Source organism: Bubalus bubalis, chromosome 5 (genome assembly GCF_019923935.1).
Source record: "Bubalus bubalis isolate 160015118507 breed Murrah chromosome 5, NDDB_SH_1, whole genome shotgun sequence".
In the NCBI taxonomy this organism is placed as follows: domain Eukaryota; kingdom Metazoa; phylum Chordata; class Mammalia; order Artiodactyla; family Bovidae; genus Bubalus; species Bubalus bubalis.
The window spans coordinates 2501691-2645869 of NC_059161.1; the positions used below are offsets into that span (position 1 = coordinate 2501691).

The window sequence follows — 144179 nt, forward strand, 5'->3', positions numbered from 1 at the left end:
ACATGCATTTAGACAAAGTTTTCATGAAAATAAAATTTTAGAATTTAGAACAAGTGTCTCCTGCATTGCGTGTATGTAACCCCAGACCCAAGCCCAAGTGGAGGAACAATACTTGCCCCTGTAAGAGGCCTTGCAGGAAATGACTTCCACTGTCTGGGAGGTAATTTTAAACCTTCTCTCTGATTTTCCTCATTTCGTTCAGGTGAGTGAGCAGGAAGCAGAGGCTGCACACATGAGTGACTCTGAAGCCCTGAACTCGATCCACGTCACCCGTCTCTAATAACCCAGCAGACCTCCTAACAGGTTAAATTCTTTTTTCAATCACCGTAGTCTTCAAGGAGGCTTTTGTTGGGATATCAGTGGACTGCTCTGAAAAGGCATTAAATCAGTCCCCATGAAACAAAGTGCGGGATACGCAAGTCAGCAGGTCTCTCTGTGTTGGAATACTGATATTGGGGGATGCAGTTTGGTAGGTAGGGCTTCTGGAAACTTCTGAAAAAAATTCTTAAAAGTTTCTAAATTATTTTTTCTTTTATTGCTGCCATGTTATACACTGAGATAGAGGTTATTTTCTTCTCCCAAAATATTTTCTGGAAAGGATGCAGCTCCCTGGCGTTCTGGAAAAGTGTCAGGGTTGTCTGAGACTGTGTGATCAACTTCCTTGTACGGGCTCTGCAGGAAGGGCCGATCCACCAGCAGAGCTTTGAGCTGAGGTGACAGTGGAAGAAGAAAATGCCGCAAAAAGAATTGCTTTGCGAGCTCTCAGGCGGCATCCTTAGAAGTGGCTTTTTTACTTTGGAGCTTGATTTTCTGATAAATCTGTAGACTTAAATTTAAAAATTTAAAAGCATATTTTTAAACACATACAGACAAAGATAAAATTTAAAAGCTTCAATTAACATGATTGATTTGAATAAGCAGTGCTATAAGAATTAAAATTATATGCGCTAGGATCATATCAGAAAGCTTATATACTTCTGAATGATTTAACAACATCCCTGTGTAGATCTTAAATATAGAAGTTTTAGAATAATAATATATTAAAATATGCAGTGAAATAGCATTGGGAGGTTTTATGAGGCTATACTCTGCTTATATTGTATTTCTATAAGAGTCTTGGTCTTACACATTTTTGATGGAGATATTAAGATGTAGCCTTGTTTTACTAAATTCATGTTGAGCTACATGTAAGTTAATTCAAACCCAGCTTTTTGTTGGTCTCTTTGGTGTCCACACTAGCAGCGTATTTTGACTTGTTGTTGACTTGGATTTGGGGTTGGCTGGCATTCTGAGGCCTGTCCTTGTGCTTGGCTGGTAGCCTGCAGAGAACCCCCAGCTCACAGTCACTGGCCTTGCCTCTGCTTCTGACTTCCGGGTACCCAAACCCTTTACTGGGGCTTCCCTGGTGGCTCAGCAGTAAAGAATCTGCCTGTGAGGCAGAAGACGTGGGAGATGCAGGTTCAATCCCTGGGTCAGGAAGATCCCCTGGAGAAGGAAACAGCAACCTTCTCCAGTATTTTTGCCTGGAGAATCCCATAAACAGAGGAGCCTGGTGGGCTACAGTCCATGGGGTCACAGAGTCAGACATGACTGAGCAATCTTTTACTGCCCAGCATCCTGTCATTTTAATGCTGAGGCTCCTTGCCTGAGTAACTGAGTCTTGCATAAAGCCTACATCCATCAACCATTGCCAGATTCTGACCTGAGAAGCCAGCTTTCCCTTTTTCCCTGCATGAAGCTGTACCCCTGGAGCTACCCCTTTGTTCTCTGGACTGTACTCTCCTGATAAGTGTATCTGAAAAACTAACCGGGCCCTGACCTTGCCTTTCTTAGTCCTCTCATAGTTATTTTGTTCAATTTTTGAGCCCCTACTGTGACTCAGGAATTGGGTGGAAGCTTTGGGGAACAAGGAGAAAGGCTCAATTCCTGCACTACGATAACTCTACTGGTAGGGACAGAAGACATGTAAATAGACTATTTTTTGGATGTGTAGTGAGGGCTCAGGGGGCTTTTCTGGACCTGGATTGAGTCTGGAAACATGAGTACAAACTAACGAGGCCTTGGGATTCTCCCGGCTGCTGGAGGACATGGGAAAGCCACGCGGGAGTGAACCAGTGTGGCGCCCATGAGAAGGAAACACGGCATTACTCAAGCGTGTGTCAGCTTTGTTTGCAATCTCGCATTCCACGGTGTGACATGCTGGCTGCAGAGCAGTCCATACGGCAGGGCTCCAGGGAGGTTCCTTCAATATGAGATCAAGGGATTTAGCAAATTGAAAGTACTGAACTCTGTCTTGAGTCATGGCTTAATTAACACAGTTTGCTGTGTTCTGGGTGAGAACTGTGGTGGGAAAAAAAAAAAATCAATGAAAGAGATGATTTTGTTCCTCATCATGGCACCAACTCACTGGGTCTGCTGTGGACCCAGACCTCATCTTGACCAATAGAATCCGTTTGTAGAATAGAAATTGTTGGTCCTTACTGTGATTGAACCTATAAACTTGATGATAGAAGAACTAGCCAACCAACATTTTGGAATAAATAAACTTCTATTCATTGATACAAAATTTTTGAGTTGGATTCAGTGAGGGAGGCAAATAGGACATTGCCATTGCCCTCAAAAAGTTATACAAGATCAAGTCGTTTAGTGTTAAATTGTGTAGTTAAAGTATGTAGTGGAAAATCCCCAGCTGGAGTGAAGGGACGTACATTCTCTTTCTGGGTCACTTGTTATCTTGAGGGGTTCCAGCCACCTCATCTATAAATTGTGAAGGCTGATTGTGATATAAGTTCTTTTCCAACTTTGAAGTGTAGTGATTTTCAGAAAGTCTCTGCAAGAATTCCGGGTGTGGCTCTGGGTATGCCAGTGTGTAGAGGGAGCCCTGTGGGTCTACAGGGAGACCCATCTGGTCTGGTAGCTCTCCTTTCTAGTGTTTGTCGTAAGCATATGGTTTTATTCCATCTAAGACTGTTGATAGGGAGAAGGAGGTAAGAGAGGAGAAGCACTGTGTATGTTAATCAGACTCTACAGATGGGATGTTGTTTGGACTCAGATGCAGATAATTGCATGAAACCTATTTCCTAGTCATGGCAAGTTATCATAACTCTATATAAGAATCCTTCCTCTCTTATTTTCTCCCTTCCCTCTTCTTTTATACCCATCTCTTACTTTTATGTCCTCCCCGTCCCGCCCCCACAGACAATTTTCTGTAGTGTTTAAGGGGAATGTCTTGGTTTGCCATCATTGTTCCCAAATGGATATTGTAGTTTTGTGTGCCTGTATTCTTAGTTTTTTATTGGAATGCAACTGCTTTCTAATGTTAGTTTCTGCTGTGCAACACTGGGACTCAGCCCTAGGTATGCATCTGTCCCCTCCTCCTTGAGGCTCAGCCCCTCTCCCCCGCAGGTCGTCACCGAGCGGCGGGCTGGGCTCCCTGTGCTGCACAGCTGCCCCACTGGCTGGCTGCTGTCACACGCGGTTGTGTGCACATGTCGGTGCTTCCGTCTCCACTCGTACCGCTCTCCTTCCCCCACTGTGTCCACAAGTCCCTTCTTTACATCTGCGTCTCTATACCCGCCCTACAAGTGGGTTAATCAGTACCATTTGTCTAGATTCCATATATATGCATTAATATATATTTGTTTTTCTCTTTCTGACTGACTTACTCTGTATGACACACTCTAGGCTCATCCACTTCATTTCAACTGATTCAATTTCATTTCTTTTTATGGCGGAGCAATATTCCATTGTATATCTGTACCACATCTTCTTTATCCATCCATCTGCCGATGGACATCTAGGTTGCTTCCATGTCCTGTGTGCCTATATTTTTAACTTATGCAAATGGTGTTGCATTATTTATTTCATTCTGCTTATTCCTTCAAACATATGTATAAGATCCCTTTATATTAATATGTGTACTTTGTTGTTTAAATAAAGTATTGCATGTACGTATTCTCCCTACTCACTCTTTCAGTGATAGATACTCAGTGTGTGTGCGCGCATGCTCAATTGTGTCCAGCTCTTTGTGACCCCATGGATTGTGATTCACCAGGCATCTCTGTCCATGGGATTTCCCAGACGAAAATACTGGAGTAGGTTGCCATTTCCATCTCCAGGGGATCTTCCCGATCCAGAGGATTGAACTCACATTTCTTGCATCTCCTGCATTGGCAGGCTAGTTCTTTACTATCTGAACCACCAGGGAAGCCCCAGTAGATACTCAAATCGTCATCAATTTCCTGATTCCCAATTACACAGAGATAGTGATCTCTAAAAGGACCTTTCGGGATATATATGTACTGTGTGTGTGTGTGGCATGTTTATATCATTAAAACTGATGGGTTATGAGAAATGTGTGCAATTTAAGTGCTTCCAGTCCGTTCTCTTGAAAAGTCTTGCCATTCTGCACTCTCCCCATACTATCTTTGCCTTTACGTATAGTCATCAGCTTTCCGTCTTTTGTATTCTAATGGGTATCAAGTGCTTTCTCCTTTTTTTACTGGCTTGGTCCCAAGTGCCCTGACAGAAGAGTGCCTTTCGGTTCTAACTTCCCCAAGGACGGAGGTGTCTCTTCTCATTCTGGGTGGCCATCAGAGAGGGGTGTGGTGTGGGGGGAATCTCCTCTCTGGGCCCTGTCCCCTCAAAGCTTCCTTCCAGTGATGATGGTTTGCAGGGCATGGCGAGGGATTGCCCAGGCGCTTCCACTGAGCCATCCCAGGCCACTCCTGGCCAGACTGGCATCCCTCCTGGAACACAGTTCCAGAAAAGCTTTGTGGCTGGTGACCTCTCCTGTGGGGATGTAGGTTAGTCCACAGAGCTAGAAATTCCAAGGAGGCCTGATGCTGAGCTGGGCCTCTCTGCAGTAGGCCCTCGGGCCCTGCACTCCTCTCATCACCGAGTAACTGCTTCCAGCCTCGCCTCTGCCTCCGGGGTATTTCCTGTGCTGGCAGCATCCTCGGGGGAGAACGGTGAACGGAAGCGGTTCACAAGCGGAACATTCTGGGTATTTTCTCTCTGAAATCAGGGTGAGCACCTGGTTTCCTTCCACTCCATCCTGAAAATAAAAAAGAGGAGCAAATAGAGCTGAGGATGGAACAGTGGTTTGGGAAATGGAAACGGAATCTGGAATATGGGATCTGAGGCTTTGGAACTGTGTTGGGGAAAAGGAAGTCTCATGAGCAAAAGTTTGAATCATCAGAACTTTGTATAAGCAAACTACTGAGATGTTCCTACAAGAATCAGAATTCATCTCTTCTCTGTTTGAGGTTGGATCTTCTCCTGTTGAATTTTTTTAACCTTTTATTCCGGTGGCTCGGACGGTAAAGCATCTGCCTACAATGCGGGAGACCTGGGTTCAATCCCTGGGTTGGGAAGATCCTCTGGAGAAGGAAATGGCAACCCACTTCAGTACTCTTGCCTGGAAAATCCCATGGATGGAAGACCCTGGTAGGCTACAGTCCGTGGGGTCGCAAAGAGTCGGACATGACTGAGCGACTTCACCTTACCTTACCTATAGCTGATTAGGTGTTGAAATAGTTACAGGTGGACAGCAAAGGGACTCAGCCATACATCTACGTGTATCCATCCTCCCCCAAACTCCCTCCCACCCAGTACTGACTGTGCTTTTGTAAACCAGAGGTTTCAAAAGACTTTGTGTGACCTTTATAGACATTGGGAGTGGAGAACTGGTCAGCGACTATTGCTGAAGCCAGTTCCGTGGGCAGCTTGCAGAAATGATGATGCTTTGCCACCGTCCCCCAAGTGCTGCAGATACGGTGGCCATGGAAACAGGATACAGCTCATCATCCACGTGTGGGAGACTCAGAGTCAGCCCACAGTTGGTGCTCTTACGTCACAGTGTGAATGGGCTCAGCGTCCTTCATGTAACACAGCGTGAATGGATGCAGCATGATGTGATGGATTCTTTGGACATGTGGAGCTTCTGGATGAGGTTTTCCTCCTGATACAGAACAGGGTTTCTCTCAGCTGAATCCCGATGTCATCCTGACATGCTGGGGGGCTAACTGCTCCTGCAAGCTCCTCTTTTCCCTATGAGACTCCTTTCTGCTGTGCCATGGCCCTGCTGTGTTCAGTCAGGGAAAGCTTTTCTCCCAAAGGTCCACCCAGAAGGGATGGAGGGATGCTATGATTAAAAGAGCAGAATGCTTTTAGGGCTGAATTAGCTTATGCTGCCAGAATGCAGTTTTATGCATTTGTACAGCGACGCCCCCACCTTACCCTTCATCCTCTAAAGCCCTCTGCCCTTGCTTTCTCCATCATATAAAAGCAAGCACATCTGTTCCACACTTTAGAGTTGATACAAGTCATTTCACGTGCAACATCTCATTTACTCTCCACCCTTCTTGACATGTCCATGAACACATCTAAACAATGAAAATGCTTCAGCATCAAGATGAAGAGGGCAGTCACCCTGAGTCTTACCGACTAGATGACAGACATCTGGCCCTAGGCTGAACCCTCAGAGAAATTATAAAATGAATGAAGTTTGTCTTCTGCATCTCCTGCCTCGTTCCGTGTTTCTTTTCCTGACGCAGGCAGATCTCGGCTCTGGGCAAATGCAGGGCTTTCGCTGGGCCCCTGATTGCCTAGAGTTCTCCCTGCAGAGGAGGGGGGCCTCCCCCAGGCAGCTCGCTTTGCACTGAGTGCCTTTCTCTCCTACTCAGTCAGTGTAGAGGGCAAACTCTTCTCTCCTTAATCCCCTCTTGGCGCATGGCCCGTTGCAGTGAACTCTCTAAGGGGATGTGCATCTTGGGTGAGACATCCAGAGATGATGTCTTAACACAAAGACATACACCAGTCCTGGTAGAACTGCAGATGCAGCGATCAGTAGGACTCAGTCCGCAGATCCTGGCAGGTGGGCGGCTGTAAGCGCAGCCACTAGGCGGAGCCCTTCCTGGAAGGCACGGCACCAAGAAAACAGCGGCATGGTGGGTCAGGGCTCAGTTTCGTATAGACGGATATTATATGCTTGTTATCATTTCTACCTGAATAATAAGCTCCCAAGATACACTCTGTCCACCTCACAGCTCACTGTCATTGGCAAACAAGGGTTTGAAAGATGCTTTGGAAGGTGCTCATGAGATGTGTTGAAATACTGAGTCTTTCTAGTCAGGAAGGTTAAGTTGCCGAATTTAGAGGCAAAAATGCATTTACATTGGGACTTTTAAGGTGGTCAAGTGGTTAAGACTCTACTCTTCCACTGCAGAGTCCGTGGGTTCAATCCCTGGTTGAGGAACTAAGATCCTGCATGCTGTGAGCTGCACCCCCGCCAAATGTTTTTCCATTGATAGTCCCTTCTCAGAATAAAATAAAGAAATATTTTACATTGCTTAAATTAATCAGTACATCCTAAAGGAGATCAGTCCTGGGTGTTCACTGGACAGACTGATGTTGAAGCTGAAACTCCAGTACTTTGGCCACCTGATGCGAAGAGCTGACTCATTGGAAAAGACCCTGATGCTGGGAAAGATTGAAGGCGGGAGGAGAAGGGGACGACAGAGGATGAGATGGTTGGATGGCGTCACCGACTCAATGGTCATGAGTTGGGTAAACTCTGGGAGTTGGTGATGGACAGGGGGGCCTGGCGTGCTGCGATTCATGGGGTCGCAAAAAGTCGGACACGACTGAGCAACTGAACTGAACTGAAATTAAGTGAGGGAACACACAGACCGCCTGGTCCAAATTCTGTCACCTGATCAAGGAGGAGACTAACGCAGGAAGCTGCAGGTCCCTTGCAGGGGAGACCCGGCCATGGGACAGGAGCCAGGCACCCTGCTCCTTATTCAGACCTCCTGCCCATCATCAACCACGACCGTGGCTGTGATGAGGGACAGACCACCTCCCCCAGGCCTGCTCGCCACGCCCTGGCGCTAGATGGTCCCAGCCCACGTAATCCCTGGTCTGCACCACCTCTGCGCTCTCTTCTTGAGCCGCTGCAATTCAGTTTCCTTCCTTCTGCTCTTTGCGTGCAGTTTGGTCTGAAGTCGGTGTCCTGGGTACCCCACCTTCTCATCCTAAAGGTAAAACAGAGCCCTTTGCACATAGAGGAGCTTAATGAACACTTTAATATAAATGTTTAAATCTAGCGTTTAGATATCCCTGGGTCAGAGACCATACTTTATGCTGCTGCTACTGCCCAATATTTTATCCTTGCTGTTATTTAGTCAGTAAATCGTGTCCAGCTCTTTGTGACCCCGTGGACTGTAGCCCAGCAGGCTCCTCTGTCCATGGGACTTTCCAGTCAAGAATATTGGAGTGGGCTGTCATTTCCTTCTTCAGGGTATCTTCCTGATCCAGGGATTGAACCCCGTCTCCTGCTTGGCAGGTTTACCCCTGAGCCACCAGGGAAGCTATGTTATCCTTAGGTCCTAGTGTTTAATAAACTATTTGTGGGATGAATGCATAAATAAGTAGGTGAATAAAACAAGATATACATGTATATACACACACACATTCTTTACTTACACTGTGTATCAAATAGATAACTGATGAGAACCTGTTGTACAGCACAGGGAGCTCTACTCAGCGCTCTGCGGTGACCTAAATGGGAAGGAAATCCAAAAAGAGAATATATGTGTATGTATGGCTGATTCACTTTACTGTACAGCAGAAACTAACACAACATTGTAAAGCAACTACACGCCGATAAAAATTTAAAATTTTTTAAAAGGCAAAAAAAAAAAAAAAAGATATGTAAACTATCCCCACTTTCCTAATAATTTGGAACCCCTCCAAAGTGACATTTACAAAATATTGTTCATTTTTCATCAAGTGGTGTTTGGTAGAAACTAATTTTGTATTGATTAAAAATACCTAATTTTATATTGAAAACAAGTATTTTACATGCACTGAAGGTCATGTCACAGCTGATTTCATTTCAAATTGCCTTTTATGTCTTTCTTTCCCTGTTCACATAATTAGGCAGCAGAAGTCACTCGCATTCACTAAAGAGAGATGCAATTTACTTGGACAGAATTGAAAGTTATTTTTCAAAATAGATTTAAATGTTCTTCTCTCTGGTTTTCATGTCAACACGACATTTCACACTTTTCTCTTGTTATTGCTCTTTTTCTGGTTTTTGTTTCTACCTCGGCAACTTCTGGGAGGCATGTTAACGGGCTTAAAAGAGATGGCAGTATAAATCTCCCATTCTCTGGGGAAAGCTCTATTCTATCGTGCATCATTACTGTTCGGGACTTGGCTGACTGCTGCCGCCAGCTTTAGAGGTCTGTCATCCGACTGACCGCAGGCTGACTTACAGTTTTCACTACTCTAGGTGGGTGCAGGGTCGGGGACAGGCCTCTTGCCACGAGGCTTCGGACAAGCATCTTCACCCGCGAAGTTTGGAGAACATGACCAGTTCTGATGTGCTGTTACAAGGAAGGGTTTGGGAGAGTAACTCAGTGTTTGATCCTAAATTCTCAATATACCGTCGTCCTCATCGTCATTGTTCTAGTTGGAGGGAAGAAGGCTCATGATCTGTTTAGTAGTAACTTCTGGAGTCTGATGAAGTGGTTGGTTTTCCTGGTTCAGGGGCCACTGTGGCATGTGCTTCTGTGGACTGGCCTGTCTCGGGGACAATTCCTTATGGCAGCATTTCATTTTTGCAGTGTTTATAGGAGGGCGGCCAACCAGGAAGCCAGATCAGGGCAGATTCCAGGCCCAGGCTATATAGGAAACATGCATAAAATTATTACCACAAGCTGCCTTCAAAGAACTGTTCTGATTGTCTAAAAATACACAAATAGAATTGACTCTAATGATTTCATTCTTTTGAGGATTTCCTCCCTATTTCTGTCTGTGTTTAAAAAATCACCGACAATGAAGTGAAAACTGTTGCCAAACTCTTTATGTATATTTAGCTGGTCAAATGTGGTGGAAAATTACATCTAGGATTTTGAGAATTGGCCCATCAATCTTGTGGAGAGTGCTAGCATGGCCACAGTTTACATAGAGCAAAATCCACTGCTTTTTGTTTCTTTGATCAACATACATAGATTTTATTTTACTTTTTAAATTAATTTTTATTGGAGTAGGGTTGCTTTACAATGTTGTGTTAGCTTCTGCTGTGCAACAAAGTGAATCAGCCACATATATATGTGTACATATATACACATACTCCCTCCCTTTCTGGATTTCCGTCCCATTCAGGTCACCACAGGGCACTGAGTGGAGTTCCTTGTGGGATACAGTAGGTTCTCATTAGTTATTTTGTACATAGTATCAATAGTGTAAAATTTTAAAATACAGCAGGTTATATGAACATTCTGGAAAACCTCTTTCGGTTTGGGCTCACACGAAAGCTCATTTTCAACAGCAGGCACCGAAGGCTGGTGCTCAAGTGACTTCTGTCCTGCTTTTCTTGGCTGCTACTACTTGGGAGTTATCTGTCACCTCCAGACCAATTACTTCTCACCTGCTATTGCGGTGGGTCATCTCAGGATAGAGGCAGAGCTGACAGAGTGCTCCAGGGAGGTGTTTGGCCTGGTGGCACATATCCTGTGATTTGTCCTTTCAGACAACCGACTTCATTAAATGTCTCCGTGGTAGGTACTGAAATGAGAGCAGTGGGATGTCCGACGGGACTTCTCACTGAGTGGGAGGATGAGTTATGTGCAGGGGCCGCTTTCCCCCTCACCTCGAGGAGTCTCGTCAGAACGTTAGATGAAATGAGTGGCCCCAAGATCCTTCCTTAACATTCATCTCACTGCTTTGAAGAAAATGCTATTAGCAACATTCACAAATTCTACCTCCACAGATCTGCTTTAAGGAAAACAATTACACACTAGTACATACACAACAGATAAATAGCAAGGACCTACTCTATAGCACAGGGAACTATACTCAATATTTTGTAATAACCTAATTGGGAAAAGAATCTGAAAAAGATTCTTTTACTCTCTTCTCTCTATCCAACTGGATCTCTGTGCTGTGCGCCTGAAACTAAGACAATGCTGTGAGCCAGCTGGACTCAAGAGAAAAAGAAACAGCTGGGACTTCCTGGCGCTCCAGTGGCTAGGACTTGAGGCTCTTAATGCAGGGCTCCCAGGTTCAATCCCTGGTCGGAGAACTACTGATAGATCCACTGTGCTGCAATGAAGACTCAAAGCAACCAAATAAATAATAATAATAAAGAAAGGCACTAATAGATGGATGAGGGTTTGGGCGCTTTTTTCATGATGAGTATAGCCTCACATTAAGAAGTCAAGAGGGATGAAAGAAAAGGTAATGGAGGAGCTTGAAAATGAAAACCTAGAGACTAAGTTATGGTTTTCTCAGTTTAGTTCAATCGCTCAGGCATGTCCACTCTTTGTGACCCCATGGACTGCAGCATGCCAGGCCTCCCTGTCCGTTACCAACTCCTGGAGCTTGCTCAAACTCACGCCATGATAAGCTTTGCTGCTGCTGCTAAGTCGCTTCAGTCATGTCCGACTGTGCGACCCCATAGACGACAGCCCACCAGGCTCCCCTGTCCCTGGGATTCTCCAGGCAAGAACACTGGAGTGGGTTGCCATTTCCTTCTCCAATGCATGAAAGTGAAAAGTGAAAGTGAAGCTGCAGTGTTGTGTCCGACTCTTTGCGACCCCATGGACTGCAGCCCAGCAGGCTCCTCTGCCCATGGGATTTTCCAGGCAAGAGTGCTGGAGTGGGCGCCATCGCCTTCTCCCATAAGCTTTGCTGCTGCTGCTGCTGCTAAGTCGCTTCAGTCGTGTCCGACTCTGTGCGACCCCATAGACGGCAGCCCACCAGGCTCCCCCGTCCCTGGGATTCTCCAGGCAAGAGTACTGGAGTGGGGTGCCATTGCCTTCTCCTATAAGCTTTGCTACCACTCATCTAATAGCCTAAAGCAGCATGCAGCTTTGTGATTTTTTTTTCTAGTCCGTTTGCAGAAGTCTGTCCATCTCATGAGGCATGGTATAAAGAAATAATCTCTGAGACACAGGGAGACAAACTCTCGTCTCTATGGAGATAAACTAAACTGCTAGTAGGACCTCAAACACGCACTTCTCCTTCTTTGAATGTCAACTTCCTTCATAAAACTTACATGACACCAATTCTTACACTGTCTTTAGGAAAAATAATCAGCTTTTGTTTAAGACAAGCTGACATGATCAGTAGGCTTAAAAGCACCAGATTATTACTCAGGAAAGTACTTGTGTTTTAGGCTGTTTCCTATTTGGAACATAGGTTAGAACTTCTCTATGGAAGTTTTACTCTCATCCCTACATTGGAAGCAGGTAAAGAACACTCACTTTATTGCCATCATGCTTTTTCGAATTTGAAGTATTATATTTGTTGCTTTCTGGATTTGTAAGAGATTTTAACTTGGAGATTAAAATGAAAGTTCAAATTTAGACAGTATACAGGAAATGTAGGTGATTTTAAATATGTTGTTTATATAATGTTGGCTTCAACTTAGTGTTTCAAAAACAGTTTGCAATGAAATTGTTTGATTCATTTTTTTAATTTGGAGTTGGCTTTAACCTATTAGTTACTTATATGATTTTCTCATTCAACAAATATTAATTGGGAACTACTGTTAAATATTTTCTGTGCCTAGTCACTCAGTCCTTTGTGACTCTTTGTGACCCCACGGACTGAAGCCTGCCAGGCTCCTCTGTCCATGGGATTCTCCAGGTAAGAATACTGCCATTCCTTCTCCAGGGGATCTTCCTGACCCAGGGATCAAACCCGGGTCTCCTGCATTGTAGGCAGATTCTTTACCATCTGAGCCACCAGAGAAGGAGCTTCTATTCTATTTTATATTTTCTCCTGTTTACTTCTCTGTTTTTCCACATAAAAACAAAATCATCTGATGACTTCTGTGTACATTTGATCTCTTTTACTTACAAAACAGCAATTTCACATGGTTCAAAAATACATATTAGGTATACTTATTCACGACTGTCACAGAATAGATGTATAGAAAAAAGCAACAGATAAAAGGGGCCACTGATAGAGTTTCTTTCTCAAACATGATTCATCCTTAGGTATAAAGAAGAGCCTAAAAAATGACAACTACTTGAATTAACATAAACATAAATAGAACAGAATACATCTGTAGTGATGAGAGACATATTGAATCTAAATCCCTTGATCTTATTTTTTCCAAAAGGCACATATAACCTTCCGCTCTCTAAAGGTTTTTATTAGAGCAGCTATCAAGTAGCAAACTAGCCCACCTTTCCCCCACTCTTTTTTTAGGATAACATCTCCTGACATACCAAAACAAGGAGAGGAAGGGGAAAATTAGGCTAGGAATCCACCACTGTCTGACACTTAGGCTGGGAACAACTTAGAACAGACACAGCAGTTTCCCTTCTGTAAGGGAAATATATTCCCATTTATTTTTTCCATATGATTTATCACAATTAAAAAAGTGCCCCAGGAATAGCCGAAGCTGTTTATTTCTTCTCAAAGTGAAAAGCAACGCTATGTCTACTCTAGCCCGTTACTGTCACAAAGGACCATGTATTTCCCACATACACTGCTGGTTATATAAATCACTTAATTTCCCCCTTATTACATGAACGGCATGGAGAGCTAAATATTGAAGTCTTTGACTATTAACAATATGCTTAACAAAAAAATTATTCTTTAAGCAGAAGAGAGAGAGGTTTTTTTAAGAGTTCTGAAAGGCTGCTGCTGCTGCTTTGGGAATGAAAGCTTACTATTGAAAGAGCATGTGGATATTAAATGATTTAACACATTTTGCTTTATGTTTTTCTGATATATGTGCAAAATGTGAGCAAACTGGCTTGACAGCATAGCATACAGTAAGTAGAAACATTCAGAAAAAGTAATGTGTGGGGAGACTTTTAATTTTCTTTTTTTTTTTAATTTATTTTATTTAACTTTTTATTTTGTCTTGGAGTATAGCTGATTAACAATGTTGTGATAGGTTCAGGTGGACAGCAAAGGGACTCAGCCACACACATACATGTATAATCTTAATTCCTTCCTCTCATCCCTCCTATCATTGATGCTCTTTATTCCACTTACATACAAGTTTAGAAATACACACACACATGTATTGTATAATGCTTACATATAAGTAGGGCTTCCCGGTTAGCTCAAATCGTAAAGAATCTGTCTCCAATGTGGGAGATCTGGTTCAGTCCCTGGGTCAGGAAGATTCCCTGGAGAATGGCATGGCAATCCACTCCAGTATTCCTGGCTGCAGAATCCCATGAACAGAAGAGCCTGGTGGGCTACAGTCTATGGGGTCGCAAAGAGTGGGACACGACTGAGCGACTAAGACTTTCACTTTTCATGCAAAAGTACACACAATATGCACATACACGTACATAAGCATATATAACCCAACACACTGTTGCTATTGTTATTTTGTACAGATTGTTTTGTTGGATAAATTAAGAATAAGAAAAATGTTTTTGTTCTACCTTCACTTCTTCCTTGATGTTCTTCTTTTATTTATGAAGATCCAACTTTCTGATCTATATTATTTTTCTCTGTCTCTTCAAAATTTCTTTTAACCTTTCCTAAGGGCAGTTCTACTTGTAATAATTGCTGAGTTTTTGCCTGAGAAAGTATTTACTTCTCCTTTACTTTTGATGGATAGTTTCACAGAGGCTGAGTTCCAGCTCAGCGCTGTTTTCTTTTCTTTTCCTCAACACTAAATGTTTCACTCTGTTTCTTCTAGCTTGCATGGTTTCTGAGAAGTCAGATATAATTCTTATCCTTGTTCCTCTATAGGTAGGGTTTTTCTCTGCTTTCAGAGTTTTTTTTATCTTTGATTCCCTGTAGTTTCAAGATGATATTCTTAGGTGCATTTTTGTCTTTTTTAGTTTTCATGCTTCTTGGTATTTTCTGAGCAGCCTGGATCCATGGCTTGGTGTCTGACATTAACGTAGAGAAATTCTGTCTCTCTCGTTTGGAATATTTATTCTGTTCCTTTCACTCTTTTCCTTTTGGCACCTTATACCTTTTGTAGTTGTTCTGCAGCCCTGGATATTCTTTATTTTTTTTAGGCTTTATTTTCTTTGCTTCTCAGTTTTTAAGGATTCTTTGGCTATATCCTCTGGGCTTCCCCTCTGGTTCAGATGGTAAAGAATCTGCCTGCAATGCAGGAGACCTGGGTTCGGATCCTGGGTTGGGAAGATCCCCTGGTGAAGGGAAAAGCTACCCACTCCAGTGTTCGGTCTGGAGAATCCCATAGATTGTATAGTCCATGCGATCGCAAGGAGTGGGACACGACTGAGCAACTTTCACTTTCACTATATCCTCTAGCTCAAAGATTCTTTGCTCAGCCATGTCTAGTCTACTTAACAAGCCATCAGAGGCAGTCTTCATTTCCTTTTCAGTGTTTCTACGTCCAGCACTTGCTTTTGTTCCTTTTGTTTCTTTCTGTAGCCCTCCAGGCTCCTGTGTCCGTGGGGCTTGGGGTGGGGCTTCAGCTGGTTTTCCCTGCTCCCACCGCAGGGTAGAGCTTGCTCCCACCGCAGGGTAGAGCTTGCTCCCACCGCAGGGTAGAGCTTGCTCCCACCGCAGGGTAGAGCTTGCTCCCACCGCAGGGTAGAGCTTGCTCCCACCGCAGGGTAGAGCTTGCTCCCACCGCAGGGTAGAGCTTGCTCCCACCGCAGGGTAGAGCTTGCTGGGGCTCGTGTCCGCTTCCCCCAGCACTCAGGCTCGGGTTAGTGGGTTTCTCCTGCAGGCGCCTTGTTAACCGCAGAGCATTCTGGGAAGCTCAAAACGGCTCCGTCCCCCTCCCCGGCCAGAGCCAGGGGAGCTTTGTCTTTGGTGCTGTGATTCAGGTTGCCTCCTAGGGGTAAACCTCACAGTCTCCCAGGGACCCCTCCACACACCTACGACTGGGTCCCCCTGGAGTTTCTAACTCGCAGGCTTGTCCTCCTGAGCCCCCCGCATCTCCTCGGTTACATCTCGGCTGTTCCCGCCCAGGCCCTGGACCCCACAGAATTACCCACGCTGGAGCCTCTGCTCAGGTAAGCCGTTTCTCTTGTTTCTGCGTTTCTACTTCTCCTGAGTTCTTCTGTCTTCACCTCACCTCTAGATCCAAGAGTTGTTGATTTTCAGTCTGTTTAGCTTTCTGTTGCGTTAAGGATGGAATGGCGTCTTCTAAGTTCCTTACCTGTTGAACCAGAAAGCCTGTTTCCCCTACGTTTTTGTTTTGTTTTCTTGATTTATGGTATTATATATTTCATGTGTGCAATATCGTTTTGACTTCTGTATGCACTCCAGTGTACCCACCATCAAAGGTTTAGTTTCTATCCGTCCATATCATTAAGCACCTTTACCGCCTGCCTTTTAACAAGTTGTTTTCTCAGTTTTGAGAAGTACTTTATGTATGGAGGATATAAACCCTTTGTGATAAAATTACAGTTTCTCTTCCAGTTTATCATAGGTAATTTAACTTTTGCCTTTATTTAATGGCATTTGTTTTATATGGCCAAATTAACTATCTCTTCAATGGTTGTTGGATTTTAAAGCATGGTTAGAAAATGTTTTTTCAATCAATTTTAAATTGTTTTCTTCTACAATTTGTGTGGGTGATATTATTTTGCATTCATACCTGTGGTCCAGTTGGAGTTTATTCTGTTGTAGTGTTTGAAGATCAGATCCAGTTGTGGGTTGGTTGGTAGTTTGTGACTTCTGATATTTTTAATGGTTTCTACTTTACTAATCTCTTGTTTTGAAAATTTGTCCCTTTGGCCCTTTCTGGTTTATTTTGTTGGTTTTTTTTTTTTTTTTTTACCATTGTTTTGAGCTGTTTTTTCTTAATAATTATTATAAATATAAGTATTTCATTCTTTTTTCTGAGCACTGCTTTAACAGTGTTCCACTGGATTCAGAAAACTGTTTCATTGTCATTATTTTCGAGAAACTGTCTTCATTTTGTGTTTTTCCCTTTGATTCAAGAGTTCTTTAATATCACATAAAAAATTGTAAGTAGATGAGACTTTAAAATTTTGTTATTTGTTTATGGTTTATTGTATATGGTCAAAGTATGTTGTTTGTACATTTATTTTAACATTTTAAAACTATGAATTTATTAATTTTTGTGTGTGGAAGTCTATGTAGTCAATTTTTATGAGTGCTACATGTTCACATGAAAAAACATATTCTCCACTGTCAAAGTACTAGGTTGCAGTATTTGCGTTTAATATACGCCCTGTTGAGTTTGATTTTTAGTCTTCTGTGTTTTTACTGACTTTTCCTCTCGATCTGTCTTGGACTGAGTGAGGTATTAATATTAAAATCTCTTATAACCAGCACTTGACTCCATTTCTCCCTTCCCTGCAATTGCTTCTGTATCTCAGTCGCTGTTATGTTTGCGGTACTTGCATATTGACTCATTTATTCTTCATTGTGAGTTGTAGTCTTCAGTCTTATAATGTGTTATTTAAAACCTTTGCGTGTATTCTTTCCATCTAATAATAGAACCATCCCTGCATTTTTATAAAGTGCATTTCCATGTTACATCTTTGTCCTCCTGAGATGGCAGATCCATTACACTGAAAGGAAACTCAGGCTGCCTTGAGACAAGACGAAGTCAGTTCCAGAGCAGACCATGAGGAGAGAGGTGTGGTGAACCCGTGCCTTGTGCCCGTTTGGGGTGTACATATGAGAGGGCCCCCCCGACGTGGCATTTTGTTCTGGTTCAGCCAGTGTAGGCACGGGTTGCATTATTTTCACCTCTAATGATAATGTTTGATTTCATGTTCTAACCAGACTACACAATTTCAGGACAGAAAGTCTCATTTTCTCACAGAAGAGAAAAATATTGGAAAGGTGAAGGGGAGAGAAAAATACTAGAACTGAAACTAGCAGTCAATTTTTTTAAAATTTAATACATAAGGTCTTTGGAGGACACTATTTGATTATTTTCTCTGGATTTGGAAGGGAGATATAAATGAACTGTTGTAAAGAGTAGTAATGCATTTGCGCACTAGTCAGCAAGAGAGTCTGTTTTTGCCCTGGAGTTTCTCTGCAGTGATGAATCTAGGATTATTTTCGTTAAAAAATATTTCTGCCTGTTCTTGTCCTTCAGCATTTTGAATGAGCATCATAATGAAAGCAAGTGTCCAGTGGTTTGTTGATTACTTGATTTTAATGGACCTTTACTTAGAATATAATATGTTGGCACCTTTAAGGAGCAACTGATAAATGAGAATTTCATGTTTATGTTTCATGAAAAACTCTGACCAAGTTCTTACTCTGTATCTTGTGGGGAGGGGGGGACAAGGGAGGGATTTACTATGTTTGCAAAAATATTTGAAAACATCTGTCAGATTTTATGTTAATCAGTTATAGTAAACTTATTTTTAAAGTAAAAAATCTTTTTATCCACCAGTTTTATGTATTTGCTTGCAACCAGTTAGATTGAGACCAAATATACTATCATGGTGGTTAGCGTAGGCAAATTATTCAAAAATATATATTTTTCTTTTTTTAGTGGAAGTGAAATACAATGACGAAAATCATAGATTGGGCAATATTGATGAAGCACATGGAAGGACTTCTCTCTTTTTCACTGTGAGGGACCTTGGGAACTGGATTGGGTCAAAAGAGCAGAAGGAGTATCCTTCATTGACTTGATTATTTTTCTTTTTTAATTTTAATATATATATTTTGTGTGATGTAATCAACTAGCATTTTCACTAGTTTGCTAGGGCTGCCATCATATCACAGACTGTGTCGTTTAAACAGCAGCTACTTTCTCCAAGTTCTGGGAGCTGAAAATTCAAGGTCAGGGTATTTATTGGCAGGTCTGGTCTCTCTTGAGCTCCTGTCACTGGTCTGCAGACAGTGTAGGCTTGCTGTGTCCTCAAATGCTGTTTCCTTTGTGTGCAGTTGGCCTGGTATCTCCCCCTTTCTTCTTAACAGGACACTCCTTAAACTGGGTTTTGACTTGCTTGTCTCTGGAAGGTGTATTTACTCATTTCTGTAGAAAATACAGTGCAGTAAGAAACTCTAAGCTGCCTCTCAATGCAAAGCTTAGGCACCCCTGGAGCAGCACGTTGATTTATGGAAGCAGAGGAAAGTTGTTAAAAACCTTGAAGGTTCCATGAATAGCTCATTTACCTACTTTGCTTAAACGCTGGTCTAGAATTAGTTCTTGACTAGAGAGCTGCTTATTTTGCAATTAGCAAAGAGGTCAGATTTTTCTGTTAATTTTGCTAATGCATTCATCCATTAACTCAATGTCAGTAGTCTGCTTAAATGTGGTGTGATGTGTAGCACCCACAATAACTAATTTTTCCCCATGACACAACTGACAAGGTGTTAAAGGCACCAGAAGCTTTATGGAAACACGTGCATACCCTCTTGAGAAAACCCTGAATGCGCTACAGTATACACATGATTCCATAATAATGAGGCTCAAGAGACAACTCCCCAGGGATGAAATACATACCCCATTTATTGAGTGATTTCTCTATCTGGCATTATGCTAAGTGCTTCACGTATGTTAACAATAGTGCATTAATTCTCACATAACTCTGCAAGTCAGATATTATTGTAACTGTATTTATATCAGGTCGTGAGGCTCAGACAAGTTGATTAACTGGTTCAAAGTAATATGGTGATGATGAGGCTAGAATTCACACATTGATTCTAGATTATGTGCTATTTTTTAATTGAAGTTTAGTTGATTTGCAATGTTGTATTTAGGTGTACGGCAAAGTGATTCAGGTGTGTGTGTATGTCACACATACACACATGTTCTTTTTATTTTTGTTTTTAATGAAAAATTTAGGTATGAAAGATGACAAAATTAATGCTTATGTAATCACAAAGTAGCTTATGACATAATTGGAGCTCTCTTTGTTCTTGTTCCATTGCTAATCACACTGTTCTTTTTTTGTCTAGAGGTAGCCACTGTCTGAATTTTTTGATAACTTTTCCCATATATTTATTTTCTTAAGTGCATACTGATCTGTTTCTAAACAAAATATCCTGTTGCTTTAAAGTAAATATGTAAAAGCATTATTTCAGTTAGAAATAATAAATATAAACGCTGTATCTGTGCCAGGTTGCTTCGGTCATGTCTTAACTCTCCTCTGTCCATGGCATTCTCCAGGCAAGAATACTGGAGTGGGTTGTCATACCCTCCTCCAGGGGATCTTCCCGACCCAGGGACTGTACTCACATCTCTGAGGTCTCCTGCATGGGCAGGTGGGTTCTTTACCACTAGTCCCACCTGGGAAGCCCAAATACTCTATCTGTCCATCTGGAGCTTGCTCCATTATTTTTTGTGAGGTTTCTCCCTGTTCATACAGGACTTGCTTTTCATTATTTAAAATTATATATTACGGTCTGCTGCCAGACTGTGGTATAAACTGTCTTCTGTTTCGTAGGCATTGTTACTGACCCCATTTGTGAGATCTTATTGGAAGCATCTATGTGCTAGTTTTCTTTGAACATACCTTAAAGTTTCCCAGGAGTAGAATGATAAGTGGTAAGGTGTGCGTCTTCACATTTAAGAGACAGTCACCCCTCGGCGTTGAAGAGGATTAGTTCTGGAACCCCCTGTGCATACTGAAGTCTGTGGATGCTCCAGTCCAGTGTTGAAAACGGCACAGTTCAGTCAGCCCTCTGTATCTGTGGGTTCCCCGTCTGTGGACAGGAAGGGCAGTTAGGTGCAGATGAACTTTCAAAGCATTTTTATTGATGTGTATTCACACTAGTTAGTATTCCTGTTGCTCTGTAATGTACCTTTGTGTGGTCAGACTTCTTTTTCCATTGCTTTTTGTAAATCTGACTGTGTGAAGTGACTCCTCAGCGCAGTGTTTCTTCATGCTTCTCCTGGTCACGGTTGGGCATGTTTTCATGTGTATACGCCCTTTGTCTCCTTGCTCTGTGAACTGCCCAGTCATACGCTCTGTTCATTTTCTGAAGGAGAGCTCATTATAAGTTATTTATCTTTTTTTTCTATTGATTTGTAGAAGTTGTTTACTTGTCCTGACTATTAATTATATGTATTCAAAATGTGGTTTTCAAGATGGGCTTATTTCTTCAATTGGAGTTTGATGTTTTTTGATAATCAGACTTTTAAAATATCAGTGCCTGCCAAATTAATCTTTTTCTCTATGAATCATTTTTGTTTTTTTAAAAATAATTTCCTTTCTTACTTTCGAATCAAAAGGTAATTTTTTTCCTTTACTTTTAAAAAATTAACTTTGCTTTTCACATCTAGTTCTTTTAATATTTTTGAAATTTCTCTGTACATAAGGTAAGACACTGAGGTCTAATTTTTTATGCAACAACCGTTGTCCTGGCACTACTTATTGATTATTTCATCCTTTTCTACATCGATTTGGAGTGTCAGAGTTATTGAGCGTCAACATACATATGTACATGAATATATTTCTGAACTTTTCTTCTGTTTATTTCATCATTCATGAGCCATTAACACTGTAATAGCATCTTATTTGTTCTAGTTTTATAATGAAATGTGTTATCTGCAAGGGCTAAACCCCTAACATTTTCTTTTTCAGGAGTATCTTGACTGTTGACTCTCATTCTTACATGTATATTTTATTTTTAAAAAGCTGTTGGGGTATAACTGAGTTACAGAGTTGTTTGTTTAGGTGTACAGCAAAGTGATTCAGGTGTGCACGTACCTGTGTTCATTCTTTCCAGATTCTCTTTGATAAAGGTTATTGCAGAGACTGAGTAGCGCTCCTTGTGCTGCACAGTTGGTCCTCGTCGATCACTTTGTATATGGTAGCACGTGCGTGTTATTCCCAAGCTCCTAATTTGTCCCTCCCCTACCGTTCCTCTTTGGTAACCGTAAGCTTGTTTTTGAAGTCTGTGAGTCTGTTTCGGTTTTGTAAATATGTTCATTTACATTATTTTTAAAGCTAGATTCCATACATGAGTGATATCCTAATGATGTTTGTCTTTCTCTCTTGGACTGACTTAGTATGAGACTCTCTAGGCCCATCCCTGTTGCTGCAAATGGCATTATTTCATTCTTTTTTTTTATGGCTGAGAAATATTGCAAAATACCCCATTTTCTTTATCCATTCCGCTGCCACTGGACGCTGAGGTTGGCTACTGTAGATAGTGCTGCTGTGAGGTTGGGGTGCGTGTATCTTTTCTGAACCTCTTCGTTTTGTATTGGAGCGTGGCCGGTCAGTTAACAGTGTTGTAATTGTTCCAGGTGGACAGTGAAGGCACTCAGTCATCCATACACATGGACTGTGTGTCTCTTTTAGAAGTATGGTTTTGTCTGGGTATATGCCCAGGAGTGGGATTACTGAATCTCATGGTTGTTCTGGTTTTTTAAGGAAACTCCATACTGTTCTCTGTAGTGGGTGTGTCAATTTACCTTCCCACCAACAGCGTAGGAGGCTTCCCTTTTCTCCACACCGTTTCCAGCATTTATTATTTGCAGACTTTTTGATGAATGCCATTCTGGCTGGTATGGGTGATACCTCATTGTAGTTTTGATTTCATTTCTCAGATGATGTTGGGCAACTTTTCATGTGTTTTTTTTTTTGCCGTCTGTTTGTCTTTGGAGAAATGTCTAGGCCTTTTGCTCATTTTTTGATTTTTTTTTTTTTGGTATTGAGCTGCATGAGCTCTTTGTATATTTTGGGGATTAATTCCTTGTCAGTTGCTTCGTTTGCAAGTATTTTCTCCCTTTCTGAGGGCTGTTTTTTCATTTTGTTTATGATTTCATTTTATTGCCGTGTGGTTGATTTATAATGTCTTAGTTTCAGGCATACAGCAAAGTGATTCAGTTTTACACACACACACACATATATACACATATTCATTCTTTTTCAGATTCTTTTCCAACATATGTTGTTACAGAACACTGAGTAGAGTTTTCTGTGCTATACAGCAGGTCCTTGTTGGTTATCTTATACATGAAAGTGAAAGTCGCTCAGTCATGTCTAAGTCTTCATGTCCAGTTCCTTGTGACCCTGTGGACGGTAGCATGCCAGGTTCCTCTTTCTTTGAATTCTCCAGGCAAAAATACTGGAGTGGGTAGCCATTCCCTTCTTCAACAGATTTTCCTGACCCAGGGATTGAACCTTGGTCTCCTACATTGGAGGCAGATTCTTTACCATCTGAGCCACCAGGGAAGCTTTGTGGGTTTTTTTTGTTTGTTTTTGTTTTTAAGACTTTTTTCTTTTCTGACTTATCTTGTTTTTACTGAGTATTGTATGTGATTCCATTTTATCTCCTTATGCAATATCAATTACACTTCTTTTAAAATTACTTAGGGGTTGTCCAGAAGTTTACAATATACGTTCTTAAGTGGCCTATGTCCACCTTCAAGCAGCTTTCTATCACTTCATGTTTAGTTCAGCTAACTTAAAATATCCCCAGTTGCTCCTTCTATTTCTTGTGCTATTGCTCTTTTATTTCATTACCTAATACTATAATGACCCATTATATTATCACTATATATCTATCAGATCAATCTAGAATAGAAACTTATTAGAATCAGCTTTACCTATATTTATTCCTTCTCTGAAGCTCTTCCTTTCTTTATGTAGATGGAAGTTTCTAACCTATATTATTCTTTTGATTTGCATTTCTGTGATAATTAGTGATGTCGAGCATCTTTTCATGTTCTTTTTGGCCATCTGTTTGTCGTCTTTGGAGAAATGTCTATTTAGATCTTCTGCCCATTTTTTGATTAGATGTTTTGTTTTTTTTGACAGCGTGCTGCATGAGCTGTTTGTATATTTTGGAGATTAATCCCTTGTTGGTGGCTTCATTTGCAAATTATATTTTTTAAAGTCAGCTTGCAGAATATCACAAAATCTCATTGAGATTCTGTTTTATAATTTTAACTAATTTTGAGGTAAATTATATTTAAATATATTGCATTTTCCTATCTATTAATATGAACATACTATATCACTCATTTTACTTGTGTTCTTTAATGAAGTGTTTAAATGAAGATTTATAGTTATTCTTTAAGCTATAACACATCATAGATGTTTCCTACATTCCATATAATTGTATATTGTATTAGTATTGAATTTATTTGAATTATAGATAGCTTGTGAGCAATTTAACAATATTGTGTATTCCAGTCCACGAACATGATACATCTTGCCACTTGTTTAGGGTATATTAAAAAGAAAATTTTGTTGTATAGGAATGTAACTTATTTTTATATAAAATAAATTTTATTGTATAATTTGCATATGAACAAAGCTTCTGTAAACATTTGCATGCAGATTATTGTGTGAACCTAAGGTTTCGAATTAGTTGGGTAAATTGTTTGGTGTGAGAGCTGGATTGTGTAAGACCATGATTAGCTATATTTAATAGTGCATATTTCCCCCTAACCACTGATTCACTGCTTTCAATACAAATTTAATTTAGCTTGTATTTTCATTTAGTTCAAAATGTCATTAAGGTCTTTTGTGTTTTTCTTAGTATTATTTAAAAATGTATTGTATAATCTGTAAATATTTGGGAATTTTAGAGTATCTTCCTGTTCTTGATTATTAGTTTAATTTTATTCTGGTCTGAGAACATATTTTGTATGATTTTTATTCTTTTAAATCTGTTATGCTTTATTGACAAAGATTATGGTCTATCATGGAATGTTCTATGTAAGCTTGAAAAATGTATACTCTGCTGTTCTTGGGCTGAAGATTCTGTAAAGGAAATGTAGATCAACTTGATTAATAGTATTGATCAGGTTTTTGTGTATCCGCACTGATCTCTGACTGCCTGAGCTGCCAGTACTGGTAGGTGTTGAAGTTGCCAACTATGTCAGTGGATTAGTTTATTTTTCTCCTTTCAGGTTTCTCTTATGTATTTGGACACTGTGTTTTTAGGGATATGTTTAGCATTTTGATTTCTTGAAAGATTAACTCCTGTATCACAATGTAATGACCCTCTTTATTATAAATAATGTTCCCTGTTCTAAATCTTGTCTTAGGTAGAGTGGCTTCTGGTTTCTTTGATTAGTATTGGTACAGAGTATCTTTCTCCATCCCTTTAACTTGCTGCAGTTATATTTAAACGGTTTTTTGTAGACAAAATTTAGTTGTCTTTTGAAGTTTATTTTTAATTAAAGGATAATTGCTCTACAATATTACTGGTTTCTGCCATACAGCAATGTGCCACATCATATAAGTATGCATATGTCCCCTCCCTGAGTCATATAGAAAACTGCCACTGGGTCGTCTTCTAAATCCATTCTGAAAGTCCGTCTTTTAGATTATTCACATTTAAGGTAATTATTGACATAGTTGAGTTAATACCCATCATGCTTGTAACTGTTTCTATTCATTGCCCTTATTCTTTGTTTTGGACAGTCATGTCTGACTCCTTGTGACCCCATGGACTGTAGCCTGCCAGGTTCCTCTGTCCTTGGAATTCTCCAGGCAAGAATACTGGAGTGGGTAGCCATTCCTTCTTCAACAGATCTTCCTGACCCAGGACTGAACCTTGGTCTCCCACATTGCAGGCAGATTCTTTACCATCTGAGCCACCAGGGAAGCTTTGTGTTTTATTTTTTTTTAAGACTATTTTCTTTTCTGACTTCTCTTGTTTTATACTGAATATTTTATATGATTCCATTTTATCTCTTTATACAATATCAATTACACTTCTTTTAAAATTATTCAGGGGTTGTCCAAAAGTTTACAGTATTCTTAAGTAGTCTATGTCCACCTTCAAACAGCATTCTATCACTTCATGTATAGTTCAGCTAACAGAATATTCCCAATTTCTCTTTTTATTTCTTGTGCTATTGCTCTTTTATTTCATTGCCTAATACTATAATGACCCATTATATTATCACTATTGGTGTAAACAAATATCTATCAGATCAATTAGAATAGAAACTTATTAGAATCAATTTTACCTTTATTTATTGCTCTTCTGAAGCTCTTCCTTTCTTTATGTATATGGAAGTTTCTAATCTATATTATTCTTGGACCTAATGAGCTTCTTGTAATATTTCTGGAAGAGAATATCTGATGGCAGTGAATTCACCTAGATTTTGTTGGTCTGAGAAAGTCTCTATTTCTCCTTCATACTTGAAGACAGTTTATAGGTTGAGGAAATTTAGAAGTAATTTATAGATATAGAATTCTAGACTTATGTTTGTTCTCTTTCAACTTTTAAAAATTTATTTTGCTTTATTCTAGCTTGAGTGGTTCTAGCAAGAAATCTGCCGTAATTCTTATCCGTGCTCTACTACAGATTAATTTTTTTTCTCTCCTTTGTTTTCTTTAGAACCTTCTTTTTTTTTTTTTTTTTTTTTGACTTTCTGAACATTTAATATATCTAGGTGTAATGTTTTTGGTATTTATCCTGCTCATTGTTCTCTAAACTTCTTAGATCTGTGGCTTTTGTATCTATTATTAATTTTAGAAGGTTCTTGATAACTATTATGTCAAGTATTTCTTCTACTGCTTTCTCTCATTTTCTTCCATTTTCTTTATTTTCAGTTTGTTGTTCAGTTGCCAAGTCATGTCTGATTCTTTGTGACCCCATGGGCTGCAGCCTGCCAGATTCCTCTGTCCTCCACCATCTCCCAGAATTTGCTCAAATTCATGTCTATTGCGGAGAAGGCAATGGCAACCCACTCCAGTACTCTTGCCTGGAAAATCCCATGGACAGAGGAGCCTGGTAGGCTGCAGTCCATGGGGTCGCGAAGAGTCAGACAGGACTCAGCGACTTCCCTTTCACTTTTCACTTTCACACATTGGAGAAGGAAATGGCAACCCACTCCAGTGTTCTTGCCTGGAGAATCCCAGGGGTGGGGGAGCCTGGTGGGCTGCCGTCTCTGGGGTCACACAGAGTTGGACATGACTGAAGCGACTTAGCAGCAGTAGCAGCAGCATGTCTATTGAGTCGGTGAAGCTATCCAAACATCTCATCCTCTGCTGCCCCTTTCTCCTTTTGGTTTCAGTTTTTCCCAGCATCAGGATCTTTTCCAATGAGTGGGCTCTTCACATCAGGTGGCCAAAGTATTGGAGTTTCAGTATTAGGCCTTCCATTGAATATTTAGGGTTAATTTCCTTTAGGATTGACTGGTTTGATCTCCTTGCATGCAGTCCAAGCAACTCTCAAAAGTCATCTCCAGCACCAGAGTTCAAAAGCATCAATTCTTTAGCACTTAGCTTTCTGTATGTTCCAACTCTCACATCTGTACATGACTACTAGAAAAACCATAGCTTTCAATTACATGCGCATTTGTAACTTTTGATATTATTTTACATTAATATATTTTGAAAAATCCCTTCTTTATATTAGTTTGGGATTCTCTCTCTCTCTCTCTTTTTTTTTTTTTATGGTTGCATCAGCTAGCTTTTACTGCATAACAAACTATCCTAAATCTTAGTGAATTAAAACAACACAGATTTATTATTTTTCATGATTCTACAAGTCAGCTGAGTAGTTTGCTGGCTTGAGCTGGTCTCAACTAAGCCTGGCTTGCTCACACTGCTACAGTCAGCTGGTAAGTTGCTTGGATGGGAGGAGAGAGGCTGGCTGATCTGGGATAGTTGTATCTGGCGTGAATTGATTTTTTTCCTTGAAGTTCTTAACTTCTCTCCAGCGGGCTGCTGCTGCTGCTAAGGCACTTTAGTCGTGTCCAACTCTGCATGACCCCATAGATGAAAGCCTACCAGGCTCCCCTGTCCCTGGGATTCTCCAGGCAAGAACACTGGAGTGGATTGCCATTTCCTTCTCCAACTCCAGCGGGCTAGTGTGAGCATATTTTCATGTTAGCTCATGCATGTACTTAAGGCAACTGCAGAGGAGTTGGAGAGGGAGAGGGCGGGAGGGGCCGGGACATGGGGAGGAGGAGCGGGAAGAGGAGGAGAGCAACAACAAGAAGAAACACTTGCGTCCTTTTAAAGGCTCTGCTTTCAGCACATTTATTGTTGTCTCATGACCTAAGAAAGTTACAGGGCAAATCCAAAATAGGTGTGGGAGGGCACTACTAAACTGTGCATTTAGGGAGGTGTGAAAAATTAGAGGCCATCGGTCAATCTACCATCCAATCAATCTACCAAAGTGCTTGTCCTTAAATTTTATTACTTGTGACATATGTATGTATATGTTGACAGTGAAGCTAATAAATTTCTCTGCTATCCTAATGAACAATATTTTTAATCTCTTCCAATTTCTTGTGTGCATTTTTGTTTCACGTTTTAGTATCTTTATTTAGATCCCATATTAGTTGTTATTTTATATAGTCAACATTTTCTTCATCTTAGCTACTTTTATTTGTTCTTTTGTTCCATTCCTCCTTATTTCTTATTTATTTTTTCTTGAATTTTCAATTTTCTGAAGCACTTCTTTACAACTTATTGTAGGGGAGCTCTGTTGGAGGCAGATCTTCAGAAATGTTAGTTGAATAAGTGGTGTTTATTTTGTTTGTTCCTGAAGATGTTTTGATGGTCCTCTAGATTATATTTTATTTTTAAAATTGTGCTGTTGATTTAATTATCATACCTTTCTAGTGATATGTCTTTTCTTTCTGACTGCTTTAAAAATCTTTTGTTGTTGTTTTCTTTGGAATTCTGCAGTGTCACTCTGATTGTCTTGAGGTGGATTTTTTCTTTTTCCTGCTTGTGTTTTATAGTGATTTCTTGAATCTGAATTCTCAGCTGTATGCTTTTTTAATATAGTCTGTCTCCCAGTTTATTCTATTCTATACCTCTGTTATTGCAGTTAGACATAACATTTTTTTCTCTATGTTTTTTAGTTTCTTATTTATATTTTACACATTTTTGTCTCTGCAGTTTCTGGGTTAGATTGACTGGCATTCATTACTTCTCAGCTGTATGCAATCTGCTGTGTAATCTCTCACTAAATTTTTGATTTCAGTGATTATATTCTTTTTCCTTTAGGGTTTTCCCCCATGAACCTGGATGGCATTCTAAATAGTAGCTTAAGGCTTTTGTGTTTTTGAATTGATCTTTGTTTTAAAAAAATGCTTAAAATATATCTATTTTATTTTTTGCAGCTGATTATCCATGATCTAAAATCTTTGGAAGTAAAAATCTGTTGTTTTCTTCTTATGTTGATTTAAAGTTTTATTTTTCATAAGACTTAGATTTATTGCTTTTGCAATTTTATGAACATTAAATATAATTTTATACAATATTTCAAGTTATCTTAATAATATTTTCCCTTAAATATATCTTTTTGTTAATGGATAATTTTATCAATCTTGTTTTACAGATATTTGAGCCAGACATGTGAGCTTTGGCTTTTTCTAGTTAGAAAAATTTCTTTTTCAAATCCAGTTGAGTATTTTCTGACCTTCTCACCATTTTGTGGCAAACAGTGTTGAAAGATAAAGAATCCTTTGGGCCAGACATCATGTGGTTGGGAAGTTCTGTCTGGCATAGATATCATTTAAATCGCACCCTGCTCAGTGTGATGATACTGATTGTATTTTGAGTTTTAATCATTAGAGGCAGAAAAACAGCAACAAAGCACCAAAATGAATTAATTGTAACGCAAATGAATCTGTTTATGGAGCACATACCCATAAGCACAAATACAAGCACTTATAACCTGATACGTATACATCATGTGTGTGCAGACATACCTACACAGACGTCTTGTTTAACCAAGGGCAGGAAACTCATGTAATTTTAATTTTTGAAAGTTGTAGGTTAAAATGCCAGGAAGTAATCTTATCTCCTTGTACACCAAACCAACTTCTTCATATTTCCAAAACAAAATGCATTACCTGTGGACTTTTCATTCAGTTATACTTGCTATACAATATTCAAGAATCCATAGTACTTCGTTACTGGTATATGTATATATCTGTGTATATGAAATATCTCATATGCTGAATTGCTAACAGAGTGTAGAATAAACTCTGTTGGGTAGTTTCAACTAGGGAGAACATGGATTAAATTTTGAGGTAAGTATTGGGTTAGCCAGAAATTTTATTTGTTTTCCTTACGATGTTACGGAGAAACCCTAATGAACTTTTTGGCCAACACAATATAACGTGAGACAGGCTGTGGAATTAAGGAATGAGATATCCTTTAAAAAATTGCTCCAAGGAAATGACAGTAAGGAAGATAAGGAACATAACAAATTCCTGTGCTTTTCATGTGGACCCGTATTTTCAGTATGTGATAAACATTCGTTACAGTTTTCTTTGGGCTATTGCTCAGGCTATATTCTATTTAGATCATTTGTCTAGAGTAAGTTTTCAGGAAATTTGATGTTGATTACTGGTTTTCTTTTTCTTTGCTGCACAAACAATAATAAATCAGGAATAATAGAAATCTAAAAATAAGAAGGTAAACACAATTTTTCTCCTCTTGTTCGTATGCATGTACAATTTTGCATAATTACAGTGCTTTCTGATTTTTCCTTTTGAATTTCTGTGTCTCTGCATTTCTCTTATTGTTCAATGATGTCCTCATTTTTAGTGGCTTCATCATATTTTACCTTTGTGATGTGGACTCGTTTACTTTGTCAGTGGTGAACATTTACGTTGCTAGGCTTCATTTGTAAGAAGCACTTCTGTTTGTCTACAGGGCATCCGTTCCCCTCTTTTTCCTAACAGGACTCAGTTTTGTAACGATTCTCACACATCTCCTGTGGGACTCACAGGAGGTCGTGTCCTTCCCTAACCTCAGGGTGAGACAGGTTTAACGAAACTAGTTGGCACCTGGCATTCCTTTGGTGAAATGCTGCTGCTGCTGCTAAGTCACTTCAGTCGTGTCCGACTCTGTGCAGCCCCATAGATGGCAGCCCACCAGGCTCCACTGTCCCTGGGATTCTCCAGGCAAGAACACTGGAGTGGGGTGCCATTGCCTTCTCCGTTGGTGATTGCTAAGGGAGACCAAATGTCCCTGGTCTCAGGTGGCCCAGGGCAGTGCCACCAGACAGAGGGACTTGCATCCCCCGTGTCTCTTATGGATTGTGTGACTCGAGGAGTGATATTTAATCACTCCGGGTCTCATTTCCCTCATCTGTAAGTTAATAATTATGATAGCACCGACAGCAATGGTTATTTGAAGTATAAATGAGTGAGTATGCCTTAAGTTCTACATTTATTTGTAAATGCTTAGCATAGCATGGGCACATAGCAAGTATTCTATGTCACTTATATTTTTCAGAGTTCTATCACTTGTAAAGTCTATTGCTATCAGAAAGTGGCTCAAGATAGGATTCCTTCTATACCGAGCACACGTGTGTGTGTGTGTGTGTGTGTGCGCGCGCGTGTGTGCGTGCGTGCACGCTTGTGTATGTGTTTAGGTGCAGAAATTGGAGACCTTCATCTGTTACAGTTTTGTAACTAGGGTCCTTATTTAGTCCATATGACAAATAAGATCCAAAGAAGTGAAGAAAATGTACTCAAGTCTAGCTTTGAATGAACGCTTTTTGTCTACTCCCCCAGTCAGATGCTCTCTTAACATTCGCACAGATAACGTCACGTACTTTCTTGTCTGTCCATCTAACCATCAAAACCTCATTTTGCGAACTCCGACTCTGGGCCAGGAATAGTTCTAGCTTCTGGGGAATTCAGGGGAAAAAAGCAGACTGAAATTTGCTCTAAATACGATGAGAAGCCATCAGCTAGCTTTGTTCGGGGGAAGGCAGGATGCAAGTCGTATTTAAGAAGGATCAGTGTCTGCTCTGTAAGCCTGGACTCAGAGAGCGAGTGGAGGGAGACGAAGCTCCCAGGGAGGGCAGGTGGGCGATCCGATGAGCGGTGGTGGTGGCCTGGCACAGAACGGTGGATGCGGAGGAGGTGAGAGGGCAGGGGTCCAGGGTCCAGTCTGTTTGTTAACATTTTGAACGGCATCTCTGGTAAGGAAGGAGCGACAGTGCCCCCGCCACACGTTGCCTCCAGTGCCAGTCTTGTCAGAGGCAGTCACTGTCAGCAGTTCAGTGGGTGGCGTCACCAAACCGTTTTCTACAGATGATCTACAAATTTTAATGTACGTATAAAATTTGTCATTTACACATAATTATTTGTCATTGACAAAGTAATTTACAAATTATTGTCCTTTACCAAAAACTTGTCTTTTATAAATAATTATTTGTCCTTTACAAATGATTTCTGTATACATAAAATAAAGATTTTTTGGGAATTTATTTTCATTTTTTTTCTTATTTTATGCTGCTGACTTCTTTCCTGGAACTGAATTATGAATTAATAATGATTTAAAACTCCTCAGAAAAAGCCTCCCTGGTAATCAGTCTGTGGTATAAATAGTTTATTAAGACGACAAACCAGTGAGCTGATAACCTCGGCACAGGTGAGTCTTCTTTTCTCCCCTTCGTGTCGGGAGAGTGCAGGTTCCCAGGGTTTGATGCCTGTTTCATTCTTCTCATTTCATTCCCTTCCCTTCTTTTTCTCAGTTTTAAACTTGGGGCTGGAAACCAGTAGAGGGCAGTGATAACCCTGTAGATGCAAGAAGTCTCATGCTGCTGCTGCTGCTGCTGCTGCTGCTAAGTCGCTTCAGTCAGTGTTCGACTCTGTGCGACCCCATAGACGGCAGCCCACCAGGCTCCCCCGTCCCTGGGATTCTCCAGGCAAGAACACTGGAGTGGGCTGCCATCGCCTTCTCTGAAGAAGTCCCATGGAAAGATACAGACAAACAAAACGTGGAAGAGGGTTTTAAGACAGTGCAGCTACAGAAACGCAGTTTGGGGTTCTGTTTTTGAAAGTCAGAACTATTTATACTACTAGTGGGAGGGACCCTGGGACCCTCCTCACCTCACTTTTGAGTGTGGGCTTCTAAAAAAGTATCCTAATATACACAACAAGTGATCTTATTAGAGTGAAATATTTAATATTTTCTCATTTAACTATAAATCACTTTATTTAATAAAAAATGTTCCCACACTGAAATCTTTTGAGCTGTATAAATTGGGTAGAAAATTGAAGTAGGCTTGGTTGCTGCTAAGTCACTTCAGTCGTGTCCGACTCTGTGCGACCCCATAGACGGAAGCCCACCAGGCTCCCCCGTCCCTGGGATTCTCCAGGCAAGAACACTGGAGTGGGTTGCCATTTCCTTCTCCAGTGCATGAAAGTGAAAAGTGAAAGGGAAGTCACTCAGTCATGTCCGACTCTTAGTGACCCCATGGACTGCAGTCTACCAGGCTCCTCCATCCATGGGATTTTCCAGGCAAGAGTACTAGAGTGGGGTGCCATTGCCTTCTCCGAGGCTTGGTTGAGAGTTATTATATTTTTACTTGATTTATTCTTTCAGGTTGTGTGTATATGTGTATTCAGTGTTTTAAAAAGTATTCATAAGGCTATATCTGTACTTGTCGTGGGTGTGTAAAATGTCTGTGAATAGCAAATATAATTTGCAGTCATTATTTGTTCCTGTTGTGAAAAACCCAAACTGATGCAAATTTTGAATTTGCGTTTCTAACAAAATGTAAACAAGCAGAAATATTCTAGAATTAGTGCGTACATTTATTCATTTATTGACAGAGGGAATTCAGCCTATCAAACGACTGCAGAAACCAACCCCGAAACAGTCAGACAGGAATGTCGAATGATCAGGTCCTGGGAGAGCAGCGCACAGCTTTCTCTGAGTCAGAGCCTGTGTAGTAAGGAACTCTTAGTGTAATCTCAGCACTTTTCAGCTGTGTGGAGTCTTTGAGGATTTTACTCATTAACTGTGCTAAAATTATTTACCATCTACATGGCAAGTATTTTTGGAAGCGCATATTCAAAGGCTGAGCACTGGTCTGTGTGATGGATATCCGCGTGTGCTGATAGACGTTTCATGGCCAGGACACAGTCTGTTCTGCCCCGGAAGGATGAGGGCTGCCTTCAGAAGCGTCCGTCTCAGGGTCTCCACTGAAGTATCATGTGGCTTCAAGACAAGAAAAATAGAGGTTTTTGAAGAAATGTAAAAGAGTTCATTTTCAGGATATTTTATGCTTTTGCACATCGAGGAGTCTGCCGAAATGGTTGGCCTTATATCACAGAGAGCTGTGTCCCCTTTCCCTGTGAGTAGCTTTGAGGAATCCAGGCTACGTTTTCCCGTTCACAACGACATTGGGACCTCAGGTTTCCCATTCTCTGATGATTTAATGAGCCAGACTGCAACAATGCACTCGTTTTTCTTGGCTTCTTTTATAGTAAAATTGGAATAGGCTATGGCAGCTCGTGGCTTCCCGCCTCTGGATGGCAGTAACTCCTGCCTGAATGTTCCCAACCCTTAACTGCAATATCCTGAAGTCAGGATTTCCCGTCCTTTGTTGGTTTTCTATCCAAAGAAAACACTCATTTTACTTAGTCTGAAATTATATATGTACATGCATACATATATATCTTTTAAATTTATATGTATTTGAAAACTGAGTATAAACTAGAATCTGTTTAGTGTTAATAGTTGATAGCATAAATCCCAGGTTAAAAGGAAAATGAGGACACAACAAGCTAACCTAAAAAAAAAAAAATTGGCATTTGGACATTTCCATATGTTTCTATGTGATTCATTTTCCTTCTTACATAAATTAACAAATGCTGCTGAGCCAACTGTATTTCTTACCTCGAGACCACGGGGCACGGCTAAGGCTCTCGGGATGCAGCCGGGCCCTGGGAGTGGGCACAGCTACCACTAAAATGATGTGCCCTGATTAATATTGTCCATTGGGTTTTCTGTGACTTTTCATAGACACAAAGGATTCGAGGGCTTAAACATTAAATACAGTGAAATGCACACGTGTTAAATGTAAGCTCCCTGAACTCTCCACGCAGCGGCTACTGCAGGGCTGGGCGCTGACATCTGGGCTGTGCTGTGGGCTGTCCTTTTCCGCCTGTATTATTTTTCTGGCCCTCCTCTTGTGCTTCTAGACGCACCGTTCCTTTCCTTTGAGTACCTGGTCTCCTCAGCCCCAGACACGCTGGCAGGAGCGCCCCCTGGGATCTCTGTGCTCAAAAGCCCGCCCAGGCCTGTGAGGTGCGGCCCTCACTGCTGAGGAACCGCGGCTGGGCTTGAGGGGAGCGGCTGCTGTCTGCCCAGCTCTGCAAGTTCTGTGGCCGCCTGCTGCACCTGCATGGGAGGTTCTCCGTGCTGGAAAAGGAGGCTGGAGCATTACGGAAGGATGCTGTTAGGAGATTTCCTACATCAGGCATGCCTCCTCCTCCTTCTTCTTCTTCTTTTTTAAATCCCTCTGAGAATTTAAGGTGTTTTGAAAGGGACACATTAAAACCAAAATTTACTGCATTGGTTACAGTCTTGGGTCTGTCAACCTTTGACATCTAATTCAAGTGACCTCAACTGCTGAGGACTTCACGTAACTACCTTCAAACCATTGTTGATTTAGTAGACCTTCCTGTATACCCGTACACGTAATTCTTTTTAACTCAGAAAAGTGAATGTAATTTTTATGGCTTCTAGATGATAAAATTTTCAAGTAAATATTGTTACTATGATAATTTTCTTTGTCTCAAAGGAAATAGTCTATTTGTGAGGACAAGGGCTGGCTTTCCTTTGGGAAAGAATGGAGAATCTTCTTGCAGAAATAGCGAGAACAGAAAAAGCCCCACACCAAGGAGAGCATGAACCTTGGTAGAAAAGTCAATTTTCAAAGGAAGGAATTCAGAGTCATGGAATCCAATAGTGTTGGAAGCAGGTATGGAATCTGGGATCAAGCTAACAGGGATAAGAGCAGGAGTCCAGCAAATGAGAAGGTGAAACGAGAGAAGACGCTGAGGCTCAGCTGCGGGGGTGCTTGCTTCTTTTCTTTTCCAAGTTTCAAGTGCAAATCCCTGCCGCCATCACGCGCGTGTACACCGTGACTCTCATAGCGCTCAAAAGAGAGCGTGGCCTGGGCACTTGTAGTGCTCGCCATCTGGCTGCGGTCCTTTCCAGCGTGTGAAGACTGCACCAGCCCCTGGCCCAGTGAGAACTGATCGATCACGCTGCCACGGTGTCATGGGTGGGATCCAGCATTCTGAGGATTTGTGTTGAGCTAGGTCAGGGCCCTTGACCAGACCACCTGACCTGCCTCTTGAGAAACCTGTATGCAGCTCAGGAAGCAACAGTTAGAACTGGACATGGAACCACAGACTGGTTCCAAACAGGAAAAGGAGCACGTCAAGGCTGTATATTGTCACTCTGCTTATTTAACTTATATGCAGAGTACATCATGAGAAACGCTGGGCTGGATGAAGCACAAGCTGGGATCAAGATTGCTGGGAGAAATATCAATAACCTCAGATAAGCAGATGACACCACCCTTATGGCAGAAAGTGAAGAGGAACTCAAAAGCCTCCTGATGAAAGTGAAAGAAGAGAGTGAAAAAGTTGGCTTGAAGCTCAGCATTTAGAAAACAACGATCATGGCATCCAGTCCCATCACTTCATGGCAAGTAGATGGGGAAACAGTGGAAACAGTGGCTGATTTTATTTTGGGGGGCTCCAAAATCACTACAGATGGTGATTGCAGCCATGAAATTAAAAGACGCTTACTCCTTGGAAGGAAAGTTGTGACCAACCTACATAGCATATTCAAAAGCAGAGACATTCCTTTGCCAACAAAGGTCTGTCTAGTCAAGGCTATGGTTTTTCCAGTGGTCATGTATGGATGTGAGAGTTGGACTGTGAAGAAGGCTGAGCACTGAAGTATTGATGCTTTGAACTGTGGTGTTGGAGAAGACTCTTGAGAGTCCCTTGGACTGCAAGGAGATCCAACCAGTCCATCCTAAAGGAGATCAGTTCTGGGTGTTCATTGGAAGGACTGATGTTGAAGCTGAAACTCCAATCCTTTGGCCAACTCATGTGGAGAGCTGACTCATTGGAAAAGATCCTGATGCTGGGAGGGATTGGGGGCAGGAGGAGAAGGGGATGACAGAGGATGAGATGGTTGGATGGCATCACCAACTCAATGGACATGGGTTTGGGTGGACTCTGGGGGTTGGTGATGAACAGGGAGGTGCTGCAGTTCATGGGGTTGCAGGGAGTTGGACACGATGGAGTAACTGAACTGAACTGAGGTCAGGGCCCTTAGTTCCTGCCCACTCTGCCCACTTCTGAAATTACAGGATACCTTTCTTTCCTCTTGTCCTGTTTTAGTGAGATATAGTTGTTGTACAGCATTTTAAAAGATGTATAGCATAATGACTTGACTTACGTACATCATGAAGTGATTATCACAGTAAGTTTAGTGAACATCTATCTCATAGAGAAACAAAATGAAAAAAAAAACATTTTCTTATGATGAGGATCCTTAGATTTACTCTCTTAACAACTTTCGTATATAACATACCACAGTATTAACTGTATTGATCATATTGTATATTATATCCCCTGGAGGAGGAAATGGCAACCCACTCAGGTGTTCTTGCCTGGAAAATTCCATGGACAGAGGAGCCTGGCAGGCTGCAGTCCATGGGGTCGCAAAGAGTCGGACATGACTGAGTGAGTGAGCGCACACACACACGTTTATTAATCTTTTAACTGGAGTTTTGTAGCTTTTGGTTGTCTTTATCCAATCCCCCAGTTATGATCTCTTTTCCTGTGAATTTGTTTTTGAAGTAGAACTGACCTATAGCACTAGGTCAGTTCCTGGTACGTGACAGTGATTTGATGTTTCTCAGCGTTAGAATGATCACCGTGATAAGTCCAGTTACCCCAGTCACCAGAACCTTGCATTACAGTACAGAGACCTGACATTAGTGACTGTACTCCCACTCTGCATTTCGTGCCCATTTCTTCCATTTTTGTAACTGGAAGTTTATACCTCTTCATATCCCTCACCTGTTTCTTCCCTTTCCACTCCCCCTGACAACCGCGTATTTGCTCCTGGTATCTATGAGTCTCAGCTTTGTTCATTCATTTGTTTTGTCTTTTAGATTCTGCATGAAAGTGAACTTATACAGCACTTGTTTCTCTGACTTAGTCCACTTAGCATAATACCTTCTAGGTCTGTCCACCTTGTCACATTTGGCAAGATTTCATTCTTTTTTATGGCTGAGTAACATTTCATTGGGTATATGTCCCATGTCTTCTTTACCCATCTGCTCATGGACACTTAGGTTGCTCCCGTGTCTTGGCTGCGCTGCGGTGAGCATAGGGGTGCATGTGTCTGTCTGAATTAGTGTTTCTGTTTTCATCTACTGTATCCACTGGCAGTGGAATTGCTGGTTCATATGGTAGTTCTATTCTTTAGTTTTTGAGGAACCTCTACTGTTTTCCGAAGCAGCTGTACCAGTTTACAGTCCCACCCACAGTGACCTTTTAATCTCTGTGTGTCTTTAGCTCTGAAATGAGTCTCTGTAGGCAGCATATATACAGGTCTTATTTTTGTATCCATTGAGCCATTCTGTGTCTTTTGATTGGAGCATTTAGTCCATTTACATTTGATGTAATTATTAATAGGAACGTACTTACTGCCACTTTGTAAGCTGTTTTCAGTGTGTTTTTGTAATTCTTTTTTTGTCCCTTCTTTTTTTCTCTTCCCTTGTGATTTGGTGCCTATCTTTAGTGTTATGTTTGGATTTCTTTCTCGTGTGTGTGTGTGTGTGTGTGTGCGTGTGTATCTATTATATATTTTTGGCTTGTAGTCATCATGAAGTTTACATATAGCAATATGTGTGGGTGTGTGTATTTTTTACTCTCCCCACATTTAATGTTTTGCCACCATATTTTACATATTTTTTGGTTTTGTATATCACTTAGCTGATTATTGTGGATATAGATGATTTTACTGCTTTTGTTATTTGACCTTCCTACCAGCTTTGTAGATGGTTGACCTATCACTTTTATTGCCTTTACCAGAGATTTTTCTTTTGTAATTTTTATATTTCTAGTTGTGTTTTTTCTTTTCCACCTAAAGAAGTTTCTTTAACGTTTCTTGTAGGGTTGGATTAGTAGTGATGAAGTCCTTTGCTTGTCTGTATAAGTCTTTATCTCTCCATCAAGTCTAAACAATAGTTTTACCAGGTGGAATAGGTTTTTTCCTTTCATCACTTTAAATTTATCATGCCACTTCCTTTCCTGTACAGTTTCCACTCAGTTTACAGTCTCATGGGAGTTCGTTTGTACATGACTGACAGTTTTTCCCTTGCTGCTTTTAATATTCTCTGTTCTCTATCTATTCTTCCCTCCCCAGTTTGCTGAGCATCTTTGTGATCATTACCTCAAACTGTTTATCAGGTAAATTACTTATTTCCACTTCACTTGGCTCTTCTTCTGGGGTTTTTTCTTGTTCCTTCGCTTCAAAACTACCACTCTGTTGTCTCATTTTGCCTGTTTTCTCTGTTTTTGTATCTGTATTAGGTAGGTCAGTTACAGTTCTTGATTTGGGAAAAGTGACCTGGGAGATGTTTCATCCGGCTCTGCAGGAGCGCACTGCGCTCTGGTGACCGGAGCTGACTGCTCGAGGCGCCCGTGCTGTGGGCTGCGTGGGCACATGCTGTGGTGGGCCGACCCATGTGGGCCCACTAGTAGGCATGACTGGCTCCTGGCCTGGTTGCCTACCGGCGTCCATCTAGTGCAGAGACTGTTAACCATTGATATTGCCAGCAAAATTGGGTCCTGGGATGGCTGGCTGTGGGCCAGAGTCCCAGAGCTGGTGTTAGCCTGCTGGTTGGTGGGCCCGGGTCAGGAGGGGTCTTAGGCTTGTGCTGGCCTGCTGCAGGGTAGGGTGGTTGCCTGTGGGCGCAGGACCCCAGGGCTGGTGCTGGCTGGCTGGTAAATACAGCCAGCTCCCAGGGCTGCTGGCTGAGGGGCCCACAGAGTCTTAGAGCTGATGTCCCTGCTCTGGTGTGCAGGGCAGGGGGTCTGCTCCCTGGTGGCTGTGGTCTGTCTTGGGGCTGGTGCTGGCCTGCTGGTGGGCAGGGCCAGGTCCCAGTGACTCGAATGGATCGGGCTGGGTCCCAGGGGGCTGAGGGGGCTCGTGGAGGTGTGTGACTGCTGCCAGCCCCCCGGTGGGAGGAGCTGTGTCCCCAGGTAGCTCGCTGCTTGGCATGGGGGCCCAAGACTGGTGCTGGCTGGCTGGTGAGCCAGGTTGTGTCCTGGTGCTGGTAAGCTGGAGGAGGGACTGCACAGCGTCACTGGCCAGCCCCAGTGTCCTCATGGTACGATGCACTCCCAGAGACTTGCCACCAGCATCCACACCCCCAGCGGGAGTCCCAGGGCCTCCTGCTCTCCAGGAGGCCCTCCGAGACCAGCTGGTAGCTCTGACATGGCTGCTTTCAGACTGCTGCTTCTGCCTGAGTCTCAAAGGGCGTGAGATTTTGTGTGTGCCCTTTAAGAATGGAGTCTGTTTCTCGCAGCCCTCTGGGACTCCTGAACAGAAGCCTGGCTGGCCTTCGAAGCCAAAATGTTCTGGGGGCTCATCTTCCTGGTGCTGGACCCCCTGGCCGGGGGTGTCTGATGTGAGGTGTGATCTCCTTGCTCCCTGGGGAGAGCCTCTGCAGTTGTGATTATCCTTCCATTTCTGGGTCACCCCCTGAAAGTGTGACCAACTGTACTACATCTCTGTCCTTCCTACCCATCTCACTGTCATTCCTGCTTTACGTCTTTAGCTGTGGAAAGTCTTTTCTGCTTGTCTTCATGTCATTCTCATCAATAATGGCTCTAAGTAGTAATAGTTTTGGTCTTCCCATGGGAGGAGGCAAGCTCGGGTCTTTGTATTCTGCCACATTTTACATGGTACCTTTTAAAAATGTCTGAAGTGTGTTTTTAATTCAGTGGAATTCTAGTAAGTTCTGTCCGGGCCCTTCCTCCCTGGATTATCCCTTTGCTGGTTTCTGTGATTTTCATTCTCTTGCTTTGTGTCTAGATATCATGTAACAAATATTTATCGAGTCCCTATAAACGGCAAAGCATTGTGATGGATGCTAGGTGTAAAGTGGTGAAGAACCAGACACAGATCCTTTCATCATGACACAGTACACACACACACACACACACACACACACACACACACACACACACGCAGGAATTTCCAATCGGAGGGATGAAGGCTGGATGGGAGTGTACATAGTGCTGTGGGACCCCTGGCAGTGGTGGAGAGCTCAGGGAAAGTTTACTGAAGGAAGTGATACCTACTCAGATATTTGTTGTCTGTAGTCAGAGTGGTCAGAATCAAAGCCAGCCAGAAAAGGTTACCCCCCAAAAGTAAAAGCCTTCCAGAAAAAATCCACCCCTCCAAAAAAAAAAAAGCCAAAGCCAGCGGTCAGGGGAGGATAGCTATTTGGGCGGGTAAAACAGCACACTGGAAGACCCAGAAGAGAAAAGCAGATAAAAGGGACTGTGCTTGTTGAGCCCTCCGGAAGGCAGATGCCAACATGGGAAGGAGTAGGCGCACAAGGGGTTTATTGAGAGAAACTCTTGTGAAGGAGCAAGAGGAGGGGAAGCAGGAGTCACGAGGAAGAGTCTCGGAGCTGGATGCAAGCCTGATGCTTGTGAGAGCAGGGAAGGACGGAGAGGAGGCGAGAGGCGGAGAAGCTCCCACTGCGGGGCAGCCCGGGGACCTCCTTGGCCAGGTCTGTGGGGCTCCAGGGCATGAGGGCGGTTGGAAGGGTCCCAGGAGGGGCAGACGTGGTCGGGATCCGGCACCCTCTGTGCTTGGTTGTCGGCTGGGAGCGGCCCTGGAGAGCAGGCTTTAGTGGAGGCTGGGTGGACTCCTCGGGGCAGCCCTGCAGCTGTGAGCTCACTGTGGCTCTCCTCGGAGAAAAGCCCCCTTGAGGGGAGGGCTAGCTGCCTGCCCCAGGCTGTCTCGGTCCACCCTGCCCATGGCAGCATGTGCACAGCCGTGTTCAGGAGAAGCACCTCCATGGTGCCCGTGGGCCTCTCCTCTGGAGGGGTCCTGGAGAGGCAGGTTAGCGTGAGGAAACGCAGCCCGCACTGCACGCTTGGTCTCAGGGCTGTGACGGGGGTTCATCGTCTCCCCTGCGTCAGCCGTCCCAAATTCTCCCCGAATCAGCCATCACCTCCACAGGTCCTGGTGCTTTAGTTTATGCTGTAATCCTCATTTTTATTCTCGAGGGGCAGAACCCCCGGTCATCATAACCTCTTATAACCTCCTTCAGTTCAGTTCAGTTCAGTCGCTCAGTTGTGTCTGACCCTTTGCGACCCCATGAATCGCAGCACACCAGGCCTCCCTGTCCATCACCAACTCCCGGCGTTCACCCAAACTCAAGTCCATCGAGTTGGTGATGCCATCCAGCCATCTCATCCTCTGTCGTCCCCTTCTCCTCCTGCCCCCAATCCCTCCCAGCATCAGAGTCTTCTCCAGTGAGTCAACTCTTCGCATCAGGTGGCCAAAGTACTAGAGTTTCAGCTTTAGCATCAGTCCTTCCAGTGAACACCCAGGACTGATTTCCTTTAGAATGGACTGGTTGGATCTCCTTGCAGTCCAAGGGACTCTCAAGAGTCTTCTCCAACAGGTCAGCGCTGTTGATGTTCAAGTTCTGACTTGGCAAAGAGTGGATCATCCAAAGTGAATCAGGTGGGCCACCTGGGCGCCTCTGTGCTCTTCCCTTTGCCCAGTGTGCGAAAGAAGCAGTGTTCTGATGCGGATCAAAAGCAAATGTCGCCCCACAGTGGTGACTCCCCTCCTTGCCTGCTGGTCTCTGCAGGCAAGTCCGGAGCACACAAGGGGCAGCCGTGACTCGTAGGTCAGGGGACCCATGGCAAGGGTGTGTTCCTCTGGGAACCAGGGCTTCTGTCCTGGAGTCTGGTTGTGAGGAGCATGAAGTCCCTCAGTGGGTCATTAGGAGTGGTGATGACTGAGGCCACTCCTGTTCTGCGCCTTGGTCCCCTGACTCATGTGTCCTTCCTGTTAGAGACAGTACCATAGTGAAGTTCTCTAATGTAGTGTGTATTTCTGCAGAGCATTGCTTCTAATGGAGGAGGAAATGGCAACCCACTCCAGTGTTCTTGCCTGGGAAATCCTGTGGACAGAGGAGCCTGGTGGGCTGCAGTCTGTGGGGCTGCAGAATCAGACGTGACTTAGTGACTAGACCGTCATCAGCACTGTGGCTTCTAAGTCATCGCTTCTGTCCCATTTTCAAGGCAGTCCCAGTTCCTCTGTGAGGGTCACAGAGGCCTCTGCTTCTGGATGGTGCAGGAAGTGATTTGGGAAGTCGACTTCCTGCTCTTGAGTCGTCTTGTGCGTTTTCTTCACTGTGCAGTGAACCCCTTGTTAGGTGCTGTGTTGTATGGGACCTCGTGACTGGGGATCAGGGACTCTGTAAACATTCACATAATGGTGCTGGTGGAGGTTCTCTGAGCAGAAAGGGCGAACCCATACCCAGAAGAGGTATCTGTCCCTATGAGGACTCACCAGTAGCCCTTTCAGGATGGAAGGGACCCAATGTGGTCAGCCGGCCACCAACAGAAGAGCTGGTCATCTTAGGTACGCCTGTCGTACTGGGGCTGCATTCTGGTATCATCTGATCAGCAGTTAGGTCATCTTAGGAGCTGGAAGTCCCTGCTGTTGGGCCCAGGCACAGCCCACACCCCTCCCAGCATGGCTGTACCAGTCACATGCCCTTGTTCTGGGGTTGCCAGTGACGATGACGGACTGGTATCAATGGGGTGAACTGTATTCTTGGTTCTTGAGCGCCTCTCCCTGGTGTGTGGTTTCTGGTGGACGTTGGTGTAACGCAGAAACCCTCACACTGCGTTTGCATGTGTCACTGCCACGCTTTCCTTCTGTGTCCCTGATCGGACAGCCAGACCAGTGGCCGCTGCCCAGAATCTGCATATGTACCAACACTGGCCCATTTTCCTTCCACACAGCGTGGATGACCAGAGACAATGCCTTCTATTCCACCCACTGAGAAGATTTCCCCTCTCCACTCTCCTTTAAGACCACTCACGAGTGTGGCTAGAAGGAAATCATCATCTGGTTTTGGTTTTTACTCACACATTGGGTTGGCCAAAAAGTTCATTCAAGTGTTTCCATCAGATGCCATGGGAAAATCCCAGCAAACCTTTAGGCCAAGCGCCATGTGAACAAGGACTGTTTTTTCTCCTCCTCCTTGGCTCATCCTCTGCGGCCCCCACGTGGTCTTTGGTGTGAGCTGGGGGAGGGGCACTGGTGCAACTCCGGGGTGTGACTTGGTGATCGGACTGAGTGCTCGTGCCCTCCGGCCCTAGTTGGCCTCGATTTCAGATGCCTCATTTCCGTCTCACAATGCACTGATTCTGGTTCCCCCAGAGCTTAAGACTATTTGTGCCCAACAGATTTAGGCCAGGATGACTGGGCTTTTATACCCCTGCCCAGCCTGGGCTGCCCAGGTGGTGCTAGTGGTGAAGAACCTGCTTAACCACTGCAGGTAGGCATAAGGCATAAGCGACGTGGGTTCAGTCCCTGGGTGGGAAGATCCTCTGGAGGAGGAAATGGCACTCCACCCCAGTATTCTTGCCTGGAGAATCCCTTGGACAGAGGAGTCTGGTGGGCTGCAGTCCCTGGGGTCGCACGGAGTCGGATGCAACTGAGTGCACATGCACGAGAGGTGGTTGATGTGCTGGGAGTAATGTTCCCAGAGATAAAAAGCAGTGGCGACCCACTCCAGTGCTCTTGCCTGGAAAATCCCATGGGCAGCAGAGCCTGGTGGACTGCAGTCCATGGGGTCGCTAAGAGACGGACAGGACTGAGCGACTTCACTTTCACTTTTCACTTTCATGCACCCCACTCCAGTGCTCTTGCCTGGAAAATTCCAGGGATAGGGGAGCCTGGTAGGCTGCCGACTCTGGGGTTGCACAGAGTCAGACACGACTGATGCGACTTAGCAGCAGCAGCAGTACCATCCTGAGCCTGGGCACGGGAGGTCAGTTACTTAAGGGAAGTTGTGGCCTCAGGTGAGATGACTGTTTGCTGACTGCTCTCCCAGGAAGAAAGGACATCACGAGCTAAGCTGTTAGAACAGGCAAAGCTGTTGTGGGACAGCATGGCATTTTCTAGTGGCACAGATGTTTACACGTTTTTAGAGCACAGACCGCAGGGTCGAGAGAAGCTGCAGGACTTCTGCCTGCAGAGTTAGAGAGCTTGAGATAATGACTGTGACTGAGATTTCTATGGAGTGCGTTTATTGAGTGATTGTTACATGCCTTGTGTTTTATTTATAGTATTCTCACTTATTCCTGAGGTTGCCAAGAGATTGTTATTGACAGTTTACTCATCAGGAGTAAGGCTCAAAGAGAATAACTAATGCCCAAGATCACACATTTAATGCATAGAGAATCTAGGATTTCTTTGTGCCACTAAACCTCATTTATATCAAAAAGACATTTGTTGACTGAAAGCGTGAGAATTACATGGTCAGATTTTCAACTTAGGTAAATTCATGGGGAAAAGTATGGGAATGGGCCCTATGTTAGAGATAGGAAGGTCAGACGAGAGGCTGTTCGAAAAGTCCAGGTGAGAGATGACCCTGGCTTGAAGGGTGGTGAGCGTGCGGATGGAGAGAAGTTGGAACTGAGAACATTCATGAAGTAAAACATGTTGACTTGAGAGTGACTGAAAGCAGAGGCTTCAGAGGGCAAGGAGTCACTCCAGTTTCTACTTTGGGGCCATCGTGAATAGAGGTGATGTCAACAGAAGCCGTGCTCTTGCTGTAACCCTCTGTGGGTGTGTGTCTCCTCCACGAGAATGTGCTCAGAGACTATTAATGGCTTGCGTAGTCCAGTACGTAGCATAGCAGCTGACTCAGTCTGCAGGCACTGTGTGGACAGGCATGGCCTTTGCTGATAGCAGTTTAATCACTACCATCACAGCATGAAATTTTTAATTCAAGGATAGTGAGCTGATTGAGGAACACAAAAAACATTTATAATATGTTGTCACAATTTTTATTTTGTGGAAGTGTAATTTCTCTAGTCTGGATTTCTGTAGTTAACTGTTTCTAGCATATCCAGTTGCTTTTTAATGTTTTATTTTGTCCTGGGGTACAGCCGATCAACAATGTTGTGATAGTTTCAGGTGAGCACTGGGGAAGCTCAGCCATGCATATACATGAATCTATTCGCCCCCAAACTCCCTCCTATCCAGGCTGCCACATAACATTGAACGGAGTTCCATTGCTGTACAGGAGGTCCTTGTTACCCATTTTAAATACAGCAGTGTGTCCATGTCCATCTCCAGTTCCCTAATTCTCCCTTCCCTCCACCCTTCCCCTGTGGCAACCAAATGTTCATTCTCTAAGTCTGTGTGTTTCTTTCTGTTTTGTAAGTAAGTTCCTTTGTAATATTCCTTTTTAGATTCAACATACAAGGGGTGTCATATGATATTTCTCCTTCTCTGACTTACTTCACTCAGTACGACAATCTCTCGGTCTGTCCATGTTTGAGTGTATCTACTTTTAACATCATTTTAAGAGAAAGGTTTATTTCTAGAAAATAATTATTTACAAAATTAGAAGACACGAATCAAACTTGATGAGAATTTTTTATTTAGAACTCGACCAGACAGTGGATAAAGCTCACGTAGCAAGATTATGGCACCTTGTACACCAGGCTCTTGGTATAACAGGCCTTTCTCTGCTTTTACTGTCGGTTGCCTTCCAAATAAAAGCACCTTTAACTAGGTTCTTTCAAAATTTCAGTAACTAAACCATTAAGTTTCATCTGTCATACAATAAATTCTGCTCTTTATAGAGATATGAGTACATTTTTTTTTTTTTTACCACTCAGAGATCTAGGTTTGTAAAGAGATTTAAGTAGCACATGAACCAGGCACTTGTAACAGGAGAATTTAAAAACGATCAGTAAACATTGTCAACTCCTGTTATCCAGACAACCTTGTGAAGGAGCCTAAGTGTGGAGTCAGGTCCAATGTGAACCTCACCTTGGTTGGTTACAGTTGAGGTAACAAAGTCAGTCACATGACCTCTCCAGGCCTCAGTTTCTTGTCTATAAAATGAAGATAGTAACACCTTGCAGGATTGTTACCAGGATGATCGCTGATGAAGGTAACGGAGCTGGTGTGTCACAGGTGCTCCCTAACAGGAGCTGCTGCTGCTCTGATTAGTTACTTGTGGCCCAGATGCGGGTTACAGGCTCTAGGACCTGCAGCCGGGAGCCCTCTGAGCTCCTCCCATTCATTCCTCAGTCTGCTCAAGGGTGTAAATTACATTTTAATTCCAGTATAAGCACAGTTGTGATGTTCAGTCCAGTGGGTCCTAGAAACATGTCCGTATTACTTTCAGACAAGCCAAAAGTCAACCCCTCACTTGATTGGGAATTTTCTCGAAGAACTGTGTGAGAAAAACTTTGAAGGACAATGTCTGTCGTGTTTTTACTTCCTGCAGCCTCATGGAAGACTTGGCATTTGGGGATTGCCTGCATCAGCGCTTGCTTCCATCAGCAAGGAGAGGTGAAAGTTGATGGTAATTAGCTGTAATTAGCTACTGATCTTTTTGGACAACCAGAAAGTCTGGTTTCTCCTCCAGACATGAAAGGGGCGCTCAGGGAGGAGAGGACTTCTGCAGTGGGTAATTCTGAAGCAGAGGATACTGAATCTTTCAAAAGCAGCACTATTTACCATTGTTGGTTCTGTATGTATTTTTAGGGTATTTATTAAGATGTGTCATAGTCTATGGGGGAAAAAAAAAGAATCAAACACGAAAGAATTTTCCAAGTGGACGTAGGGCGCCATATGTAAGACACTGAGGCTAATTGAACTGAATGGTTCTGAGCCCCTGGAAGTCACAAAGTGACAAGGTTTGCTTGACAGCCAGTGAGCGATTTTTTTCCCATCCCACTGATTAATTTGCTCAATTAATGGCGAGTAGGAATGTCACAAGTGGGAAGGGTAATGAGAGTCACTGTCAATGTAGAAGTAAAGTCGAGAGCAACCTTGTCACAAAAGGGATCTGCATTGGCTGGCTCAGGCGCTGATGGGACTCCTTCCCGGGAGACCAACTGTTACTCCAACTAGAGCTTCCAGAAAATCAAATGGACCCACAGAAGCACTGTCTTCTGATGTACGTGGAGAAAACTGTTTTTCAGAGGTGATGTTTGAAAAGTTTGCCTGTTCTTTTAACCTTTCGATGGTGTCCTCACGTTAAAATCCGCAGTTGCAGTTGAGGTTAAGTCAGGTAGAACCGAGTCTGAACAATGCTGAGCAGAAATGTGGCTTCTCAGTTGGGGAGCGCCAGCAGAACAAGCCTGCTGTGTTCATCTTCTGTGGGTACTGTAAAAAAAAAGTGCTCTAAAGGGGGTGACTTAACAGAAACGTGTTCTTTCTCAGTTCTGGAGAAGCCCAAAGTCAAGGTGTCTGCAGGGGTGGTTCGTTGCCGAGGCTCCGAGGAAGAGTGTGTTCCCTGTCTGCCTCTCAGCTTCCGTGCCTTTGCAGAGCTCGGTGTGCCCAGGCTTGCAGATGGGGCCTTCCATCTCTGCGACCATCTTGACAGAGTCTCCCCGTGTCTCCTTTCCTTCTCTTCCACAGTCAGCTGTCCGTGGATTTAGTGCCCACCTTAATCCAGGATGAGCTTATCCTGAGGTCCTTCATTCCATCTGCAGAGACCCTTTCTCCAAGTAAGGCCCATATTTAAAGGGTGCAGGGAGACATATCTTTGAGGGACCACCCTTCACCCTGCCACATGCATCTCTACAGTGACCGCCTTCCAGCCTGATCACACCCAGGAGTGAAAGAGAAAGGCTCTGGAAAGCAGGCAGATGCTATGTGTGTGAAGGGAGGAATTCATACTGCGACTTCAGCTGCTTATGGCTCTGGGGCTGCCCATGCCATCCAGACCCAGGACATCAGCTCTGCTTCCATCGGCTGCTCCTTCATCCAGTTTGCGTGACTTTTCCTGCTCGGACCCGCTAGCCTGATCGTCATTAACCGCCTCTGGTCACGGGGTACACGTCTGATGTTTCTCCTCCTCCTCGTTTGTTGTCTGAGGTCTGCTCTGATCTTGCCTTGACCCCTCTGATCTTGCTGTGACCCCAGGAGACTACGTCCTCGAGCTTAGCCTCGAGGAGCCCTCAGCATGAGAGCCTTGCTGTGCACCCCTGTCCCCAGATTGGTCACTAAGCATTTTGGAAACAGGGCGTGTTATCAGAGCCCCCTGCCTGGTTTTCCCACGTTGCTGTGAGGTGTCTGATGTGCACAGCACATCCCATCACTCCATCAGCTTGACACTCTCACCTAGACTCTCCTCACATTCCATTTCTCTAATGAGCCTCTCTTCCCCAGTCTGCTCCAGCCAGGTGCTATGCTGTCATAGAGTCTTCATTTGGAAGAATGAAGTTACGTTCTTGGGAAAGGAGCTTCTCTCCCGTCTGAGTCCGGCTCTTGTGTTCGGGGCCTGCGCTGAGTGTGTCTCCAGGGCAGCTCTTGTGCTTGTCTCCCTGTTGCATGGCTTCCTGCTGTTACCGTGTGATGCTTCCACTTTGGACTGTCTGCTGCTGCCAGCTGCTTTCCCCCAAACCACAGGGCACACTCTCGCTTAAACTCTTGAGCTTTCTGATGGTCTTGTGATGACCATAAGATAAACCATATTTCGCATGGAATAAGGTCTGACTCTGGCCTGGCCCTGGGCTCTGTTTCCTCTGTGGTTGGAGCAGAGACAGAGAGGTGCCCCCACTGGCCCCCAGAATGTCACCCCCGCAGGTATCGGTGTCCTTCTCAGGCTGGCCGCCTGCGTGTGAAGCGTGTTCCGTGCACCTCCTCCCGTCGGCGCCTTATTATTCCTTCCAGCCCCATCGCATGGCTCACGCCTGCTCGCTGGCTCGGGGCGGGGCTCCTCCCGCCTCAGCACCGTATTTGTGCCTATATTATAGCAGGCATGCAGCCGCAGTAGTGAACTTCGGGTGGGCATTCATTGAAAGACACACTTGAGTGCGTTCACCACAGGAAAGTGTGCCGAGACTTCCTGCACATTCACATGCCCTTCACCAGTCAGTGGGCCCCCTGGTGAAGATGACGGCGGCCGACCCTGGGGTCGCGGGCAGGGGTTGCGGATTCTATCTGAGTAAATGCCTGGTGAAGAGGTGAGCGAATAAACGCCAGACGGAGGGGAGAGTGACTGTTGCTAAAGGCGATGATGCTGATTGATTCAGACACATTCTTAAGCAGTAGGTTTCCAGGTCAACTTTCATATGATTCTTTACATTCAGCCCTTATCATTTGCTTAATATTATAAAATAAACTAAGCTGGTATTCCAAGGGAAACTACCTATTTCAAGTGTAATTGACTACTTGAGGAAAAAAGGGACCCGTGTTGGCTTTTCTTCGGAAGTGGTATCAGTTCTTCTGCCTTCAGACCATCTGGAGAGCCACCTCTTTCTGCACATAAATCCCTTCTAAAAAGCCCTCTGTAGTAGAAGCAGCGTGGCGCGGCCCTGCAGCGTCTCCCGGGGTGTGCGTGTCACACGCGCGCGTTGCATCCGCCCGCACGGGGCAGCCTGGGCTTTGTCTGCTCTGTCCTTGTGCTTCGTCCAGGGAGACGCAGCACCGCCCGTGGGCGTGTTCATGGCGTCTGCTGACGAGGCGAGGGCGTCGCCGACGCGCCTGGCGTGGCTCAGAACACCTGGAGCAGAGTTGCATTAGCATTGGCGCCGGCGCGGAGGCGAGGGGCGGGGAGGGGAAGGTAATTCACAGCCCGGGGGCGCATCGGGCTTTTCGCGGTCTCCGTGTGTGCCTCCAGCGCGCCTCCCTGTGACACTCCTGACGGGACACCACGCCCTGATGGGGGTGTGGCGAGAGCCATCAGCGCGCTGTTCCTCTTCCATCCGTGTGGCTGGAACAAACAGCAAGTTGTCCATTTTCCTGTCTCACACTTTATTAAGTGTGCCTCTGCTGATGTCCATCTGCAGAGCAAATTAGCTGAAACGAATAAGAAAAGAATAGGACTTTCCTCATGCAAAGGCATGAAATGCTTGTGTGTTATTCTCGAGAGTCCTTCAATTATGTATCTGGAGCTAATTACTACCTGCTGCTGCTGCTGCTAAGTCACTTCAGTCGTGTCCGACTCTGTGCGACCCCGTAGACGGCAGCCCACCAGCCTCCCCCGTCCCTGGGATTCTCCAGGCAAGAATTACTACCTAGACTGTGGTATATGTTCAGGTGGACAGAGTTGGTTCTCATGTAGTGTGCAGTTTAAAAAAAAATTTTGTTAAACATTTACCTTGAATGAATGGAAACCATTTTATGTGTTAAAAGACAGGCTATAAAAGGAAAGATGATGCATTTGTGGAAATAGTTGGGTTAGGGGTTGGCAGATGTTTACACACTAGATTTATGATGTCGGGCAAGTAACATAACCTCTTTTTGCCAAGTGTCCTCATCTGTAAAATGAAAGGCTTGGATAAAATCAGAATACACCCCCCAACCCCCGCCCCCGCCTGTATGTAGCCTTTAATCTTATCCTGGCACTGTTCTAAGTGCTTTTCGTGTAGCTTGTTGAATGCTCACAGCACTCCTATGGAGTAGGATCTACGATCAGTTCTCCTTTTTCATAGCTGGAGAGAGGGAGAGGGACAAGCGGTTTGTTCAGAGTCACACAGTTCAGAAGGACAGAATTGAAGCTTTCACGGAGGGATCCTGGCCTTGGGACCCATGTTCTTGACTCCTATCTTATGTTGCTTCGAGCACTTTAGTGACTCTATTTTTACTGTTGTGTAGGAAGGGAAAGGGTTATCTGAAAACTAGTACCTAATTTTGTATAGAATTAACATTCTTGCCCAGAATTAGTAGGAGGTATACATTCATACCAGAGAAGGCAATGGCACCCCACTCCAGTACTCTGGGCAGAGGAGCCTGGTAGGCTGCAGTCCATGAGGTTGCTAAGAGTTGGACACGACTGAGCGACTTCACTTTCACTTTTCACTTTTATGCATTGGAGAAGGAAATGGCAACCCACTCCAGTGTTCTTGCCTGGAGAATCCCAGGGATGGCAGAGCCTGCTGGGCTGCCCTCTATGGGGTCACACAGAGTCGGACATGACTGAAGTGACTTAGCAGCATAACATTCATACACTGAGCCAGAATGAATCTGTGTTTAAGTCTCTCACAGAGCACTTTCTTGAAAGTACGATGAATCATGGCAACACAGAGGATGAAAATAGGATGTTGTGGCCGAACAGCATCATCTCCAGTGACTCTGGGAAAGAATTCCCATTTCTTAATGATGTTGGGCTGGTTCGGTCACAGGAGATCAAAGTCTAGATGCTCATCGCGAAGATGGAAGGGAAAGCGCAGCACAGCGCAGCATTTCTCGCATGCTGGTGTCTCCTGGATGGATTCTGTGGAAGAAATAAAAGCATGTGTCTGGCTATGTTACCAAGAGCTGGACTTGGTCTGGTGTGGAGAGGATTCCAGCCTTACATACTCATGATGATGGTTGCTGCATAAGAACGTGGCCACTGTGAAAACTTTAAAGTGAGAAAAAATTATTTGCTAGAAAAATTTTTCTGAGCAAGCTGTGCTGCATACAGTAAGAAGTTTGTAACATGTGAACTCAAAAGGCCAGATACTTTTAACTATTTTTATTTGGCTACGCCAGCTCTTAGTTGCGGCATGCAGGATCTTTCCTTGTGGGGGTGGCCTTCTCTCTAGCTGGGGTGCTTGGGCTGGACGGCACACGCAGGAGTTGCAGCACGTGGGTTTAGTTGCCTCGCAGAGGTGGGATCTTAGGTCCCCCACCAGGGACTGAACCCATGTCCCCTGCATTGGAAGGCAGATTCTTAACCACTAGACCCCCAGAGATATCCCCAAAGGGCCTATCTTGAATCCAGGACCCATCATTTCATTGTTTCATGGTGCTGGGAGAAGAAACATTGTATCCCTAGATTGGTCATCCGTATAGTGTGGTAAATGCTAACTTGCCTGCAAGTCTTTGTAGTCGGCAGGTGCAGTGCTGTGTGCACAGCAAGGTGCTGTTGTGGTTGTCAGGTGCCACCTGTGAGCCTGTGAGGCCTCTTCTCTAGTGTTGGGCTTCACACCTTTTTCCTACATCTTAAGGCTCGTGTGATATGTTCCAGGTTTTTAATATTCTGATTTTTAGAAACATGGTTTTCACAAACAACATATGCCCGACTAGAAGAGGGAACAAAATGAAATTAGGAAAAGGCTAATAGAGAAGAAAAAGTTCAGAGGAATGGGACAGTGGAGTGGCCATTTGATATGCCCAGCCCATGTGACCCCGTGACGTTCTTTTGCATGTAGGTGATAACCCTTGGTCTGCATCTGGTTCCTGTGAAGCTGTCAATCACAGGTCCTCACCCCCAGGAGGGTGGCCTTGTGACCAGACATGGCCATTGTTTTGTCCACTGACCAAATGAATCAGAGTCCCTGGAATGCTATTGATTCCTAAAGAAAAAGCTCTCCACTTTGGGATCAATAGATGGGAATAGATAAACATGGGGCTCTCTGTGGCTATGTCCCCACTCCAGCCCCTCACCATGCCGCAAAAGAAATTTACCTGTGGTAGGCGGAGACGAGGAGAAGAGACAAAAGACGCTGGATGCCGAAAGCCTCACAGACAGCAGGCTTCTGCTGTGGGACCCCGCTGTCCACCTCTAATCTCCCACTTCATCCCCCGGTAGGTCAAGTGCCAAGACTGTTCTAGGCTTTTGGGATTCAAAACAGTTAAAAGCACTTGCCTTGTGGGATTTATCTTCTAGTTGGGAGAGGCCGTCAATAAACATAATTCGGTAAGTTACTTCATATGTTAGAGGGTGATAAATCCTGTGGGATGGGGAGACGAGAGAATGATAAAGAAGTAAGTAGCAAGACTGGGAGAGGGAAGTTGGAGCTTTCAGTTTAAACGAGAGTCTTTCAGTTTAAACGAGAGTCAAGGTAGGTATCTGAGCAAATGCTTGAATGAGGGGATGGGCTGAGCCACGCAGGCGTCCGGGGAAGGCTGGTCCCGGTCCTGAGACGGTGCAGCGGCCCCCAGTGAGCGCGCCTGGTGGGGACGGCGCCCAGGCAGCCGGTGTGGCTGGAGTTGATGAGGGGAGGACTTAGAGAGAGCTCAGAGAGGAAAGGGGCCCAGCTGACGTGGGACCGGGTGGCCTTTGGAGAGTTTTGCTTTTATCTTTGTGAGATTTGAAGCCACTGCGAGGTTTTGAGTGGCCGAGTGAAATGGTCTGGCTTAGTTAGACACTTAAAGGATTTCCTGAAGAGGACTCTGATGGGGAACCACAGTGGAAGTATCTATTAAAAAAAACAACCTAATGAGGAGACTACTGCAGTAATACTGATGGCCTGGACATGGTTGCAGGAAATGCAGGATTTGAAGACGGGGCCAGGAGGGTTTCCTGAGGGGTTGGATGGACAAGGAAGGAAGGAAAGGGAAGGACCGATGTTGGCCTTGTTTTTCCCTCTGAGCAGCCGGCAAATGGTACTGCTATCTGCTGAGGTGGGGACGGCGGCGGGCGGAGTGGGAGTTTGGTTTGGACATGCGTCTGCTGGACAGTGGAGCGGCTAGGACAGGGGACTGGACATCCGAGTCTGCAGTTAGGAGGATGAGCCTGGTATGAATGTGCAGCTGATGACGTGGAAATGAACGAGACTGCCAGAGCAACGTGTGCAGGCAGAGAGGGCGGGGGAGCAGAGGCCCGAGGTCCGGCAGCTGCAGGTCTCCTCTGAGAAGGAGGGCACTGTGAGGTAGGCGGCCAGCGAGCAGAATGTGTCGGCGAGGTAGGAGCCGTCAACTGTGCAGCGGGGGCCAGCACAGAAGCCATCGATGACCTTGACTGGAGGCGCTTCCTGGAAACAGTCTCGATACCTTACCTGGAGCAAAAGCTTGACTACAGTGTGCCCAGAAGACGATGGGACGAGAAAGGGTGGCAGAGAGTGAGGAAAGACCCTTTCGTTGTAGACTTTTGCTGCAAATAAGTCATCCTTCGGCTGGAATGAGCCATTTTTAAAAATTATTTTTTAAGACAAATCATAGAATATTTTTAGATCCATTGGGGATGATCTCGAAGAAAGAGAAATATCGGTGATGCACAAGAAAGAGGGAAACATGGCTGGATTCGGTTCCTTAAGGAGGCGGGGATGCGGGGATGAAGGCCCAGGCACAGAAGGGCTTTGAGAGAAACCGGTTCATCTCCAGTGCCAGCGGGGAGAGTGGTCCTCGGGGGCAGGCGCTGTTGTGGGGCAGAGGTAGGGGGCTGTGCCCGCTGTGGGCAAGTCTTCTCCCCTGTTTCTTGAGCCAACGAATGCAACCAACGCCAGTTCTGCTTAGTTTCCTATATAACTGAGTCTCTTTAAAAAAAGTTTTATTTTATCGGCATTCAGTTGCTTTACAGTGTTGTTGGTTTCTACTGTACAGCAGAGTGAACCCGCTCAGGGTGAACGTGCGTCCTCTCTGGTTTGGATTTCCTCCCACTTAAGGGCACCACACAGCACGGAGTCGGCTCCCTGCGCTCCACCGTGGGTCTTGTCAGCCACCTCTTGCGTGCATAGCAGTGTGTATACGTCAGGCCCAGCCGCGCAGTCCAGCCCGGCCCCTCCTCCCCCAGGTGTCCATGCTTGACCTTTATGTCTGTGTGTCTTTCTGTCTAATGCCCATCAACCGAGGAATGGATAAAGAGGTGTGGTACATATATCCAATAGACTATCACTCAGCCATAAAAGGGACTGGGTTGGGTCATTAGTAGAGATGGGGATGGCCCTAGAGACTCATACAGAGTGAAGTAAGTCAGAAAAACAGTTACTGTATATTAACACATATATGTGGAGTCAAGAAAAATGGTATAGATGACTTCATTTGTGAAGCAGAAACCAAGCATCTCTTTGAGAGAACAAGCAAGAGACGTTAAATAGTTTCCCCAGGGCCTCGGGGCTCGCAAGACAGTACGCAGTTAATAATCGAGCAACGCTGGATTTAGCGGAGGCTGCTTTGGACCCCGTCTAACCTGACTCGAGCCTGCAAAGAGCTTCCTACTCATCGTCTTTACAGTTGTTCGGTGAGTGTCTAACAGGCACTGCGAGTCAGCATTGGTGAAGGGGAGCTGCGCGGTGTCCTCCAGGTCAGAGGTGTCCGGGGAGAGGCATCTGCAGAGTGGTGCCTAAGCTGAGGGCGGGAGGACGGGAGGGCCAAAGGGAGGGGGAGAGCGTTAGAGGCACCGGGACCAAGGCACAGTGCTGGCCCCGCGTGAGGGGGGAGCGGAGGCCAGAGACTCCAGGAGGAGCACAACTCGTGCTGAGCGTGGAGCTCTGACGGAGCCGGTCACGGGGCTTCTGATGCGGTGTTTAAATACAGGCAGTTCCCAGGACCTGCTGTATGGCACGGGGAGCTATTCTTGATAGTCTGTAGTAACCTAGAAGGGAAAAGAACCTGAAAAATACTTATAAAAATCACTTTGCTGTACACATAGAACTAACACAGCCTTGTGCATCAACTCTACTTCAGTCAGTCAGTCAGTCAATGCAAGTGGTTGGCATCATGAAGCATGAATCCTGGGTGGGATGAGTGCATATTTTAAACACCGATGGCAGTGAAAACACACGTCAGTTAAAATGCTTCCACATAGACAAGCTCATTTAGTTCTCAGACACTAAATGATTATTATTGCTTCAAAGGTGACTGTTTCTCATGGCAATAAATATTTTAATTTTTGTTTCATTTTTATGCTGACAATTTTCAAGTTTATTTCCTTTTTTAAAATACAAAGCTAAACCACAGGCAGGCATAGTCAGGATGTTTTAGCTCACATTTTCACACTCCCATTGGATGCTCCTCCAATTCGCTAACAAATGGCTGGGCAATTGCCCCTCCCCCCCTGCCCCGGCGGGGGTGGGGGGGCTTCCTTACGTAGCATTGTCTTGAATGGCTGGAGGGCATTTAAATTGAGGCCAGGCTCTCATACCTGTCTCCATTCATCCTATCTCATACCTGTCTCCACTCATACCTATCTTTCTGTTAACTGCAGGTTGACAGAAATTGGGAATCATAAAAGGTGACATTTTAATTTATGTTACAGATGAGGAAACAATTCAAAGGCATTTGCATGCCAAGGTGGTACACCCAGTAAGTGGAAGAGCTGCAGTGTAAATCCCAGCGTGTTTGCAAAACCCCTCTTCTTTCCACCAGCGTTTAGGACACATCTTCTCAAGTGTGCAAACATGACAAATGAATCTGGTCTTTATAGTGTGACATAGAAAAGTATAATAATATGAAAATTAATGATAAATGGTAAAGGAAAAGACAGTCATAGTTTAAAATATTAGACACATACTTTGGGCAATTTTTATGACAAATATAATTTTATCCTTTTTTACTGTTTCCAAGATTTTTTCAACATATGGGACCTCGAAGGTAATCATAGTTTGAAATATATGTGTATGTACTTTTGAAAATCAGCGGAAAGACGTACAGTTTAGAAGATAAAGCTGAAAGATAATTTGGATTAGTTAGTAAACGCCTTACCCCAAATTAAAAACTTCCCTGTCTTAAGTTACATATATTTTGAAAGATGGAACTGGCTTGCTTTGTGCAGTACGTTTTACCTATTCAAGTGTGCTTCTGAGAAAGCATTCTAGACCCAGCTGTATCAATCATTTCCTGAAGTTCCTGGTAGGAGACGGAGTCCTGTGGGCCGCCGCGCCTGCTCCCGTGTGCGCGCTCCTTCCCGTGCCTCACGTGGCTGCTGATGTGACAGATGTAGACTGGGAGGATTTCTCAAGTATCCCTTAATTGCCTAGTCTTTATTTTGTGGGTTTAATTGGAGACTTGCTCTTAACCAACTTTTTGCATGGTGCTGTAGGGAATAGGATAATTCCCATCCTCACTGGGATTATAATTGAGTAACATAGATATAAAAATCAAATTATACCAATGGGAGGCAGAATATGGCAGTGAGAAGAGCTATTAATTGAGTAACCATAGTGTTCTATAGATATGTCCAATTTCCATGTGCTGTCTCTAATCTAAAGCTCTAGGCCAGTAGATAACTAGGCTATGTTTATGTGGCAAAAAATGGCAAAGTCAGGGTTAAACTGTCAGTCTGGGAAGTAGATATATATATATACACACACACACACAAAGTATTAATAATTCTTCACTAATGCCCTTGTGTTCTATCTAGCCAGCTAGCTGTTTCCCTGGTTGGAAATAGAGGCACAGATGAGGTCACAGCGCACATTATTATTGTTTTAGCTCTTCATTGTAGTTTGTTATTTTGAATGTTTCCTTTTTATTTATAAAACTATAGAAAATTAGGAAATATATAAAAATGAAAGAGAAGCAGATACAAATTATCCAAGAGCTTGTCAGAGATAGTCATCATTCATATTTTAGAATAATTTATTTCTATGCATATGTTTGTATGCATATAATTATGTTTTATATGCATGTAAGTTTTGTGGTATAAAATTATGTTCAGGTTATCTATACAACTGGCATTATATATATTAATATATGTACACGCAATGGTACCCCACTCCAGTGTTCTTGCCTGGAGAATCCCAGAGATGGGGGAGCCTGGTGGGCTGCTGTCTATGGGGTCGCACAGAATCAGACGCGACTGAAGTGACTTAGCACACAATACACACATGCTTTTTCACTTGCTAGTTTTTCATAAATATTTTTCAGTTATCAAACACACTTTAAAAACATTAAAATGTTGACAGTATCCCACACTAAGTGCATGTGTGCTAAGTCCCTTCAGTCGTGTCCGACTCTTTGCGTCCTCATGGACTGCAGCCTGCTAGGCTCCGCTGTCCATGGGATGTTCCAGGCAAGAATACTGGAGTGGGTTACCATGCCCTCCTCCAGGGAATCTTCCCCACCCAGGGATCGAAGCCATGTCTCTTATGTCTCCTGAGTTGGCAGGTGGGTTCTTTACCACTAGTGACACCTGGCAATCCCGCTACATTAAGGTTTTCCCACAATTTAGGTAGCTCTTTTCCTTTTGTTGCATTTTATGTTTTCAGTTTTATACTGTTTTAAGTAATTCTGCATGAAATAGAAATCTGTACAAATTTGGTTCACAACTGATTCTGAGTGTGTTCTGGGTAGAGACATTGTTCTGTTAAATAACAATATGTAATAGAAGACTAGAGTCTCACTGCAGATCGCCCACTGTATGTGTGTACGTGTGTTTCGCCCCATCTGGGCGATGCAGGGAAGTGCTCCTTTCAGGAGTGTGAACAGGACACTACTGTCTGTTACCGTAGCCCATAGTAGGTACCAAGGGCTCTCTTTGGCTCTGGGAGTTTGTTCCAGTCACGTGTGCTCAGGAGAGGTGCTGATTCTGCTCACTGCAAGGTGACCACTCATGCTCAGGGTCCTTCAGCTCCCAACCCGACCCCCAGTATGATATCTCTTTCCCAAGGAGGTATTGCTCCATTTCGGTTATTCCTTCTGCTTCTGGAGTCCCCAGACATGGGTTGGATCTTAATTCTTTCCTGCGTATTCGTGAATAGGCTCGCATTTAAAGCTTTTGCCTCTGTAACACAAGGATGATAATATCACTGACATCACATGGGTTTTGTTAGGATTAAGCGACATAGTGCATGTAAAGCAGTATCACATCTTATGCATAACAGGCTTGCAATAAATGTCAACTGTCATTACCCTGGTTCTGGGTGATGTGGATTGAAGTGTCAGCCCAATACTTACTCAGGCCTGGAGCAGCTCTGGACCTTAATCCTCCATGACGGCTGAAGATCCAGAGCAACAGCAGTGAGGAAAGGGGCATCAGGCTGGCTGTGTCACGGCTGAGCGGGATGGAGAGGAACAGTGCTCCTGAAGCGCCTCCTGGTTAGTTCTTTGGGGACTGGCCATTGTTTCAGCTGCTTTGCATAGATCAATTTTACCTTGCAAGCCACGTGCTGATATTGTTCCTATTTTGCAGACGAGAAAATCGGACAAAGAGAAAGTAATCAGGTTAATGATTGTCCAAGAGGAGTTGAATAGTGGAATTCTCTGCTTGACAGTTACAAACGAGATCTTTGTTAATTCCTTGAGCACTTCAGAGTAGTTACTGAAGTAAATATCCTCATCCTCACTCCACAGATGGGGAAAGTAGGACTCGGGGTATCAGGAAAGCGCCCTGGCCCCACAGCTAGAAGGGCAGCTGCCACTGGACTTGTGTGGGTCTTACTTTCAGCAGTAAACAGGGAATCGTCTCAAGAGTTACTTGTACGTCAGTTAATAACATAGTTACCATGAGTGTATATATGTATGTTGGGGTATAGCTGATTTACAAAGTTGTTAGTTCCAGGTGTACAGCAGAGGGGTTTAGATGTCTAGTGGTAGTGCCAGTCGCTCAGTTGTGTCCCACTCGTTGCAACCCTGTGGACTGTAGCCAGCCAGGCTCCTCTGCCCGTGCGATTTCCCAAGCGAGAGTACTGGAGTGGGGAGCCATTCCCTTACATATTCATGTATATCCAGGTGGTGCTAGTGGTAAAGAATCTGCCTGCCAGTGCTGGAGATCAAGAGATGTGGGTTCGATCCCTAGGGTGGGGAGATCCCCTGGGGTAGAAAATGGCAACTGACTCCAGGTTTCTTACCTGGAAAACTGCATGGGCAGAGGAGCCGGCAGGCTACAGTCCACGGGCTGCTAAAAGTCAGACAGGAGCACACACACACCTCTGTTCTTTTCAGATTCTTTCCCACACACGTTACTGCAGCGTGTTGAGGAGAGTTCCCTGTGCTACACAGTAGGTCTTTGTTGGTTGGCTGTTTTATATCAAGAGTGAATATCTGTCATTCCCATCCCAATTTATCCCTCCCCCTTCCCTTTTGTGGTTTTTGTTTGTTTTCTACCACTCACCCAGTCAGTAGGTTTCAATCTAAACAAGGACAAGAATTTCATAAAGTAAACAAGGGTTTTTTTCTCAATGACCTTTAAGGAACACGTCACACAATTTGAAGATTTAATCTTATTCCAAGTTTGCATTTTCTTTAGACTAGAAGCATGCAGAGATACAAGCATTTTGATTTTGACAGTTGTGAGAGATACTCCTCGCTTTCCCCTCTCCTCAAAGCCAGCATTGAAGAGAGGACAGCAAGGTCTGGTTTAGAAGTCTTTTCCTTCTCCAGAGAATCCTGATTGCAGCCACCTTCCCTGCCAACTAGAGGAGCTCTCCTACTGGACCCGTGTGTTTCTTCTGCAGTATGGAGCCTGACCCAGAAAGCACGGTCAAGGCCGAGCACCGCTGTGTGACTGGCATGTAGAAGGCCCATGGGCCACAGGAGAAGGGACAGCGGGTGCCCCCATCTGTGGACCCCTCAGTAATGAGCGTGAACAAGTCAAGGTCATCGCTGGTTCACTCCCCCAGCAGTAGGAAAGTTGACCACTGTGATCTGGAGTGCAGGACAGGTGGTGGCTGGAATGGGCCTTTTCTTGCAGGTGTCGATGTTCACTGTGAGGTTTGCGGGACTCAGGTGTACTTTGAGGCTTTAAGTGCTAAACCACCTTCTCTGTCTCTGAAGTTCGCCAAGCAGTTTACCAAACCCCACCATGTAAGGTCGGTCTGTGGGAAGTCATCACTAAGTCTGGAAACCCCAGGCCAGCTCTGTGAAACCCCAGTTCTTAGAAGCAGAATTCCTCTCTGCTGCAGAGTATACTTAACTTCTTCCATCAGAGACAAGGATTGTCAGGAAAATAAGTATTTAATACAGATCCAGAGTCCTTTGCCTGCAGTTTCAAACCCTGAAATCAGAGTTTAAAAAACTCATAGGGTCAGTGTTCAGTTAGCATACACCTTGTGTAACTTCCCACACTTCCAAAACAAGATATAAACCATGGCCCATGACGTTTCCTCACCCTGCAAGCTGTTCCCTCTCCCTCACAATCCTCCCAGCAGCCGTCTTCCGACTTCTATCAGCACAGGTTAGTTCTGCCTGTTCTCGGACTTAACACGATAGAGCATGTCCTCTTCTGCGTGTGAACGCTGTCACTCAGAGTTCTGAGATCCATCCTTATTGTGTCACAAATGCGTCCCTTTATCCCTGGATTGTGCTCCATCCTGTGCATACAGCAGGCTTTGTAGGGTCTTGCTGGTGGGCAGCTGCGCTGTTTCCATTGTTGCCTGTTGTGAATAATGTTGATATGACCATCTTCATACAAGACTCTTTTGTGGAGCTGTGTTTTTATTTTTCTTGGATCAGTGGGTAGAAATGGAATTGCTGGGTCTAAGGTGGTTTTATAACTTAATAAGAAAGTGCAGAATCTTTCTCTAAAGTAGTTTACCGGCTCTGTCTTCCCACCAGCAGAGTGGGAGGGTCCCGGCTGCTTCTCGTCTCTGACCCTTGCCTTGCCTGGTCTTGGGCTTCTGGCCTTTGGGGAGCCTAGCGGATGTGGAATGGTGCCACACTGCGTGTTTAACTTCTGTTTTCTGATGATTAGTATTGAGCGCTTTTATAGGCCCTTACTTGACCTTCGTTTACCTTGTTCATGAAGTGGCTTATGTTATTTTTGCCCATTTTTTATAAAATTTCAAAGTTAAGCATTAAAGATATATAAAGATACATATTTTAGAAATTTTAGTTGTTAAGAATTCTTTATATATTTTAAGCTCTCTGCCAGATACATGTATAGCAAATACTGCATTCCCACAGTTTGTGGCTTGCTTGTTAATTGAAAACTAAACATTTTAAAATAATGTGAATCAAGTTGTGTGTGTGTGAGAAGTTGCTTCAGTTGTGTTTGACTCTTTTGCGACCTCTGGACTGTAGCCCACCAGGCTCCTCTGTCCATGGGGTACTCCAGGCAAGAATACTAGAGTGGGTTGCCATGCCCTCCTCCAGGGGATCTTCCACATCCCTTATGTCTCCTGCATTGCCAGGCAGATTTAAATCCTGATCTGAAATAACATGGCTATTTAGTCATTACAGATGCCACTTAATATCAGTATTCATGTTTCACTGCAAAAATATTGGTTTGCTTAATTACAAGACATTGAACACACTGAACATTTTAAATCATACATGGTATATATGCTGTTTTCCTTTTCTGCAGTCAGGAATATTTTAAACTTCAGAAGCATTTGGTCTTAAGAGTTAGGGGTTCCAAACACACTCGTCTCAGCAGGGACCCGGATAGAGGTGTGGTTCCTGGAATGCCGAGTGGACACTCAGAACAGAGCACTGGTGCTTTATGTTAAGCAACTTCGTTAGATGTTATAATAAAACATTTTTATGGATTGTAGGTATTTTAATCACAAGCTTTTAGAAGTTGTCAACCATGCTCTTTCTATACTTTTGAAGGCTCATCAAGACAAGAGAATTATAATACATTAAATTATAGAAATTATAGTGATAAAGTCTAATAAAATTGGTTTTTCATTTTGGATTATTCAGAGTTGATTATGAAGGCTTCCCAGGTGGTGCTATTGGTAAAGAACCCATCTGCCAATACAGGAGATGTAAGAGTTGCAGGTTTGATCTCTGGGTCAGGAAGATCCCCTGGAGGAGGGCATGGCAACCCACTCCAGTATTCTTGCCTGAAGAATCCCATGGACAGAGGAGCCTGGCGGGCTACAGTCCATGGGGTCACAAAGGGTCAGACATGACTGAAGCGACTTCACGCATGCACCCTTTCATCATGACTTAATAGTTCTTCGTAACTACTTTTTTTCCTTATTTTTCTTGGATCAGTGGGTAGAAATGGAATTGCTGGGTTCTAAGGTGGAAGGTGCAGAATCTTTCTGTAAAGTAGTTTACCTGCTCTGTCCTCCCACCAGCAGAGTGGGAGGGCCCGGCTGCTCCTCGTCTCTGACCCTTGCTCTCCTGGTCTTGGTCTTCTGGCCTTTGGGGAGTCTAGTGGATGTGGAATGGTGTCACACTGTATTTTGCCTTAGAAGTCTGTTCCTCAAAAGAACAGTGTAAACCAAATTTTCAACTGTAAAAACTGCAAGAATATAAGTGACTTCCAATTTTAGATTAGTGTTTGAATGCTGATGAGATGGAGAGCTATGCAAAACCAAGAGCAACAGTTAGAAAAATGTGTCCCTGACTTAACTAGATGAGTGCTCAGGACAGGGGACTGGGCCACGTTGAGAACTCCCAGCTCTGCTCTGCTGATGTGTGCAAATGCTGCTGGTTACGTTGATTATCAGAAGTGGTTTCAGTAAAAAGGTTATGAACGTAATTTAACCTGAAATTGTAAAAGAAAAAATATAGAAACTGTTTTCTCAAAAAGACCTCTGTTGTGACAGCGGTTTCTTGTGGGCCATCTGCTTTAAGTACAGCAGTGTGTGCGTGTGAATCTCGAATTCCCAATCTGCCCTGCCCTCTGGAAGCCGTAAGTTCATGTTCTACGTGAGTCTGTTTCTGTTTGGCAAGTAAGTTCATTTGTATCAGTTTTTTATATATATATTCTACATATAAGCAATGCTATTTCTTTGTCTGACTTAATTCACTTAGTAAGATCATCTCTGGATTTATCCAAATTACCACAAATGGCATTATTTCATTCTTTTATAGCTGAGTAATAATCCATTGTGTGTATATATGTGTATATTCCATATAGAATATTCTGATATATATACCCTACATCATTTTCAATGTTTAATATGGTTAAAAGTCACCTAATATAAAACGTACTGTTTTAACCATATTTAGCTGTACAGTTTGGAGAAGGCAATGGCACCCCACTCCAGTACTCTTGCCTGGAAAATCCCATGGATGGAGGGGCCTGGAAGGCTGCAGTCCATGGGGTCGCTGAGGGTTGGATACCACTGAGCGACTTCACTTTCACTTTTCACTTTCATGCATTGGAGAAGGAAATGGCAACCCACTCCAGTGTTCTTGCCTGGAGAATCCCAGGGACAGGGGAGCCTAGTGGGCTGCCATCTATGGGGTCGCACAGAGTCGGACACGACTGAAGTGACTTAGCAGCAGCAGCAGCTGTACGGTTCCGGGGAAGGCAACGGCACCCCACTCCAGTACTCTTGGCTGGAAAATCCCATGGACGGAGGAGCCTGGTGGGCTGCAGTCCATGGGGTCGCTAAGAGTCGGACACGACTGAGTGACTTCACTTTCACTTTTCTCTTTCATGCATTGGAGAAGGAAGTGGCAACCCACTCCAGTGTTCTTGCCTGGAGAATCCCAGGGACAGAGAAGCATAGTGGGCTGCCGTCTATGGGGTCGTACAGAGTCGGACGCGACTGAAGCGACTTAGCAGCAGCAGCAGCAGCTGTACAGATCAGTGGCACCAAGTACATTTGTATTGTCGTGTGCCCATCACCGCCGTCTGTCTCTAGAATGGGGCGCCCTCCTAAACGGACACTGCCCGCAGCGAGCCCTGACGCACATCCCCACCCCCGCCTCTACCAGTGCACCTGCTGACGGGGATTTTCACTGTTCTGGGAACTTCATATAAGTGGAATCGCACAGTATTTGTCTGTACCTACTCTGTACTGGAGTGCATTTTTAAGGTTAATATATGTTCTACGAAAAGTTGTACCCTTTTCTCTCCCCCTGTGCTATACAGTAGGTTCATACATCATTTATTTCCCCCTTCCTGTCCATACATTTGTTCTCTACATCTGTGTCTCTCTCTGCTTTGCAACTTTGCAGGCAGGATCATCTGTACTATTTTTATATGTTTATTTTTTACCTTATGTGACTTTTACCACAATTAAAAACATTAAAAAAAGATGTAGGGTGTGTATATATCTTAGGATATATACGTGTATACACAGTAGAATACTTTTTGTTGTTGTTCAGTTGCTAAGTCATGTCGGATTCTTTGTGACCTCATAAACTGCAGCACGCTAGGCTTCACCATTTCCCGGAGTTCGCTCAAACTCATGTCCATTGGGCTTCCCAGGTGGCTCAGATGGTAAAGTGTCTGCCTGCAACGTGGGAGGCCCGGGTTTGATCCCTGGGTTGGGAAGATCCCCTGGAGAAGGAAATGGCAACCCACTCCAGTATTCTTGCCTGGGAAATTCCATGGACAGAGGAGCCTGGTGGGCTACAGTCCATAGGGTTGCAAAGAGTTAGACATGACGGAGCAACTTCACTTTCACTTTCTTTCTTTCTTTTCAGCCATAAAAAAGAATGACATCTGTGGCAATATGGATGAGCCTAAGGATTATCATATTAAGTGAACTAAGTCAGGCAGGGATGTACCATATGATATCACTTATTTGCAGAATTTAAAAGAAAAGGATAGAAATGAACTTATTTACAAAGTAGAAACAGACTCACAGGCTTAGAGAAGGAACTTGCAGTTACCAGGGGAGAGGGCAGAGGGGAGGGGAGAGGTAAATTAGTCATCTGGGATGAACAGATACACATCACTATTGTAACATACAACAAGGGCCTCCTGTGCATAATACAGAGAATATATTCAATATCTTACAATAACTTATAATGGAAAAGAATCTGAAAAAGAAATATGTACATACACACACACGTATGTTTGTGTAAATCCTTGTAAATCAAGTATACTTTGATAAAAAAAATTAGATAATTCTCATCTGCCTGTGGGCCGTTATAATTCATAGAGAATGCAGATAGTTCCTCTACTCTGCTAGTAAGGGGCGGTGCTGGATGTCAGTAATCCTGTCGTCTTGCCAGCGCACCATGGACTCCTTTGCTCTCTGCGGCAGTTTTGAGGGCGGTACACAGTGCCTCGCCCGTGAAGTCAAGTTTGGGCCGGCACGATGGGCCGGAGCTCCCCCAGGCTCTCTGTGACAGGGTTCCCAGTTTTGAAGTCTGACTCTCGCGGTGCGAGGCTGCCCGTCGGGCCCTCTCACTGCTCACCGGCAGAGTGATGACGGCCACGTGGATTTTTCTCTCGTGCCCACGTTACCTCATCAGGCAGGGATCTGCCCGCACTCAGATGAGTCAAGCTGGAAAGCATAGACTTGTGTAAAGCCTTGTTTTCCCCTGAAATACACTTCTTTGATAGGGTTAAAACCAAAGTCAGAAGTACCTGCGCTTCATCTGAAATGTTGGGAGTTGCCCTGGAGAAACGAGAAGGGACCGTTTCCTCTCAGTGTCAGTTGAATCCCCCTCCGCCGCGCACTCCTGTTCCGCGCACTCCTGTTGCGCGCACAGCCCGGCACAATCGCAGGAGCCGAGAACAGCTGTACTGATCAGCGTCTAAAAGCGGATGGAACGGCGGTGTTACGTCATCACGTCTCCCAGCCCTAGGAGCAAGTGATAAGACGTGCTCTTTTTCCCCATTTGCAGGTGCATTCATTTACAGCTCAATAGCAGGAATGTCTCTCACACAAGCAGTTAATGCGGACTAGAATTTTCCCAGTAACCAGATGGCGTGCGTTTCATACCACGCTTGTTGAATTAAGAACTAAAATCTGCCAATAAGTTGCATGGAAGTTTTCCACAGTCTCCTTAGGTGACCTCATTTAAGATTTTGAATTTTTTTGAGGTCAGAAAGCTTATAAATATTCAGTCTTTGGTGACTCATTTTCAGGGCTATGGTGGAGTAATTATAGAATAACTCTAGTTAGCCATCATTGAAAGTATTCTTTTGCTTATGTTGGGTTATGCTTTTTTTTTTCTTATTACCTTCTGCTTGTCTATTGATTGCTTCAATACGATCTTTATTCAAAGAGCCGCCTTAAAAAAGATGAGTCTAAAAAGCCATCGACAGTGTTATTCCCTTTGATTAGCGACATCACCATAAGTCTGAAATTTTGCAGAACAGATAAAAGTATTGAGATTATTTATACTTAAATTTTTTTTTCAGTGTAGTAAGACATTATTTTGACTTTACACATCATCTGCTACTTCATTGTCTACTACTGACACTCTTATTTTCCTTAGGACCACATCCCTGCCCTCTGCTCACCCCAAACTGGAGGCGGGGCATGCGATCTGGACCTTCCTAAGGAGGCTGCATCACAGGCTGCATCCAGACGGTCCTGTGTCCCGAGTCAGCCAATCAGAGCCAGCAAAACAGAACTGTGGCACCTTTGTTGACATCGTTAGGAAGAAATGTCTTTTAAGTTTATAGCTGGTGGACATCTTGATACCATGTAAGGGAGCTTGTTTGAGAATGAAGCCCAAAGAGTAGAAAGAAGGCTTCAGAGGTGAAGAAAGAGGCAGAGAGAGAGAGAAGAGGAGGGACCCCTATTTGCAGCGGGAGCTTTGTTCTACCCTCAGGATATGTGTGTGTATATATATATATATATATATATATATATTTTTTTTTTTTTTTAAGACACAAAACATTCTCTATTTGCTAAAGTCAGTGTAAACTGGGTTTTCTGCTACTCGGAACTAGGTCTTGAATAATATATATAGCAAATCATATTTATGCTTTGACTCTGGAAAAACAACAGTATGTTCCCAGGCATAGATTAAACTTTTCAGTGGGAATTATCTGGTCAAATTGAAAACAGAATGAGAATTTGACTCATATTTCTAAGAAGAATTCTGTCTAAGTAAACCAGCATACAGAATGCTTGCTTGTCCAGTCTTACGTGAAGAGATGGCCCAGAGGAGTAGACTGGTACACGTGAGGTGGTCTCCTTTGGAACATTTATACACACGGATAGAATATCATGAGTTGCAGGGTTGTGGCTGTTTCCATATGAAGGAAACCATAGAACTTTAAAATGCCATTCTTCCTAAGGCTTCTTCCTAAGCCTTAAAGGGCTTCTCTGATAGCTCAGCTGGTTAAAGAATCTGCCTGCAATGCAGGAGACCTGGGTTCGATCCCTGGGTTGGGAAGATACCCTGGAGAAGGGAAAGGCTACCCACTCCAGTGTTCTTGCCTGGAGAATCCCATGGACAGAGAAGCCTGGTGGGCTACAGTCCATGGGTTGCAAAAAGTCAGACACGACTGAGCGCCTTTCACTTCCATTTGCTCACCAGCAGCATCGTGGTAAGGATTAGCACGGTAATGAGTATACAGTGCCTAGCTCACAGTCAGAACCACTGACAATTTTTATGCATTCAGATGCCCCTAGTCACGTCAGTCTTCAGAGGGTAGTATTTTTCTTTACACGGTGTGGGGCTGGCATTGTACGTCCCGGAGGGCACCACTCACATTGCACTCTGAACACTCGCTCTTTCTGAAGCACCAGGCTTGTCTGAACTCGGCCTCTAGAGCTGTACTGTCGTGGCCGACCATTTCAGAAGTCTAAAATGGCAGGAGACCCAGGCCTCTCTTACTTTCCTTCCTCACACAACGTGTGAGAATTCTTGCTGCCTCAGTGTTTATAGTGTTACACAACTTTAGGACGGCTCGTGCTTTTATGGCCTAAACAGTTTCAGCCAGAGTCCTGTAGAGCCTTCTGCACCGTCTCAGCTGGTCACTCCGGCTGATGTGGCCTGGCTACACCTGTACTACCCCCAGGGAGAGACGGGACCCGCTGCAGGGTTTAACCCGCTCCTCCAGGAGGGAGAGGGGATGACTGAGTGCAGAGTAGCCGTGGAAGTGGCTACGAAAAGGCCAGTCCTGGGGACACTGCCTGAGCCGGGCACTCGGGCTTTCAGGCAGCTCAGCGTCTGTACTAGGAAAGCCTCAGCTTGACACTTGAGTCCTGGATCTCTTAGGACTCAGAAAAGTCTGTCCGTCCCTACTCTAGGCCACGGCCCCTCTCCTGGGGAAGAACGGTTAATAGAGAATGATGAAACACTGAGCTGCAGCTGAGTTTGAACCCCAGGCCCACAGTGTGTGTGTGTGCTAAGTCACCTCAGTCGGGTTGGACTCTCTGTGACCCCGTGGGCTATAGCCCACCAGGCTCCTCTGTCCATGGGATTCTCCAGACAAGAATACTGGAGTGAGTTGCCCTTTCCTTCTCGAGGGGATCTTCCCTACCCAGGGATCAAACTCATCTCTTAGGTCTCCTGCATTGGCAGGCAGGTTCTTGACCACTAGCGCCACCTATACGATAATTTCTGTTACTACAGAGAGGAAGTTAAGTGCTTTTGGCAAGATCAGAGTTGAGACTGGAAAACAAAGCCCTCTCTCTGTTTGGACCCTTCCTCCTTGTCCCGAGAATGCAATCACAGAATCCAGGAGTCCATCTCAAAGTTCAGTATAGTTGTTCACAACCAGTGTATTTGGGGCACAAGCAAACTCCCCAGGTGAATACTCCGTGCTGGTCCAGCCTCTTGCTATCAGAAGAAGGAGCAATTCCATTCTCCATTCTTTCCAGCTGGACTATAAGCCCAATTTCCTACAGCCTCCTGCTCAGAACACACACATACAAGCCCAATTTCCTATAGCCTCCTGCTCAGAAAACACCCTCCCCCCACCACCTCTTCCTAAACTTCACTTTTCAGACACGGAAATACAAGTTCATATTTAAGAAGAAAAGTGTCTCCAACATACATTACCAAGTGGCGGACTTGAATCGCTAAGTTTGAAGGAAACCTTCCAAACCACTATGTACTTAACTCACAGTCATCTGAGTGAAACGACTCTAGAGGGACCTCTCCCAGAAAAGGAAAAAAACACCAACTTGTGTCCTAAACTGTGGAAACCTCCTGCAACCCCTAAAAAGGCAGTGCTTAAGATATTTTCAGACCCAGTGTCCACTGACCACTGACCTGTTTCTCCCACTTACTTGAAAGTACAGTCTGCACTTTCAGCGTCAAGCATCACCACTGTGTTGCTGACACTAAAGGGGAAAACCCCATCCAAGCCCTTCAGCAGACACTCCACTTCTCCCAGGATGCCTCCATCTGGATGCTCAGCCATCGCCTGAGAACCGCGCGTGTGGGGAAGACAGTGTCAGACACGGACTCGGTGCGGTTCGAGAGCCAGCAAGCCTGTTTTGAATCCCAGGCTTACCCTCTATAGCTCTGTGACCTTGGGCAACTTACAGAGTTGGCCAAAAGGTTCATTCAGGGTTTTCTGTAACATCTAATGGAAAACCCTGAATGAAGGTCTTGGCCAACCCAGTAGATAACCTCCAACACTCCGTTTCTTCAAGGGCAGAATGGGACCAGTCAACCCATCTCAGCGGACCATGAGAAGGCGATAACGTCACAGAGAGTGATGGGTCCATTGCACGTGTCTGATAAAAGTGTTTCTATCTTCTTACATTATTACTCTGCACAAATTAAATTTCTCTCTCTTCATTCACATGTAAACTTCTGTTCAGCACAGTGGTACTTTTTTCCCCCAGAATCAAAACCTTGAAGCTTTAACTTATTTTATGTTATTCTTATGTCACATTGTTTATTGAATGATATGGCATATTAATAAATACATTGGACAGTTAGGAGGAAATGGATGAACTCACCAAGTGCTATTTCTTTTGAAAATTTCTCTTACTCCCTTTGTTCCTGCTCAGGACCCTGGCTTGAACTTCACCTTCTAGTGCTTTATCACCTCCCCGAAGCCCCCAAACCGAACACTCGCCCTCTGCGCCTTCGTCCCTACGATTCATTGTCTAATCAAGTTTTCTCAGATACTTTTTCAGTCTGTCGCTATACAGTGGCTTTTAATTTCCATAGGCGATTTTCCTCTAAACTGCTCACTTTGGCATTGAAAGAGCACCATCGACAGGAACCACCCCCGAGCTGATCCCTGTCTGCTCCGCGCCCCGGTGCTCCGTTCCTGAGCCTGGGTCCTCCCCCCAGCACACAGCAGGGGCACTGGACGAGCCCCTCAGGCTTTGTGACGCTGAATCCAGTGGTGCTGCTCCTCTGTGCTTCATCCTGCCTTCAGAATAAGACAGTGTCTTCATCAGTGTGGTTATAGAGCCAGCCATGGTTCCTGTGCTGTGCTGGGCAGAGGGGCTCCCAGACCTACAGCGAGCGTCCTGTGAGCTTGGCCCTGCCTGCCTCTGGCTCATCTGCCGCTCTGCCTGAAGCCTGGTCTTCAGCCTTGTTTGTGACTGCGGCTCTCCAGCTGCTCCCTTACCTTCGTGGGGAGACTTCCCAACGCCCCAGCCCCTGCCTGGCTTGGGGGTTCCCGTTCCGTGTCCCCTCGGCATCCATCATGGCTTCTTCCCCAGCATCACCAGGCTGAGTGGGGGCCTCCCCATCCACATGGCCGGCAGGAACTGGGCCAGTTACATACCGTGAAATGATGGCATGTCACTCTGTTCTGATTGCTGGATTGATGCAATGACGGTCTGATTCTCTCCTTCAGGAAGAAAGCAGTGCATGTGTTTGAGAGCTGATCTGAGGCTCCCCTCTGTTGGGGGTTCACCTTCCCCAGAGCTGTGACCCCACCCCTGCTGGTCTTCACTGCTCTCCTTCGCTCCTCCTTCCTAGTCATTTATGCATCTCCCCCATTTAGGGTTTTTCAGCCTGGATCAAGCTTTCTGGGCACAATAATTAGCTGAGAATTACAGTAGCTCAGGGGCCAGACAGATGCAGTTTCAAATTCTTACTCTGCCACGGTGCAGCGCGGGAGGCTGTGAGCCCTTCGCAGCCTCGGAGTTTTCACCTATAAACTGGGCAGCAAAAGACGGTGTTACAGAACTGTTGTGAGTATTAAAAACACTCCGTGGAAAACACTGCAGGAGCCAGGACTTGTCAGGGAATCTAAACCCACTTACCTGTCATCTGTCTACCCATCCGTCCAATAATACGTTGTGACTCAACTCCCAGTTTTTATCACAGTCACTATTATAAAGATCGCAGAGCTTTAAAAAAAAAAAAATCCTTACTCTTGGAGACAGACGGCACCGACAGAACCGGCCACCACAAGACTCGTGCTCAGAGACTTTCCAGTCGCTGAGCACATGAATAAGTTACCAGAGCGTTCGGCGTCCTCCTGCGCTCCCAGCGCTGACCTCGCCTCCTGCTTCCCGGAGAAAACATCCCCGTGAGACAGGCGCCCGCTCAGCCTCCCTCCGCAACCCCCAGGCCGGCCGAGAGGTGGCCCCTCCGACTCACCCTCCTCGGCCTCCTCTGACACGTCCGCTCCGTGGGCCTGCAGACCTCGACTTGAACCACTGCTCTCCTCCGTCTGCCGTCCGCAGGCCCCGCCGCTTCCTCTGTGCTGCGTCCTCAGCCCGTGGCTGGTAGAGACCAAAGGCGCCTGGGCAGGTGGTGCGTCATCACATCGTGTCCGACTCTGCGACCCCACGGACTGCAGCCGCCAGGCTCCTCTGTCCATCGGGTTCTCCAGGCAAGAGTACTGGCGTGGGTTGCCATTTCCTTCTCCAGGGGATCCTTCCGACCAAGGGATCGAACCAGGGTCTCCTGCAATGCAGGCAGATTCTTTACCAACTGAGCCACTAGGGAAGCCCTGGGTAGGTGGTAAGAAGAAATAAATCTGAATCCCCCTTCACTGGAGATTGATCTCCACAAAGATGGTCAGCTTCTGCTGACTTCCCGTGTCTGTGAGGTTCTGCCAGATCTGTGTGACCACATCATCCTGAACTGTGGCTAAGTCATTCAGTCGTGTCCAACTCTTTGCAACCCTACAGACCACATCCCACCAGGCTCCTCTGTCCATGGGGTTCTCCAGGCAAGAATACTGGAGTGGGTTGCCATTTCCTTCTCCAGGGCATCTTCCTGACCCAGGGATCGAACTGGCGTCTCTTATGTCTCCTGCATCAGCAAGTGGGTTCTTGACCACTGGCGCCACCTGGGAAGCCCCAACCTCAACCAGCGTTTCCCAGAAGCCCCCTGTTTCTTTCAGAGTAAACACCAACACCCTCACAGTGGCCTAGGAAGCTGTCCAAAGATGCTCCCACCTCAGAGCGCCTGTGCTTGCTTCTCCTCCTTCCTGGGACAATCTATCCCCACACACCTGCTCAGGTGCGCCCTCCCCTCCTGTCTGTTCTTGCTCTGCTGTGACGTCATCATCGCAGTGAGGTCCACCACCACGAGCAGCAGCCTCATCCTTTTCCTGTTTTATTTTCATCATTGTGTTTACTGATCACAAATAGATCTTTTATTGATTTACTGATTTATTGTCTGTCACACAAATGCACAAGCATAAGCTTTATAGATAGTTCTTTTTGCCCATTTTATTCCTCACTGTATCTCCAGCATTTAGGATAGTGCCTGACACACAGTTGGTGCTCAGTATACATTTGTGAAAGGTACAGCCTTGCCACTGACAGTCTTACCTTATTGACTCGTTTCACAAATATTTATTGAGAACTTGTGTGTGCAAAGCCCACTTCTAGGAACCAAGGAAAGTAAGGAATACAAAGGGGGCCAGCTCTGACTTTAAAGCTTACCTAATTTTTAGTTATTATGTATCATTTTTCTCTTTGTACAAATTCTAAGGTTTCTGACAGAAACCATGACTCCACTTTCTTTTGTGTGGCCACAAAGCACCTTCATGAAAGCAAGACGCTCAGGATTGTCACACTAATTGCACATCAGTTTATATGTCTGGAAGAAAGACGTAAATTTCGCGACTATGCAAGATCTTTTGGTCCTAAAATGCTCGACTGTAGAATGTGAGCATATCAGAATGTGAACAGATTTGGGGGCTGGAGGAGAACATGGAGATTGGCTGGGAGGCTACTGCATTGCTCTGCTTGGAAAGACTATTGTTTGAACTAAAAGAGGCCACTGAGAGCAGATATCATGACAGGATTAAACAAGCAAGGACTTCATGGCGGGAAATGCTATGTAAGATATGTAAGAAAAGACGGAGGAGTTTGCACTGCAAGTCTGACCCCAGCTGAAGGAGAGATTGGTGACAGCGCCCTAGATAGCCACGCAGTTCAGCCAAAGCTATCGCAGAGTTCTCAAGCTTAAAGTCAGCCCCCAGAGGAGTTTCACTCCCGGGAATGGACCTCAGTGTATACGCAGCTTTGTCCTTTGCTGGGAGCAGTGTGCGGAAAGCATGGACTCAGAAAACCATGCAGAGACATTGAAGATTTGTGAGTACACTTATGCCTTTCTTTGGAGATAATTGTTCTGCCTTTTTAAAGATCCAGTTTCAGACTTGCTACTGGGTCCTACTGAAGACTGAACACTTAATCCCAGGCCACTGAGCAGTCATGCCATGTGAGCTGCCCATCATAAACGCCACGATGGCGGGCCTGCATCACCGAGCTTCGTACGAAGAAGTGGCACCTATGAAATTACGTATGAGCAGATCCTGAAGGCATAGGCAAGTTACTGAGAAGGTAGCCCGCATTTTCACATCTTGGACTCTTGTTAGATTTTCTCAGCTGACACCTATGACCTCCAGGGGAATTTGCTCTAACCAGCTGACGGAGAATAAAGGTGTCAGATTGTGTTTATAGATAGTTCCGCATGGCTGGCTCTACCCAAAGTGAACAGCTGGGGCACTGCAGCTCCATCCATGAGTAACCCTTGCAGACAATTGTGAAGGGCCGTCCTCTCAGTGGGCAGGACTTCAGACACTGCAGATATTTATTCACTTTCATGTAAGCAAAGGTGGCCAGAGGTTCAGATCTCTGCTGACTTGTGGCCAGTGGCTAAAGTTTTGTCTGCATGGTCAAGAATTTGGAAACAGCATGAATGGAAAATAGGTTGCAGTGATGTCAGACATCTCCATGCAATTGAGTGCTTCCCAGAAACACAGAAAGGACCAGACTGACCCATGCTTCAGCATGAATGATTCCCAGAATCATCATGCTGAGGAATCATGCAGAATCAAGAAGGGATATCCTGTAAGACTCCAGGTGTGGGACATTATGGAAAAGGCAAATTCTAGGGACAGAAACTGGCCAGTTGCCACAGGAGCTGTTGGAAGGAAGAAGTGGCTATAAAGGCCATGGAGACGTTTTGGCAGGTGAGGGAACTGTTCTAGACTCTGATTATGACGGAAATGACCCAGCCATTTGTGCTTGTCAAAAATTATGGAGCTGTACGAGAAAATGTGTGAATTTTACTGTAGAATGAATTTTAATAAATGGGAGAAAAGACAATGGAATGACAAAGTCTATTTTGAAAAGATTAAAGGGGCATATTTTATAAGAGAAGTGTCAATTCATCAAGAAGATATAGCTATCTTTATGTAGATGAAGCTAGTTAACAGAGCTTCAACACACATGAAAACTGATAAAACTAAGAAAGAAAATTTTAAAACCCACAATTTTAGTAGAAAACTTTGGTATTCCTCTATAGTAATAGTTATGAGAAGTTGGCAAAACAGAAAATCTATTAAGTATATGTAAAAGAATTGACAAAGCACTATCAACCAAACTTATCAAGATTTACATGGTCTACCACCCAAACGATACAGATTCTTTTGAAATATATATGGAATAGTCACAAAACAGATCAAATTCTGGACCATCAAATTTTTTCCAGTAAGTTAAAAAATTGAAAGCAGGCAGAGTTTACCCTGAGACCACGATGAAACTAAACTAGAAATTAATGATAGAATGTTACTTAGAAAATCTCTATATAATTGAAAATTAAGGAACCGTTATCTAAGTAAATGACAGATCACAATGAAAATTAGAAAATATTTTGGACTTAGTGAAATAAACAACACAAAGAGGAAACTTGGTAAGCTTGAATGCCTAAAATCAATGACATAAGTTTCTACCTCTTTAGACTAGAAAAGTAGGATCCAATAAACTCAACAGAAGAAGGAAAGAAAAGAGAACAAATTAAAGAAATAGAAAAAAGAAAAAAAATAACAAAATCAATGAGAACAAAAACTGGTTCTTTCAGATCAATAATGATAATGAACCTCTCGTCAGACTGGTCACGTGAAAAAGAGGAGACACAATTAACTGCTATCAGTATTCAAAGAGGTGGCATCATCACGGACCCCCCAAAGTGTAAGCAGATAATAAGGGAGTTGTAAATAATTTTATACCAATAAATTCGACAACTTAAGTAACTGGCACATTTCTTTAACAAAACACAAACTACCAAAGTTCAGTCAGGAAAGACTGTATTATCTGAATAGCTGTGTATCTGTTAGGAAAATCGAAGTCATAGTTAAAACTCTTTCAACAAAGAAAACTCTAGGCTTTATCAGTAAACTTACGATGTTTCTAAAAGATGAAATGATGCCATTTTTACACAGATGCTACCAGAAAATCAAAGAAGGCCAGGACACCATGCGAAATGCCAGGCTGAATGAAGCACAAAGCTGGAATCAAGATTGCTGGGAGAAATATCAATAACCTCAGATATGCAGATTATTACCACCCTAATGGCAGAAAGAGAAGAGGAACTAAAGAGACTCTTGATGAGAGCAAAAGAGAAGAATGAAAAAGCTGGCTTAACATCCAACATTCAAGAAACTGAGATCATGGCATCTGGTCGCATCACTTCCTAGCAAACAGATGGGAAAACAATGGAAACTGTGAGAGACTTTATTTTCTTGGGTTCCAAAATCACTGCAGATGGTGACTGTAGCCATGAAATTAAAAGAGACTTGCTCCTTGGAAGAAAAGTTATGACCAACCTAGACAGCATATTAAAAAGCAGAGACATTACTTTGCTGACAAAGGTCTGTCTGGTCAAAGCTATGGTTTTCCAGTAGTCATGTATGGATGTGAGAGTTGGACCATAAAGAAGGCTGAGCACGGAAAAATGAATGCTTTCGAACTGTGGTGTTGGAGGAGACTCTTGAGAGTCCCTTGGACTGAAAGGAGATCTAACCAGCCAATTCTAAAGGAAATCAGTCCTTAATGTCCATGGGAAGGACTGATGCTGAAGCTGAAGCTCCAGTCCTTTGGCTACCCTATGTGAAGGGCCAACTCATTGGAAAAGATGTTGAAGCTGTGAAAGACTGAAGGCAGGAGGAGAAGGACATGTCAGAAGATGATTGGATGGCATCATTGACTCAATGGACATGAATTTTAACAGATTTAGGGAGATAGTGAAGGACAGGGAAGCCTGGAGTGCTGCAGTCCATGGGGTCACAAAGAGTCGGAAATGACTGAGCAACTGAACAACAACAACAATTATCTTACTATAAAATCTAGACATTACAGGAAAGGAAATTACAACTAATTTCTCAGGAACGCAAATATCTTAACTGAAATTTTACCAATCACATCCAACAATATCTAAAATACCTAAAATTATAATACTTAATGATGTGATGATTACTGCGATGTGTCAGGTGGGCCAGGAGGTGCTCATGTTTCAGGTTAACTATTATTTCTGGGTGTATTTACAAGGTGTTTTCAGAAGAGATTAGCATTTGAACTTCACTGAGCAGAGCGACCCCCCTCCCCGGTCTGCGGGAGCGTCACCCATGCACTGAGAGCACAGTCAGAACAAAGATGTCGAGGAGACGTGGAGGGATGGATTCTCCCTCTGGCTGAGCTGAAACATCATCTGCTCCTGCCCTTGACTGAACCTTACTCATCAGCCCTCGGATTCTCAGAACAACTACCACCAGCTCTCCTGGGTCTCTGGAAGGTAGATCATGAGATTTCTCAGACTACAGAACTGTGTAGCTAATTTCTTATGTGTATATATAAAATATATAAATAATGTTATATAATATATGTTATATATCATAAATATATATTATATATAAATATATAATTTCATATATGTGTGTGAAAGTGAAAGTCTCTCAGTCATGTCTGATTCTCTGTGACCCCATGGACTAAACAGTCCATGGAGTTCTCCAGGCCAGAATACTGGAGTGGGTAACCATTCCCTTCTCCAGGGGATCTTCCCAACCCAGGAATCAAACCAGGGTCTCCTTCATTGCAGGTGGATTCTTTACTAGCTGAGGTACCAGGGAAGCCCTATATATACATTTTATATTTTTATATACGTATATATGCTGTGCTGTGCTTAGTTGGTCAGTCGTGTCACTCTTTGCTACCCATGGACTGTAGCCCACCAGGCCCCCCTGCCCATGGGATTCTCCAGGCAAGAATACTGGAGTGGGTTGCCATGCCCTCCTCTGGGGGATCCTCCCAATCCAGGGAGCAAACCCAGGTCTGTTGCATTGCAGGTGGATTCTTTACCAGCTGAGCTAGAAGCCTATATTTGTATACATATATATAACTATATGCATACCTGTTTATATACATTTATATGTCTTTATTATCCCGCTCTGTTTCTATGGAGAATCCTAATAAAATTGGTAAATTTCAGTCCAACAATGTGGGTTTAACATTTAAAAATGTATGCAATCATCATATTAACAGGATTGTTAAAATTAAATATGATAAGCTCAAAGATGAGCAAAATTTACATACATTCATGATTTATATACACTCACACACGAGATTAGGGACAGAATTAAACTTTCTAAAATGGCCATCTATGAAAAACCTACAGCTAATACCACATGTAATGTTGAAATGCTGATTGCTTTCTCCCATATCAGGAACAAAACAATATGTTCTCATCACTTCTATTCAACAGTGTGTTGGAAAAGCCAGCTAGTGTTTTTTGAGGCAAAACATAAAGTAAAATGGACTTTATTCATAGACTTAGGAAATCTTGATAATTCTGTAGAAAGCTACTGTATCTAATAAGTGCATTTAGCAAGGTCTCAGAACACAAGACCAATATTAAAAAATTGTGTTTTTAGGTAGTAACAATGGGTAAATGGAAATGAAACTTAAAAACTACTAACACAATTACCTCAAAATATCAAATACTTTAAGTATAACACAGATTTATAAGAACTGTACCTTGGAAATTATTAAACATTATAAGAAAATGAAAAACCTCAATAAATGGTAGTTTAATACTATGTGTGTGAATTAGAAGACAAAACCGTTAAGATGGTTCTCTTCCCATCACTCTGTGCAGTACAATCTGTGAAAGTCACAAGTGGTTTTCTGTGGTTTATTTGTGTGTGTGTGTAAATTTACAAGCTATTTCTAAAATGTATATAGAAAGGCAGAGAACCTAGAGCAGCAAAATTAGCATGAAAGTAGGTAAAAGCGGGAGAATTTACATGAGAACACAGCAAGACTCACATCTGCCCTGATGAAAACAGCAGGGATTGTTCCAAGTGTAGACTAATGCAGCCGTGCGCAGGGCGGGGAGAAACACAGGCCTACGCACAGTTACCTGGATTGCAGCAAAGACTCCACTGAAGTTCAGCGGGGGCGAGCCTGCTCTTCATAACCAACAGTGCTGTGCCGATTATACAGCCATGTGGAAAATAATGCGCCTTGGCCACTACTGGCACCAACTCTCCTCTGCAAACAGACCGTGTCTGACAGCTTTTAAAATAAAACACAGGACAATATTTTTATAACCCTGTAATGTGCAAAGATATTTTAAACAGGACAAGGAAAGAATCAAGATGGCAGAGTAAGAGGACACAGAAATCACGTCCCTCGTGAACATATCAGAATTACATCTACAAGAAGAAAAGCACATCTACCTGTGGAACAGTTCTCATCACAAACTAACTGGTTCTTGGCAGGAAGACGCCTGTACCATCAAGGCTGCAAGAGAGAGACGTGCGTGGCCAGAGCGGAAGGGAAGAGAAGTCACCAGCTGGAGACCCATGACCCTGAGAGAGGAATCAGGGGGAAGTGGGGACCCTCCCTGGGGAGCCAGCAGTCAAGTCACAGATCGGTCCCCACAGCCCTGGAGTCTAGCAAGGGGAAGATGAGTCCCCTGGGCTGGTTGCGGGGCTGCTGGGACTAACAGGAGGGCTTCCACATGGGGAGCAGAGATTCCACTTATGGGGAATTTGCCCCTGAGGCAGAGGAGAGAGGGCAGAAAGGGTGGATTTAAGCCACGTGGCTGGCTGACAGGTTTCCCACAACCACCCCACTCACACCCCAGCCTGAGCGGCGTAATCCTCTAGCAGTGTTGGCCTCTCGTTTCAGCTCCACACTGGAGCCAGGAGGATTGCCAACAATGAGGAAAAAGACTGGCCGTGAGATACTGTGGCAGCTCAAACCCTCAGCAGCACCTGAGCAGAGAGCGGGCCGCCATCAGAGGTAGCACCAGATTGCTAACGGCAGATAGATCACCACACCCAGTGCCCCGGCTCTTGCTGAATCCACAGCAGACCCTCCTGCTGCAGCCCTGATCCTCTCTGGAGCTGAGGGTGCTGCTGAAATGGGAAGGGCATACACTTAAAGGGAACAGAGTTAGCTAGACCAGACCCTCAGCGTTTCTTCTGCTCCAGGAACTTAAGACCTGCCACTGAGCAGAGAAGGAGCCCCAGCTCGAATCTGGCTCCAGCTCTCATCCCTCCTGCTCCTGCTCCAGCCTCACCTCCTCACCAAGCTGCCAGCTGCCAGCACTCCCTGAGCAAAGATGTGACTTGTTTTCCTGTCAAATCCAGCTTTTCCACCAAAGGCACTGGGCATAAAGAGTCTGTATAGGGATGCTCCCACATAATAACACCCTCAAAGACCACTGTAGGTAACAGTTGCACTTAATTTCATAGAGACAGAGAGAGAAAAGCAAAATGAGAAAACAGAGGAATTCGTCTCTATTGAAAGAGAAAGAGAAAACACCTTAAATAATAGAAAAATAGAAATATACAGTCTACTGGAGACTTCAAAGCATTATTAATAGGGATGCTGACTGACTTAGAAAAAGAATAGATGAACACAGAATTTTAACATGGAACTAGAAAATATAAAACAGAGTCAGTCATACCTGAAAAATAAAATGTTTGTGTGTGGGTATGCTCAGTCATGTCCCACTCCTTGGGACCCCATGGACTGTAGCCCTCCAGGCTCCTCCATCCATGGAATTTTCCAGGCAAGAATACTGGAGTGGATTGCCATTTTCTACTCCAGGGGATCTTCCTGACTCAGGGCTTCCTGGGTGGTGCAGTGTTACAGAATTCGCCTGCCAGTGAAGACTACAATAACTAAAAATAAAAACACACTAGAAGGAATTAACAGACTAGATCACACAGAAGAACAACAAAGTGACCTGAAAGAATGACAGAAAACAATGAGAAAAGTGAAAAGAAAAACCAATTAAAAAAAAACAAAAACAGTGTAAGGGATCTTTGGTATAACATTAAGTGTACAAACATTTACATTACAGGGGTCCCAGAAGGAAAAGGGAGAGAATGTGGTTGAAAATATATTTAATAAAATTCAGGCTGAAACTATCTGAGCATGAAAAAGGAAACAGATATCTAGGTACAGAAAGCAGAGAACTATATTCAATACTCTGTAATAAACCATAATGGAAAAGATTATGGAAATATACACACACATACTTCAATAAATGCTATCTTGTGTCTCACATTGGGAGGCAGATTCTTTACCACTGTGCCACCTGGGAAGCCCTATAGATGATATATGTGTATACTATATAAACTGGCTCATTTTGCTGTACATAACATTGTAAATCAACCATACTTAAATAAGAAAAAAGTGTGAAGGGAGTAGAGAGAATGTAGACCTTTTAGAATATTTGAACTTAAAGGTCTACCTGTTTAAAACAAATATATGTCAAATATGAAATATTTTAAATATATGAAATATATTTTAAATATATGAAAATACCTTTAGACAATGAAAATGGAAATGTAACTTTCCAAAATCTGTGGGATATAGCAAAAGCAGTTCTAAGAGGTAAGTTTATAGTGATGCAGGCAGACCTCAGGAAGCAAGGCAAATATTAAATAAGCAACCTAATTTTCCATCATAAAGAATTTAAAAAAGAACTAACAAAGCCCAGTTAGCATTAGGAAGGAAATAATAAAGATCAGAGAGGAAATAGACACAAAAATAGAAAATACCAGTAAAACAAGAGCTAGATCTTTAAAAAGACAATAAAGTTGATAAACCTTTAGCCAGGCTCATCGAGAAGAGAGAGAACTCAACAAAATAAGAAATGAAAGAAGAAAAACAGCAACCAATTCCACAGAGATGCAAAGAATTTTAAGACAATATTGTGAACAGTTATATGCCAACAAATTGGACAACCTAGAAGAAATGGACAAATTTATACAAATATACACCCTTCTGAGACTGAATCAGAAATAGACAACCTATTTCCCGAATAGTGAAATTGAATATGTAATTTTAAAAGTTCACAGCAAACAAAAGTCCAGGACCAGATAGTTTTACAGGAAAATTCTATCAAGCATGTAAAGAAAAGCTCTCCTTCCCAAGCGGTTCCAAAAAGTTGAAGAGAATGTAACAATCTCAAACTTACAAGTCCACCATTACTGTGATGCCAAAATCAGAGAAAGACATTACAAAAAAAGAAAATCGTAGGCCAATATCTCTGATGAAAATAGATACAAATATCCTTAACAAAGCCAAATTTGGCAGTAGATAAAAAGGATCATACATCCATTCATGATAAAAGCTCTCAACAAAGCAGGTATAGAGGGAAGACACTTCAACATAGCAAAGGCCATACATGACAAACCCACAGCTAACATCATACTCAGTGTTGAGAAGCTTGAAAGCATTTCCTCTAAGATCAGAAACAACACAAAAGATGTCCGCTCTTACCACTTCTATGTAACATAGTACTGGGAGTTTTAACCACAGCAATCAGATAATGAAAGGAAATAAAAGGAATCTAAATTGAAGGGGAAGAAGTAAAACTTCCACTGTTTGCAAACTGCATGATCGCTACAGAGAACACACTAAAGCTCCACCAAAAAAACCCAAACCCTACTAGAATAAATGAATTTAGTAAAGTTGCAGGACACAAGATTCATATCTGTTGCTTTTCTGTGCATTTATAATAAGCTATCAGCAAGAGAAATTAAGGAAACAATTCCTTAACAATTTCATCAAAAAGAATAAAATATCTAGAAATAAACTTAACCAATGAGATGAAAGAACTATACTCTGAAACTTATAAAACGTTGCTGAAAAATTTGAAAATCATACAGAGAAAGGGAAAGATATCTTGTGTTTTGGGATCAGAAGAATGAATATTGTTATAAGTCTTACTATCCAAAACAATCTACAGATTTAATGCAGTCTCTATCAAAATACCCATGAAATTCTTCACAGAAGTAGAACAAAACCCCCTAATTTATATAGAACCACAAAACTCCAAACAGCTAAACCAATGCTGAGAAAACAGAACAAAGTTGGAGGTATCATGCTGTCTGATATCAGACTATACTGTAAATGAACAGTAATTGAAACAGCACAGTACTGGTACAAAAACAGATCAATGGAACAGACTAGAGAGTCCAGAAATAAACCCATGTGGTCAATTAATCTATGAGAAATGAGGGAGCAAAATGCAATGGAGAAAAGACAGCCTCTTCTAATAAGTGATGCTGGGGAAACTGGACAGCTACAAGGAAAAAATGAGAATATTTTCTCACATCATATGCAACAATAAATTAAAAATGTATTAAAGTCCTAAATGTAAGATCTGAAACCATAACACTCAAAAAAAAAAAAAAAATAGGCAGAACACCCTATGACATAAGTTGTAGCAATATTTTTTGGATCCTTCTCCAAAGGCAAGAGAAATAAAAGGAAAAATAAACAAATGGGACCTAAAGGTAAAAGCATTTGCACAGCAAAATAAAGCAACCAACTGAAAAAGCCACCAACTGAATGGAAAAAATATTTGCAAATGATATGACTGGTAAGCCATCAATATCCAAAATTTATAGACAGCTCACAGAACTCAGTATTGAAAAAAGAGCCCAATTAAAATGTGGGCAAAAGAGCCAAATAGACATTTCTCCAAAGAGGATACAAAGATGGCCAACAGACACATGCTCAACATTGTAAACTTTACAGGAATGCAGATGAAAACCGCAAGGAAACATCACCTCACGCCGTCAAGGTGGCTGTCATCCAGAGGTTACAAATAACAAATGTTGGTGCTAACATGCAGAGGAGGGGGCCGTCATACGCCATTGGTGGGACTGTAGACTGGTGCAGCCACTGTGGAAAACAGTATGAAGTTCCCTTCAGAAGCTAAAAATAGAAATATTATAAGATCCGGTAATTTTCTTGCTAGGTATATAACCAAGTAAAATGAAAACGTGTTCAGAAATGTACATGCACCTCGCTGTTCATGCTGCTGCTAAGTCACTTCAGTTGTGTCCAACTCTGTGCGACCCCATAGATGGCAGCCCACCAGGCTCCCCTGTCCCTGGGATTCTCCAGGCAAGAACACTAGAGTGGGTTGCCATTTCCTTTTCCAATGCATGAAAGTGAAAAGTGAAAGTGAAGTCGCTCAGTTGTGTCCGACTCCCAGCGACCCCATGGACTGCAGCTCACCAGGCTCCTCTGTCCGTGGGATTTTCCAGGCAAGAGTGGGGTGCCATTGCCTTCTCCATCACTGTTCATAGGAGCATCATTTATAATTGCCAAGATATGGAAGCAATGTAAGTGCCCATTAACAAGTGAATAAAGAAAGAGCATGTGGTGTATATATATATAATGGAATATTACTCAACTGTAAAAAAGAATAAAATTCTGGCATTTGCAAGAGTATGGATGGACCTAGAATTATTATCAGTGAAATAAGTCAGAGAAAGGCAAATATTCTGGGCTGCCATTTGCTGTGAAATCTAAGAAATAAAGCAAATGTATATGACAAAACAGAAACAGACTGACCAATATAGACAGCAAACTAGTGATTACCAGTGGGGAGGAGATGGGCGGGTAGAGAAGCAAGAAGGGGCATGGGAGTAAGAGGCACAAACTGTTGATACTGTGTATGAAATAAACACCGAGGATACACTGTACAGCATGGGAAAATACACCTGTTATTTTATAATAACTTTAAATGGATAATAATTGTAAAAATATTGAATCACTATGTTGCACTTTTTGAAACTAATATTACTAATCAACTATACTTCAATTAAGAAACCCAAAATAAGAAAATGGTAATAAAAATATACATATCAATAACTGTCTTAGGTGTAACAGGATGAAATACTCAACCAAAAGACAGAGTAGTTGAAGAGATACACAAATAAGACCCATAGATCTGCTGTCTACAAGAGATCCACTTCAGATCTAGGGACACTTTCAGCCTGTATGACTGAAAGCGAGGAGATGGAAAAATACGTTCCATGCAAATGGAAATAAAAAGTGGGGTAGCAATACTCATATCGAGTAAAACAGACCTTAAAATATAGTCAATACGTCATAAGGGATCAATTCAAGAAGATGAAACAACTGTACTTGTTTACGTGCCCAGCACAGGAGCACCTCAAAACACAAGGCAAATGCTCACAGCCGTAAAAGGGGGAATCCACAGGAACACCCTGCTTACATCAATACACAGATCATCCCTATTGAAAATGAATAAGGATACACAAGCTTTAAATGACACACTAGACCACATAGACTTAATTGATATTTATAGGACATTCCGCCTTAAAGCTGCTGAATACACTTTCTTCTCAAATGCACATGGAACATTCTCCAGGAAAGATCACATTTTGGATCACAAATCAAACCTTGGTAAATTTTAGAAAACTGTAATTATATAAAGCATCTTTTCTAACCACAATGCTATTATGAGAACAGAAATCAACTATGGGGAAAAAACTATAACACACACACACACACACACACAAGGAAGCTAAATAATACATTACTAAATAACCAACAAGATATCACCGAAGAAACCAAGGAAGAAATTAAAAAATATATAGAAACAAATGACAGTGAGAATAAGATGACTCAAATCCTTTGGGATGCTGCAAAAGCAATTTTAAGAGGGAAATTTATAGCAATTCAGTCTTTCCTCAAGAAACAAGGAAATCTCAAACAATCTAATCTTACAGCTAAAGCAACTAGAGAAAGAACAAAAAAATCCCCAAAGTTAGTAGAAGGAACAAAATCATAAAGATCAGAGCAGGAATAAATGAAATAGAAATGAATTTTAAAAATTGCTATTTTTTATTAATAAAACTAGAAGTTTTATAAAGATCAATAAAACTAAAAGTTGGTTCTATGAGAAGATAAAATTGATAAACCTTTAGCCAGACTCACCAAAAAAGAGGATTCAAATCAATAAAGTTAGAAATGAAAAAGAATTACAACAGACACTGCAGAAATACAAAGGATCATAAGAGATGACTACGTGCAACTATATGTCAATAAAAAGGACAGCCTGGAAGCAATGGACAAATTCTTAGGTAAAACCTTTCAAGAATGAATCATGAAGAAATGAAAAATATAACAATCGCACGTAATGACAAAAAACTAAAAGGCTTCCCAGGTGGCCCTAGTGCTGAAGAATCTGCCTGCCAGTGCCAGAGACGCAAGAGATGCAGGTTCAATCCCTGGGTTGGGAAGATCTCCTGGAGAAGGAAATGGAAACCCATTCCAGTATTCTTGAAAATTCTATGTACTGAGAAGCCTGGCAGGCTGCAGTCAATGGGTCCCAAAGAGTCAGACACAACTGAGTGTCTGCTAGTTTAGTAGTTAAAATCTTTCAACAAATGAAAGTCCAGTAGCATATGACTTTACAGGTGAATTCTGTCAAACATTTAGAGAAAGGCTACCACCTATCTTCCTGAAACTTTAAAAAAATGCAGAGGGTGGAACACTCCCAGATTCATTCTATGAAGCCACCATCATCCTGATACCAAAACCAGTAAAAGATATCACAAAAAAGATAATAAGAGCAATACCATTGATGAACATAAACACAAAAATCTTCAACTAAATATTAGCAAATAGAATCCAACAACACAGTAAAAGGCTCAGACACCATGATCAAATGAGATTTATCTGAGGGATGCAAGGATTCTTCAGTATATGCAAATCTACATGATATAACATAAAGTGAAAAGTGAAGTAGCTCAGTCGTGTCCGACTTTGTGGCCCCATGGACTGTAGCCCACCAGGCTCCTTCATCCATGGAATTTTCCAGGCAACAATACTGGAGTGGGTTGCCATTTTCTTCTCCAGGAGATCTAACAAATTAAAGAATAAACGCCATATAATCATCTCAATAGATGCAGAAAAAGCTTTTGACAAAATTCAACATTGATTTATGATAAAAACTCTCCAGAAAGTGGGCATAGAGGGAACCTACTTCAACATAATAAAGGCCATATATGACAAACCCATGGCAAGCATCACTCTCAATGGTGAAAAACTAAAAGCATTTTATCAGAGATCAGGAACAAGATAAGGACGTCCATTCTCACCACTCAATCAACATAGATTTGGAGGTCCTAGCCATGACAATCAGGGAAGAAAAAGAAAAAGAATGCAACTTGGAAAAGAAGAAGTAAAACTGTCACACTTTGCAGATGACATGATACCACACATAGAAAATTCTAAAAATGCCACCAGAAAACTACTGGAGCTCATCAATGAATTAGGTAAAGTTGCAGGATACAAAGTTAGTGCACAGAAATCTCTTGCATTCCTCTACACTAACAATGAAAGATCAGAAAGAGAAATTAATGAAACAGTCCCAGTTACCACTGCAACAAAAATAAAACACCTAGGAATAAACCTACCTAAGGAGGCAAAAGACCTGTAGTCAGAAAACTATAAAATACTGATGAAAGAGGTCAAAGATGACAGAAAGATGTACCATGTTCTTGGATGGGAAGAATTGATATTGTGAAAATGTCTGTACTAACCAAAGCAATTTCCAGGTTCAATGGAATCCCTTATCAAACAGCCAATAGAATTTTTCACAGAAATAGAACAAAAATTTTGTCCAACAGTTTTTTTGGAAACACAAAAGACCCCAAACAGCCAAGACAATCATGAGAAAGAAAAGTGGAGATGGAGGAATTAGGCTCTCTCTCTGACTTCAGACTATGCTACAGAGTTACAGTTGTCAAGACAGTATGGTACTGGCACAAAAGCAGAAAGATAGCTCAACTTCTGTACAGGACAGAAAGCCCAGGGGTAAACTCATGCACCCATGGTCACCTAATCAAATATACAAGGATATTTGTATATACAAATATTCAAATAAACAAAGGAGGCAAGAATATATAATGGAGAAAGGACAGTCTCGTAAATAAGTGGTGCTGGGAAGAAACAGCTACATGTAAAAGAATGAAATTAAATGTTCTCTGACACTATATGTGTGTATACACACACACACACACACACACACACACACACACACACCCCATCAGGAAGCTTCCATAAGCCTCTTACCCTTCTCCATCAGAGGGAAGACAGACTGAAAACCAGAATCACAGGAAACTAACCAATCTGATCTCATGGACCACAGCCTTGTCTAACTCAGTCAAACCATGAGCCATGCCATGTAGGGCCACCCAAGATGGACGGGTCACAGTGGAGAGTTCTGACAAAACATGGTCTGCTGGAGAATGGAATGGCAAGCTGGAATCAAGATTGCCAGGAGAAATATCAGTAACCTCAGATATGCAGATGACACCACCCTTATGGCAGAACGTGAAGAAGAACTGGAGAGCTTCTTGATGAAAGTGAAAGAGGAGAGTGAAAAAGTTGGCTTAAAGCTCAACATTCAGAAAACGAAGATCATGGCATCTGGTCCCATCACTTCATGACAAATAGAAGGGGAAACAGTGGAAACAGTGACAAACTTTATTTTTTTGGGCTCCAAAGTCACTGCAGATGATGACTGCAGCCATGAAATTAAAAGATGCCTGCTCCTTGAAAGAAAAGTTATGACCAACCTAGACAGCATATTAAAAAGCAGAGACATTATTTTGCCAACAAAGGTCGTCTAGTCAAGGCTATGGTTTTTCCAATAGTCATGTATGGATGTGAGAGTTGGACTATAAAGCTGAGCACCAAAGAATTGATGCTTTTGAACTGTGATGTTGGAGAAGACTCTTGAGAGTCCCTTGGACTGCAAGGAGATCCAACCAGTCCATCCTAAAGGAGATCAGTCCTGAATATTCATTGGAAGGACTGATGCTGAAGCTGAAACTCCAATACTCTGGCCACCTCATGCGAAGAGTTGACTCATTGGAAAAGACCCTGATGCTGGGAAAGTTTGAAGGCAGGAGGAGAAGGGGATGACAGAGGATGAGATGGTTGGATGGCATCACCAACTCAATGGACATGAGTTGAAGTAAATTCCAGGAGTTGGCAATGGACAGGGAAGCCTGGTGTGCTGCAGTCCATGGGGTTGCAAAGAGTTGGACACGACTGAGTGAGTGAACTGAACTGAACACTATACACAAAAATAAACTAAAAATGGATTAAAGACCTAAATGTAAGACTGGGTACTATAAAACTTTTAGAGGAAAACACAGAGCACTCTTTTATATAAGTCACAGCAAGATATTTTTTGACCCACCTCCTGCAGTAATGAAAATAAAATCCAAACAAATGGGACCTACTTAAACTTCAAAGCTTCTGCACAGCAAAGGGAACCATAAACGAGATGAAAAAATAAAAATGGGAGAAAATATTTGCAAATGAATCAACTGAGAAGGGTTAATGTCCAAAATATACAAATAGCCCAATATCAAACAAACAACCCAATAAAAAAAATAGGTGGAAAACCTAAATATACATTTCCCCAAAGAGCACATACAGATGACTGACAGGCACATGAAAAGATGCTCAGCATCACTAATTATTTTGTTGTGGTTGTTCGATTGCTGAGGTGTGTCCAACTCTTTGTGACCTCATGGACTGCAGCATACCACTAATTATTAGAGAAATGCAAATCAAAACTGGAATGAGGTATCACCTCACAGAGGTCAGAATGGCCATCATCAAAAATCTACAAAGAGTAAATGCTGAAGAAGATGTGGAGAAAAGGGAATGCTCTTACACTGTTGATGGGAATTTACATTGATACAACCCCTGTGGAGAAGAGTATGGAGGTTCCTTAAAAAGCTACAAGTAGAACCAGCATAGGACCCAGCAGCAATCCCCTCCTGGGCATTTACCGTGAGAAAACCGTGATGCAGAAAACACAGGTACCACAGTGATCACTGCAGCGCTGTTTACAATAATCAGGAAGCCGTCTAAATGTCCAACGGCAGAGGACGGGATAAAGAAGCTGTGGTACGTATATACAGTGGAGTGTTACTTAGCCATAAAAGGAACAAAATTAGGTCATTTGTAGAGGTGTGGGTGGGCCTAGAATGTGTCACAGAGAGTGAAGTAACTCAGAAAGGCAGAAACAAATACCATACGTTAACGTGTATACGTGGAATCTAGAGAGATGGTACAGATGAAGCTCCTTGCAGGGCAGGAATGGGAACACAGGTGTGGAGAACGGACATGTGAGCATGGACGGAGGAGGGGGGTGCATTGAGAGAATACCATTGACACATATACACTGCCATGTGTAAAATATACAGCTAGTGGAAACGTGCTTCTTAGCACATGGAGGTCAGCTTGGAGCTCTGTGACGACCTAGATAGGTGGGCTGGGGTGTGGGAGGGAAGTCCGGGGAGGCAGGGGGATATATGTATACATGTAGCTGATCCGCATTATTGTAGAGCAGAAATTTGACAACATCATAAAGCAATTATACTCCGATTAAAAATTTAAAAAATAAAACAGGATAACAGAAATCACTAATGATAAAAGAAATCAACAGTACATTGGACTTCTTTAAACTTAAAATTTCTACTCATCAAAACCACTGTTAAAAAAGTAAAAGGTAAAGAGATTGTCTTTAATCCATTGTATATTCTTGCCTCCTTTGTCAAAGATAAGGTGTCCATATGTGCGTGGATTTATCTCTGAGCTTTCTATTTTGCTCTTTAACAAGTGGTGCTGGGAAATCTGGTCAACCACTTGTAAAAGAATGAAACTAGAACACTTTCTAACACCATACACAAAAATAAACTCAAAATGGATTAAAGATCTAAACGTAAGACCAGAAACTATAAAACTCCTAGAGGAGAACATAGGCAAAACACTCTCCGACATACATCACAGCAGGATCCTCTATGACCCATCTCCCAGAATATTGGAAATAAAAGCAAAAATAAACAAATGGGACCTAATTAAACTTAAAAGCTTCTGCACATCAAACTAAACTATTAGCAAGGTGAAAAGGCAGCCTTCAGAATGGGAGAAAATAATAGCAAATGAAGCAATTGACAAAGAACTAATCTCAAAAATATACAAGCAACTCCTACAGCTCAACTCCAGAAAAATAAATGACCCAATCAAAAAATGGGCCAAAGAACTAAATAGACATTTCTCCAAAGAAGACATACAGATGGCTAACAAACACATGAAAAGATGCTCAACATCACTCATTATCAGAGAAATGCAAATCAAAACCACTATGAGGTACCATTTCACACCAGTCAGAATGGCTGCGATCCAAAAGTCTACAAGCAATAAATGCTGTAGAGGGTGTGGAGAAAAAGGAAACCCTCTTCCACTGTTGGTGGGAATACAAACTAGTACAGCCACTATGGAGAACAGTGTGGAGATTCCTTAAAAAACTGGAAATAGACCTGCCTTATGATCCAGCAATCCCACTGCTGGGCATACACACTGAGGAAACCAGAAGGGAAAGAGACACGTGTACCCCAGTGTTCATCGCAGCACTGTTTATAATAGCCAGGACATGGAAGCAACCTAGATGTCCATCAGCAGACGAATGGATAAGAAAGCTGTGGTACATATACACAATGGAGTATTACTCAGCCATTAAAAAGAACACATTTGAATCAGTTCTAATGAGATGGATGAAACTGGAGCCTATTATACAGAGTGAAGTAAGCCAGAAAGAAAAACACCAATACAGTATACTAACGCATATATATGGAATTTAGAAAGATGGTAACAATAACCCTGTGTACGAGACAGCAAAAGAGACACTGATGTATAGAACAGTCTTATGGACTCTGTTGGAGAGGGAGAGAGTGGGAAGATTTGGAAGAATGGCAATGAAACGTGTAATATCATGTATGAAACGAGTCGCCAGTCCAGGTTCAATGCACGATACTGGATGCTTGGGGCTGGTGCACTGGGACGACCCAGAGGGATGGTGTGGGGAGGGAGGAGGGAGGAGGGTTCAGGATGGGGAGTGTATGTATACCTGTGGCGGATTCGTTTTGATGTTTGGCAAAACTAATACAGTGTTTCAGGTTTAAAAATAAAATTAAATTAAAAAAAAAAAAAGTAAAAGGTAAGCAAAGCACAGACCAGTGAAAGGTATTTTAAATGCAGAAAATGCATAAAGCCACTTAGTGTTTCTAAAAAGTAATTTTCAAGTTGATAATACAAAGATCATTCAAGAGAAATATAAGCAAAGACTTGAAAAGACACTTCATGAAGGAAGATAAAAAAATAGACACTAAAATATATGAAATGATTCTCAGTATCATTCAGCATTAGGAAAAAAATACAAAGTAAAATCACGAGCTACCATTATATACCCACTATAGCTAAAATTAACAGTTGGTATCACGTTTGGTGTAAATTTGAATTAAATGGAGCTCTCTTACATTGACTATAGGTCTGTAACTTGATATAAATGTTTTATGAAACTCTTTGGTAGTACCAACTAACATAAATATGCTTATACCTGTATCCTGATCCTGGGAAAGACTGAGGGCAGGAGGAGAATGGGGCAACAGAAGATGAGATGGTTGGATGGCATCATCAACTGAATGGTATGTGCTATGCTGTGTTTAGTCAATCAGTCATGTCCGACTCTTTGTGACTCCGTGGACTGTAGCCTGCCTCGCTCCTTTGTCCATGGGGATTCTTTAGGCAAGAACATGAGTGGGTTGCCATGCCCTCCTCCAGGGGATCCTCCCAACCCAGGGATCAAACCTAGGTCTCCTACATTGCAGGTGGATCCTTTACTGTCTGAGCCACCAGGGAAGCATTGGAGCAAACTCTGGGAAATAGTGAAGGACAGGGAAGCCTGGCATGCTGCATTCCATGGGGTTGCAAAGAGTTAGACACAACTCAGTGACTGAACAGCAACAACAACAACAAATACCTGTATCTAAGAATGGAATTGAGCATTTCCTTCCTTGAACACATTCCCAACCAAAACAAGTGCTTGCTGCCGCTGCTGCTGCTAAGTCGCTCCAGTCGTGTCCCACTCTGTGTGACCTCATAGATGGCAGCCCACCAGGCTCCCCCGTCCCTGGGATTCTCTAGGCAAGAACACTGGAGTGGGTTGCCATTTCCTTCTCCAATGCATGAAAGTGAAAAGTGAAAGTGAAGTCGCTTAGTCATGTCCGACTCGTCACGATCCCATGGACTGCAGCCTACCAGCCTCCTCCACCCATGGGATTTTCCAGGCAAGAGTCCTGGAGTGGGGTGCCATCGCCTTACATCCAATCAAACGCATGCTCATGAATGTTTATAGAATCTCGACTCATAATATCCCCACATCATAAACAACCCATAGTTGTTAGAGGAAATAAATGTGGGATAGTCATACAATGGAATGCTGTGTGACAGTGTAAAAGAACGAACTGCTGATAACGCAGCAGAAGCAACAGTGACTCCCAGCGCTGTGATGACAAGTCAGAGAAAGCGAGCAAATCTAGTCCTAAGGTTCGGGTGACAGCCGTCAGAATAGGAGTGTGCTTAGGTGGGAGGGATAAAAGGAAGGACACGGTTGAATAAAACCACCTGTGAAGCCAGAGTAGATACAGAAAAGATCCCCTAAAAGCATATTGACATGAAGTGTTCGGTGAAGTTAGAGCACTTGCTTATGCAGGATGCATGCTGGCAGGCTTGGCATAAAGGAGTGACCCATTCCAGTAGATGCTGCTTAGGGCATATAATGATGGCAGCAGAGAGTTGCATTCAGCTGGAGGACGTGGATACTGTTGGTGACCTTGAGCTCCACACAACGGTTTTAGTGCTGCTGTGACTGGTGGGCTAAAGAGGCTGTGCATGAAGAGAGCTGGACTGGGGGAACAGGGCTAGTATTTGCTATGAGTTTCATAAAAGGGGGCAGAGAAATTGGGCAGAAGTTGGATGGGGGATGGCAGGTCAAGGGCCTTTCTCATGATTTAAAAGTATTATAAGGTTATATGCTGATTCAGCTAAAATGGAAATTTAAAGATCCATGCAGGTAGGGGATGGGGGCACTGTCGCGTGCAAAGTCCCCGGTGAAACTTGGTTGCAGTTAGAAATACATATGATTCCTGTTGCCAGTGACTTAGTGTAGAAATTTCAATCACACCAATTCTGTATCTTGGTTTATGTCTCTTAGCTTTCTAAGCAGTGTGTTAACTGGTGGGTTTTTGCAAGCATCAGTCCAAAGGTTCACGTTGTTGTTGTTTGACATGTAAGTCTTGTCCCACTGTTTGCGACCCCATGGACTGCAGCATGCCAGGCCTCTCTGTCCACCACCAACTCCCGGAGTTTACTCAAACTCATGTCTGTGGAGTTGGGGGTGCCATCCAGCCATCTCCTCCTCTATCGCCCCTGTCATCTTGCCCTCCGTCTTTTAGAAGGTGCACGCCTGTCTTACAAGCAGGAGTGGCGAGCACTGCGTCTGCTCCATGAAGAATGGAGGAGCAGGAGTGCCCTCTCACGGATCCCAGGGAGCCTGGAGACTTGTTGAATTACCAAGTGGGAAAATACATCGTTCCTTTAGAAATGGAAATTTCTCATAGGAAAATGCAGTGAGTTTTCTCCCTTGTTTTATGCAGAATAAATAAATATAACTGTAGAATAAATGTTTTTATAATCCAAAATATAGCATCATAGATTTATTAACTTTAAAAAATTCCTAGGTATTTTTAGATCTACGGGGAAACATGAACTCTGAACATTACTATTAAAATGCAAAACAGGTACAATTTTTGCTCACTTTTCTCTGTAAGGATAAAGTAAATAATGGATCCCTTATGGCTGTTCTTTCTCTACTGGGTTTTCTTTTCTTGTTAGTGGAGTGTTAATTTTTATCACACCCCACTTACATAGTGTGCTATCGTAATTTTTATACTATTAAACAATTCCGTGAAAAGGCAGCAAGCAGCATTCTCAGTTTAACGTCACTAAGAACCACCTTAACATTGATATCTCCTGAATATGGTATTTGAACGTATAATCTGTACTTTGTTTAAAACATTTCTGCTCATATTTTCCATGATTTTATTCACATGTGTATGGAAAGATGAAAAGCCGTCACTCAGGTAGGTGTACTAACAACGGGGATCACTAGACCATTAGCCCTAAGGCTCCTTCTCAGAGGTGATTAGACTTCAAGTAGCCGCCTCTGTGTGAATGTCCGTTGAGGCTGACCAGCTGATAACTTGTACACAGTCACTCTTTTGTTCTTGAAGCTAATTGTTTCCAACTTGAGAGAAGTGTTCCTGCCAGAAGCCTTTGTGGCGACAGGCAAACGATTGCGTTAAATAAAATAAGGGTCAACTCAACTGAAATATATTCCTTACAGACATTTTCTCGATGGTGAGCTTCGGTGGGGAACATTTTTACTTTGGGATGGAAAAAAACCAGAAAAGGATTCTTTCAGCATGATTTCAGATTTCTCGTGTCTCTGTACTGTAACTTTGTGCTTTCAGTTTCGCAGGTGACACAGTGAAGCTTGGTCCTGGCTTTTAAGCTGTATCCTGACAACAGCGCTGTCATATAATAATTCCAGTTTATATTTATGTCATTTCTCTACTTACTATCCAGTTTGCTGAAAACCAGAATGCACTCCTGATTGTAGTACGGCAAATGTACTCAGCAGACTTAATTTGAAAATAGATATAATTCATTAAATTGTATTCAACACCCATATTTTTGTTAACCACACATGCAGGTGACAGAATTTGCATGAAGCGATCTGCCAGGATTCTTATCTCATTTTTTTTAACCTCAAAATAGAGAACTTGAATCCCAAGAGATGGTGTTACTCGGAATTAAATTTTAAATGGTATATAATTAGGTTTGTATTTGTCTTATAAATTAAAGTTATATTCTTGGCAACAGGAACCAGAGACTTGGCTGGTGGAAAGAAATAAACAAATTCTTCCTTCCCTTGTTTTGTCCGAATTCCTTCCTTCCTCTGTCAGAAATCACAATGCACTCTTCAAAAAGAGCAGGCTGTGAGTCAGAGAGCTCCTGACCCTCTTGCTTTTGTTCTGAGTAAACCAGCATCGCCTGTGACACAGCTCAACACCGGGGCCCCGCTGCCTGTTACCCTAATTGACAGCGCCCTTGACACGTGTAGCCATGCCTCCTCTCTGAGCGGCTCGCAGATTTGAGCAAATTGGGAGGGGTAGGGGGAAGAAACCAGTCAGTCCTGCTCCTTCATCTCCAGGAGAATAAAGCGCCAGCTTGACTGTTTGGGATCAAGTCAGAAACTCAGGACGACATTATTTGCAAGAAACATACATGCAAGGAGAGGCACTTCCCGAGACGGACAATAAGAATTGTGAGAGCAGGAGTCCTAGGGCCTCCGACGTGGCCCCTGGACCAGGATACAGCTGTGTGACTGATCAACAAAGGGAGTTTCAAAGTGTTCCTGGACAGGGATGAATAAAATTACTCATCTAAAGGCAGGTGCAGTAGAAAGGAGGAATGCTCTTAACTCCTATGTGGAGAATACTTGGAAGGGTCCAAGACGAGGAGAGCAAGAAAATTACAGAAGGCAGCTCAGATGTGCACAGTGACACTGATCAATTAGTAAGTAACACAGCCTCAGGCTTTTGGCCAAGGAAGCTGCCAACACCATGGCTCAAACTGTCATGAGACATGTTTAGTGCTAAGTCAAGAAAAGTCAAATTTCACTCTCCTTATCTAGTGGAGAGCAAGAAATATATATATTTAAAGGGCCCAGGAGGCTCAGGAGGGAGGGGATGTACATATAGCTGATTCACATTGTTGAACAGCATTGTAAAGAAATGGTTGTTCCGTTGCTAAGTCATGTCCAACTCTTTGCAACCCCCTGGACTGCAGCACGCCAGGTGTCTCTGTTCTCCACTATGGTTGGAGTATGGTTAAATTCATGTCCATTGAGTCGGTGATGCCATCCAACCATCTCATTCTGTCGTCCCCTTTTCCCGCCTTCAATCTTCCCCAGCATCAGGGTCTTTTCCAAAGAGTCAGCTCTTTGCATTAGGTGGCCTAAGTATTGGAGCTTCAGCATAAGTCCTTTCCATGAATATTCAGGACTGATTTCCTTTAGGATTACAATTTATGTAATTATAAAGCAATTACTCTCCAATTAAAAATAAAATGTCCCATTACAATTCAGTTTACTACTAAGCTTTTCTTTGCTTATCAAGATGGAGGATTTCACTAAGAAAAAAAAATCTGCTAATCAATCCTTCTTTGACAGGGATCACGGAATGTTCCCAAATTCAAAAGAGAGGACTCCAGCTAAGTCGGTTGTCACTTTTGGATCGTTTCCCACAAATTTTCAGACAGCAAGACAAACTTTGCCACACACGAGTCAGTCTAGCCAGGAATTCTGGTGGGAAAGACTGTCAGGAACACCGCAGATATGAGTGGCTCCTGTCCGCTTAAGCTCTGCAAAACCGGTGCCTGTTCCTTAGCGATAAGGGTTGGATTCCTCTGCTTGTTGACAAAACTGTTCAATCATTAATTTATCCAACTAATAGTTATTGAGTGTTTATTATGTTCCAGACCCTTGAAGAGAGCTAACTCTTACTACATGGTAGCAATTTTGGAAGAATGTGCACTACATGTGAACCTAAGCTTTTGCAGTTTTTTGAATATGTTGAATTGATACCACCATCAAGATAAAAATCCTAAGGGTGATTATTTTCTTTTTTAAAATATGTTTCTTCTGTTTTAAATTACAAGCCTCTGGGAGCAAGGACTGAATCCAGGCTGTTTTCATTTTTCCTCATAGACACCGTCGAAGGCCCTCAATATTTTCTGCAGATACTAAGATACAAATATGTAAGTGTACAAATATAATAGTCATTTATTAGCATGAAAGGCAAAATGTTGATTGAACAAGTGTAATTAAGCAGAAAATTCCTATTGTTTATAATCAGTTATTCCATACATCCAGGCTTCCCTGATGGCACAATGGTCAAGAATCCACCTGAAAGGCAGGAGATGAGCGTTCAATCCCTGGATCGGGAAAATCCCCTGGGGGAGGAAACGGCAACCCATCCCAGTATTCTTGCCTGGAAAATTCCGTGGACAGAGGAGCCTGGTGTGCTACAGTCGAAAGGGTTGTGAAGAGTTGGACATGACTGAAGGACGGAATATGCACGCCTTCCATCCATCCATCCATCCATCCATCCATCCTCTGTCCACCCCTCCATTCATTCACCCATTGATTTATTTATTCATCATGTTTTTGTTGATATCCTTTCATTTGTCAAGAATAATGCCAGGTGACAAGGATAAAAAGATAAATATATCAGACATTGGGCTTCCCAGGTGGCACAGTGGTAAAGAATCTGCCTGTCAATGCAGTAGATGCAAGAGACACAGGTTTGACCCCTGGGTTGGGAAGATCCTTGAAGAAGGAAATGGCAACCCATTCCAGTTTTCTTGCTTGGAGAATCCCATGGACAGAGGAGCCTGGCAGGCTACAGTTCATGGGGTTGCAAAGAGTTGGATGCAACTAAACAAATAACAGCAGTGGGCTCTGCAATTTCAGGGAGATTGTGCTTTTCTGAGGGAGAATGTAAACCAACAATTACATGTTCTGATAAATGAGAAGAAAGAAGCTGAACAGATACACCCTAGAGAACAATGAGAAGACGTTACCTTAGATTATACTCCTCCTGAAGGAGGTGATGTTTAATAGGCACTGATAGAGAATTTTGTTATTTGCAGGAGCAAAGGCTCCAGCAGAGGAAGAGCTCGGTGACACCTCCTGCCCTGGGTTGACGATGTCCCCACCAAAATCCACGCCTGCCCAGACACCTCAGGATGTGACCTGATGTGGTCTCTACAGATATTATCATGTTAGAATGAGGTCATCCTGGCCTGGGGTATCCTTGTAAGGGGAGAGGGCCCTGGACACAGACACAGGAAAGAAGGCCATCCCACACGAGAGGCAGAGGTGCCAGGTGTGCTGCCACGAGCAGAACAACAGCAGGGGGTCACCAGCAGCCAGCAGAGGTCAGGAAGGATCGTTCCTGCACCCTGCAGGGGGGGCCTGGCCCTGCCAACACCTTGACCTTGGACTTCTAGCCTCCTAAGCTATGGGAAAAAAAACTCTCTTACTTAAAGCCATTCAGCTTGTGATAATTTGTTACAACTGCCATAGAGAAATGACGTGCCTAGGAAGTGCCAGAAGACCTCTTCTGAGCCCACTTTTCTAGTTCATTATTTGTTAAAAGTTATTTCTCTCCCATTTATAGTCCCTCTCATTTAGGTGGGACCTGCCTCATCAGAGGGTCCAAACAACCATCAGCACATAAGTCTGACTCAGGCCTGGAGAACACTGTGACCATTCAAAGATGACCTGAGACTCAAGGGGAACCACTGAAGTCTGATACGCCTGAGCGCCGAGGTTGTTTGTAACGTTCTGGCTTAGTGATCCTCTGTGCAGTTTTAGTGTCCTGGAAAAATCAAATTTAAGTGTTCCATTGTCTGTAAAACCTTCTCTGCTTCTTTCTCACTGTGTGATCAATACCTTTTGCTTAATTTCCTTACCTACCAACCTAATTTATTCTGATTTATTGAGCACCTACAATGTTTGAGGCACTGTGCTCCACAGTAGAGATTTAAGGGAAAAAAAAGTTATGGCGGCCGCTCTTGGAGAATTTATAAACAATTTGGCAAGAATGAAAATATAAACCAGCACTAGCGATATGGCATAAACATCGTATGACAGAGATGCATTCAAAACATGTTATTCGACTGATTCAAACTGGTAATTGACAGCAGGAACTTAATTTTTGATGAAAGTGTGTTTCATATGATGAATGGATGTGTCATGAGAAAGAGGTCATACCTGCATGAACCAGTGAGTCAGAAAGGCTGAGTGGAGAAACGTCTTTGGAGATGAGCCATCGGAAATCAGGAGAAAAACAGGGATCGGACACGTGAAGGCCACGCCAATGTTAGCACAAAGGAGAAAAGAAGAGATACTGCCCAAGCCAGGGAGACGTGAGAGGTTTTAAAAAGAAGTAAAGAGGAAATGAACAAGAAATTTAAAAGGAATGGAGAAAATAAGGTGAAAAATATATAGAAGTGATTCAATGTATGTAAAATTGATATTCCTAAGAAAGGTAAGTACTGAGACAGAAAACAAAACTAAAATCAAATATTGAATTATGGACACAGATACGTGTCTAATACATTGATTAGATGCCAAAGACATAAGAGGGAAAACAGAAAGAGAAGGGGTGAGAGAGCCAATAACTGTAATGACTAAGGATAAATTGGGATATTCTTTACCGTCTGATTCTTGTTTGCATCCGTTCTAATTGTTCCTCAGTAGTGGAGACAGTGAAGGGGGTCACTGAAGCAGTTATGGTGGAGCATTTTGCAAACGCCAGCCACATGGTGGGGCTGCCTGATGAAAACCGCTCGCTCCCACCACCCCTGGGAGAAATGCTGTCCCCAGGAATTCTTCCTGCAGGAAGCTCCAGGGCCTCTGTCATGGGCAGAAAGAGACACCAGCCTTGTGACCCGGTGAAGACTGCTCAGCAGGGCTCCGGGTAGGCTCAGAGGCAGTGAAGAACAACACGGACAAGCAGAGAATTCTGCTTACGAGCCGTAGAAGTAGGACGTTATTGAAGCAAAAACAATAACAAGCAAAACAAAACAGTTTATTTCTCCCCTTCTAGATCCGTCTTCCAATCTCAAAAAATAAAATCTAGCAAAACTCAGATTCATCCAAAATACTTTTACTCTGAGGAGATGTAAATATAAGTTCATTTAAGCAAGTGGTCCTTATGATTTCTGTCCTGTGGGTCACTGGAGAAAATAATTAAATGTGAGCAATAAAAGCAAAGTTCTGACTTTTAAAACTAAATTCCCAGGGAAGGCAGCACTGCATTCCTACTGGACTATTTACTGAATGAATGTGGCTGGCTAATATTTTCACGAGTAAGGAGAAATTCAGCACGGAAAAGGCTCCCTGGGGACCTTCATTGGAACGAAGTAGGCAGAGAAGATGAAAATCCATGGGAACACAGAGGAGGCTTTCCACGTCAGCTTAAGACTTTCAGAAAGTGTTCAGAACGAGAACACTGATGAACCAAGTTCTTTAAGACAGAGTAACACAATATTGAGTGGCGGTTGAGGGGGGAGGAGAAACTATTTCAAATAAAAAAAGATAAAAAATAGCAAGGAATGGTTGCATAAATAACCCAGCATTTTTGCAAAACCACAAGTTATTTGGACTCATGATACCCACAGGATGAATAAGACTTAGCTGGGGAAGATGTGAAGGGACGAGTATTTTCGGCAGAGAAAACTGTGTGGGAAGACCCTGGGGAGAGGGGCTGGCGCCTCTGCAGAGCTGAAGGGGAGCATTGTGGAGGGCCCCCGGGGGGGTCTGGGGGTGGGAGGCTGGGCGGGGCCGCCTCCATTGGTGACTGGCAGGCAAGTTAAAGGTGGTGTTTTGTCCTTAGCTCACAGAGAAGCGATTAAGGGCTTTACAGAGGGATGGACACCCTGCAGAGGACGGATTAGGAGGAGGCAAGAATGAGCACAGGGAAAACAAAAGCAAGGCTTTACTTACCCAGGCAAGATACAACAGAGATATGGGCCAGGCTTGTGGTCTTGGGGTTGAAGAAAGACGGGTCAATGAACAGGAATGACAAAACCTAAGAGAATTTGGGTGGCAAGGGTCCATTTATTTTACAGCTGTGGGGAAATGTGGAATTTTCAGATTTTTAAGTTGGGATGTGACTTGATCTGACCATTGTATGATGGACCAAAAGAGCAAAGGCAATCTGGATTTTCTGAACAAGTCAGTGAGAAAGAGAAAAAGAGGACATAATGACAGAAAACATATTAAGAAGACAGAATACCCAACTCTTGATGAGTGACGAGTAGGAATGACGGAGGATGGAACGTCAGATGAGTGGATTCTGGCGGAGGTACCAAGTGCAGGGCTGTGACTGAGGGGAAAAATGTAGGAGACAGGAGATTTGGGGAGGAAATAATACATTGACGTTGGATGTGCTCAGCTTGTGGGACATCTCAGAGTGTGTCTTCCCTGGATCGGGAAGACCCCCGGTAGAAGGGCATGGCAACCAGCTCCAGTATTCCTGCCTGGAGAATCCCATGGACAGAGGAGCCTGGAGAGCTGCAGTCCATGGGGTTGCAAAAGAGTCTGACGTGACTGAGCAATTACCCCTGTAACTTTCCACTTAGCGAGTGTGTAGGAACAGTTGTGAGGCTTGGGAGGAAGGCCTGGATGCATCAGAGAATCAGTCATCAAGGTAGAGGTGGCGTTTGAAGGCACAACTTCACATGATTGTTCTAGAAGGATATTTGAGACAATTAGGACGCTAAACCTCTCTTGTTGCTGTTTTACCCAATACGCTGGACGCTTAAGGCACATGCCCCTCACAGCCAGCCCTTTCCTCCTGCAGAGGTTTTGAGCATGGCCGAAAGTTCACCCCAAGGTGAGAGGGCCACAACAACCACCAAAACAAAACAGACCCATTTTCAGAGTCTCCATCTCATGTCTAAGGGACTGAAAGCCACTGATACAGACTCATCAGCACAGGCATCGCTGAGGAACACCAGAATTGCCTGAAATAGTGGCCCTCACACAGTGGGCTCTCAAAACACACGTGCTGAATGTTGACCACAGCAAGAGAAAATGCTGAGCAAGACTAAAGTAGAAAGTAGTTGAAGAGGACAAAGGAAAACTAGGAAAGATGGTGCCAAAGAAGTGATAAAAACCCAGATAAAAACTGTCAAAAGTACGTGGGTGGGTTTATCACACTCTATTTTTAGGGGATTTCAAGTTTTTTAAAATACTGAAGTATATCTGATTTACAATGTTGTGTTAATTTCAGGTGTACAGCAAGGAAATTCAGTTATGTGTGTGTGTGTGTGTGTGTGTGTAATAAATATTCTTTTTCACATTCTTTTCCCTTAGGAGTTCTTATATTGAGTATGGTTCCCTGTGCTATACCATAGATCCTGTTGTTTACCTATTATATACATACACACACACACACACACACACATTATATATATATATATATATATATATATAAAAATAAATAATAGTGTGTACGTTAGGGGCTTCTCAGTTGACACTAGTGATGAAGAATCCACCTGGCAATGCAGGAGACCCAAGAGACCCAGGTTTGACCCCTGGGTTAGGAAGATTCCCTGGAGTAGGGAATGGCAACTCACTCCAGTATTCCTGCCTGGAAAATGCCATGGAAGAGGAGCCTGGTGGGCTACAGTCCATGGGGCCTCAAAGCGTCGGCCACGACTGAGCGGCTGAGCACACACAGCCCACGTTAATCTCAGACTCCCAGCTTGTCCCTCTCCCACCCCTTTCCTCTCCTGTCTGTGAGTCTGCTTCTCTTTTGTAAATAACTTCATCTGTGTCGTTTTTAGATTTCACAGACAAGTGGTATATGATAAAGTTTGTCTTTTCTGGCTTCCTTCACTTAGTATGATAACCCCCAGGTCCATCCATGTTGCTGCAAATGGTATTGTCTCATTCTTTTCTATGGCCGAGCAGTATTCCATTTTATATATGCACCACATCTTCATCCATTCCTCTATCAATCAGTGGACATTTAGGTTGCTTCCATGTCTTGGCTGTTGGAAATAGTGCTATTATGAACCCTGGGGTGCATGTATCTTTTTGAATTATGGTTTTCTTTGGAGATACATATATATATCTCTCTCCAGGAGTGGGACTGCTGGATCATGTGGTAACTCTGTTATTTGCTTTTCAAGGAACCTCTGTACTGTTCTCCACAGTGGCTGCACCAGTCGACATTCCCACCAACAGTGTAGGAAGGTTCCTTTTTCTTCACACCCTCTCCAGCATTTATTGTTTGTAGACTTTATGGTGGCTATTCTGACGAGTATGAAGTGATACCTCAATGTAGTTTTAACTTGTATCTCTCTAAATTAGCAACGTTGAGCATTTTCTCATGTGCCTATGGGCTGTCTGTCATCTCTGGAGAAATGTCTGCTTAGATCTTCTGCCCACGCTCCATTTTAATTCAGTTTTCATGGATGTACAGTTGATTTCCAGTGTTGCGTTAGTTTCGGATGTACGGCAAAGCGATTCAGTTACGTATATTCTTTTTCAGGTTTTTTTTACAGGATATTGGGTATTGTTCCTGTGCTGTATAATAGTCCATCCTGTTTATCTCTTTTGTATATAGTAGTTTATATCTGTTAACTGCAAACGCCTAATTTCTCTCTCCCCTTCACCACCCGCCTTTGGTAACCATAAGCTTCGTTTCTATGTCTATGAGTCTGTTTCAGGTTTATCACACTATTTTAATTCTTTCTTTCCTCTGATTTAAATAGGTCTCAGGCTTCTGTCCACCAAAGCTAATAATAGCCACGTGGGCAACCGTCTCTGAGCTGCATCCTAAACAAGGCAAATTCGGGACAAACCATGTTTCACTCAGTGAGACAGCCTTCCTTGAACACCACCCCTTTACCTGCCTCTCAAAGCAAACATCAGAAAGCTGGGGATAGCTGACGGTAGCAGCAAAGCCACTAACAAACATTTTTAAGGATGAAGTATTGGTAACAAATTATGTAAGACAGCCGCCACGAACAATCACAACACATACACAAGCGTGGGGAGATGTTGAGACTGGGGCTTCTTGACTGGGAGCTCCTTTGAACTTTAGTCTTCTGAGCCTGTGGCATATGGTCGGCACTCCATAGGATGTCTAATGAAGTAGAGCAAATGGAATTTCCAAACTGGGAACCGGGATTTTCTTCAGCTTCTACCTCCAGGAATGCTTCTGATCCACCAACTCTTGCCTCTGGCTGGCTGCCACCTACTCGTCCTCTGCCTAGACGTCAGCCTAGACCAGCCTTCCTGCAGCCTCCCGGCCCCTCTCACCCCTGGATTGCCTCTCCTCTCCATCATCTCAGGGCTGAGTTGGAGGCCCCTTGTACTGGCTGCTAAGGAGTGGGGGTTCTCAAGGAAGAGCAGTGTCCCACCCCTCCTTTCTGACATTTGACGATATCTGGAGACATTTTTGGTGATGAGACGGTGCACTGGCATCTACCGAGCAGAGGCCAAGGATGGTGCCAAACATCCTAAAACACACAGGACGGCTCCCCGCATCTCAAAATCACCCTCCTTAAATGCTCGTGATACTCAGAGAAGCCCTGTACAAAAGCCTTCCTGTGTATCTCCCGTGTATCATGTTGGGTGGTAGTTCTTTTTATCTACACTTTATACCCTTTACAGACAGAAACTTTTATCCGCTTTATTCAAATTATGTGGCATCACAGGCCACAGTGTTGCACTTACAGACCAAGGGCCATGAATTAAGTTGTTGCTGGAGCCTTTCATTTCTAGTGTCTGGTCTCAAACCCCGAACAGGAATGAGCGAGTACACGTTACCTTCTTCTTGCCTGCTGCAGACTCATCTCCCGACTCCTGGCTCATTCACGTGATCTTGGCAAATCTGCCAGTGTCTTTGTTATCTCAGTATTTCCAGTTAGACTCTGTTGCTGTGTATGATGTGGAGTTTTATTTTTTTTGTTGTTGTAGTTCAGTCATTAAGTCGTGTCCGGCTCTCTGCGACCCCATGGACTGCAGCCTGCCAGGCTCCTCTGTCCTCTACTGTCTCCTGGAGTCTGCTCAAATTCATGTACATTGAGTCAGTGATGCTGGCTAACCATCTCATCCTTTGTCGCCCCCTTCTCCTTTTGCCTTTATTCTTTAAGATTGTGTATATGCAGTTTTAAAGGTAAACTTTTCCCAAGCATTAACCCTTGGGGTGCCAGACCACTCACATTTCTCCATGATGTAAAGTGTGTCTTTCTTTCCTCCACTGGCTTCCATCTTTGCTGTGGCTCTGCAGGCATGGAAAGAGGCCACAGACTTACCATCATTCTGTTGCCCAAGAGTTTTCACTGGGGACAGATATTTGAATGGATTTATTTCCTATTATGGCACCTTGTCCCTCATCTGCATTTTACTTAGCTACTCCAAGAACTGACAGAGGTTGGTTCAGTGTAATTTCCTTCAACCGACAGCCCCGGTGCCTGTTTTTCTGTTAGTTTTGTGTTTAAACGTTCAATGGATTTGTTTTCTGTTCCTTTTTCAGCCAGTAACTTGTGAGACCCCCTCAAGGGATAATATCTTCTCTGAACAATCTGGACAATGATGTCAGCCCACCAGGCAGGGGATGCTGGCAGCGTGGCTCCTGGGAGATGAGCATCTGTCTGGTTTCCCACGGAGCTCATCTGATGCTGCACATCAAGGTGTGCATTTCCACTGGACCTCGGAGACCCCACTGTGAGAGCCAGCACGGTATTTACTACTGCTCTGTCTTTAGGAAAAGGAGGAGCAGAGCGTAGTAGCACAAGCAAGGACTTTGGAGTCTGAGAGACTTGCCTTTGAGACTTGGCATTGTTATTCTTTTTAGTTCTGTGACTAGGAGCATTCTTAACTCCATCTTCCTTATCTGTAAAGGCGTGCTAAGTCACTTCAGTCGTGTCCAACTCTCTGTGACCCCATGGACTGTAGCCCGTCAGGCTCCTCTCTCCATGGGGTTCTCCAGGCAAGAATACTGGAGTGGGTTGCTGTGCCCTCCTGCAGGGGGATTGAACCTGAGTCTCTTAATGTCTAGTGCATTGGCAGGCGGGTTCTTTACCACTAGCACCACCTGGGAGGCCCCTCCTTATCTGTAAGCAGGAGGTAATACCTACTTCAGATGCTTAAAGAATCAACACATGCAAATATTTAGCAAGTGATAAGACCAGTACTCGGTATTCAGTAAATTCAAGCCCCTTAATTTTCCAAATGGGGCTTCCCTGGTGGCTCAGCTAGCAAAGAATCTGCCTGCAATGCAGGAGACCTGGGTTTGATCCCTGGGTTGGAAGGATGCCCTGGAGAAGGGAATCACAACCCACTCCAGTGTTCTTGCCTGGAGAATCCCATGGACAGAGGAGCCTGGTGGGCTACAGTCCATGGAGTCATAATTTTTTTTTTTTTTTTTTACAGGTAATTGCCTAATAGTGAATTAAAGAGTTCAAGTATAAGATTCACTCTGAAATCCTTTTTCTAATGAAAGCGCGATGGGTGCACTGAATCAAAGCAACAGATTTGATCCTCTGCATGAAGAATACAAAGTGCAGCAGAAGGCACAGCGTGCTTTTCCCTGGGGGACTTCATCTGAGGTCGCAGAGCTCTGTGGACCCTCTGATCAAGTGTCCCCAGGCAGCTCTCATCAGACAGGCAACACGCGAGGCTTCTATTCTTCTCCGTTTTCACGTGGCTGCCTCTCTCCTCTCAATCTCAAGGCCCAGAGATTCCAGCTGGTTAATACGTTGCATACTGTGCGGTAGATGCTATTTTAAATTAAGACACTGTATGAGCACATGCAAGAAGCGTAAAAAAAGCCATTTGACTTTTTTTTTTTTTTGACATTTCCATACTTTTCTGCATAAATACTCGGAGGACACCTTCTAAATCTCGCCAGTGGCCTGTCACAGCTAAACTCCAGGGAAATAAGGCCACAGCAGCTGAGTCCTGGGAGATGTGAGAGAAGCAAGTGACTCAAAACCTTGGGTGGCCCCGCCCTGCCTCTCTTCTTCCGCAAGGATTTTGGGCCTGGGTGATCACTCTTCCTCCGCGGGAGGTAACCTGGGTCTCTGATGCCACTCTTGCATATTTGGGATGCCGCAGACCTTGGATTCCCAAGACGTGGTGTGTAGCATGCAGAGCGAGCTTTTTTTTTTTTCTTTTTTTAAAATTTTCTAGATCTGGCTTTACTTTTTATTTCCCTTTTTAAAATTAATTTATTTTAATTTGAGGATAATTACTTTACAATATTGTGATGGTCTCTGCCATACATACATCAACCTGAATTGGCCACAGGTTACATGTGTCCCCTCACCCCAAAACCCCCTCCTCAGCCTGTCCCTCTGGGTTGTCCCAGAGCACTGGCTTTGGGTGCCCTGCTCCATGCGCAGGACTTGCACCAGTCAGCTAGTTCACGTATGGCCATGTACGTGCTTCCGTGCTACTCTCTCAGGTCACCCCACTGACAGCCCCACATGCAGGGCAGCAAAGGGGATGCAGACGTAAGGAACAGACTCTTGGACTCAGAGACGCTTTAACGACGTGTTCTTGGGAAATGAATCTCCCGTGTCAGGGCCTGACATTGATCCAAGCTGCTCTGGGAGTGGGAGGCCCTGACATATTTGCCAAGTGGAAGGCTTCTCTGAGATCAGCATTCAGATGCCACATTATCAGTAATAATCTGCTCCTGCTGCTGCTGCTAAGTCACTTCAGTCGTGCCCGACCCTGTGTGACCCCAACAGCAGCCCACCAGGCTCTGCCATCCCTGGGATTCTCCAGGCAAGAACACTGGAGTGGGTTGCCATTTCCTTCTCCAGTGCATGAAAGTGAAAGTGAAGTCACTTAGTCGTGTCCAACTCTTCGAGACCCCACGGACTGCAGCCTACCAGGCTCCTCCATCCATGGGAATTTCTAGGCAAGAGGACTGGAGTGGGTTGCCATTGCCTTCTCGAAATGATATGCTAAAGCTCCTCAAACACTCAGATATTTTCCCCCTAAAGGCTGACAAAAGCTTTCGATCTTCACCGGTCTGTATTTTAAGTAGGATCTTAGCTCTGCTAAGTTAAAAAAAATTTTTTTTCATGATGGCAAGTTAAACTTGTCTTCTCAGTAGGTCTCATGCCATTTTTATGTAAATTAAATGCCTAAAACTTCCTGGGTTACATCTCTGGGTTGGGAGGATCCCTTGGAGAAGGAAATGGGTACCCACTCCAGTATGCTGGCCTGGAAAATTCTATGGACAGAGGAACTTGGTGAGCTATAGTCCATGGGGTCGCAAAGAGCTGGACGTGACTCATTTAAGAGGAAAACGTATCAGGTGGAGGCCCTTTGCCGACCTGTATTGTCTTGTGTGTGTCTGTCAGAAACACTATTTCTCAAATACCTCTAAGAACAATGGATATTAAAAAAGATAAGGAATTTGCCCAGTTGCAGAACTCCATATAGCCTTTGTTTTCAATCCCACAAAGTGAAAGAGGATTGTACCTTTAGATTTGTAACAAATAGGCTCATATAAAGGTTTAAACATTTGCTTAAGTCTGTTTGGGTGATAACACGTGTAGCAAGTCTAATTCTTAGCCTATGACTCAAAGGTGTAAGAACTTTCTTTGTTTCTCTGTCACTGAATTCTGTTTTTAGCTTCAGTTGCCCTCAGTTTGCCCTCAGGTGGTGCTAGTGGTAAAGAACCCACCTGCCAAGGAGGGGACATATAAGGTGTGTGTTTGATCCCTGGTTCAGGAAGATCCCCTAGAGGAGAGCATGGCAACCCACTCCAGTATTCTTGCCTGGAGAATCCCATGGACAGAGGAGCCTGGTGGGCTACAGTCCATAGGGTTGCAAAGAGTCGGACATGAGTGAAGCAACTTAGTACACACGCAGAGGTTGAGGGAGAGGTCCCATATGGTCTCTCTTGTTTAAGAATATCCATGGTCAGATCCTAATTCCTCTGGTCCTCCATCTGCCTCATGAGACTGAGTGCACTGTCCCTCACCTCTAACCTCAAGGCCTGGCGGGGTGTGGCGCTTGTCACTTTGGTGCCTCTCCTGGGTGCACGAGCATCATTTTCTTGCCCCCAGAAAACACTCACCCTGGAAATTCTGTGGGATGAAAACCCTGTTGGCGTGTAGGTCACCCCTGAGCATGACTGTGAATGCCCTGTTCCATCTGGCGCAGCAGACTGCGGGGGCACAGTCTATGCTCTCTGTGACTCTGCACAACTACCTAGGGTTCTGCACGTTTGCATTGGGTGATGGGCCCACATCCCAAGGAGACAGCAGTTTCTCAAAACCTCAGCAGTTTAAACTCTCCTGTCTTCTTCTACAGAGTTTCCCACTGCATTCTGGGTAGAGTAAAATTTGTGTCTAGGCAGGAGCCGTGCTCTGAGTTCATGTGGGCTTTTAATCTGTTGTTTGGACCTCCACAGAGATTGAACCAGACCTGCCTTTGAGTGTTTGAGTGTCTCCTGTGAAGGCACGGGTCAGCAGTGGCCTGCCACAAGGGCAGGGGCTCTGGGTACAGCAGACCTGGTTCACACAGTGTGAGGCATAAGCCCTCTTGGAAGAGGTTGCCATTAACCCCACCACAGAGCCGCTGAGCAGACAACCCACAAATTGCAGAACAATTATACCAAATAAATTCTTGCACCAGACCTACAACAGATTTCCCAACCTGGGAATCTGGCAAAGGGACTGAGAACCCCTAGGAAATTTGACCTTGGAGGCCAGTAGGCGTTGATTACAGAACTCACACAGGACTGGGGAAACAGACTCTTGGAGGGCACAAACAAAACCTTGTGTTCACCAGGACCCAGGAGAAAAGAGCAATGACCCCACAAGAGACTGACCCAAACTTGCCTGAGAGCGTCCAGGAGTCTCTGGCAGAGGCATGGGTCAACAATGATCTGCTGCAGAGTCAGGGGCACTGAATAAATCAGTGTGTGCACAAGGCCTTTTGAAGGAGGTCACCATTATCTTTATTACCTCCACCATAGTTTGGTCTCAAGTCAAACAACAGGGAGAGAACACAGCCCCACTCATCAACAGAAAATCGGATTAAAGATTTACTGAGCATGGCTCTGCCCATTAGAACAAGACCCAATTTCCCCCACAGTCAGTCTCTTCAATCAGAAAGCTTCCATAAGCCTCTTATCATTCTCCATCAGAGGGCAGACAGAATGAAAACCACAATTACAGAAAACTAACCAATCTGATCACATGGACCACAACCTTGTCTAACTCAATGAAACTATGAGCCATGCTGTGTAGGGCCACCCAAGATGGATGGGTCATGGTGGAGAGTTCTAACAAAATGTGGTCCACTGGAGAAGGGAATGTTAGGCCACTTCAGTATTCTTGCCTTGAGAACCCCATGAACAGTATGAAAAGGCAAAAAGACATGATATTGAAAAATGAACCCCCTAGGTTTGTAGGTGCCCAATATGCTACTGGAGAAGAGTAGAGAAATAACTCCAGAAAGAAAGAGGAGATGGAGCCAAAGCAAAAACTGCCCAGCTGTGGATGTGACTGGTGATGGAAGTAAAGTCTGATGCTGTAAAGAGTGATAATGCATAGGAACCTGGAATGCTAGGACCATGAATGAAGGCAAATTGGAAGTGGTCAAACAGGAGATGTCAAGCATGAACATCAACATTTTAGGAATCAGTGAACTAAATTGGACTGGAATGGGTGAATTTAACTCAGATGACCGTTATATCTACAACTGTGGGAAAGAATCCCTTAGAAGAAATGGAATAGCCCTCATAGTCAACAAAAGAGTCCAAAATGCAGTACTTGGGTACAATCTCAAAAATTACAGAATGATCTCTGTTCATTTCCAAGGCAAACAATTCAATATCACAGTAAATCCAAGTCTATGCCCCAAACACTAATGCTGAAGAAGTTGAAGTTGAATGGTTCTATGAAGGACCTACAAGACCTTCTAGAACTGACACCCAAAAAAGATGTTTTTTTCATTATAGGGGAGTGGAATGCAAAAGTAGGAAGTTAAGAGATACCTGGAATAACAGGCAAGTTTGGTCTTGAAGTACAAAATGAAACAGGGCAAAGGCTAATAGAATTCTGCCAAGAGAACTCACTGGTCATTGCAAACATCCTCTTCCAATAACACAAGAGAAGATTCTACACATGGACATCACCAGATGGTCAATACAGAAATCAGATTGATTATATTCTTTGCAGCCAAAGATGGAGAAGCTCTATACAGTCAGCAAAAACAAGACTGGGAGCTGACTGTGGCTCAGATCATGAACCCCTTATTGCAAAATTTAGATTTAAATTGAAGAAAGTAGGGAAAACCACTAGACCATTCATGTATGACCTAAATCAAATCCCTTATGATATACAGTGGACGTGAGAAATAGATTCAAGGGATTAGATCTAATAGAGTGCCTGAAGAACTATGGATGGAGGTTTGTGACATCGTACAGGAGGCAGGGATCAAGACCATCTCCAAGAAAAAGAAATGCAAAAATGCAAAATGGTTGTCTGAGGAGGCCTTACAAATAGCTGAGAAAAAAAGAGAAGTGAAAGGCAAAGAAGAAAAGGAAAGATACACCCCTTTGAATGCAGAGTTCCAAAGAATAGCAAGGAGAGGTAAGAAAGCCTTCCTCAGTGATCAATGCAAAGAAATAGAGGGAAACAATAGAATGAGAAAGACTAGAGATCTCTTCAAGAAAATTAGAGATACCAAGGGAATATTTCATGCAAAGATGGGCTCGATGAAGGACAGAAATGGTATGGACCTAACAGAAGCAGAAGATATTAAGAAGAGGTGGCAAGAATACACAGAAGAACTGTACAAAAAGATCTTCATGACCCAGATAATCACGATGGTGTGATCACTCACCTAGAGCCCCACATCCTAGAGTGTGAAGTCAAGTGGGCCTTAGGAAGCATCGCTACAAACAAAGCTAGTGGAGGTGATGGAATTCCAGTTGAGCTTTTTCAAATCCTAAAAGATGATGCTGTGAAAGTGCTGCAGTCAATTTGCCAGCAAATTTGGAAAACTCAGCAGTGGCCACAGGACTGGAAAAGATCAATTTTCATTCCAATCCCAAAGAAGGGCAATGCCAAGGAATATTCAAACTATCCCATAGCTGCTTTCATCTCACACACTAGCAAAGTAATGCTCAAAATTCTCCAATCCAGGCTTCAACAGTACATGAACCAAGAACTTCCAGATGTTCAAGCTAGATTTAGAAAAGGCAGAGGAAGCAGAGATCAAATTGCCAACAACTGTTGGATCATGGAAAAGCAAGAGAACTACAGAAAAACATCTACTTCTGCTTTATTGACTATGCCAAAGCCTTTGACTGTGTGGATCACAACAAACTGTGGAAAATTCTTAAACAGATGGGAATACCAGACCATCTTACCTGCCTCCTGCAAAACCTGTATGCTGGCCAAGAAACAACAGTTAGAACCTGACATGGAATGATGGACTACTTCCAAATTGGGGAAAGAGTCCATTATGGCTGTATATTGTACCCTGCTTATATAACTTATATGCAGAGTACATCCTGTAAAATGCTGGGGTGGATGAAGCACAAACTGGAATCAAGATTGCAGGGAGAAATATCAATAACCTCAGATACACAGATGACACCACCCTTTTGGCAGAAAGCAAAGAGGAAATAAATAGCCTCTTGATGAAAGTTAAAGAGGGGAGTGAAAAAGTTGGCTTAAAACTCAACATTCAGAAAACTAAGATCATGGCATCTGGTCCCATCACTTCATGGCAAATAGATGGGGCAACAATGGGAACAGTGGCAGACTTTATTCCCTGGAGCTCCAAATTCACTGAAGATGGTGACTGCAACCATGAAATTAAAAGACACTTGTTCCTTGAAAGAAAAGCTATGCCCAACCTAGACAGCATATTAAAAAGCAGAGACAGTACTTTGCCACCAAAGGTCCGTCAAGTCAAAGCTATGGTTTTTCCAGTAGTCATGTATAGAGTGAGAGTTGGACTATAAAGAAAGCTGAGCTTCGGAGAACTGATGCTTTTGAACTGTGGTGTTGAAGAAGACTCTTGAGAGTCCCTTGGACTGCAAGGAGATCAAACCAAACTTATAGGAAATCAGTTCTGAATATTCATTGAAGGACTGATGCTGAAGCTCCAATACATTGACCACCTGATGTGAAGAACTGACTCATTGGAAAAGACCCTGATGCTGGAAAAGATTGAAGGCAGGAGGAGAAGAGCATGACAGAGGATGAGACGGTTGGATGGCATCACTGACTTGATGGACATGAGTTTGAGTAAGCTCCGGGAGTTGGTGATGGACAGGGAAGCCTGGTGTGCTGCAGTCTATGGGGTCGCAAAGAGTTGGACATGACTGGGTGGTCCAACTTGGGCCCCCTTCTCTTTGAGGCTTTTGCTTTTGTCAAGCAGAAGTCAGAAATGGCCCTTCCCTGCACTTTATATTATGTAAGACCTCTTTCCTAATACATCTCAATATTAATGGCCTGAGTACTCAAATTGCAGAAAGGCTAAGAAGTATATGGAAAAACAGGTATAAAACCCTGGTTCTTATTTTCATACTTCACTAAATATGACTGAGTTTTAACTATGGGTCATGCTAAGTCTTAACAACATTTTAAGAGAGCTTTATATTTTATAGAATACCTTATTTTCAGCATATATATGATCCTGCAATTCCACTGCTACATATATATGCAAAAATAAAAGTAAAAACATGAATTCCAAAAGATACACACACCTCCGTGTTCACTGTAGCATTATTTATAATAGCCTAAATATAGAAACTACCCAAGTGTCCATGGACAGATGAATGGATAAAGAAGATGTGATGTATACAGACACACGCAGTGGAATACTAGCCATAAAAAAAGAGTGAAATTCTGTCATTTGCAGCAATGTTGCAAATGTTGACGGGCCCAGAAAGTATGTTTCTTAATGAAATAATTCAGATAGGTAAAGATAAATATTGTTTCATTTCTTATATGTGGAAACTAAAAAACAAAAGAAGCAAATGTGTATAACAAACATATATATATATATATATATATATATATATATATATATATATATAAAACGAACCAGTGGATATCAGTGAGGAGAGGAAATAGGGGAGGGGCAAAATATAAGCATAACAGTAAGAGATAGAAACTACTGTGCATAAAATAAACAATCAGACTATATTGTACAGAACAGGGAAATACAGTCATTATTTTGTAATAACTTTAAATGGAACATAATCTATAAAAATATTGAATCATTATGCTGTATACCTGAAAATGACATAATGTAAATCAACTATACTTCAGTTGAACTCCGGGAGTTGGTGATGAACAGGGAGGCCTGGTGTGCTGCAGCTCATGGGGTCGCAAAGAGTCGGACACGACTGAGCGACTGAACTGAACTGAAATGAAGGTAAAGAAAATCTTAAACAATTATGTCTCTTAGGGCTTTTCTCCAAATGACCTTGAACTTTTCTGACTCTGAAAATCAATTTTTTCCAAGTCAGGTCTTTTAACAGCTGGACTCTGCAACTAACAGGTAGAAGGGTGAAGATAAGAAGAGTGGGGGAAGAATAATAAATGGGCCAAAGACCAAATCCTATTTGGCTGCTTTGGTTTCAGCACGGATTTTACTTTATTTTTCTGACTATAGTGTGATGAGACCCTAGCGACCCTTATGAGCAGGTAGAAAGCCTTTATATCTTATTTTCTCTGTGTGCAATATACATCTTCATCAACTCACTTTGTCTGCCAAATATTTGTTCCTCTCAGGATCCTTCCTTCCTCAGGCTGAGTTAGTGGTCTCTTTCCATAGGCTTTCCAAATGCCTTGTCTCATTGTTAGAATGAATCACAAGTTGCATTTATTTCAATAGATGTCTATTTTTATCTTTCTGTCTATTATTGTCTGTTTACAGTTTTTTTGTTTTTTCTTACCATTTTTTTACCTTTGTATTTCTGATGTCTAGTGCAGCACCTGGATGTTCATTAAAGGTTCACTGTGGGGCGGGGGGTGGGGGGGGAAGGGCAGGTAAAGAATAAACTGTGTTCTGTAAAGCTGGGCCGTAAAGTTCATTCATTCATTTTTTAATCTCTGAATAATACTCCATTGTATATATGTACCACAGCTTTCTTATCCATTCATCTGCTGATGGACATTTAGGTTGCTTCCATGTCCTGGCTATTATAAACAGTGCTGCGATGAACATTGGGGTACACGTGTCTCTTTCAATTCTGGTTTCCTTGGTGTGTATGCCCAGGTTCAGGATGGGGAACACGTGTACACCCATGGCAGATTCATGTTGATGTATGGCAAAACCAATACAATATTGTAAAGTAATTAGCCTCTAATTAAAATAAATAAATTTAAATTTTAAAAAAAGTTCATTCATTCAATGAGTCAGTCATCTAAAACTACTCCTTGAGCACCTACTATATGCTAATTAAGCACAGTCTAGGCATTAGCTTTAGTACCGTGAACAAAAGAGAAAAAAAATCCCCATTGAGATTACTTTCTAATAAAGGATGAACATGATAACAAACAGAGAAAATATCAGGTTGTGATCAGTGGTCTGAAGGAAATTAAGCAAAGTGGAGAAATGGGTTGGGGGGGAGGCAGATAGGAGGGTACTGTCTTTTACAGAGTCCAATTCCAAAAGGCCTGACCACCTCACGTAAGACTGTATGTGGGCAGAGACTTGAAGGACTCATGGAAACAGATGATGTGGGTATCGGGGGAGGGGGCCAGGGGGCATTCCATGCCGAGGAAACAACAAATGCAAAGGTTCTGAGGCAAAATGGTACCCACCGTGCTTAAGGGACAGTGGTGAAGCCGTGTCAGCAGAGAAGGGGAGGGCAGCTAGTTATGTCTGGAAAGTCTTTCATGCAGGTATTTAATCTTTGACAAAGGTTTTGGATTTTATTCTAAGTGTGATGGAAGTTTGTCAGAAGGTTCTGGAACATCAGATTGACATGACATAAAGTAACAATTGACATGGCTTTAGTGTTTAATGCCCTGGAATAGGGCTTCCCTGGTAGCTCAGTTGGTAAAGAATCTGCCTGCAATGCAGGAAACCTGGTTCGATTCTTAGGTCAGGAAGATCCACTGGAGAAGGGACAGGCTACCCACTTCAGGATTCTTGGCCTTCCCTGATAGCTCAGTTGGTAAAGCATCCACCTGCAATGTGGGAGACCTGGCTTCTATCCCTGGGTTGGGAAGCTACCCTGGAGAAGGGAAAGGCTACCCACTCCAGTATTCTGGCCTGGAGAGTTCCATGGACTGCATAGTCGCAGAGTCGGACACGTCTGAGCGACTTTCACTTTCAGTGTTTAGAGTATCACTCTGAATGCTGTGGTGGAGAAGCCTGTATAGAGCCGTGGTGGATGCAGGAACCCTGGTTAACCACTGAGACAGTGCAGGAGAGCTGCTGGGGGCTTAGACCTGGGCTTGCCTTGGAAGGAAAGTTATGACCAACCTAGACACCGTATTCAAAAGCAGAGACATTACTTTGCCAACAAAGGTCCGTCTTGTCAAGGCTATGGTTTTTCCAGTAGTCATGTATGGGTGAGTTGGACCATAAAGAAAGCTGAGAGCCAAAGAATTGATGCTTTTGAATTGTGGTGTTGGAAAAGACTCTTTAGAGTCCCTTGGACTGCAAGAAGATCTAACCAGTCCATCCTAAAGGAGATCAGTCCTGGGTGTTCATTGGAAGCTGAAACTCCAATACGTTGGCCACCTCATGTGAAGAGCTGACTCATTTGAAAAGACCCCGATGGTGAGAAAGATTGAGGGCAGGAGGAGAAGGGGACGACAGAGGATGAGATGGCATCACCGACTTGATGGACATGGGTTTGGGTGAACTCTGGGAGTTGGTAATGGATAGGGAGGCCTGGCATGCTGCGGTTCATGGGGTCACAAAGACTCGGACATGACTGACTGACTGAACTGAATTGAGAAGTGGACTGATTCTGGAAGCATCTGGAAGGCAAAGCCCACAGCATTTCCTAACAGAATGGAGTGGATGTTGAGATGCACATCCAGATTAGGGGTGCCTTCAGAATCTGGGGCTTGACTAATTTGGTCAGTGGTCCTGCTCCATCCTGAGAAGAGGATGCAGAGGGCAGAGCTAGTTTGTGGGTGTGGGTGAAAGAGGAGCCTGCTCTGGACAGTGCTCAGGAGGGAAAGCTCTCCTTGACCCTCTGAGGGGCCCTGGCTGGGTCCAAAATTTAAACTGACAGACAGATTAACAGGAGAAAAGTAGATACATTTTAGTAAAATCTTATCTATATGGGAGTCTTCACAAGAGAATGAAGACATGAAGAAGTGGCCAGAGAGGGAAGCTTTTATACCTTCCAGACAAGGAAACAAGCCATTGTGAAGAATTGACAAGACAAAGGCGTTTGCGTGAAGTAGCAGCTAAGGAGATGAAGGTTAGTTTAACAAGGTCTGCTTGTACAAATTTCTTGGTCCGGAATTCCCAGTCCCTGGTGATAAGAAGGTGTCCCTCCTCCTGGTACAGCGATGGGAGCTTTCACATGGGCGTTTGACAACCAGAGGTGCCCGTCTACTTCTGAAGTCCAGAGAAGGGGGGCAGGCTGGTCAGAGTGCCCTTCCTGCTTATGCCATGTGAGGAAATTCTTTCCGTTTAAGGCAGTTGACACACCAAGGTGCCCCATTCGGGAAGCATGGACCCTGTCACCGTGTTTATCCTCAGGTGTCTCTGACATAGAGGTGGGGTGTGGACAGGTGACTACAGGAGTCAGCAGTGGATGGGAGAATGGGAGACCGGAGACGCGGGTCTCGAAGTCATGGGTGGGGTGAGGTTACACAGTGAATCTACACACAGAGATCAAGGGATGTGGCCTGGGCACGTCAGTGTTTTGTCAGAACAAGTGGAAGAGTTGAATGTGTGCTTTCTCCGTCGTGTCTGATTCTTTGTGACCCCATGGACTGCAGCCCATCAGGATCCTCTGTCCTTGGGATTCTTCAGGCAAGAATACTGGGGCAAGAAGAATTCCCTTCTCCAGGGGATCTTCCCGAGCCAAGGACTGAACCCATGTCTCCTGCACTGTGGGCATATTCTTTACCCACTGAGCCATCGGGGAAGCCCCAAGTTGAAGAGGATGGAGAAAAAGGAAAAAGTGTTGCTCCTCTACTGCTGAAGTCCAGGTCGCCAAAGTAGGTAGGAGTTTTCAGATGGTGGTCAGTTCCGTCAAAAGATGCTGAAAGGCAGGTTAGGTTAAAGATGGAGAATTATGGATTGACTTTGGTGATGAAGTGGTCATTGACATAATCAATGTCAATAGAGAAGTGGGGACTAAAGTCACTGGAGTCTGTTCCAAAGATTTGAAGGAATAGTGGAAATAGTAAGGGTATACAGTTCTTTATAGGAGATTTCCTATAAAAGGAGTAGATTAATAAGGTGCAGCCAGACACAGATTTGGGTAAAGAGAAAGACTATTTTTGAATTGATCTTGAAATGACAGTAGATGCACAAAGTGCTGCAAAATTTGCAGAGATCCCATGTTCCCCTCACCCAGCCTCGTGGTAATACAAAAAGGCTTTTAGCAATAGCTTAACATGTCTCCGTGTCTCGTTTAGTCTAAGGTGTCTGCTTCCAACTTCTTTTCTCCCATGAGTTTTAATTAGTGAAAACTGTGTTGTTTGTCTTATATACTTTCCCATATTCTGGATTTTGATTATTGCATCCTCATGAAAGATTTCGGAGAAGGCAATGGCACTCCACTCCAGTACTCTTGCCTGGAAAATCCCAAGGATGGAGGAGCCTGGTAGGCTGCAATCCATGGGGTCGCTAAGAGTTGGACACAACTGAGCGACTTCACTTTCACTTTTCACTTTCATGCATTGGAGGAGGAAATGGCAACCCACTCCAGTGTTCTTGCCTGGAGGATCCCAGGGACGGGGGAGCCTGGTGGGCTGCCGTCTATGGGGTCACACAGAGTCAGACACGACTGAAGTGACTTAGCAGCAGCAGCAGTAGCAGCATGAAAGATTTTAACTCATTCTTTTGTATGCCTTGTTCTGATATGTATTTTCCTATAATTTTATATAGAACCTTTATATGGACAGTCTTATGTCCTAGGGTTGGTACTTTTAAACGTGATATATCTGAGTTTTATAGTCTAGCCTAATTATTATAGTAATACTATTTTGATCTTATTTTCATCATTTTATTTCTGGTTTTCTATTAGTTCCACTTTTTCTCTTTGATATTCTATGCTCTCTTTTGAACTGATGGTAATTTAAAAAATTCCTTCCATTAAAAAAAGTCCTTTGACAGATGGATAAAGAAGTTGTGGTACATATACACAGTGGAATATTACTCATCCATAAAAGGAACACATTCAAGTCGGTTGAACTGAGGTAGATGAACTTAGAGCCTCTTATGCAGAGGGAAGAAAATCAGAAAAAGAAATATTGTGTACTAAGCATATGTATGGAATCCAGAAAATGGAACTGATGAACCTTTTTGCAGGGCAGGACGCACACACAGAGAGAACAGACTTCTGGACACGGTGGGGGAAGGAGCAAACCCGCCAGTGGGAAGCTGCTGTACAGCACAGGGGACTCAGCCTGGTGCTCTGTGATGGTCTAGAGGGGTCGGGGGAGGGAAGCTCGAGAGGGAGGGAATGTATGTATACGTGTAACTCACGTTGTTGTTCAGCAGAAACCAGCATATTTACACCATAAAGCAATTCTCATCCAATAAGAATTGTTTTAAAACCTGTAGCTTTATGTGCTTCCTCCCCCACAATCGTCTATCCTAGAAACCTGTGCATTTCCAGTGTAGCACTTACAACAAGCATTGTTTTTAGCTTACTTAAAAATAGTAACACATTTATTGAGTACAAAAATAAGATGTATCACATTTTTGCATTCTTGGGGAAATTATCCCGTGTATTGGGGAACATAGATTACATAGGTCATTGCTCCTATAGAGCCCTTAGCAGGTGAGGGAATAAGACCTTCTCCACGGCACACAAGTGGAAAAGCTGGACTCACATCTGAGCGGGGCATTGCAACTTGTGGAAAGACGCCCTGTGTGTGGTTTACATGTTTATTGGTGGGAACTTGTGTGAATTTTCATCTGATGGCTCCTGTCTTCTCCTGAAATAAGAAGTTGAACATATGAAGGTGTGATGAGGAGCTGCTGGGCTGGGGATTACGGGAAAGAGTCACCTAGCAGAGGGCTGATCTCTGGACTAAGAAAGTGCAGTAGGAGCACAGTTAACCCTCAGACTCTGTAAAGTTTGTGGTCCTCATCTTAAAGCAGGGTCAAGCAGAGTTTGTTTCTCTTCAGTTATATTCAGTTGTTTGGGTGAAAGGGTGGAATAAGTGGAGAGTTGAATTTTAGCCAGGGTTGGGGTCTCAAACAGAAAGCAGGACAAAAAAGAGACAGTGGTAAGATAACTGGAGAGCCACATTAAGAGGCGATTTCTATGATGGGTCATGGAATCTAAACTCAGTAAGGAGGGAAGAGAGGGCATGAGGTAAAGAACAGTCGATGGACTGGAAACCCCAGTGGAGTCGCACATTTTTGGAGTTTAGATTCTGGAGTGAGCAAGCTTGAAAAGCAGGCAGCCGGAGTCAGAGAAGGGGAATGTGTGAAAGGAGATTATGGAACCACTGCAGTGATTCATTGGTAATAAATACACCTGGATAAAAACTACAGGAGGGAAAAACTGAACTGAAGAATCACCGAGATTATGAAGATGGCAGTTTTGGAGCGAATAGCCATAAACCAGATAGGAAATGATTTGAGGAAAGACGGGGAGGGACCCAGACATCTGTGCATGACAAGCCAAGACCACCACCCCGTAGGATGCCTATACACAGATGAGAAAAACACACACCCCAGCAAGCCCTCCACACAGACGCTGCTGTGCAGAAGGTCAGCTTGGAAGTGAAGGGTGTTTTGAGCCCCTAAGAAAGAAGAACCTCACTCACACATGGTTCTACCTCTGAGCAAGGGCTCCTGGCTTAGCAAGAAGGGGTCCAGTGTGCCCTCAGGTTGGAAGTTACCCTGCAGGCACTGTGTGCCCCTGCATCATCTGGCTGGAGTAGGTGACGGAGAGTCAGGCTCTGGGCATTTTATGGAAAAGAAAGCAGCAGCTAGGAATAAGAGCACTGACTGCCTGTCCCTGCCTCACCTGGATGTGAGCGTGAAAGGAGAGAGGCATTTTCTGTGGAATCAGTATCCTCAGGGAACATCCCCACTTTAGTAACAGAAGGTAAAGATACTTTCGCAGAAGAGGATGGGCATACTGGGATTTTACGTCTGAAAAGTAACGTGTCTCAAAGGCACAGTGGAGGGGTTTGGGGATGTGGGAGGTTTTGAGACCGAATCTTGGGAAACAGTGGCAGATTTCATTTTCTTGGGCTCCAAAATCACTGTGGACAGTGATTGCAGTCACTAAATTAAAGGGCACTTGCTCCTTGGAAGGAAAGCTATGATAAACCTAGACAGCATATTAAGTAGAAGAGGTATCACTTTGCCAATAAAGGTCCATATAGTCAAAGCTATGGTGTTTCCAGTAGTCATGTATGGATGTGAGAGTTGGACCATAAAGAAGACTGACTGCTGAGGAATGGACACTTTCAAACTGTGGTTCTGGATAAGACTCTTGAGACTCCCCTGACTGCAAGGAGATAAAATCAGTCAATCCTAAAGGAAATCAACCCTGAATATTCTTTGCCAGGACTGATGCTGAAGCTGAAGCTCCAGTACTTTGGCCATTTGATGCGAAGGGCTGACTTGAAAAGACTGTGATGCTGGGAAAGATTGAGGGCAAGAGGAGAAGGGGGCAGCAGAGGACGAGATGGTTAGACGGCATCACCGACTCAATGGACGTGAGTTTGAGCAAACTCCGGTAGAAAGTGAAGGACAGGAAAGTCTAGCATGCTGCAGTCCATGGGGTCACAAAGAGTCAGACGTGACTTAGCAACTGGACACCAACTTGGGCTTCTTATGAAGATTAAAGTAACTTCGGATGAAGAGAATAATTGCATTTTGAGATGAGATGAACAATCAATTCTAATTGCCGCCTTGTCAATCTTTGCCCGACTTTGTCGAGGTTAGTGTAAAAGCCACAAGAGGAACCTACAAAGAGAATTAAGTGTATCCCAGAATATGAATCATGACTGTCCTTAATAAAACCTCATTTATTCTGAACAAATTAATAGAGAAGTTGTCTTATTTTGATCTGAGCTGAACTAAAGCTTACTGTTTTATGGTATATGAAGGTAAGGTTTGCTTAACAAATTATTAATACAAATGATATTGCAGATGTTTAATTTACTTAGAAGTACTCTTTCCATGACATTTTCACATAAATGAGTTAAATTGATCCTGTTAATTACCAATGGGTCATTTAATGTGTTATAAATATATATATATATTATATAAATATATATAACACATTAAATGACTCATTGGTAATTAACAGGATCAATTGAGAAGGCAATGGCACCCGACTCCAGTACTCTTGCCTGGAAAATCCCAGGGACAGAGGAGCCTGGTAGGCTGCAGTCCATGGGGTCGCGAAGAGTCGGACACGACTGAGCGACTTCACTTTCACTTTTCACTTTCATGCATTGGAGAAGGAAATGGCAACCCACTCCAGTGTTCTTGCCTGGAGAATCCCAGGGACGGGGGAGCCTTGTGGGCTGCCGTCTATGGGGTCACACAGAGTTGGACACGACTGAAGTGACTTAGCAGCAGCAAATATATATATGAGTGCATTTTCACACAGTAAAATCCTATTTATGATAAATAAATGTGTGCCCCTATAAATATAAAAGTGCATCCTTATTCTAGCTGGAAGTATATTCCAATTTTGTCTCAACAGAAAACTTAATTTTCTACCCAGTTTTACAGTCTTAGATAAATAGTATCATCTAGTCCTGCTTTCTTTCTTAATTCTAACGAACACCTAAATCTTTAATTTAGAAATGACCTGTTAACCTATGTTACCTCCAGACCTCTTCAAAGAAGGATGCAGCTTGGACTAGTTTCAGAAAACCCCTATAATGGAAATTAGTTCTGATTCTGTTATTAATTATCAAACCTCCACAAAATCACTTTGTAAAATATCAGATACTTACAGAGACTGAACCAGACAAGCTTTTGAAGTTCCTGTCAACTCTAAGGTTCATGGCCATTATTAAGTCTTAAATTAATAATGACCCAACTTTTCAAATGTGGTGTGTAGAGAAAGTCTCCCTAAATTTAATAATTGGAATTCATAAGCATGCATTTAGTTAATGTCATGCTAATAAGGCTTATGAAAAAGTATATGAGATAGAAAGACCATACCATTTTCTATATCATACAACATTCTAAACAGAACTTTTACAATAACATTTTTCTAGAGATTATTATACTAAGTGAAGTCAGACAGAGAAAGACAAATATATGATACCACTTATATGTGGGCTTCCCTGGTGGCTCAGAAGGTAAAGAATTAGCCTGCAACGCAGGAGACCTGGGTTCAATCCCTGGGTTGGGAAGATCTCCTGGAGGAGGGCATGACAACCCACTCCAGTATTCTTACCTGAAGAATCCCCATGAACAGAGGTGCCTGGGGGGTTACAGTCCATTGGGTTGCAAAGAGTTGGACATGACTGAGTGGCTAAGCACAGCATAGCACATCACTTATATGAGGAATCTCAAATAATACAGATGAACTTATTTACAAAATGGACTGACAGATATAGAAAATAATCTTAAGGTTACCAAAGGGGAAAGGGATAACTTTGGAATTTGGGTTTAACAGATACAAACTGCAGTATATAAAATAGATAAACAAGGACCTAGTATACAGCATGGGGAAATATAGTCAATATCTTGTAATAACCTATAAAGGAAAAGAATCTGAAAAAATTTATATAATTGAATTACTTCACTGTATACCTTGAAACATTGTAAATCGACTACACTTCAATAAAAAATAACATCTTTCTAATTTAAAAATAAATGCATATTGGCTATTGAAAATTTGTAAAATAAAGCTACAGGTAAGAATTTCACTACCAATCCCCACAGCCATGTTTTAAATCTACACACTTGTCTCTTTTCTAGGAGTATATATTAATAAACTGTTATACAAATGAAAATAGTTTTATGAGCTGTTTTGTTTTCCTCCTAATAGCATCATTAAAAGTATGTATTTTTAAAAGATAACCTTAACTTTCACCTCTGGTCATGATGGAGTAACTGACACCAGATTTGCCTGACAGGAAATGATTAGAAAACAGGACTAAATACTCTAAAAAATTAATAAAAACCTCAATTAAATAGATTTGGGAGACCAGCAGGGGAAGCTCTCATGCCCTGGTACAAGAACAGAGCCAATGGGAAGAAGAAGGAGTCCTAACTGGCAAGGACTCAGCCAATGAAAAGCCATGGACTCTGTTTGCATAGCCCTCCTGACTTCTGACTTCCTATTTCTATTAAAAGCATTCTCCTTCCCTTGCCATGTGGGGACTTGCAGGTGGCTCACCATGTTTTCAGATCCCAAATTGCAGTTCTTTGCTGATCCCAAATAAATACATCTTTGCTGGAGGAATTTCTGACAGTCTATTTGTTTCAGTCGACAATATGAAACAATTGTTTACAGCCACGAACGACAAGCAGCACAAAGTGTGTGATTGCTGAGATGGGAGGAAAAACAAGCCCTAATATTACTCTGGCTTTCTGGCCAGAGGCACCTTCCAGACTAAGTGCAAGGAAGCATGATCTAAGCAGAGTGCATCTCACACAGGAGAGAAATGAGTATGTGGGGAAGCCAACGTGGCTGGAATTTATAAGGCAGAGCCACCAGAAAGGAAAGGAATACTTTAAAAAAAAAATCACACAGAGGAGACTTGAAATTTTGACAGGATACTAAATAGAGAATGTAAAAAGATAAACCTAATAGAGCTAAACTGTTTTTAAAGACTGTTATAGCACCTTCCCAATACAGCTTAAAAATAAGCCTCAAAAGTTAGGGTGATCCACAAATAAGTTAGGGCTTCTCTGGTGGCTCAGATGGTAAAGAATCCAACCATAATGTGAGAGACCTGGGTTCAGTCTCTATGTTGGGAAGATCCTCTGGAGAAGAGCATGGCAACTCACTCCAGTATTTTTGCCTGGAGAGTCCTCATGGATAGAGGAGCCTGGCGGGCTGCAGTCCAAGGGGTCACAAAGAGTCAGACACGACTGAGCAATTAAGCACAAGTAAGTTGCAGAAGGCTGAGCACCAAAGAATTGATGCGTTTGAACTGTGGGGCTGGAGAAGACTCTTGAGAGTCCCTTGGACAGCAAGGCCATCAAGCCAGTCAATCCTAAAGGAAATCAACCCTGAATATTCATTGCAAGGACTGATGCTGAAGCTGAAGCTCCAATATTTGTCTACCTGATGCAAAGAGCTGACTCATTGGAAAAGACCCTGATACTGGGAAGGATTGAAGGCAAAAGGAGAAGGGGGCAGCAGAGGACGAGATGGTTACATAGCATCACAGACTCATTGGATATGAATTTCAGCAAACTTTGGGAGATAGTAAAGGACAGGGAAGCCTAGCATGCTGCAGTCCACACAAAGAGTCGGACATGACTTAGTGACCGAACAGAACAGAACAGGACAGACCAGTAAGTTATAATACATAGCTACCAAACAAACAAAAACCATCTAGATCTTTAAAAGGGAACAACAAACAGATCAAAACACTCACATGTCAACCATCTAATCCAAAAACTGCTAGATACGTGATGTGCATGGGACTCATTTTAGCTTGAAGAAAAATCAGTCACTAGACACAGAAAGAATGAAAGGAACAACTTCTATAAATTTCTGTGATTTAAAAGGAAAAGATTAACAATTTGGAGGAAAATGAAATATTCAAAATAACCAAATGAAACTTCTAGAGTTGAAAAAATGCAGGCTTAAATCAAATACATGCTGGATGGGATTAATAGGAGATTAGATGTTTCAAAATAAAAGATCAGTTAACGATTTTATAATAGCCGTTAACCAAGCTGGACCACAAAGAAGGGAAAAAAGAAAACTGGAAAAAATAATGAATAGAGCACTGGTAAGTTCTAGGACAATACCAAGTCTTCTAACATGTTACTTCTCATATCAGAAATAAGAGATGGGACATCACTACAGACCCTATGGACATGTAAAGGATAAGAGGTTTTATTAAGTTTATCCCAATAAATTTGACAACTTAGATAAATAGAGTTCTTTAAAAATATAAATTACACAAACTGGAAGATAAAATATTGAAATTCTCACTAGCTACATACCTAAGAAAAAAATGAATTCATAGTATGAACTTTCTTTCAAAATAACTTCTGGTCCAGGTGGATTCACTTGTAAACTTACCAAACATTTAAATAATAAATTATAAAGATCTTTCATCAGCTGTTTCAGAGAATAGAGGAGAAGGAAACACTTCTCAACTCTGTATATCCCAGTACTGCAAGGAGATCCAACCAGTCCATCCTAAAGGGAATCAGTCCTGAATGTTCATTGGAAGGACTTACGTTGAAGCTGAAACTCCAATACTTTGGCCACCTGTTTTGAAGAGCTGACTTACTTTAATACACCCTGATGCTGGGAAAGATTGAAGGTGGGAGGAGAAGGGGATGACAGAAGATGAGATGGTTGGATGACATCACTGATTCAATGGACATGAGTTTGAGTAGACTCTGGGAGTTGGTGATGGACAGGGAGGCCTGGCGTGCTGCGATTCATGGGGTCGCAAAGAGTCGGACACGACTGAGTGGCTGAACTGAACTGAACTGAACATACGCTTAAGATGAAATCTCTTGGTAAACTAAATAAAGGAATTATATCAACCTGATAAGAAGTATCTATTAAAACCAAAAGATAACATACATTTAAATATGAATCTCTAATATTAAGAAAAATAGGAATGTTGTCCTTCATAGCTGCTATATAACACATTGCACTGGATGCCCTCCAAAAGTAAGACAATAAAATGAAAAGGCTTTCAGACTGGAAAGAGAAAAGTACAGCTCTCATTATTTCTATACAATGTGATCATGTATGTAGAAGATCTCAAGAAATCTTCATAAGAGCTCTTATGACTGTGCTTAGTTGCTCAGTCGTGTCTGACTCTTTGCGACCCCATGGACTGTAGCCCGCCAGGCTCCTCTGTCCATGGGATTCTCAAGGCAAGAATACTGGAGTGGGTTGCCATTCCCTTCTCCAGGGGATCTTCCCAACCCAGGGGTCGAACCTGGGTCTCCTGCACTGCAGGTGGATTCTTTACCATCTAAGCCACCAGAGAATCTCATTATAACTAATAACTGAATTTAGGAAAGTCAAAGCACATGTGGTCAGTAGACAAGAGCCATTTTTTTCTGTATCCTATCAACAAACAAATGAAAAATTAAATGTATACAATAATTCCATGTACAAAAGCATCAAAAACATAAACTTCTTAAGGATAAATTAGGAAAGATGTATAAGAACTCCATAAAGAAAACTATAAACGCTGCTGAGAGGAGTTAAAGAAATCTTAAAGAAGTGGTGAACTGCATCCTTTTTAGACATTGGGAGATTATCCTGGAGCTGGCCAAAAAGTCCATTTGGATTTTTGCATAAAATGCTGTGAAACAAACTTTTTGGCTGGCTCAATGTTAAGATATAGTTTTTCCAAATTAATCCTCAGATTCTATAATTTCAGGGTTTTTTTGGGCGGGTAGAATTGACTGGAAGGATCTTGAATAGCTAAAACAATTTTATAAAGGAAAAGAACAAATTTGGATGATTCACACTTTGATTTTTATGATTTATAATAAAGTTACAATAATCAAAATGGTGAGTATTAGTATAAGATAAAAGTGTATAGATCAATAGATCAGAGCAGGGAGTCCTGAAATAAATTGACACATACTGATTTTCAATAAGTGACCAAGGTAATTTAATGAAGGGAAGAATAGGCCTTTTCAACAAATGAACTTTTACTAATTCACATGGGAAAAAACATCTTTGACCCTTACCTCACACCTTCAGAAAACTAACTAGAAGAGACCAGAGACTCAATGTGAAAGCTGAAACCACGAAAATTTCAAAAAGAAACATAGGCTATAATCTTTATAATTCTAGAGTAGGCACAGATTTCTTGGGATACAAAATGATTACCATAAAATGAAAAATTGATAAATTGGTCATCATCACAATAAAAACCTCTTTTATAAAGAAAGACACTGTTAAGAACAATGCATAGATCAGGAAAACATTTGTAGTACATACAGCTCAAAAGGGACTTAAATTGAGGACACAGAGAGAGAGAGAGCTCTTACAGCTCAATAATAAGGCAACCAAATTAATAAAAATTATCAAATGAGACAGTAATATATGTGTGAAAGTGAAGTTGCTCAGTTGTATCCAACTCTGTGACCCAGTGGACTGTAGCCTACCAGGTTCCACCCTCCATGGGATTTTCCAGGCAAGAATACTGGAGTGGGTTGCCATTTCCTTCTCCAGCAGATCTTCCCGACCCAGGGATTGAACCCAGGTCTCCCACATTGTAGGCAAACATTTTACTGTCTGAGCCACCAGGGAAGTCCAATATATGTGTAATGTTATTTAAAGAACTATCCTTTGTATGTAGAACGACCAGACACAATTTCTCTGGGATCTTTCAAGTTACTATTTGTTGTTGCTTTTTAAAGTATCCTGATTTTGATAAAATGGGAATCCTATTTATAACTTTTAAATCATTTTTTAAGAACATAGTCTATTGTTTCTCTTTAAAATAGTTCAGTATAAGCACTATGTCCAGATGTGTAGTTTTTCTTTAATCTGTATCTTAGGTGAGGATCTGTGCGAGTTGTTAGCATATAAAGTACCCTCATCCAGAATCTGGGTCTTCCCAGGTGGCTCACTGGTGTAGAGTCCGCCTGCCCATGCAGGAGTCACAGGTTTCCTCTCGGTGTCGAGAAGATACCCTGAAGAAGGGAATGTAAACCCACTCCAGTATTCTTGCCTGGAGAGTTCCGTGGACAGAGGAGCCTGGCGGGATACAGTTTAGGAGGTCACAAAGAGTAGGACACGACTTAGCGACTAAACAACAGCAATCCGGAATCTACAAGGTGCTTAGTTTGCTCTTGACCATCAAGAATGTACAACACAGGGGAGTCTAGAGCAACTATTTTAAGTATGAATGATCAAATAAGAAGGCTTGTCAATTAGATAAAGGATATTATAAGTAACTGAACAACTGAGCAGTATTCAAGACATGTCATTGGCTAGAAACACTATATAGTTATCTATATCTTTATAAGAAAAAAAATATAAGAATAGCAAGTTCAACAGTCTAGGACCTTTTGAGAAAAACTGGTTTTGACTCCTTCCACCTAGGAGAGGATGAACAAGAAGAGGCCTGCTAGTCCTGCGTAAAGAATCCTGTTGCTTCCACTTTGTGGTAATCTTTATTGCCAAATGGTGATTGGAATGCCTGCAAAGCCAGAAAGCAAAGAACTTGCCCACCTCCAGGACCTGGGAAACAGATGTGGAAACAGTGTCAGACTTTATTTTTTTGGGCTCCAGAATGACTGCAGATGGTGACTGCAGCCATGAAATTAAAAGACGCTTACTCCTTGGAAGGAAAGTTATGACCCACCTAGATAGCATATTCAAAAGCAGAGACATTACTTTGCCAACAAAAGTCTATCTAGTCAAGGCTATGGTTTTTCCTGTGGTCATGTATGGATGTGAGAGTTGAACTGTGAAGAAAGCTGAGTGCCGAAGAATTGATGCTTTTGAACTGTGGTGTTGGAGAAGACTCTTGAGAGTCCCTTGGACTGCAAGGAGATCCAACCAGTCCATTCTGAAGGAGATCAGCCCTGGGTGTTCTTTGGAAGGACTGATGCTAAAGCTGAAACTCCAGTACTTTGGCCACCTCATGCGAAGAGTTGACTCATTGGAAAAGCCTCTGATGCTGGGAGGGATTGGGGGCAGGAGGAGAAGGGGATGACAGAGGATGAGATGGCTGGATGGCATCACTGACTCACTGGACATGAGTCTGAGTGAACTCTGGGGGTTGGTGATGGACAGGGAGGCCTGGCGTGCTGCGATTCATGGGGTCCCAAAGAGTCAGACACGACTGAGCGACTGAACTGAACTGAACAAAGGTAAATGATAGAGGTTTTTTTTTTCCCCCCTCGGGAAGATCCCCTGCGGAAGGCAATGACAACTCCCTCCAGTGTTCTTGCCTGGAGCATCCCATGGACAGAGGAGCCTGGCAGACTACAGTCTATGGGGCTGCAAAGAGTAGGACACAACTTAGAGACTAAACAGCAGCCATCCAGGATCTATATGACTTTAAAATATCAGCAAGATTTGGTGAGTGAAAGACTACTGATGAAGGGAAAGTTTCTGTGCCGTGAATTAAATTGTTGTTTAGTTACTCCGTTGTGTCTGACTCTTTTGCAACCCCATGGATGGAGGCCTGCCAGGCTCCTCTGTCCATGGGATTTCCCAACCAACAATAGTGGAGTTAGTTGCCATTTCCTTTTCCAGGGGATCTTCCTTACTCTCCTCAAAAATAAGAAGGACTCTTATTAAGGAAATGTTGCTTACGTGTTCTCTTAGGTTCATAAAGAATCATAAAAGTTGATTTTAACTAAACCCAGGAAGGCTTCAAATGGTCATGACAAATAATTAGCATAATAACATTTTCAAGGGCCCACAATAAAATCTGTGAAATGCAGAAACTGTTGCCTTTGAAATTTCCACAAAGAGAATAGAAAGTTGAGTTGTCCTGCTGCTGCTGCTGCTGCTGCTGAGTCGCTTCAGTCGTGTCCGACTCTGTGCAGCCCCATAGACGGCAGCCCACCAGGCTCCCCGTCTCTGGGATTCTCCAGGCAAGAACACTGGAGTGGGCTGCCATTTCCTTCTCCAATGCATGAAAGTGAAAAGTGAAAGTGAAGTTGCTCAGTCGTGTCCGACTCTTAGTGACCTCATGGACTGCAGCCCACCAGGCTCCTCTGTTCATGGGGTTTTCTGGAGTGGGGTGCCATTGCCTTCTCCATGAGTTGTCCTAAAACATTCTAAAAAATGTCCTCTAAGACCCTGGATCATGTAACTCTCCAAATGTCTTCCAAGCAATTTGACATGAACACAGAGAAGGAGAAGAAGTTAAGGAAGACTTGGCTTTGAGCCTTGAAACAGAGGATGACAGTCCATCCAGAGAAATGTACTCTGGTGCAGCGGAGTGGCAGGCGAGGAACTGCAAGTGAGCAGGTGGGGAAGGGCAGAGTGGAGGTGCACGTGGACCGTTAATACTGAATCCTGACAGTAACGCTTTCCTTTGATTATTTTCTAAGGTCACACAATTTTTTGCCAATTTTTTTCCTGTAATATTTCTGAAGACAGACAACCTATTCCTGCTTTGTCATTTTCTAAACCCATCTATTCCTTTTGTGAAGCCTGGGCAACACCGGCCCTTTTAAATGCTCTGGCAACATCCACATTTCCTCAGATACAGAGGGGTTTTGCAATTCCATTTCTACGTTTTTTCATTGTTCTGGTGTATCATCTGTGTAGACCTAGAATTTTGAGTTCATTTAAAACAATTGTCTCTTTTAATCTTCTTGCCTATTTTGAGCTTTCATTCCCCTTTTAATGATGTTCATCTCTTTAAAAAGATTGCAAGTTCAGATGAATTCAGTTTGGCCTTTGCCCCTTGTCATTTAGTTCAAGTTGGTAATATGGTTGTGTTTCATTTTAGATGCTGTTTTCATTTGGCCCAACAGATTATTAGACAGGATTTTGTATGGTCTTGTTAGGGGAGTGTTTGCTGTAAAAGACTTTCTTTGTAAATTGCAACTTCACGTCATTTAATCATTATTTTAACAGACAGCAGTGCGGTGTTTTCACAGCCACTGGTTAACCAACAAATAAGTCAACCTATGGCCCTTTCTGGGTGGGAGGGAGCCACAGAAATAGCACCATCCTTCTTTTCTGTAATTAAAAGAAGCAAGCTATCTTATTATAAGAAAACACAGGGAATCTTTGTAACACCTAACTTTTAATGTTTCTGGAAATTCAATCCATTGAGATGCTTTCCTCCAAATTGAAGAAAAATAAAACTGCTCCTAGGCTGAGGTTTTGGTGTGTCAAGTTTCAGCTTACAATAGATGTTTTATGGCACACTTAGGAATCACTAAAAATAAGAAGGCATGTAGAACCGCTGACACAGCCTCTTTTACGGGGCTGCTCCCTCCTGGCACCGATACGATTTTATCCAAGAGCTGGAGCTGGTGGGTCCAAGTTTCTGTCCCAGAGGAGCAGGATGAAAATGTGAGAAAAAAGTGCTTTTTATCGGTAAACACTCCCTCAATTTTTAAGAAAATTTCTTAGTGAGTACAACATCCAAAAAATATACTCTCAGTGTGCAAGGAATTCCTAAGTCAGTTTTGAGGTTCAAAATAGGATTGCTTAGGTAGTTGTGATATTTTGAAACCATGAATTAAAAGAAATAACTAAAGGAAATCTACCTTTGCTTGCTTTAAAAAAAAATGAAATGATAGTTCATAAATAGAGTGAATACCTTAATTATAACATTTCAAAGTTCCCCTTGCTTAATTTTCTATTTTCTATTCCCGGGAAGTAGCTAAGTTAGTTCAAGAAAGAGCAACTAGAAATTGTTATTATCAAGGGAGAAATATATATGGACAATTTTTTTTTTATTTTACTACTAATAAAAGGATATAAGATTTGGAAGTTTAACTTTCTCTGAACCAAAAGAAGAGTATTAAACTACAGAGTGCACAAAACTTTTTAGTCAAAGGTCTATACATGATAGTTTAATTGTAACTCACACAAAATAGGATTTAATCATGAGGAAATACTTTATTATTTAAAATATATACATCTTTATTCATGAGGAAACACTCCATTATGAACTTCTACTTAAAGTTATAATCAATGTCATTTTGAAGATCATGCATTATGTTCGTTTTCTATGGCTGCTGTAATTAGTAACTACGCAGATAGTGGCTTAAAAGAACATGTTTATAGGCAACCAGTTTGCCTGGAGAAACCAGACCTCACAGACAGTCACACTGGCCAGCCTCACCCACCCACACACCTACAGCAACCATGGACCACCACTAAAGGAGGGTGCTTGTAATCCATACAGGGACACCCTGGAGTACCTGGCTCTGGTGACCATGGGGGATTGCTCTCCTGAGCCCCACAGAGAACCTTCTACATAAACCCACCCCTTCAGAAATGGGAGATGTAGCTGAACTATTGAATACACAGAAATAAGCACACAGAATGGGCAGAGTGAGGGGACAAAGAAATATGTTTCAAATGAAAGGGCAAGATAACCCCAGAGAAAAAGAACTAAACAAAATAGAGATACATAATCTCTGAAAAGATCTTCTGGAGAAGAAAATGGCAACCCACTCCAGTATTCTTGCCTGGGAAATCCGATGGACAGAGGAGATTAGTGGGCTATAGTCTGTGGGGTCGCCAAGTCAGACAAAATTTAGCAACTGAGCATGCATGCAATCTCCCAATAAAGGGGTCAAAATAATGGTCATAAGTATGCTCACTGAGCTTGGGTGAAGAATGGATAAACATGGTAAGATCTTGAACCAAGAGTAAAAAAAAAAGGAAACAATAAGAGTTGAAGAATACCATAACTGAAATGAAAAATACACTACATGGAATCAACAGCAGTTAGATAATGCAGAAGAATGGATCAGTGATCTCGAAGAAAGGGTAGAGGAAATCACCATGCTGCAAAGCAAAACAGAAGGGGATCATTTAAAGCAATGATCCCCAGCCTTTTAGACCCCAGGGATGGCTTTCACGGAAGACAGCTTTTTCCATGGATTGGGGAGATTGGGGAGCGGGTGGTTTCAGAATGATTCCAGCTCATTGCATTCAGTGTGCACTTTATTCTATTATTATTATTTCTGTTCCACCTCAGATCATCAGGACGTAGATCCTGGAGGTTGGGGACCTGGCTTAAAGGATCTCCGGAATAACATCAAGCATACTAACATTCTTACTATAGGGTTCCTTGAAGGAGAAGAGAGAGGGAAAAGGGCAGAAGACTTATTTCAAGAAATAATGGCTGAAAACTTCCCTAACTTGGTAAAGGAAGCAGGTATCCAAGTCCAGGAAACAGAGACATTATAATTAAAACTTCAAAGCTAAGCATGAAGAGAGATTCTTAAAACCAACAGGAGAAAAATAACTGGTTAAGTACAAGGAAACCTCCATGAAACCATCAGCTGATTTTTAAGCAGAAACTTTACAGAGCAGAAGGGAGTAGCACAATATATTCTAAGTGCTGAAAAGAAAAAGTGTACATGCAAGAGTAATCTACTCAGAAAGGTTATCATACAGAGCTTAAAAAATATAAAGAGTTTTAAATGTTTTATGGAGACACAAAGGACCCCAGATAGCCAAAGCAGTACAGAGAAAGAAAAATGGAGCTGGAGGAATCAGGCTCCCTGATTTCAGACTATACTGCAAAGCTATTGTCATCAAAACAATATGGTACTGGCACAAAAAACCCAGAAATATACATCAATGGAACAGGATAGACAGCCCAGATGTAAACTTACACACCTATGGTCAATTAATCTATGACAAAGAAAGCAAAACAATACAATGGAGAAAAGACAGTGTCTTCAATAAATGGTGCTGGGAGAACTGGACTTATACACGTTAAAAAATTAAAGTAGAACATTCTTTAATACATACACAAAAATGAACTCAAAGTGGATTAAAGGGCTAAATCTAAGACCTGACACTCTATAACTCTTAGAGGAAAATATAGGCAGAACACACTTTGATGTAAATCACAGCAATATCTTTTTCAATCCATCTCTTAGAGTAATGGAAATGAAAACATAAAATAAACAAATGGGACCTAGTTAAATTTAAAAGCTTTTGCACAGCAAAGGAAACCATAAAAAAATTAAAAGACAACCCACAGAATGGGAGAAAATATTTGCAAACAATGCAAAAGAAAATGGATTAATCTCCTGATTTTACATACAGCTCATGCAGGTAAAAAAAAAAAACCAACCAAACAACAACAACAAAAAAACACACAAATAACCCAATCCAAAATTAGGCAGAAGACCTGAATAAATATTTAACAACAACAACAACAAACCACACAGATGGCCAACAGGCACACAAAAAGATACTCAGCATCTCTAATTATTGGAGAAATGTTAATCAAAACTACAGTGAACTATCACCTCACGCCAGTCAGACTGTCCATCATAAAAATGTCTACAAATAAATGCTGGAGAGGACATGGAGGGAAGGGAACCCTCCTACACTGTTGGTGGGAATGTAAATCAGTACATCTACTATGGAGAACAGTATGGAGTTTCTTTATAAACTAAAAATAAAGCTATCATATGATCCAGCAATCCCACTCCTGGGCATATATCTGGAGAAAATCATAATTTGAAAAGATACATGTACCCAGCTGTTCACTGCAGCACTATTATAATAAATAAGACATGGAAGCAACCTAGATGTCCATTAACAGAGGAATGGATTAAGATGTGGAATATGACTGGAATATTACTCAGCTATAAAAAAGAATGAAATAATGCCATTTGCAACAACATGGATAGACTTAGAAATTATCATATTTCCTGAAGTCAGAGGGAGAAAGACAAACATCATATGATTTTGCTTATATGCGGAATCTAAAAAAAATTATACAAATGAACTTATTATAAACAGGAATACAGATTTGAACGCCGAGCAAATTCCACAAAACAACTTCTGAATGCTGGCAGAGGACATCAGGCACCCAGAAAGGCAGCCCATTGTCTTCGAAAGGAGGTAGGACAAAATATAAAAGATAAAAAGAGAGACAAAAGAGGCAGGGATGGAGATCTGTCCAGGGAAGGGAGTCTTAAAAAAGGGAGAAGTTTCCAAACACCAGGAAACATTCTCACCGGCAGGTCTGGGGCGGGTCTTGGAATCTCAGAGGGCAACATAACGGGGAGGAAAAATAAATAAATAAATAATGAAACCCCACCGATTACGTGCCTAACAGCAACTCCTAGCTGAGAAGCAGCCCAGACACTTGCATCCGCCACTAGCAAGTGGGGGCTGGACAGGGAGGCGCGGGCTGCATTGGATACGGTAAGGACTGGGCCTGAATGCCCCAGGGCAATCTAAGGGAACTAACTTGAGATAGCAACCCAGACTGTGGGATAGCTATCCCGCGAAAAGCCCTAACCTAAGACACTGCCAGGCCCGCTCACATAACCAAGGACTGAGCAGAGCTAGCCGGCTGCAGACCAGCCAATCCCCGCTGGAGACAGGCAGGCGGGGGCAGCCGGAGCCAGAAGGGGGCAATCATGGCCCCAGAGAGGCATCCTCTACCAAACTGCAAGCAGGCTTTGTTGCTAACCAGGACTTCTTGGGATTCTGGGTGGTCGACATCCGCCAGGAGGGTCGCGGCCAGAGATCAGCTCCCCAGAAGAGACACACGGCACACCTGAGAAGGCACGCGGGTTTTACCCAGAAAACCGAGCAGCAGGGATGGCGATAAGACACACCCCCCACCTGGGGGCGACTGCGCTCGCCAAGCACCTGGTCGCCTGAGCTGCTCGGACCTGGGAAGGTCACAAAACGCAGGCCCAACCGAGTCTGCGCCTTTGAGGAGTACCTGAGAACCTGAACCTGAGCGGCTTAGACCTGGGAAGTGCACGCAACCCAGGGCCTGCCTCAGACAGTTCCCAGCAGAGCAACCTAGAGCCTGAGCAGCGTAGACCATGAAAGCACACACTCCGCGAGCGGGGGCAAACCCAGTGCGGCTGAGACACTGCGAGCACTCGCCACACACGCCGTGATGTTTGTTTGCAGTGTTCCTCCCGCCCCACAGCAGGACTGAACAAGTGAGCCTAAAAAAGTGACCACCACCGCCCCCTTGTGTCAGGGCGGAAGTTAGACACTGAAGAGACCAGCAAACAGTAGTTAAAACAAACAGAGGGAACCGCTTTGGAAGTGACAGGTGCAACAGATTAAAACTCTATAGTTAGCACTGACTACATAGGAAGGGGCCTACAGATCTTGAGAAGTATAAGCCGGATCAAGGAACTATCTGAAAATGAACTGACCCCATACTGTCCACAACAGCTCCAGAGAACATAGGCAAAACACTCTCGGACATAAATCACAGAAGGATCATAGGATCCACCTCCCAGAATATTGGAAATAAAAGCAAAAATAAACAAATGGGACCTAATTAAACTTAAAAGCTTCTGCACAACAAAGGAAACTATAAGCAAGGTGAAAAGACAGCCTTCAGAATGGGAGAAAATAGCAAACGAAGCAACTGACAAAGAATTAATCTCAAAAATATACAGGCAACTCCTGCAGCTCAATTCCAGAAAAATAAACTACCCAATCAAAAAATGGGCCAAAGAACTAAACAGACATTTCTCCAAAGAAGACATACAGATGGCTAACAAACACATGAAAGGATGCTCAACATCACTCATTATCAGAGAAATGCAAATCAAAACCACAATGAGGTACCATTTCACGCCAGTCAGAATGGCTGCTATCCAAAAGTCTACAAGCAATAAATGCTGGAGAGGGTGTGGAGAAAAGGGAACCTTCTTCCACTGTTGGTGGGAATGCAAACTAGTACAGCCACTATGGAGAACAGTGTGGAGATTCCTTAAAAAACTGGAAATAGAACTGTCATATGACCCAGCAATCCCGCTGCTGGGCATACACACCAAGGAAACCAGAATTGAAAGAGACACATGTTCCCCAATGTTCATCACAGCACTGTTTATAATAGCCAACACATGGAAGCAACCTAGATGTCCATCAGCAGATGAATGGATAAGAAAGCTGTGGTACATATACACAATGGAGTATTACTCAGACATTAAAAAGAATACACTTGAATAAGTTCCAATGAGGTGGATGAAACTGGAGCCTATTATACAGAGTGAAGTAAGCCAGAAAGAAAAACACCAATACAGTATACTAACACATATATATATGGAATTTAGAAAGATGGTAATGATAACCCTGTATGTGAGACAGCAAAAGAGACACAGATGTATAGAACAGTCTTTTGGACTCTGTGGGAGAGGGCGAGGGTGGGATGATTTGGGAGAATGGCATTGAAACATGTAAATTATCGTATGTGAAATGAATCACCAGTCCAGGTTCGATACATGATTCAGGATGCTTGGGGCTGGTGCACTGGGATGACCCAGAGGGATGGGATGGGGAGGGAGGTGGGAGGGGGGTTCAGGATGGGGAACACATGTACACCCATGGCAGATTCATATCAATGTATGGCAAAACCACTACAATATTGTAATTAGCCTCCAATTAAAATAAATAAATTTATATTTAAAAAACATAATAAAAGAAACAAGAATGAAAAAAATTTTTTAATAAAAATATTAAAAAAAAAACACTTTCTAACACTAAATTTACAAGGAATAATCACTTCCAATACTTGGACCACCTGACGTGAAGAACTGACTCATCAGAAAAGACCCTGATGCTGGGAAAGATTGAAGGCGGGAGGAGAAGGGGACGACAGAGGATGAGATGGTTGGATGACATCACTGACTTGATGGACCTGAGTTTGGGTAAATTCTGGGAGTTGGTGATGGACAGGGAGGCCTGGCGTGCTGCAGTACATGGGGCCGCAAACAGTCAGACACGACTGAGTGACTGAACTGAACTGAACCATTTTCAATGATTGCAGTATTTTGAAAGCCATTAATGTGCTTTTTACTCTGACTTTTTGAGTATGAGACCATCATATTGATTGACATCTGGCTGGGGGAGGGGGTCGAGAGAAGGATTTTTTCACTCAAAGATGCAAATAAGGGCTTCCCTGGAGGCTCGGTGGTAAGGACTCCACCTGCCAATGCAGGAGACACAGGTTTGATCCCTGATCCAGCAAGATCCCACATGCTGCAGAGCAGCAAAGCCACGCGCCACAACTATTGAGCCTGTGCATCCGAGAGCTCACGCTCAGCAAGAGAAGCTGCTGCAATGAGAAGCCCGTCCACTGTGTTAGACAGTAGCCCCTGCTTGCCACCACTAGAGGAGACGCCCTGCAGCAACAGAGACCCAGCACAGCCCCAAAAAAACAAATACGTTGTTTCTTTAAGGATGCAAAGAGAAAGAATGAAGTGATTTCCAGCTTCTAGTATGCAAAATAAGATTAGCAGCAAGAAATCACTTTGAGTGTCAGGCATTCCTTTTGAGTGACTATAATCTCCAGGAGAATAGGTATTTTCTGTTTTGTTTATGGCTGCGTCCCCTGTGAACAAAGCCCAGTAACAGACTCTCAACAAAGAGCAGACATTCAACAAATATTTAGTGGACGAATGAACAAATGAACGAGGGGGTTTAATATCTTTGTCTCCTCCTTTAATATACCAGAAACCAAGTCTGGAGCTGCCAATTCAACCTGGAGTTGCCAAATTCATGGAATTCTCCCCTAGAGTAGAAAATAAAACTTTCTGTAATACTGAAGGCCTGTTCTATCAAAGAAAGAATGTGCTGCTGGGAGAGGAGGGGGCAGGAAGGAGGTTTCACCTTTATCTCCCCAAGGAGATTATAGAGGAAGAGAAAAGAAGGAGAAAGACTACCAGAATGTGTGCCCTGATTTCTGTGCATTGAACAAGTAAAGATAACACTGAAGGCAGAGGAAAACCTGACCCCATTTTGTTCCAGACTTCTGAAAATGATGGCCCTCATGTGGCTCTCATCAACTCGAGGAGGGGCGATGTCAATCTGCCAGGGTGGTTTGGTCAGACAAAGAAAGGCACTAAAATTTAGCATTTCTGAGCAACTTTACCTGGTTCTTCTGCGGCACGGATGAGATCAAGAAGTAGCTGCAGAATGACCAAGTAGCCTGGCAGAAGGGGCACCGTGCTGGGAAGCAAAGTGGAGCTGAAGCAAGGCCTGCAGAGCAAAGGTCGGGTCCCCACTGAATGAGAGTCAGAACTGACTTCCCAGCACGGAACTGCTGCTGGGAGGGGCCGTCTTCCCAGGTGTATTAGTTTTCTATTGCTGTGTAACTAATGACCACAAGTTGAGCAGCTTAACACAATACACATGTTTTATCTCATGGTTTCTGTGGTCAAAAGTCTAGGCGTGACTTAACTGGGTCCTCTGCTCAGGGGCTCACAGGCTACAATCAAGGTGTTGGTAGGCTGCGTCCTCCTACAAAGGCTCAGAGTCTTTCAACCTCACTCAAGTTGTTGGCAGAATTCATTTCATTTAGGCTATAAAATAAAGAGCCCTGAGTGAGTTTTTTTCTGAAAAAAAAAAACAAACAAACAGGAATACACAGATTCAGAAAACAAGCTTATGGCTGCCAAAGGGGAAAACTGGGGGTGAGGAGGGATAAATTAGGAGTTTGGGACTGACGTATACAGACTACTATATTTAAAATAACCAACAAGGATCTACTGTACAATATAGGGACTCTGCTCAATATTCTGCAATAAATTAAATGGGAAAGGAATCTGAAAAAATATAGGTATGTGTTTATGCATAATTGAATCACTTTGCTATACACCTGAAACTAATACAGCATTGTTAATCAATTATACTCCAATATAAAATAAAAATAAAAAAATAAACTATACTCCAATATAAAATAAAAATGAAAAACTTAAAAACCAAGAGTGGTCTATCCAGAAAGGCTATTATACAGACTTAAAGGAAATATATGAAGTTTTCCAGCAGAGCATCAGTTACATGATTTCATCACCACTAAATCGGTCATATAAGAAATGTTAAAGGGTTTTCTTTAAGCAGACATAAAGAGGCCCCATAGTTAGAAATAATAAAATATATGAAAGGGAAAATCTCACCAGTAAAAGCAAACAGACAGTAAAGGTAATGGATCAACCGCCTACAAAGCTAATATAAAGGTTAAAAGACAAAATTAGCAAAATCAGCTGTAACTGCAATAATTAGTTAAAGGATACACAAAAATATAAAGATGTAAACTATAACATCAAAAATGTAAAATACAAGGAGGGAGACATAAAAATGCAATGTTTTTAGAATGTGTTCATACTTCAGGTTGAAATAGACTAATATATACATCGATTATTACACATGAACCTCATGCAAACAATGAACAAAATCTATAACAGATACACAAAAATAAAGAGAAATCCAAACACACTAAAGAAGTCATTACATCAGAAAAGGAGAGAGCAAGAAAATAAAAAAGGAACAGACAAAATTACAAAAACAACCAGAAAATAGTTACCAAAATGGCAATAAGTACACATTTAAATGTAAATGGAATGTGTGCATGTATGCTCAGTCACTCAGTCATGTCTGACTCTGTGACCCCATGGACTGTAGCCCATAAGGCTCCTCTGTTCATGAGATTTCCCAGGTAAGATCCTGGATCAGTTTGCCATTTCCTTCTCCAGGGGATCTTCCCAACCCAGGGATCGAACCCACGTCTCCTGCATTGGCAGGCAGACTCTTTACCACCAAGCCACCTGAGAAGCCCAGATAAATGGAATATAGGGTCCAATTAATAATCACAGGGTGGCTGACTGGATTGAGAAAGAAAAGCATGACCCATATATATGTTGCCTAAAAGATTCACTACAAATCCAAAGACACATACAGACTGAAAATAAAGGCAAGGGGAAAATATCCCATGCACACAGAAGCAAAAAGAAAGTTGCAGTAGTAATACTTGGACAAAATAGACTCTAAGCAAAGACTATAATAGGGACAAAAAAGGACATTACACAATGGTAAATGGATTGATCCAACAATCAGACATAACAATTACAAATACTCAGTCACCCAATATTGGAAAACCTACGCGTATAAAGGAAATATTAACAGACATAAAAAGAGAAATCGAAAACAGTAATAGTAGGGAACTTTAATACCCCATTTACAGCAAAGGATAAGATTCTCCAGGCAGAAAATTAATAAGGAAACACTGGCCGGCTACCCAGGTGGTTCAGTGGTAAAGACTCTGCCTGCAATGCAGGAGCCGCGGGAGATGTGGGTTTGGTCCCCAGGTCCAGAAGATCCCCTGGAGGAGGGCATGGCAACCTTCTCCAGTATGCTTGCCTGGAGAATCCTATGGACAGAGGAGCCTGGTTGGCTGCAGTCCATAGGGTCACAAAGAGTCGGACGGCACTGGAGCAACTTAACACGGCCTTAAATGACGTATTACACCAAATGAACTTTGTATCTATCTATATACACACACATATCTATATGTGTGTGTATACATACAGAACAGTCCATCCCCAGACACCAGAATACACATTCTTTTCAAGTACACATGAGACATTCACGACTACAGATCAAATATTAGGTTGCAGCACAAGCGCCAAGACATTTGAAAAGACGGAAATTGTATCGAGCATCTTTTATGACGATAACAGTATGAAACTAGAAAGCAACTGCAAGTAGAAAACTCAAAAAGGCACAAACCCATGGAATCAATGAATCAACACAGAGAGAGGAAATTTTAAAAGCCTCAAGAAAAATGAAAACACAACCTTCCAAAGTATGTAGGACGCAGCAAAGGCAGTTCAAACAGGGAAGTTTATAGTGACATAAATCTACTTTAAAAAAGAAGAAGAATCTCTAATAAACTGTCTAACCTGATATTTAAAGGAACTAGAAAAAGAATAAAAAGACAAAGCCCAAAGGAAGGAAATAAAAAATATCAGAATGGAAATAAATGAAACAGAGACTAAAAAAATGAAAACACCAGTGAAACTTAAGAGATGATTCTTTGAAAAGATAAAATTGGCAAACCTTTAAACAGATTCACCAAGAAAAAAAAAAAAGGACTAAAAACTAAAATCAGACATGAAACAGAAGTTACAACTAATACCACAGAAATACAGATATCACAAGACTGCTGCTGCAAATAGTTATATGCCCCAAACTTGGAAAGCCTAGGGGGCAAAATGTCCTAGAAA

At 43.0% G+C, this 144179-nt stretch overlaps 2 long non-coding RNA genes across 4 annotated transcripts; one reads left to right on the plus strand and one right to left on the minus strand.

Annotated features, from left to right (window-relative positions):
• The first annotated feature begins 14901 nt into the window (after positions 1-14901).
• On the plus strand, positions 14902-115883 carry LOC123333613. Of its 2 annotated transcripts, none has more exons than XR_006551003.1 (3): positions 14902-15986; positions 106690-106846; positions 107589-108910. It is a non-coding gene; the product is annotated as an uncharacterized LOC123333613 (long non-coding RNA). The 2 variants fall into 2 exon arrangements; XR_006551002.1 differs by lacking the exon at positions 107589-108910 and adding an exon at positions 115475-115883 and having other exon boundaries at positions 14903-15986.
• Positions 55138-67941, minus strand: LOC112585027. Of its 2 annotated transcripts, none has more exons than XR_006551001.1 (3): positions 66757-67941; positions 59487-59710; positions 55138-56201 (listed from the first exon to the last, which is right to left on the minus strand). It is a non-coding gene; the product is annotated as an uncharacterized LOC112585027 (long non-coding RNA). The 2 variants fall into 2 exon arrangements; XR_003109319.2 differs by having other exon boundaries at positions 55138-56184; positions 66757-67939.
• Positions 115884-144179: the final 28296 nt, after the last annotated feature.